General features: G+C 36.7%; 15 protein-coding genes and 2 long non-coding RNA genes across 25 annotated transcripts in view; 10 read left to right on the forward strand and 7 right to left on the reverse strand.

The window, feature by feature from the left end:
* The window catches only part of LOC103336870 (SNARE associated Golgi protein family), a 2,979-nt gene extending 1,920 nt beyond the window's left edge, over positions 1-1,059 (forward strand). Inside the window, 1 exon segment of the mRNA XM_008239993.3 lies at positions 480-1,059. Coding sequence (XP_008238215.2) covers positions 480-605 — 126 coding nt within the window. The 3' untranslated portion in view covers positions 606-1,059.
* Positions 1,060-1,848: 789 nt separating this feature from the next.
* LOC103336871 (RNA-binding (RRM/RBD/RNP motifs) family protein) lies at positions 1,849-5,272 on the reverse strand. Its single transcript, XM_008239994.3, has 6 exons — positions 4,371-5,272; positions 4,198-4,256; positions 3,748-3,817; positions 3,509-3,634; positions 3,271-3,399; positions 1,849-2,471 (listed from the first exon to the last, which is right to left on the reverse strand). Exons 1-6 carry the CDS (start codon positions 5,172-5,174, stop codon positions 2,004-2,006), a joined length of 1,656 nt encoding a protein of 551 aa, XP_008238216.2. The 5' UTR covers positions 5,175-5,272; the 3' UTR covers positions 1,849-2,003.
* Positions 5,273-15,558: 10,286 nt separating this feature from the next.
* LOC103336872 (Tetratricopeptide repeat (TPR)-like superfamily protein) lies at positions 15,559-17,378 on the reverse strand. The gene is given in 4 exon segments (XM_008239995.3): positions 15,559-16,055; positions 16,620-16,792; positions 16,887-17,107; positions 17,110-17,378. Coding segments are annotated over 4 exon segments (708 nt in total). The 5' UTR covers positions 17,303-17,378; the 3' UTR covers positions 15,559-15,934.
* A 4,028-nt stretch (positions 17,379-21,406) lies between these two features.
* Positions 21,407-25,841, reverse strand: LOC103336873 (ER-based factor for assembly of V-ATPase). Of its 3 annotated transcripts, none has more exons than XM_016795738.2 (7): positions 25,686-25,841; positions 25,388-25,498; positions 24,851-25,293; positions 24,605-24,743; positions 23,217-23,302; positions 22,907-23,049; positions 21,407-21,880 (listed from the first exon to the last, which is right to left on the reverse strand). In XM_016795738.2, exons 3-6 carry the CDS (start codon positions 25,112-25,114, stop codon positions 22,921-22,923), a joined length of 618 nt encoding a protein of 205 aa, XP_016651224.1. In that variant the 5' UTR covers positions 25,115-25,293; positions 25,388-25,498; positions 25,686-25,841; the 3' UTR covers positions 21,407-21,880; positions 22,907-22,920. The 3 variants fall into 3 exon arrangements, with proteins under 3 accessions (XP_016651224.1, XP_008238218.1, XP_088897496.1); XM_008239996.3 differs by having other exon boundaries at positions 24,851-25,302; XM_089041370.1 differs by lacking the exon at positions 22,907-23,049 and having other exon boundaries at positions 24,851-25,302.
* A 1,263-nt stretch (positions 25,842-27,104) lies between these two features.
* Positions 27,105-28,924, forward strand: LOC103336962 (tyrosine--tRNA ligase 1, cytoplasmic-like). The gene is made up of 7 exons (XM_089041369.1): positions 27,105-27,356; positions 27,441-27,537; positions 27,857-27,962; positions 28,073-28,155; positions 28,242-28,387; positions 28,506-28,611; positions 28,697-28,924. The coding sequence occupies exons 1-7, from the start codon at positions 27,247-27,249 to the stop codon at positions 28,781-28,783; spliced, it is 735 nt and encodes a 244-aa protein (XP_088897495.1). The 5' UTR covers positions 27,105-27,246; the 3' UTR covers positions 28,784-28,924.
* Positions 28,925-30,305: 1,381 nt separating this feature from the next.
* Positions 30,306-32,294, forward strand: LOC148915556 (uncharacterized). The gene is made up of 3 exons (XR_016121976.1): positions 30,306-30,502; positions 30,578-30,626; positions 31,220-32,294. It is a non-coding gene; the product is annotated as an uncharacterized LOC148915556 (long non-coding RNA).
* A 4,747-nt stretch (positions 32,295-37,041) lies between these two features.
* LOC103336874 (cinnamoyl-CoA reductase-like SNL6) lies at positions 37,042-40,960 on the forward strand. The gene is made up of 4 exons (XM_008240001.2): positions 37,042-37,273; positions 37,393-37,547; positions 39,056-39,247; positions 40,237-40,960. Exons 1-4 carry the CDS (start codon positions 37,135-37,137, stop codon positions 40,669-40,671), a joined length of 921 nt encoding a protein of 306 aa, XP_008238223.2. The 5' UTR covers positions 37,042-37,134; the 3' UTR covers positions 40,672-40,960.
* A 292-nt stretch (positions 40,961-41,252) lies between these two features.
* Positions 41,253-48,624, reverse strand: LOC103336964 (uncharacterized). Of its 4 annotated transcripts, none has more exons than XR_016122015.1 (9): positions 48,186-48,623; positions 45,042-47,743; positions 43,505-44,858; positions 42,752-43,098; positions 42,459-42,662; positions 41,969-42,129; positions 41,710-41,801; positions 41,528-41,630; positions 41,253-41,412 (listed from the first exon to the last, which is right to left on the reverse strand). XR_016122015.1 is itself a non-coding variant. In XM_089041477.1 (9 exons), the coding sequence occupies exons 1-9, from the start codon at positions 48,358-48,360 to the stop codon at positions 41,364-41,366; spliced, it is 5,109 nt and encodes a 1,702-aa protein (XP_088897603.1). In that variant the 5' UTR covers positions 48,361-48,624; the 3' UTR covers positions 41,253-41,363. The 4 variants fall into 4 exon arrangements, 2 of the variants coding, with proteins under 2 accessions (XP_088897603.1, XP_088897604.1); XR_016122014.1 differs by having other exon boundaries at positions 41,498-41,630; XM_089041477.1 differs by having other exon boundaries at positions 41,528-41,552; positions 48,186-48,624.
* Positions 48,625-52,719: 4,095 nt separating this feature from the next.
* Positions 52,720-59,754, forward strand: LOC103336965 (RING-H2 finger protein ATL29). The gene is made up of 2 exons (XM_008240095.3): positions 52,720-53,091; positions 58,293-59,754. The coding sequence occupies exon 2, from the start codon at positions 58,723-58,725 to the stop codon at positions 59,692-59,694; it is 972 nt and encodes a 323-aa protein (XP_008238317.3). The 5' UTR covers positions 52,720-53,091; positions 58,293-58,722; the 3' UTR covers positions 59,695-59,754.
* On the forward strand, positions 53,090-57,977 carry LOC103336875 (Zinc finger (CCCH-type) family protein). The gene is made up of 2 exons (XM_008240002.2): positions 53,090-54,186; positions 57,311-57,977. Exons 1-2 carry the CDS (start codon positions 53,439-53,441, stop codon positions 57,589-57,591), a joined length of 1,029 nt encoding a protein of 342 aa, XP_008238224.1. The 5' UTR covers positions 53,090-53,438; the 3' UTR covers positions 57,592-57,977.
* Positions 59,755-62,117: 2,363 nt separating the features above from the next.
* On the forward strand, positions 62,118-69,356 carry LOC103336877 (transferases, transferring acyl groups). Its single transcript, XM_008240003.2, has 16 exons — positions 62,118-62,272; positions 62,364-62,427; positions 62,561-62,606; positions 63,512-63,630; positions 63,931-64,004; positions 64,180-64,255; positions 64,355-64,444; positions 65,061-65,134; positions 65,663-65,750; positions 66,306-66,432; positions 66,540-66,644; positions 68,204-68,333; positions 68,431-68,482; positions 68,572-68,616; positions 68,890-68,988; positions 69,102-69,356. The coding sequence occupies exons 1-16, from the start codon at positions 62,223-62,225 to the stop codon at positions 69,252-69,254; spliced, it is 1,392 nt and encodes a 463-aa protein (XP_008238225.2). The 5' UTR covers positions 62,118-62,222; the 3' UTR covers positions 69,255-69,356.
* A 2,705-nt stretch (positions 69,357-72,061) lies between these two features.
* On the forward strand, positions 72,062-74,125 carry LOC103336878 (transcription factor bHLH71). The gene is made up of 3 exons (XM_008240004.2): positions 72,062-72,606; positions 73,035-73,436; positions 73,797-74,125. The coding sequence occupies exons 1-3, from the start codon at positions 72,160-72,162 to the stop codon at positions 73,890-73,892; spliced, it is 945 nt and encodes a 314-aa protein (XP_008238226.2). The 5' UTR covers positions 72,062-72,159; the 3' UTR covers positions 73,893-74,125.
* A 4,239-nt stretch (positions 74,126-78,364) lies between these two features.
* On the forward strand, positions 78,365-94,366 carry LOC103336879 (ubiquitin-conjugating enzyme E2 32-like). Of its 4 annotated transcripts, none has more exons than XM_089041727.1 (6): positions 78,365-79,078; positions 79,361-79,492; positions 79,598-79,666; positions 79,909-80,072; positions 80,163-80,368; positions 80,555-80,925. In XM_089041727.1, exons 1-4 carry the CDS (start codon positions 78,896-78,898, stop codon positions 79,975-79,977), a joined length of 453 nt encoding a protein of 150 aa, XP_088897853.1. In that variant the 5' UTR covers positions 78,365-78,895; the 3' UTR covers positions 79,978-80,072; positions 80,163-80,368; positions 80,555-80,925. The 4 variants fall into 4 exon arrangements, with proteins under 4 accessions (XP_088897853.1, XP_088897855.1, XP_088897856.1 ...); XM_089041729.1 differs by having other exon boundaries at positions 79,957-80,072; XM_089041730.1 differs by lacking the exon at positions 79,598-79,666.
* A 74-nt stretch (positions 94,367-94,440) lies between these two features.
* LOC148915557 (uncharacterized) lies at positions 94,441-96,228 on the reverse strand. The gene is made up of 2 exons (XR_016122175.1): positions 95,816-96,228; positions 94,441-95,059 (listed from the first exon to the last, which is right to left on the reverse strand). It is a non-coding gene; the product is annotated as an uncharacterized LOC148915557 (long non-coding RNA).
* Positions 96,229-99,300: 3,072 nt separating this feature from the next.
* LOC103336881 (RING-H2 finger protein ATL52) lies at positions 99,301-101,349 on the reverse strand. The gene has a single exon (XM_008240009.3). The coding sequence runs from the start codon at positions 100,620-100,622 to the stop codon at positions 99,594-99,596; it is 1,029 nt and encodes a 342-aa protein (XP_008238231.3). The 5' UTR covers positions 100,623-101,349; the 3' UTR covers positions 99,301-99,593.
* A 4,419-nt stretch (positions 101,350-105,768) lies between these two features.
* Positions 105,769-109,281, reverse strand: LOC103336882 (RNA-binding (RRM/RBD/RNP motifs) family protein). Its single transcript, XM_008240010.3, has 4 exons — positions 108,837-109,281; positions 108,639-108,737; positions 107,165-107,452; positions 105,769-106,157 (listed from the first exon to the last, which is right to left on the reverse strand). Exons 1-4 carry the CDS (start codon positions 109,221-109,223, stop codon positions 106,047-106,049), a joined length of 885 nt encoding a protein of 294 aa, XP_008238232.2. The 5' UTR covers positions 109,224-109,281; the 3' UTR covers positions 105,769-106,046.
* A 4,938-nt stretch (positions 109,282-114,219) lies between these two features.
* Positions 114,220-115,763, forward strand: TRN2 (Tetraspanin family protein). The gene is made up of 2 exons (XM_008240012.3): positions 114,220-114,818; positions 115,338-115,763. Exons 1-2 carry the CDS (start codon positions 114,321-114,323, stop codon positions 115,647-115,649), a joined length of 810 nt encoding a protein of 269 aa, XP_008238234.1. The 5' UTR covers positions 114,220-114,320; the 3' UTR covers positions 115,650-115,763.
* The last annotated feature ends 25,366 nt before the right edge of the window (positions 115,764-141,129 follow it).

Genomic DNA, 141,129 nt, shown 5'->3' on the forward strand with positions numbered 1-141,129 from the left:
GTTAAATTTTGAAGTTCAATTGTGGTCTCTGAACATCAGAAGGCATTATCACAACTCCACTCAAATCCTGAAGGGTTCTATGCTCAAATGACCCAAAATAAAAATCACTATGCAAAAACAGATATGAATCATGATTATTATTTTTTGCATAGAGAAAGATCATTATACCTTCATCTCGGTCATCTCAATCTGCATTGTTTACTCATGCATAAAAAGATAAAATCGTCTTTAGCAAAGTTAGTTTTCTAATTTTGGAAGAGAAAGTATCAATTTTGGAGAATGATTTTTTATTTTGGTTCATTTCACGAAGTGGTTGGAGCTCAAACCACCTGCCACCAGCATGTTAAGGTGGTGATAGCTCGGCCTAATCTGTAAAAGGAAAATTATATTGGTGATTTATCTGAGTTCTCTGGCGTTCATAATGTACTCAAGTGTTACTGGTTATGCCTATGTATCTCTTACTCTGTTTTTGCCCTCAGGCTGGATTAGCTCTTGGAGAGTTGCGATCCCTTGGGGATCTCTATGATTTCAACTCAATAGCCACCTTGTTCTTCATTGGAGTTGTCTCAGTTACTCCCACGTTAGTGAGTAAGAGCAAATCATAGCGTCTCACTTGCTGAACTTTGCTTGGTGTACATGAGGCCCTTGTTCTGCTTGCAGTCATTTGGGTATCACCTCGGTACAGTTAGCATCTGTCCGCATTTAAAGATAACTGCCTTTGTCGGATCTCCATTGGATAAGATTATATGTTGAAGGCGTGGGCTTGGATGAAATTTCTTGACTCTCATGGTTTACTGCATTGGTCGGTGGGGTTGGGTGTAAATGTGTAATGTAACTTCATTTTCAGTGTCAAGGTGGTCTCCAATTTCATAGGGTTTGTATATCATTGGCAGGAAAAATGTAAAGGCAATCTAGTCAAGTTCTGAGCTTATCTCAGTTCTAGTGTTGAATTGGAAGTCCCAACTTAAAAGTAGTATTGTGTTTCATCAAATTTACCACTAAAACGTCAGTATGAAATTTCTTTAAGACAATCAATCCACAAGGTTTGCAATTTCTCAATTTCGCCTTAGATGCTTAGCTAATACGCAAGGTAATTGTTCTTAATAATTCCTTGTTGCTTAATTTGCCTCAACCTTTTAGTTCAAGTTTGAAGTTGGCAAGTAACTATGGCATCTGGAATTGCTTGGCATGGAAGCTAAGAATTGCAGAACCAAAAAACGTTGTTTCTCTACAATTCAAGAATCGCAATTTTGCAAAGCAAGTTTATTATGGACCAAAATATTTACACTGAGACATCTGTGGGTTAGGTCAATTAGCCAAAGCAATGTGCTTGTCCTTTTGCACTCAACTCAAGTTCGATCATTTTCATACATTAGAGTAGTTTAGAATACATTTGTAATTAAAAAACTAAACAAAAATGTTTATGTAGGTGGGTGCTCAAAACAAGCAATTGCGAGTGAAAGAGGCAGAGAGTTGAGAGCTAGTCTGATCCTATAATCTCATTATTGTTATTTTTGCACCTTTCTCATCTTCATACAGAAAGCAAAGTCAAGATCTAAGGACGTGTAACGTATTACTGCACCAAAGATTGGTGATACAAGAACAAAACGTATAAGTTTGGCTCATGTTAGTTTCCATTTTGATAATTTGATCTTATACGTTTGGTTAGTTAGCAATCACGTCTTGAAATTGTCAAGGAAAATAGGCGGATTGATTACATCAATTTGAACTCACTACTTACCACAATTGAAATTATGAACCAAACCAGGAGGACCCAAAACCGCATTTTTGGAATCCAAACAGAAAATAGATCTGTAAATCTTTATAATCGAGATATTAGGAACCATCTGAAGGAAATTAACTTATAAAAATTATTTGATGAAATGAAACAATATAATGACTGGTACATGAAATTGGACAGGGTACACATTTCATAATTCTCTTAACACACAACCGGAGGTGCCTTTATCAGGTCAATTGCCAATGGACATTATTGTGTCCTCCTACCTATATTTCTTGAATTTCTTCTTCTGCTGGGAGCTCTCAGGAGTTCGGCTATCCATCTTACGCTTTATACCTGTTTGTTTTGCAGCAGGGCCACCTTTGAATGATGCTTTAGCTTTTCTGGCAGCAACAGATGGTCGTTTGTCTTTACGTTCTTTCGGCTTCACTCCACTCTGAGATCTTGATTCGAACGTATCTTGCCTACTGCTTTTTGAATGAAATTTCTTTTGGACACCGGGCTTACCTGCACGCAGGCCCTGGTAGGACTTAGTATCCTTTGAACCCACCTTGTTAAAATCCGGAGTCCTTGAACCCACTGCTAGCTTTTTGGCTGGGGAATTAGCTTTCAAGCCAGATGAGGGATTCTTTCTTTTGGACAGGGTAGAATCTGGTTTTGCATGAGAGAGCCTGAGCTCCCGATCCCCAAGCTTCAAGTTTCGCTTCTTAACAACCAAATTTGCAGCTTCCTGGGTGCCCAAACAGACAGCTCATAAGATATTCTGTACAAATAGGTGGGCTCTCAAGAAAGTAGAACATATAAAAATTTAGCTACAGAGTTTACATGCTGATGGCACTCTATCTCAAACAATAATTTATTTAGTCTAGTCAACTATGCATGCATGTAAAACTAATTTGATACCAAAGAAGAGTTTTAAAAAGAAACATTCATGATACAAGAATCTTCAGAAAAAAATATAAATCATACAGTTCCAGAAATTACCCGGTAACAAGTTCATATTTCTGTCCTCAGTCCAACTTTAACATAAAGAGAAAGCAAAATACAGATTGAGGCAGCAGACACTTAGGGCCAATATGCCAAAACCAAAACTAAAGAAGGGTGGTGATTTTGGCACTCAAACGTCACCCTTAAATTATCTCATGCACTCCTCATGTGTGAGTGGTAGAGGAGAGTAGGAGGTGAGATTTGGAGTGCCAAATCATTCCCCTTACAAAATTGATAATGATGACTATTTTGTTTTGTTAACCACACTATATACTCAGTGGCCCAAATGCATAATTTTAGGGTTGAAAGACTTCCTGAAAAAAACAAGGGTTGAAAGACAACGAATTCACATATGTTCCATGAGACAATCTGGGATCCTATCAACATCCCCATAAGGACTGTCACTAGAAAGGTACAGAACCATCCCAAGAAGGAAACAAACAGAAGTAATTAAACAATCACATATCTGAATTCGAATGGCATAACATGGTTATGAATAAATAATTGAGCATAATTGATAAATGTTGGTGAAAATTGCACACCCTTGTTCTGAACAAAACATAAGCAATGCCCTTTCCGATACCATAGTTAGGATCCCTGATTATGCGAATAGCTTCAACGTTGGATTCCATATTGTTAATACCACAAAACAACTGATAAACTTCCTCATCCTGAAAAAGTAAAGAAAATGATATGCACATATTACAACTAAGGTAGGCAACAATAATTGAAAATTTGGAAACATTCCAAATAATAATAAATAATGGAAGAGATAATCACCTTCACATCAAATGGAAGGTTACCCACAAAAACAGTTCTTGTGTGATCATAGACAGCAGCACTCTCCCCCTTCAGCTTCTTACGAGGTGGGCATGCCCTGTCAACACGGATATGATGTCCTTCAACCTACATCAACATGCATAACAAGTCAAGGCACAAAACAAACAACTTCATCTTGATTGTAAGTGACATCTTATGAAGAATGAAAATAATCACCGAACTTTATTAGAATATCATACCACAGCCATGTTATGGGACAAAGAAGCATGTGCAGATTCCTCTGTTCTGAAAACAATGTAGCCATTAACACTGCAACACAAAATGTGTTAGTTCAAAGTCACTTGTAAATAACTTAAATATGAAACTTTCTTCTCAATCCTAACATGTATCAAAACTCTATATCCTTATACATATTTTGAAAATTTGATGCAAACAACTTAAAGTACACTAAATATACATCCCTAACAACCTAAACATATTCGTTATTGAGGACGCCAATTTTTCAGTGTAACTTGATGTTTGAGCCATATGATAGATTATAATAGAAACCTAAAACCGGTACATCCCACCCAAAATCAGACGGTAACTGAAAAGAGAATCTATGTGCTCTAAAAACGTTTATATATATGTATATACCCAACAATTATTTCCTAAAACAGTAAGACAATCAAGTGATCTGAAATCATTACCTGTCAGCTTTATCATGGATTTGATTCGTAAGTATTGCTCCCTTTCTAGGTTTTTTGGTCTGAACGAAAGCCATCAAATGTAGAAATCAAAAATCATAACAGTAAAAATTTATATTGTGACTCTGCAAAAAACAAGTCTTAGAACTCAAAACATTTGAAGCTAAAACACTCACATCCAAGATTGGCACAGAACGAATCCTTACGGACTCCACCTCTCCAAATTTACTGAACTCCTTGATCAAAACCTTCTTCTTGACTTTCAAGGGCAAATTCCCAACAAAAACAGTCCTCAAAAGCTTACTCTCATCGTCGAAACCTTCATTCGAAACCAGCATATCAGCTGGATTATCCACCATCTTCCTCTTCTCCCCAACAACTTTTGCACCCACATCCTTGTCTCCAACTTCCTCGCTTTCCTTCACACCATACTTCTTTGCCTCGTATTCCCTCTCAAGCTCATCTCTTTTCCTCTTCTTCCCATCCATCTTCTTCACCACACTCATTCCATCACCGCCTTTTGTTTCAACACCCATATTTGGGCGTTCCCCCAAGTTGGAGGCTTCACCGTTGCCCTTCTTTGATACCCCATTTAACTCATAACCCAAATTAGGATTTTCCAAATTAGGTGTTTCTTGCAGTTTCTTTTTCTTGACTTTCTTGCCCTCCAAAGGAGTCTCTGAAGCTTCTTCATTGACCAAACCAGAAGCTTTCTTCTCTTTACTTCTCTTCCTCTTTTTCACCTCACCGTCATCACCACTGTTCTCAGAATCACCATGGTTAACGTTTTCCGCAGCTTCAACTGAAGGAGCAACAAACCCTAACCCGGGTTCCTGGTTCGTCCTCCTGAACGGGTTGCTTTCAGAGAATATGGAAGGGATGGCGTCGTCGCTGGTGGCGTCGCCGAATAGGGTCTTGAAAATGTCTGGCTGAGCTGAAACGGCGTCCCTTTCTGGCTCCTTGGGTTTCTTCCTACCCATTATTTGGTCTGAATGAATTTGGGAAATCAAAGACAGCAAGTTTTTAAGCGTTGAGAGAGAGAGAGAGGGATTTGAAACCCTAGTTCTATATTTTCCAGGAATCCGGAGGGGACAAGGAAGTTTGAAAGTGGTTGCAAAAGAGTGGGCCGGGTCGAGTTAGTTGGCCCAAGGCCTGAAAATAACAACAGCAGTTGATGACTTGATACCCGTTTGGCATTATTTATTTGGGATTATAAGTAATTTTAAAAAAAAAATTTTGAAAACCCATCATGTTTGGTAAGAAAAAAAAAAATAGAGCTTTAGTTTTAAAACACAATATAATTTTACTAATTTGGAATATAAAAATATAATTTTATCTAATTAGCACAAGCCTCCCTGCACGTGCTAGAGGCTTTTTTTAAGGGAGTTTCACTAAAACACCCAAAATGGGGTTGAAATTATAAAAAAACCCAAGCATTATTTAAACATATAAACACACCCAAAACCCATCATTACACACACTCAAAACTCATTTATAAACACACCCAAAAAGTTGACTTTGAGGTTGATTTTGGGTGTGTTTCTATGTTTAAATAGTGCTTGGGTTTTTTTATAAATACATGTCTAGAATTTGGTTTATTTATAAATTTGTATTTTTTTAATCACGCCCGCTATGCGCGACTTACAAAGTTTCATAAATATTTTTTCGCAATTGTATTTATATAGATGTCCGTTTCAACAGCTGCATATTTTAATCGCGCGTGTGTGATAAATCGTCGTCTTAAAAGTTTTCCTTTTATTGCCTATATCTTTCTAGACGTCAATCTTAACAGTTCACACGCTATAAAAGAAAAAAAAAACAAAACAAAACCAACACCAACCACCTAGAACCAGTGGCATGAGCTACTTAGACTGATGGCTGGCCCCCCCATATTTTTATCACTCCTCTATTATATTATATATAATATATCGAATTTATAATAAACAACTTAGAATTTAAGTTAAAATATCCTCTAAAACAAATTAGATATGACTTAATTAGAAATATTTAGCTCAAAACATGTAAGTATTGAATATTTAGGTGTTTTATATACTTATATTTTTTATTTCGGCCCCCCTAACTTTACAATTCTAGCTCCGCCCCTGCCTAGAACACTGCAAAAATAACCAAACCAAACACACAAACAAACCTATATCCAAAAAGATCTAGGCTAAAAACCCAAGATCCAAGTAGATTTGGGGAAGGAAAGAAGAGGAGAAGATGAAGGGGAGATAGGGGCTAGCAAAAGCCCCCAGGAAAGTGGAAAGAGAAGGGCGAGAGGATGAGAGGGAGGGAAATGATGGGAGAAGAAGAGGGGGAGAGGAGGAAAGGAAGGGAGAAGATGGGCAGAGGGGAGGAGGGGCAGTGGCCACCTCCCCTAGCTTAGGAAGAGTTGGTTGTCGGCAAGGAGAAAAAGTTCTTCCTTCCTAAACCCTAAACGTGGTGTCTACCTTTTGCGTTTCATGTAAAAGTGAAAGTGAAAATGCTTTTCATTTTACCAAACACTTGAACAGAAAAACCATTTCAACATAATACCATTTTTAGTCATTATACACAACTCACAGTACTTTAACAAAAAAATTTACCAAGCAATCTGAAACTAAATATTGTACAAACAACACATATAACAAAAAGTTTATCAAACGTCAAACTATTTTCTCTCACAGTTGATTTATCTCACAGTAAATCTGACAACATTTATTTTCATAGCACAATAATATTGGGCCTTATTAATGGACCGAAAGTCCTTCATAAGAATTTTATATTAAAAATTAGTTAATAATTATTAATCTTAGTCTATGTATGATACATTGAAAATACCTGTAGGATGACTCAAAATGCCTAGAGGAGGGTGAATAGGCCAATTTAAGATTCTAATCAAATAAATCAAAATAAACTTCGATAGCAGGATTGATATGGCTTATCAATCCTGTAACGTGCTGGGCATAAAATAAAAGAACACGCAGAGAATTATTTTACATGGTAAAACCCCACCTCTGGGGAAAATCCACGGGACTCCTCAGTCCAACACAAATCCACTATAAAACGATGATTACAAGAAGTACTCACACACTTATCCTAGACACATTCTAGATAATGTTTACCGACTTCTTCAGTAACTCAACTTCATGTCACGGGATGATCTTCAACACTCCTTATGTTGAACGCAATACGGCCATGATTGCTTCAAACTCACCGGAGGAAAACTGCCACCACAGTCTTGGTGCCCTCAACCATATGAGTCACCGACGTGCATATGTATGCAATATGAATGAAGAAAGGATTTGATAAATCACCAAGTAAACAAGGAACACTTGATGACTTATCTAAGAAAATAAGCACAGCAGCTTTTGCAAAACGGATTCAATATTTCCAAAGAAAACTAATACGTTAAAAAGCTACACTTGTGAAAAGAAGACCTTTAGGCTTTTATTCAAAACAGGTTCACTTACTTAAGAACCTACGTAACAACCAAATTCATTCACCAAAGACTTTTAATCCTATTCGACTACTACTACACAAAACCTGATGCAAGAATATTTCATGCCATGTGATTCATGAGCTAATGCACAACGTGAAGACTTTCTACTCCAGCCCATCTTCTAAACCAATATCTACCTCACAAATTAATAAGCCCAAACAAGTAGGAAATAATATTAGGAGATAAAATCTAATCCTATTAAAAATAAGATTAAGATAAAAATACTTTGAGTGAAAAAAAAAAACTCAAACTAGGAATCCTATAATGAATGCATGATTATGTCATGATTTACCTGAAATCAGATTCCTCATATCGGTCAAGTCATGCTTTGGAAACCTGGGATTGAATGTGTTGCACCAAAACGTCTAGTAAACGATATTCACACACTAACTCCCAACCTATGCTAGAGTCTAGGAAATGACAATACAAATTTCATACTAACAATCTCCCCCTTTGGCATTTCCTAGACAAAACACCTATTACAACTCAAAAGAAATTACATGGGATTTAACAAATGAATTCTTATTCTAAGCTTGAAGCCCTGAATCCCTGCACATTATGAAACAACAAAACCAGTGAAGCATGTGGGAGAAGAAATGTAATTCAAAGCAGAATTACAACACAACTCCCCCTTAATTCCATAACACAATCTCTCCCCCTTAATTCCACAACAATCTCTCCCCCTTTTTGTCAGGAAAGTATTATATTAACAGATAAATATGAAGTACATAAAGAAAAAAAATGTAATCAAATTCACTTACTTATATATGAGATAGAGGCTTGCAAATTCATGCAATGTCCTGAAGATTGCCTCTCAGGATTCAACAATTTGTATTCTAAGTTCTAGCCCTAGGACTTAGAATTTAGCGAACTTGTATATTTCTATCTCTTCAAGAATATGAATGTATGTGCATCTAAGGGCTAGGACTTAGAATTTAGCAAACTTGTATATTTCCCTCTCTTCAAGAATATGAATGTATGTGCATCTTAATGCTTATGTGCAAAACTTTGGGGCTATTCTAATTTAAATAGGCCTTTGAAACCTTTTCAAAAAAGGCTACAACTTAAAACTATTAAAAAGAGTATTTTAAAATAAAACGGATTTAATTAATTATTTAATTCGAATGTGAGACTCAAATTTCATTCAAACTCCAACATGCATCAATTAACAGTACAAATTTTGGCCAATATACTTGGAATGTAATGCTCTTTAATCAATTAAACTGTTGTGTCTTGCTTAATTGATACAAGAACTCAAGAAACCTGAGTTTTATACATACAAGCATGTAAAAGAAAGAAAATACTTGATCATGGCATGCTTGTTATAATACACATTAAAGATGCAAATAAGATAAGAAGACAGTAAGAGTGATTTATAGATTTTGGTTTCGAGGTTTTTGCCTTCCTGGTTGATGTATTATTTAGCTTTATAACCTTTGGTTTGGTACATATGCATGCTATTATGTTTAATGCAATCTAAGTATACTGCATAGTGTTTTATTTGTCATTCATGTTTGTTTTTCTCATTTGATAGGTAACCCTTGAGCCCTTTTTTTTTTTTTTTTTTTTTGATACTAGCGATATTAAGAGGTGAGCCTTAAGAAACACCTTGGTCTTCTTCACCAATGAAACCAACAGTCGCTTAAAGATAAATTCTTGGCTTGGCATGAGAAGCTTGTGGCATGGGAGCTGAGCATTCATGAGTTTAGCATGAGAGAGAGAGAGAGAGAGAGAAAAAAAAAAACTGCGATTTCCTATGAGAAACAGAGTTTTTAAGGTAATGGAGAAGGGATTCTAAAGGGGTTCGTTGAAGAGAGAGAGAGAGAGAGAGAGAGAGAGAGAGATGGGGGAATAACAACGGATGTGTTGAGTAGTTTCCGGCAGCTTGAAGAAAGCTCTGTCAAGCTCTGGAACGATTTACTAGAGAATAAAATGGAGAAGATAGAGGAATGGGGCTCAAAATTATAGAGGTTTAAGGGATGAGAGATGAAGCTTGCTCTTTAGATGTGGGTTGCTTGCCCGTTTTTGAGTTGTTTTACTGGGTAAAAGGTGCCTCCCTTTTATAGGCGTTGGAAGCTCATTTTTCCCAAGAAAACCCTAGTTGGTTCTCTCTAATTTTGCTGAGTCTTCTCCTTCATTTATCTTTTCTTCCTTCGATTCAACCTCTTTTGTGAAACCTTCCTCTGTCCAAACACACAAAGACAAGATTTTTAAGAGCTCTAAGGCCTTCCTGCAGCTGTTTTAGTGTTAAACTCCTATTTTTGGCTACTACCTCACCTTCTTTCCTCCCTTATTTCATGGTTAAAGCTGGTAGGAGAAATGAGTGGGTAATGGAGCTGGTCTAAAGGGTGTTTTGCTCAAGTATCCTTTGATTTTTTGGATGGCTTGTGTTGGGATTTGTCTTTGGCCACATGCTGGAGATTCCCAATAGCCTGCATACATAGGTAACCTTTGACTTTTGTCGTTGATTTGTCTCCAGCCATGTGCTAGAGACTTTCAAATATTTTATAAGTCATTTGGGCCATTCTAAGGTGATGGGTTAACCCATTAAGAGAATGGGCTCATTTCCTAGAGTATTGGGCTATTTTTCCTAAAGTATTGAGCTATTTTCTCTCCTTTATGCTTATCCATATAGTTGGGCTTAAGAAATGGGCTTGAGTTTCAAGGCTCTCAAGCAGCCCAAAACTTCTATTTCTCGGCTTATTAATGTGCCTCATGAAAACTCGTTACCATCCATACCACAACCCACTCAGCAAGCCCTAGGCATTCGCGTGACTTGGGCCCACTTAAGATTGTAGCGTAGCATGTTGCTTATTTTCTTGGCGTGGCACGTGTGCAAGCGTATATTATGAACTCTTGCGTACCCAAGTTGGGTTTCTTCCCAACTTAGGCGTCGTACTGAGCTAGAAATATATTTGGACCCAACCTTGGATTTTTTGGGCCTTAACATTAGCCCCTTTGATTATTGGGGCCATGAATGTGTATTGAAATGGTCCGAATAATCAATTTCAAGCCCAAAATAAATTGCAATAGCATGGCATGGTTTGCAATGGGTTTAGGAATAACTCAAGGATGACCAGTTAAAGGTCTTTAAAACTACAGCCATGTTTATTCTGGGAAGATTGGATGGGTCACAATGGTCCCGCTTAAAACTCAATCCTTCTTAAACACCGAGGGTGTTGCCTTGAAGAACTTTCCTAGACATTGTAATTTTGGAGGTCACTTACTAGAGTTACCAAGAGTTGGCCCTTTTTGTGGCATAACAGAGAAGAAAATGCTTGGTGGATTAGCTCAAAATAACTTAGCTTGCATGATTTATTTGCTTGAGTGACTTGAGAGGCTTGATTTTGCATGGTTGTGATTTGCAAGAGCTGCATTAACTTGTATGTCTAATATTAGTTTTGTATGCTTGATATTGGTTTGCACGCTGGGTTTTGAAGTGTATATTTGGTATTGGAATGTATGCTTGATGTTGGCTTGTATTCTTGGTATTTGGCTTGATGCTTGGCATTGACGTGTATGCTTGATTTTGGCTTTGTATGCTTGGATGCTTGGCATTGGCGTGTATGTTTGATTTGGACTTTGTATGCTTGGATGCTTGGCATTGGTGTGTACGCTTGATTTTGGCTTGATGCTTGGCATTAACGTGTATGCTTGATTTTGGCTTGTATGCTTGGATGCTTGGCATTGGCGTGTACGCTTGATTTTGGCTTGTATGCTTGTATGCTTAGTATTGGCTAAGGTGGCATGGTTTAATATAGCTTTTGGAATATTTAGCATGGTAGATGTCAATTGACAGTAACCAAACGTGCTAGTAGATGGTGGGGATCCAATCTTGGAGTTGCGGATGCAATGAGCTTTGATTCACCATTGTGTTTGAGTTTATAGCACCAACCTCAGAACACTTGAATTTGGCAGACAAAACCTCATTGAAGGTGATAGCGTGCGACGTGATGGCTAGATATTGGAAGAATGCTTGAAATAGGGCATGTGCTGGAAGGATGTTTGAAATAAGGCAAGTGCTGAAAAATGTTTTAAATAGGGCATGCGCTAGAAGAATGTTTGAAATATGGCATGTGCTAGAAGGATGTTTGAAATAGAGCATGTGCTGAAAAATGTTTTGTTTGACATGGAATAGGGCATGTGCTAGAAGAACATGACTTGGCTTGGCATGATTAGCTTGGATTTGCTATATGGATAATCTAATGGTTGAGTTAAATCAAGATATAGCTTGGTTTGGCATAAAGGCTTTGGTGATAATGGATTTTTAAGCTCATTTGGGTTAGAATTGTTGGTGGTGGTGGACTGAATTTGCATTGTTTCTATAGCATGACCCCCTTCTACTCTTTCTTCTCTCTTCAAGATTCAAACCCGTGGATACTAGGCATCAGTACATAAGTCATATTTTGAAAGCTCGAATCAGAAAACTTCCTGGATGAAAGTTGCTCATCTGCTCGAGTACTATAGCCTGTAAAATTTACTGAATTCTTTGAATTTTTATGTTGCTTCAAAGCTGGTCTGCAACTTCTGTGTTCATCCATGGTTGGTGAGTTTCTGTAAATTCTGCTTCGACATGTGCTTTTAATTTTTGATACTCGGATGATTGCACTTGCTTCACAAAATGTACTCGAAATTATGTTGTTTATAACATATCCAAAATCGAAGATCATCCAATCATTGTAGTGTTCTCTGCCTTCATTTTTCTGAAGCGTGTTCTTGGATTGATGTTGATGCCTTTGTTGCATGCTTGTTTTCTATGCCTGAATGCTTGAGTTCCTCTATATTTCCTAGAATTTGTGAACTATAAATTGAATTATGAGGTTGAGCTTCTGGTTTAGAATTCTAGCTTGGTGATAAACAAGAGTCATACAAGTTCACTTGGGTAATGCATGACAAGTGTTTGTCAAAATATCTCAAAGTAGCTTGTGGGCTGTTCTTTGAACTTTCGAAATGTTTCTCTTGGAATCTGAGTTGGACATGAAACTAGGCTTCTCAATGGCTGTGTTGGAACTGGTTTTGTGCCATTTGAAGGAAAAATGAATTTTCGATGCAATTTCAAAGGGCTAAGCTAATTGTGCAGTTTCTGGTCCTTGGCATGTTGCTTTTGTTAGAGGATTTAGCATGTCCTTTCTCTTGGCATTGAGTGCTGACCTGGGCATTGCTAAAGGATGATCTTTAGCAATATTTTCGTGAGAGCTTGATGTTGTATGGTATTGTCACAAGAGCATGAGTTATTCAATTTGCTTGAAATGCATGCGTTGCTTGGAATGCTTGAATGAAATGAAATTTCTTGGCATGTGGATTGGTGTTACACCCTGTGAATTTGTCAAATGCTTGATAGATGAATTTGCTTGCACGCTGAGAAAATTATGCTTCCAGCACCTCCCTTTGTGTATGAGTACCTTTCCAGTGCCTGAGAAATGTCATCTTCTTACTGATTTGCTAGGAACTTGATAGAATAAAGGTGATTTGCATGAGAAACTTTGAAGTGCATATGCTTGACTCCTTTATATATATATATATATATATTTGCTTGGCACGAAGCCCCCAAGTATTTTGGAGTTTGCATGCGTAGTTCGCTCAATGGCATGAATGATGATTTTGCCTAAGCCCCCGACCATCTCACAAGATCTTGTTTTGCTTGAGAATTGAGATCTAAGACACAAACAAACGGCGCATGTGAGTAATCTATATTATGTTTGTTCTGCAAAGTAGATAGCCAACAAAAGAAAAAAAAAATGAGGAAATGTTCTTATCTCTTTATTTTCTCTGGTTCATTGCTTCAGCAGCAGACTCCTCTTGGGGAGGTCTTTCGATTTCTTTACTTAGCTTGGAGACTGAACTTTTTAGCTATTTGATTGTGTCCACCATCTCCCTCTGGTTTTCCCTCATAGCATGAATGGCTGCAATGAGGTCTGAGATGGTAAAAGCTCCCTTACTTGCATGTTCTTCTTATCTAGGAAAGGGATTTTGCCTTGATTCCGAGTCACCATGGTTTAATCCGTCTTAGGAAGCCATGATATTATTTCTAGTCTTCTTTCTTGGAGGCATAGGTGAAGATAGTAGCCTGATCCCCAGCTGAGTTGCCAATTTATGTAGGGCTTTTTATTCCTCACGATGGGCTTGGGCTGTAAAGAGCCAAATGTATGAAATTGCCCCTTGAGTCTGAGTTAAAAGATCATACCCCAAAAGTGTTTTGAAAGGGTGGTAGCTAAGCCTTAGGAAACACCTTGGTCTTCTTCACCAATGAAACCAACAGTCGCTTACAGGATAAATTATTAGCTTGGCATGAGAAGCTTGTGGCATGAGAGAGAGAGAGAGAGAGAGAGAGAGAGAGAGAGAGAGAGAGAGAGAGAGAGATAGGGCTGCAATTTCCTATGAGAAACAGAGTTTTTAAGGCAAGGGGGAAGAGATTCTAAAGGGGTTCGTTGAAGAGAGAGAGAGAGAGAGAGAGAGAGAGAGAGAGAGAGAGAGAGAGAGATGAGGGAATAACAATGGGTGTGTTGAGTAGTTTCTGGTAGCTTAACGAAAGCTCTGTCAAGCTCTGGAATGATTCACCAAAGAAGAAAATGGGAAAAGATAGAGGAATGAGGCTCAAAATTGCAGAGGTTTAAGGGATGAGAGATGAAGCTGCTTTTTAGATGTGGGTTGCTTGCCCTTTTTTGAATTGTTTTGCTGGGTAGAAGGTGTCTTCCTTTTATATAAGTGTTGGAAGCTCCTTTTTCCCAAGAAAACCCTAGTTGGTTCTCTCTAATTTTACTGAGTCGTCTCCTCCATTTCTCTTCTCTTCCTTCTATTCAACCTCTTTTGTGAAACCTTCCTCTGTCCAAACATGCAAAGACAAGAGTTTTGGGAGCTCTAAGGCCTTCTCGCAACTGCTTTAGTGTTAAACTCCTATTGTTGACTATTACCTCACCTTCTTTCCTCCCTTATTTCATGGCAAGAGCTGGTAGGAGAAATGAGTGGGTAATGGCGCTGGCCTAAAAGGTGTTTTGGTCAAGTATCCTTTGGTTTTTTGGATGGCTTGTGTTGGGATTTGTCTTTGGCCATATGCTGGAGATTCCCAGCAGCCTGCATACATAGGTAACCTTTGACTTTTGTCATTTTGTCTCCACCCATGTGCTGGAGACTTTCAAATATTTTGTAGGTCATTTGGGCCATTCTAAGGTGATAGGTTAACCTATTAAGAGAATGAGCTAATTTCCTAGAGTATTGAGCTATTTTTCCTAAAGTATTGGGTTATTTTCTGTCCTTTATGCTTACCCATATATTTGGGCTCAAGAAATGAGCTTGAGTTTCGGAGCTCCCAAGCAGCCCAAAACTTACATTTATCGGCTCATCAATGGGCCTCATGAAAACTCGTTACTATCCATACCACAACCCACTCAGCAATCCTTAGGCATTCGCGTGGCTTGAGCCCACTTAAACTTATAGCGTAGCGTGTTACTTATTTTCATGGCGTGGCACGTGTGCAAGCATATATAATGAACTCTTGCGTACCCAAGTTGAGTTTCTTCCCAAATTAGGCGTCATACTGGGCTAAAAGTATATTTAGACCCAACTTAAGATTTTTAGGGCCTCAACACTCTTCAAGCAATTAATGGCATCAATTGTAGTAATTGTAATTAACTCATGTTCAGTTTGGATTTCCAGCAGTTGATCAGGGTGACTCATAGAAAAACACAATTGAGTATACTAGTATCCACATCTAGTTCAATCTTTGGAGTCTCTAAGCAAGGTATGCAAATTAATTAGATTCATATGCACCGTTTGGTCCTTCTAGTAGGTTTTGAAAATTCAAACAATATTTACAGCAGATTTTCATGCGTCCTTCTTGGTTGGACTTTTGCTCTCTTCATTGATATCATAATATTCACAGCAGATTTTTAAGAACATCATACATTCATTGATGTGAACGTCACATTATTCAAGAATATAAAAAAGAAAGTATCGCAGTGTCTTCACCATAGAGGAAGATAACGTACAAATATATATTTGTACACATTTGACTAGGGAGATTAGATTAGATAAAAAATTTACAAGGAAAGAAAGCAGACAAGCAAATGAAATAAACAGAGAGAAAAAGAGCATGGAACCTCTTTTATCTCATAGCTAGCTACATTTCTATATAATTAACATAGCTTTTTATTTCTTGATGTTGAGGTTAATTAGTTAAAGCCATTTCTCATGAACTTTTTTTCCCGATCTACCTTGGCGTGTGACAAATTCGGTAGCGATTTCATACCAAGTATTTTTCAGCTAAAAGGCATGAACCAGAGCTGGCGCTGCTGTAACTTGAACGTTTGGGTTGATTTCTTCATTCTCCTCTTCATCTTCCTCTGCTTCCCACATGAAGCTAGCGAAGGCCCCCAACACCATGCTGCATATACACATTCATAATATAGTTAGTCTGATCATGGGATTAAGTAGTGATATATGTTTGGTTGACAAGAAAACTACGTTCAACAAAAAGAAAAAGTTTCGAAATCGAACAAAATTTCTTGCACTCTGTTCAATCAAACTCGGCTATGCAAAAACGAGTAATGTTACAAACATCAAATTAAACCTCAAAAGTTTGGATCTAACTAACAATTGATGTGATTGTATTTCATTTTTATTATCATTTGGAAGTTTGAATCTCATTTATGTTTGGCCATTTTGCCATCTAATTTGTCTCTCTTTGCCAAAACTTAGTAGTAATCTTCGATAATGTGTCGATATCATTGTCGTCAACAAGATCTACCGACATCTTAACAGAGTCTAGACTGGCTCGACAATATAACTTCTATTTTCTTTTCTGTTTCTTTTTATAAAAGTAAGAGTCTAGACTCGAACTTGGGTGCAAGGGTACGGGCTCGCTACCTTGGCCAACCGGGCAAACCCGCGTTTGCATGTAACTTGTATATTTTTAACAACCGAGTAAAGATAGATAAAAATAACATACCAATCGTCAGGGGAAGCAGAAACGGCCTGATCAAAGTAAGACTTGGCTCTCTCCTCGTCTCTGTGCGTCTCCCAGATCAGCTTTGCGTACAGCGACAACAAGTCGCCATCTCCAGGGCTCGCCAATATGGCTCTGCAATAGCACTCTTCAGCTCCCGCCACATCCTTCTCCACCTTCAGTCATCCAATTTCACATAAAATCGAAAGTCAAATTTCATTTCCTCGCTAATTTTATTACCACAAAACTATAATTAATTTAATTAATTACCTCATGCAAGAATTTTCCGTAGTTTCTCAGAAGCAGAGGATCATCGGGATTTGACTTTAGCATCTGCTGATAATAATCTCCGAGCTTTTTCTGCTCTTCGTCGACTGTCGACAAAGCGTTGACTCCACGATCTCCGCCGGGAAACCGCAGCTTCTCCGCTGGAAAAGCGGGCGATTTGGCGGCAAAATCATTCTCCGATCGGAGAATGTCGCTCTCGACCGAGCTCTCCGGATCATTTTATCTCTCCGGTGATTGACGTCGAGATGAAGAGAGATCCTTGGAGATCCGACGGTGCTCCTTGGGCCGGAGAAAACGCTGGACAGCGAGTCGTTTCGGGAGAGGGACACTCTGGGCGAACCGGGCACAGCCGGCGACTGGGCCGAAATCGAACCGGTTTGGATCATTACAGCTTCCATAACTGCTTAATGAAGCTTTTGTTTTGCTTACTTTTCCAGTGTTGAGCAAAGTGAGAGTTTATAATTTCTGCTTTTGGGTGGAGGCCCGTGAAGGCATATATATAGTTCGTCTTGCGCCGTTGGATGCGCTGACGGAGTTGACTTCGGGTCCTACGAGATGAGAACACGTGTGGTGGTGCACGTGAGGGTGGCTAGTGAGTAGGCAACTCCGATGGAATAGGCGGGAAGAGCGTGATCGGGTAATGAACGAAACCAAGCGGTGTCAAGTGCTTAGTGCAGGTGTCGGGACAAATATTGTGGGTCCCATTTGTACGGACTGTGTCTTAAACCATTTTTTTATTGTCCAAACAGCTTACTCAAACGATGTGCCATGTTGAAAATCTAAGCAGATGAATCAAATCCATTACGTTATCAAATAATAAAATGATACTACAATTTAGTAATGTAGCAATTTGGTGTTTGTAGCAGTTTAAGAGTTAAAAATTGTTGGTTTATTTTCTTTTTGATTCTCAAGTTAATCACTATATTTACGTAATGCAATTGGCGAAACAAAATATATTTGACTCTCAATTTACTTACTTTCTTGCTACGATCGATTTGGTCTACATCTTGCCCCCTCAGATAAGAAAAATTCATCGATTTGCCATTTCTTTGAGCCGATAAATTAGTTTGGAAGAAAAACAATGCTCTAATGTTTGGTCCTAGTCTTGAACCTGAGGCTCAAGCGGGCATCAAGTGTATTTTGCTAATTCTAGTGGTGCCTTTCCATGAGAACTACCTTCGGATTGCCAACTATGGTTGATGGAAACATACGACGACATTTTTCAAGGCACAAGCATATGTTCCGAGCAACGTTACAAGGATGGAAGTGATAGGTATCATCCATTGCAATTTGCATATAATGAGATTTTGATTAAATAGTGTCATAATCTATACCTACCTATACCATGAGCTACTTATGTGCGAGGAACTTCAATCACTTAAAGCTAATTTCGGTAAACAGATTTATATGAAAATGTAGAAGGAAGATTTGTACCTTAAACATGTTCGAATATTACGAATATAAGTATCACTTAACCAAGAACTAATTGATGCAAATTTACTGTGTATTGAGCGAAACAAAGTAAACCATCCATTGATTGATAATCGATGAAATCCCAATGGCAATGGGACAGAGACAGGAACCCCATCCCAGATTGTCCACCTCTATAATAAAAAGTAACTGAAATACCACGTTAGGAATGGATGAGACCGCATACGGTTTGGCCGCATATGGTTTGGCATAGTTTCTGTGTTCTCATCCCCTGGGCCATGCTGTTTTAGTAAGAGACAAACCACTAAATTAAAAAGACTCTTTCTCAAATTTATTAAAATTAAAAAGCAACGGAATCTTTTTTTTATTTTTTTTATTTTATAATCTGTCTGAAAGATAGAATTTCATAACAAGTAAGCAAAAAATCGAGAGAAATACAGAGTCCATAATAGCAAAGCATAGTGTACAACAAGACATAACAACGACACAGCTATATAAAAGGAGGACAACTAAAGAAGCAAAAAATAGTTTTGTAAAATCTTGATAATATATGTGCGAAAACCCCAATTTTTCATGCAATTTCGACTATCACTTATAAACCTTGTATTAAAAACGAAAAAAAAAAACGATGGGTTTGCTTCTCTAACCTGATACCGTAATTTGTTCGCAAGAAATAGGGATCCATCCCCCTGTGCCATTTATTTTTCTGTCTCCCTTGTTCTTTTCTTCCCCACTCGTTCATTTTTATTTTGGGAGTTTCACTAAAACACCCAAAATGAGGTTGAAATTATAAAAAAAATCAAAGCACTATTTAAACATATAAACACACCCAAAACTCATCATTACACACACTTAAAACTCATTTATAAACACACCCAAAAAGTTGACTTTGGGGTTGATTTTGGGTGTGTTTTTATATTTAAATAATATTTGAGTTTTTTTATAAATACATGTCTATAATTGAGTTTATTTATAAATTTATATTTTATTTTTTGGATCAGAACCCACTCATTCCCGATACACTGCAACACTGCTTTTCCCTCTCGTACACATATCCAATGTAACTTCGGGGTAGGGCCTACCTGTTTCCCATTGTTTATACTCCATGTGGAGTTGTGGTCCCATGTGATATCATTTGATAATTTCCCATAGTTTGGTACAATACCACGCGTTCTATATGGCAATTCCTAAGAACAATGATGATCCTTGCCAAAGCCGAATACTAAGAGCAACTCCAAAGATGTTGGCAAATGAAATAAGTAAAATTGTACTATAATAATTTAAGTGATATGTTGCCTACTCATTTGTCTCATAAAAAAAATTAGTCACTCCAAAGAACTAGGCAATGCAAGTCTATAAATTATTATTATTATATTATTTATTTTTATTTTTTATATTTACTATTATATTTTTAAAAAAAAGAAGTGAGAGAGTATATATAAGCAGAACCTGATATACCTAATTACTTTAAAGCATGCAATATTATTTTATTGGGGAGAGTATGTATATTTTGCCTACTCATTTGCCTCTTCTCTCAGAGCATGAAACTGTTAATGAGGCAAGACAAATGGGGTTTGCCTACTCTTTTACCTCTTCCCTTGGAGATGCTCTAAAGACAGAGATAGCAATTCTAAATAGCAAACCCTTTCAGGTTAGTTCGTCAGGGCAATGAGCTCCTCCCCCTTATCCAAATTCAAATCTCCCTCTCCATAAATTAGATTAATTTAGTGTATAATAAAACTTTGTTAAAATAAAATAAAAAAGAAGCAAACCTTTGATAGGTCTGAAATAACATTTTGGTAGGTAAGGTTCATTATGTCATTCATAAAATTCACTTGTATTGTTGAGCTTTGTAATATCTAAGATTTAGAAAGTAATTATTTTTTAGGATGTATTTGAAAATGTAAAAGTAAACAATAAAAGTGTCTAATAAGTCATATACAACTTGAAAAGGACAACGAAGACAAACGGGCGACCGTATTTGGTAAAATACGCACAGAAAATGTCGGCTTGCCGTTGTGCAAATAGTTCATGTGGTTAACCACTATAGGTAAAACAGGCACGTTTGGGTCTACCAGTTTTTCCTACATGATATTTTTGACATTAAGATAACTTCATTCACATCATGTGATGTGAGTTGGAATTAAAACAAAACAAATGCACCTTATCTGTTATATCATCTAAGAAAAAGACAAGGAAGATTGGTCGACTTTTTAATGGTACATGTCAAAATCAATCTAATCTTCTTTTTCTCAAGTGGTTTATCTTTTCGTTTCTGCTTGAAAAAGTCTCCCAGATTATGATAAGCATCAATTAATCAAGCATTCTTTTTTAATTATGAGTGTCTTTTTTCTTTGACAATGCCAGATTATGATAGCCGGTATTTGCTCGTTCGTTGCCTTCAGTCAGGTCTTTGGCAACACATGATTTAATTATTTCAAGTGCTTATCTTATCATGCTAATATTTTAGATACGTCGGCAATCTATATCTAACCGGTAATTAATTTAGCAACTTAAACAAAAACTATTTAACCTAAATATACAGTTGATGTACACAGTTAACCCATTCAACCTAAATGGTTTAACAAACATGTTATACGGATCATGTCGTATTATATTTAGCATTTAATCATAGTATAATGAACGAGATCTCGAGCCTCTACATTTAGCATCAATGTATTTATACGCATTTGAAGGAATCTTAACCATTTGATTAATCTTATGACTAAGATTAAACCACATCAGCAAAATTGTATTGAGTCAATCACCACCTATTATTTGTTTTTCTCCAAAGATTTGAATATAAACCAGCGGCATGTACACAATTTCCCCTCTAAGATGTGAGATTTGAAATTAATTATGTTTTAATCATGAAGGGCTGTTTCAGATAAATTCTTCTACGTACTCGAGGGAATCTTCTCAAGTCCAATATCCAATTGAAATATTAGTAAATTTAGGTTTTAGCAAAAAAAAAAAAAAAATTTCACTTTTAGAAAAAGCCAAAGCTTTTAAAAAAAAAACAAAAAAACTTCTCAATTTTCAAATCAAAGACATGCAAATGTAAAATATTCTTTAGGAAATTCAAAAATAAATAAAAGCAATTTTGTCCATTTTGGCTTCTTTTACAAAATTTCTCTCTTCTTTGTGTTTTTTCGAAGTCTCCCTTGAATATTTAAGTTTTCACAAATGCTTCAACCCAACAGTGAAGATGACACTCAACATAGAACACAGGCAACATAGAAAAATATCAACTACGTCGTCGGAGCCTGTAGCTCTAGTTGTAGAGACCATTTACCTCCACACTCAGAAGAGTCGGCACCCGTTTCCCCTTCGATCTCTTTTACACCCAACAAAGTAAATAAAAACATTTCAAAAAAATATCCACTATAATACATTGATTTTTAGGGGTTGCCCACGATGTGTAAAACCAGCAGCACCTGGTAATCAGCCCCAAAAAGCTACGCTCAGAAATTCAAGAAATATCCATACTATCAATCAGGCTTCCGGCAAATCAGACTGACAGCTCTATGAGTACATGGATGTACCTGATATTTCAAGTATATGAGTTTTTCTCATATTAATTCTGCTCAATATATCAAGTCTTAACACTGCACATAGACATTTCACATCCGTATACAGTTCTTCATGATCATCAAAATTTAAATTTCAAGAGAATATACTACAGTTGATCAGAAAGATATCACTTTTGTAACATTGACTGTAACCTTATTTGTCAGCAGCATTTTTGTATCAAAATTGATTAAAATATGAATAAAAAATAAAAAATACTAAAAAATTAAAGTAAAACTCTCTCTCTCCCCCTCTCTCCCAATTTCTACTCCCTCCAAACTTGATTTTTCTTTTTCTTTTTTTATGTTGGTTTTTTATTTGATTTTCTTTTATTGTTATTTTAAAGATATGATTTTTTATTCTTTTTTTTTGTTTTAATATAAAAATACCATTTTGCCCCTGCATTTTAACAGAAAAAGGTAAGAAAATTGACGGCAGGGCCATTTGTCCAAATAAAACTAAAGTTAAAGGACCACAAGAACCATTTTGGAAATTGATGTACTCAAATGCAAATTTGGTCTAAATTCAGGGACTAATAAAACGATTAAGCCTTACTTATATCAGTATGACAGTATCCATGTTAGCATGGTTATCGAATTAGTCAATAGCAGGCATTCGTTGTTAGAACTAAGAAGTTGTTAATGATTTGTCAGGCAGCTCGGAAGTTAACAGGTTAGGATGTAAGGCTGGCCATGCTAACCCTTATAACGTGAAAGGAATAACCTGTTTCAGTTCTTTGTTAAATACTCCATTTACATGTACTGCCATTGCCGGCCTTAAACTGGAAGCTTATCCTCATCTGTCAACTACTTAACTTCTAAAAGCTAATACATGACACTACCTAGCTTCACAATCATGCTAATAGGAATAATGAAGTCAACAATAAAGCTACACGTAAGGTTGCAGTACTTTATTGTTCAGATATTTAGAATGATACGATAAGAAAATATACAAAGTATATAGTATTGTTCAGATCTTATATTGTTCAATAATTCTCTAACCTCTAAAGACCAAGTCACTGATTCTTCTTTAGCTTGGGTGTGGAAGAAGATGATCTAAGATCTTGACCAGAACTTCTAATTATGAAAATAAGTGTTTCTACGAGCATGCTAACTACCAATCCAAGAATGCCTCCAGCAGCATTCTGAAACAAGAAAATAAGAGTGCCATTAACTTCTATAACACTAGAAAAAGTGAAAGACACAAAAGAACTTTTAGACAAATAAAAATCCAGCAATAAACCACCAAGGCTTTACCAAGAAACCAAAAAAGAAATTCACAAATAGAAAATGGTCTCTTGGAGACACATACCATCACGGGACTGTGGTTAAACAAGGCTCTGAATGCAGCATATCCTACCAAATAGCCGGTAAACATAGTCACCACGACATGTAAACCTGTAGAAGTTTTTGACTGATTATCATCGGAACATCCAATACATATTTTCTAAGAAACGATCTAAAATAAACACAAAATTTACAGAACATAAGAGAACAAAAAGGGAGAAACTAAAAGAGTATAAATCAAGCATTACTAGAGGGCAAGCAAAACAAATTTAAACCATAGTAATAGATATGAAACCACCCAACTCTATTTGAAAATAAGCGGAATAAATTTCAAAAGGGTTTAATTTAAATGCAAAGAGAGTTTGAAATATGCAAGCAAACTATATTAATAAATTCCCAAAGAAAAATGTTTCCAACGAAGCAAATCTTCTTGGCCAGGGAGCCTGCACTGCCTTCAATCCAGTTTCAAGTTTCAACTAAAGCATAAAGAAAATCTTCAACTCCCCCTTCTGATTTTGCAATATCTTCCACTGGGAATAAGATAATGGCAAGCAAAAATTAAACTGCATAGAAAGTAAAGGCCATTAAAATGTCTAGCTAATATACACGAAAGAAAAGTAAAAAAAATTTGATTTCATCATACAAGTGCTAACTGATAAGAGTGACCACACTGCCAAAAAACACGAAACTTCCAGTCAACTTCTGCAACATAATTCCTTAAGCTTATGAAAACATCTAGATTTGCTAATAAGACAGAAAACTCGACAAATGCCAAATCCAACAACAAAAACACTAAGAACATCATACAACATTTTTTCCCCGTACTTATGCATGCTTGGCATCATAAACATCACAAGTTTGGATACTGCAATTTGTTTGATCTTTGCATGAAAATCAAACAGACATCCTACCTTTGGTGCAATCAAGAGTCAAGACCAATGTTGACAAAAAAAAAAAAAAAAAAGAAAAAAAAGAAGAAAAAGAGTCAAGACCAATGAGCATCATTTACATGCAATCAATTACCATATGAAATTCAAACCGTCCTCACATTTTTTGCATACAAAACAACCATGCTCCCTTCACTCCAATTGTCATAATTCTAGAATTTCAGAACAACCAAAAAGTTGATCGAAATATGAAGCAACATTCTTATATCATGTCATATTCCAGTAAACCAACTAGTATCAACCATCTCGCTTCCAAACTGTTCATAGTTTGGCATCCATTCCCCTTAAATGCATTCACATAAAAATTGATTGCCATCAGTGGACCAATCAATACTACAAATTGAAACTCTTTTCAATATGTCCATTGAATTTAAAATGGAAAGGGGTATCAATGGCCACAAGTAATAGCATTCTGAACCAAGCAGTAAAATATCATGTAAGATATGTATAAACTCTTTAATCTTACCAAAGCCCAATTGATCCTTGTAAGAAGAGAAAGGCTCATTGGTCTCTTTCTTAGGTGTAATATCCTTCACAAGTTCTGCATATGCATTCCTCTCCAGAATTTCAGCCAGCTTCTGAAGTCTAGCCTTCAACTCCTCACTCTAAAACACAATAAGAACAATTAACTTTACATTTCATTTGTAATCCCCAGAAATTAGAGGCAAACAAGAAAAAGAAAAAAAGGTAATATGGTGTTTTGTGTCCTCACCTTTTCTCTGGGTTTGGGGCTGGTGAGGACGAACTCGGATCCGGAGAAGAGTTGGACCAACTGGGGCCTGGTGGAGGCATTGGACGCGAGCCAGAGAGCTCGGAGAGACTTGTACGGAACATTAGGTTTGGAGGAGAGATTGGAAGCGATTTGCTGGAGTTCCTGAGTGAGGTGTGGGTCTGTGGAGGCAGAGGTGAGGAATGAAAGGATGGGTTCGGTGGTGGAGACGACCAGTCCCGGTGGGTTTGTGTGGTCACTGCTCATTTTCCTGGGAATTTCTTTCCGTTTCTCGGGTTTTCCGGGAAAATTTTCCTAACGATATTGGTGGTTGAATTAGTTCCTCTCAAATCAAAGTTTGCCCATTTTCCATTTACCCATCTCTCCCTCTCACACTATTGCCACATGTCCACTTGCTTGACACAAATTAATCTCCACTTCATATACTGCGAATTCTAAATAATAAAAAGAAATAAAAACAGAAAAATATATAATTAAAAAAACCAGCAAATAAAACCACAAGGGGAGAGAGAGTGCTACCTGACGAAGAAGGGGGCTAAAACAAAGCTTCCAATGGCTTCCCCCAGAGACTTCAAAAGTAGAGAAATTGAATCAAATGGTTGATTTATATTTTTCCAAACAGTGCTGCAGCTGCGGAAAATTAAACACGCAAAAAGGTGAGCAAAACCCAAATCAAATCTGAAATCAGCTTCAATCAATTCCAACCCAAAATCCCGAAGTTCCCAATCAAATAATATCCCAGTCGGTTTTTATTATTTCCCCTGCGGAAAGAGAGAGAGAAGCGAGAAAGAGAGAGAGAAGGGCAGTCAAAACATACCACAGGCAGGGAAGCATCAAGCGCCAAAGTGAGATGAGAGAGGATCTGAATTCTGAAGCGCGCCCTTTGCTCATGCGATGAAGAAGACGAAGATAGTTAGAATTATGGGCCTGTTTGTCAGAGAAAATAGTGGGTTCAAGTTGAAAAGCATGGACCGGCCCAAAAATTTGACCTTTTTTCTGGGTCGAAATGGACCCAAGATTTGACTACGGTTCTAATCCTACATCTAGGTGTTGGCGAGTCCTTACTTGGGGTCAGTTTCATTCTTATGTTATGAAAATAATCATTTAAATTTGCTATGAGAGAAATCAGCTGTGAGAAAAAATAATTTGACGTTTGGTAAACTTTTTGTTAAACAGACTGGGCTTCTTAAAATTTTAAAAAAAATCACTTATAACCCAAAATAAGCAATGCCAAACAGACAGTTAGTTAGAATTTTAGTTCCTTATTATGTTAGCATTTTAGTTATTTACCTATTTGTTTAGTCCAATTATAATTAAAATTTATTTTCTATTATAATTAAAATTTATTTCTTATTGTAATTTAGATATATTTTCTATTTTATTTAAAGTATAATATAAACAAATATGAGCATAATTGAATATTTACCGTACTTTGTTTGACACAGGTTTTACATTCCTGCCTAGTCCAGGCCGTCGTTTAAATAACGGCAATCCCGTTTCTTATCTAACAAGCAAACGTGCCCTAGATATATACTACAAAGCTTTTGGGAAAGCTTCACACTTACCTCTCCAATGGCGACCGAAGCACCAGAGCAAGCCCCGCCCCGCCAGCCGATGGAATCCAATCTCTTTCAATTTCCAAGCCTCCACCGTCCAGTTCCTCAAGTCCAACTATCCAGTAAGTTCCTCTATCTTTCCTTATCGTTTTTTTGTCGTTTCTAAATTTGTCCGTTGATCTGAACTTAATTTCAAACTTGTGTGGGTTTTGGTGAAGAATGAGTTTGGAGGAGAAGTACCAGATGGTGAGGAGCGTGGCAGAGGAATGTATTCATGGGGATGAGCTTCGGAATTTGCTGGCTCATAAGCCCGAACCCATCTGCTCTGATGGGTTTCAACCCTCCGGTAGAATGCATATTGCTCAGGTGTTTTTTCAAATTTTCTTTTACAATCATAAGAGTCATAACACATAATTGATGTTGATTGATCTGCAAATTTCAATAGTTGATTTTGAACAAGATATAATACTTTGTAGAGAAGGTACTCAAATTGAGATTTTGCAGTGTGTTATTCTCTGTACTGATTATTTGGATTGTAATGGACTTTCTTGTGTTTTGAAAGAACAATTGTAGTAAGAAATTTAAGGGCATGTTTTCATTATATCATTGTTAATTTTGTGAGGTTCAAATGTGTTGTTGTGTAGGGAGTTATGAAGACGATAAATGTGAACAAGATGACCTCCGCTGGCTGCAGAGTGAAAATATGGATTGCAGATTGGTTTGCACAATTAGACAATAAGATGGGGGGTGATTTGAAAAAGATAGAGACTGTTGGGCGCTACATGATAGAGATATGGAAGGCTGCTGGGATGAATTTGGACAATGGCAAAGTTGAGTTTGTGTGGTCTTCAAAGGAGATTAATGCGAGATCACGAGTATTGGCCTCGTGTGATGGACATAGCTCGAAAGTATACAGTTAACAGGATGACTAGGTAGCTAGCCTATTATGATGCTTATTGTGCCTATTACATCTGTTGAATCTCGACTTATATATTTTTTTCCTTCTACATATCCAGGTGTGGTCAGATTATGGGTCGAAATGAGCCAGGTGACATAAATGCATCCCAAATTTTCTACCCATGCATGCAATGTGCAGATATATTCTTCCTTCAGGTGCTTGCTGTTTTAATGTTGGATATTTTATTAATGGGTTTTGTCTCCCATGTTGCCTTATGTTGTGACATAGTGTAGGCTTGGCTTCATCATTGCTAAATATTGCACTGATTAGTGAGGGAATGATGCTAGTTTTTATGTATGCATGAAGTATATGATAGGTGCACTTAGGCCATGATGCATTTAATTCGAGCATTGTTCATCAACTTCTAATTTGATACATGTTTTATTTCTCATCAAAAGAAAAGAAAAAAAAATGTCGACGCTCAATTGCAATGAATATGTCATGGTGACTTGTGAAATGTTTTTCCTTTAATAGGCGGACATCTGTCAGATAGGAATGGATCAGCGTAAAGTAAATGTTCTTGCAAGAGAGTACTGTGAAGACATCAAGAAGAAGAACAAGCCTATTATCTTGTCACACCGTAATATTCTAGTTCCTATTTATGTTGTTGCAATGCTATTGTTTTATGCTTTAACATGAGAGTACTTACACATGTAGTATTTGTTAATTTTTCTTAATGATGATTTGCAGACATGTTACCCGGTTTGAAGCAAGGGCAGGAGAAGATGTCTAAAAGTGATGTATCGTCCTCCATATTCATGGAAGATGAAGAGGTGGGTTGTTTTAAGCTGCGGTTTAGCTTTCAATGTATGCTACCAAATGTTTATTCTATTTTTTGACATGTATCACTGAATCTCAGGCTGAAGTGAATTTGAAGATAAAGAAAGCTTACTGCCCTCCAAATGTTGTTGAAGGGAATCCATGTATGGAGTATGTGAAGTATCTCATCCTACCTTGGTTCAATGAGTTCATTGTAGAACGCTCTGAAAAGAACGGCGGAAATAAGTAAGTGACTTTAGATTTATACTGGTAAAAATAATTTATTTAAAAAAATTTTGCTTGTTACCTAATTGAACCTCATGTTGGTTGTAATTGTTCCTTTTGCGCATTTCCCCCAATACAGGACTTTCAAAAGCTTTGAAGAATTGGCTGCTGATTATGAAAGTGGTGAGCTACATCCAGCTGACCTTAAATCAGCTTTATCAAAAGCATTGAACAAAATATTGGAGGTAGGCTTGTTTTTTATATGCCATGTTCTTCTCATTTTAAACAAAATACTGGAGGTAGGCTTAACTTTGTTTTTCCTGAATGCAGCTTGTACGCGCACACTTCAAGAATGACAAAACTGCCAAAAAGCTATTGCAAAGTGTCAATGTATTTTCTGGTTTTGCCTGTAGATAAAATTTTGTTTTCTTCATTACATATCTCAGAATTATTAGTTCAAAGTTGCCTTAGGTTATCAATTTATTATTTGGAGGAAAACTCAACCAAGCTTTTCTTTGGTTTTGTAGAACTATAGAGTCACCAGGTGATGAATGCAATGGAGCTAATGATATTGTAGGAGAACCTTTTTTTTTTTTTTTGGCAGAAACATTGGATATCCTTAGTTGCTTTTCGATTCGATCTCTCTCATATGCTAAAAAACTCCCTTGAGGGATTTTTATATACATGATGTTTACACCATAATCAACCGAGCATATATCCAGTCTCAAAACAACTAGCACCAAGGCAGACACGCCTTCTCTCCTGCCGAAGGAAGACACTCTTCCGAGGTGCCAAGCATCTGCCGAAACTCCCGACTGCCAAAGCTCACAAACTGTTAAACCTAATTCTCATGACACGTGTCACTACCGCGGCGACTTGCACAGAGTCCCACATCGGAAATCTACACCAACCTCCCACTTTCACTTCCCTATAAAAAGGGAACAGTACCCTAGTAAGAGAGGTAACTACTTTTCTGCCTTTTACTATTACTCTGCAAAAGTTACCCTTCTTAGCTGACTTAAGCATCGGAGAGTCTTCGGCCGGCACCACACCGGTGCCCGGAGCTTGACAACTGCTTCCCCTATTTTTGTCTTCTGCAGGCTAGCCTTTATTGAAGGCCCAGACCCTTTCCCTGCTGAAGGCAAATCCCTTTTTCTCTAAGTTGACCCTCTCCGAAAAAGAGTATCAACACATGAAATTGTTGCGGTTCCATCATGTTCTCATAAGTGCTGTTTCATAAAAATTCAGAGGAAGCATTTCTCTTTGACCATTCTGTTTTTCTTTGGTGAAATGATTTGAACGATGGAGTTTGAAATGGAATAGTTTGTGTCAAGATGGCTTTTAAAATCGTATATTGCTAAAGTGGTATGGACTAAATAACCCCTAGACCTAGATATGGCATAGCTTTTGTGTTGTGATCCCTTTGATAGCTAGATAGCCACCTTATAGATGGGACAGAGAAATTGCATTCAAATTCATAATCTTTTAACCTACCTTCTATTCATTTATTTTTGGAAGTTTTTAGCAAAGGAGTCCAATGAACAACTCTTTTTTTAACAATCAAAGAGGGCAAAAATGGAGATAGTAAAATGATGTCAACCCTATTTATAAATCATGATCAAAATTATCAAGTTACTGCAAATTACAATAGACGTAGTTGGAGAAAAAGTAGGGTGACTGTGAGAGGAAAAGTTTGTGGTAAATGGTTACTTAGTGACCATATTAGTAATATGGTAACTAAGTAATCATTTACCACATGATATTACCCTTAACTTTTAAAATTTATTATTCTTTTTTAAATGTTAAATTGGAAAATTTTGGCATTTCGTACCCTCTAGTTGGAAGTTGCAAGGGGGCAGATTCAACCTGGGCTCCGTTCGAAGAGACGAATAAAGGTCTTAATAAATAGTTTTTGCTTTTCATTTTCTATTTGCAAAACTATTTGGGCTGGAAGCCTCTTGCGCCCAAGAATAAAAAGCAAAAATGCCCTCCGATTAACAGTTTTCTTTTTGGCGGGGGCTCAGATCCTACAGATAAACTAAAGTTAACAGATGAAGGGAAATGAAGGTCACTAGCAACTTGGTTGATCACATGCGCATTGCTTTAGCAACGCTGCAGGCTGCCTTCAAGAATCCGGTATGTGTTTGTGTAAAAATGAACTTTCTGATTATGCTTTGAAAGATAACAATGTTCTTGAATTTTCTATTTCAGTGGTTGATTCTGCTACCAAGGGAAATCGGTATATAAATTCATGTCTCAGGTATTATTGAAGGCTTTGATCACCTTCTCTTACCATTTAATAGATACCAGAAAATGGAAATGGCTTTGAATATGGTGGGATCACTCAAAACTTTTTATGCATAATATGATATGAACATGTCTGCAATAACTGTGATTAATGAATTGTGGTTTCTGCAACAACCATTTCTTGTTCTTAATATAATTTGATCCCTGACATCAATCGGACTATCTAACATGCCATTTGTTTTCTCAGTATCTTTATTTCCTACTAACAAGTAATGCATGTCATCTAGAAAAGTATTCTTGCAATCTGTACGAGTAATTCAGTGAGATGTTTGCTATTAACGTGTGGCGCACATCCTTACGATGACTGGCCACTTGACTACTTTCTCAAAAGGAAGTTTTTAACTTTGTTTTCTTTTGAGCAAATCTGCCGATGCAGCACTGATAGAAGACTATCTCAGTAACTTTGAGTCTTAGTATCTGTTGGGTGCTTTCTTAGTTTAGGATGGAGAGGAATTAAACTTAGGCAACTTTTTCTCTTTTTGTTGGGAGATACCCCATGTTTGCTTTTGCAGCATAAGAAAACTTTTGATTTTCCTTTTTTGGCAGGTTGAATGAAGAACTGAAGGGCATAGACAGTCTAGCGTTGCAGCTGTATGCTTAACATTTGTTTCATTATACCCTATTGCATGTCTTGCATAGCTTATGCTTTGGCCTTCCATTGTACCAATTACTTATGCTGAAATCAAGGATTCATCCTACTGTCTGCTGATATGAAGGCATCTGGATGCTCAGTCTAGTATCAAGCGGCTGCCAGTTGAGAAAAATTGCTAAACGCAGTTAAGTATTTAGAATTCCCGTCAACTGCAATTCCTAAGAGTTGTTTACTTTTGTGATGTCAGTATTGTTTCAGATTCCTTAAGCGTCCAGAAAAATCATGAGAAGAAATGTTAATGCTCTAGACTCAAGAGTTAACAAGCTCCTCCATCTTGCATGATGTCGACCTGCTGACCTCCAGCTCCAAAAATACTGTCTCCTTCAAACACCTGAGATAACTCAAGATGAACTAGATTGTGCAAATACTGAAGGAATACAAGCAGATCATCCTTTAACCTACTCCACTTCAAACATAACATGACAATGCTATGCAGAGAAGGTATACAGTGAGGTAATGTCTCCAATCGTCCTTGTAAGTACAGCCTCTGAAGCAGGAGAGGGGAAGAAGAAAGGTGCTGCAAATCAATGATCCCATCCTCTTCTACTGAAGTTATGGACAATGCACAAAGTTTGCTGAGCTTTTCAATGGATGAACAAAGAACCTTTAAATCTTCTTTCCTCATCTGTACAATGCCTAACCTTCTCAACTGAACTAGTTTCCCCAGCTCTTTTACTGTGGCAGTGGCACCACTATCTTTGTTTGCCTTGATGAAACAAACACAAGTCTTTGGTATCCAAAACACCACTGACTGCTACAATTGCAAGGGGCAGCCCCTCACACTTTCTTAAAATATAATTACTGATCTTCTCTAAATGAAGAACAGGTAGAAGAATTATGGGCCTGTCAGATAACGTTGGGTTTAAGTTGAAAAGCATTGGCCGACCCAAATTTGATTTCTTTTTTGGGTGGAAATGGACCCCAAGATTTGCCTAGTGTATCAAGTTTGTAATTCATATTTGGGGCCTATTTTCAATGTTCTTATCAAAAAATTGCATGTTACATTTTCCACTATAGTGATTTAACTTAAAATCTCATATCATTCCCACCCCAAAAAAAAAAACTCAAAATATCATACGGCATGTGGGTTGTTTATTGGTTGATGTCATTTATGTGAAATTACAAAATCTTTTTTTGGTTTTACTATTTTCATTGTGATTAAGATTTTCAAATATGGCGATTAGATTCGTTACACATCAAAATTGTAGTTTTTATGTTAAACACATAGTTAAGGTTATTTCTTAAGTAATTTGTGCTTATAAGTCGTTTATTTAGATTTTACTATTAGTTTATTTTAGTTTGTGCTATCATGCTCTCTATTTTTTTAGTTAAAATTTAGCTAAAAACATATAAAAGTTATTTTAGGAGCTCTCTATAAAATTTAAACCTTAATCATGCTCCCTAGTTTAGAGAGTCATAAATGTTATAACTCTTTTTTAATTGGTCAATCTCTATTTAAAAATAATATAAAAAATAATTAGCATTAATTATAGGTTTGAAATACTCATTAAATTATAGGTAATTACTAGAAATCATTTATCTCTTCTCAGATTTAGGAAATCGTAGATCTCCTTGAGATAGATAGGGAATATGGTTAGAGTTAAGGAGCCCATTGTAAATGCTCTAAATTGTTAATACTGTTTCTGACTCATCACTATATGTATGGACATGTTTTCTTCCTCTCTCTGCTATCCCAGTGCTTTAATTTTGATCGTGGGGATGTTGGTTGTCCTCGTTGTTTCGTGCTGTAATTTGAGTATACTCAAAAAGAACAAAAAATATTATTGTGTCGACTGTAAGTGTTATGACATCAAATTTGCTAGACAGAAGAAGAAGGCAAATGCCAAACGTTTCTTCTGATGGCGTAAGGGTGTGAGGCCTAAATCGATCAATCGGTGGACCCAAAAATTTAAAAAAACAAACAAACCAAAAAGCTCTATCACTCCATATCATAACGGCATGGGACCTAAACTCCCACAAGAAGCGAAACACATATCTCCTCAACTAGAGAAAAGTTTGTCTACATCCGTTTTACGATGGGCACTTGGTATATCATCATGTAAATGACATTGCAAAAAATGACAAGTAAAAAAATTATTTACACTTGTTTTATTGACGGGTGTCTCATACTTGATAGATGAATTCTACCCACCTTTTGTCCTGTATTTCTATTCTCGTCTTTCTCATTCACTTTATGTCACATTTATTTCACTCATTTATCGATTTATGTAATACTGACGCAGTGACAATATCGGAATCCACTTAACAACTGGAATCCATATGAGAAATTGAGTAAATCTCAAATATATTGATTGAAAATAAGATGAATAACTTACCAATACAACGTCATGAGTTGGTTTGAATAGAAAACAAAGAAACCATAAAACCGTAGGAAACCTTAAGTTCTAAAATATTCCTAAACTTAGCTAATAATAAAAATCATGTTAGGAAAATTATCCTAATAGATAACTTATTCTTCAAACTATAAAATAAAACATTAAATTAAATACAATCTTGACAGAATCATAATTGCTTCAAACTTCCTCAATCAATTAGAAAATCCCAACAATTGTCTTCCTTCTTTTCCTAGAGCCATAATTGACATTTAATTGAAATTTTTCTTTCTTGCATAATTTCCTTCCAACTTTGAGCCACTTTTTAATTAATTTTTCACATCGTAATTGACCCATATTTCGTCATACATCAAATGCAAAGTGTTAATTTGGCTTTTGAACACATTAAACATATAGATTTATATATGAATAGAATACACATAACACAAATTGAATAAGAAACATAGGAACGAGAAGGCAAAAGTGAAATATAACTAGCATTCCTTTACTGAAGATATTTGATATATTATATGAATGACATATGAGCTATATTGAGAGCAAGTTTTCTTCTTAGAGATGGTCAACAAAGTCTAATCCAGTGAAAAAGGGCATTGACTTGCATGAAGTAGTTTCAAGTTGAACCCCCAGTAATATGTGTGAGAAATCCCTCCTTTATAGTTTAGTTAAGGATTATCTACTGTAGACGTCTCGAACTTGGCCCTTACAATTGGGTCCATGAACTTTTTTTTTTGGTGCCAATTACATTATTTAACTGGACAAATAGTTGCAATTAGGTCCGGCCATCCAACTCTGTCAATTTGTCCGTCAAAATGAAGGGTAAAAACGTCCTTTCGAGTATGAAGAAAAAGACTGAAAATGGTGAAAGAAAAAAATAATTCTTGTACCACTAAACTGTTGTCTCGGCCAATGGTGCTGGGCCTTTCACTGTTACCTTGGCATACAGGAGTTCCAAGAGGAACTCTCAAGCTGATATTCAAAACATGAAATAAGGTTGAAGATTACGGCTAGCAAGCCAAAAAATAAGGTAGCCAGCATAAGGCCAATTCCTCTCTCTTTCGCTCTATCTCTCCCTCTCTCTCGCAACCCGTTCCCCCCTTCTTATCCCACTCCCCTTAAAACCCAGATCCCAACCCGACCTGCAACCCACCCCCCATCTCCCCGAGGACAACATAGAAGAGGCCAGCAGTGGGACCCCCGCAGAGGAAGACCAACAACAACAACAGCATAAATTGCAAGATCATTATATGTATAAGTGTAGTGACCTCAACTTGGATCTTTCAATTGGCAGAATAATTACTAGGTTTTTGTGACAGTGCAGACGACGATGGTGGCTTAGGCGGTGTGTTTGTGTTGTCACTGTCAGGTTGGGTTTTAGAGCAGTGAGGCTTGTAGGAATTATTAGTGTACAAATGGGTTGTACATATTTCACAGACCTTTGAATTCATAGCATGGTTTTTTCTCTTTTTGGGGTTAAATTCTTTTATGTGGTTTCTACCAATCACAAACTGTTTGATATGGATTTGTATTGTAAACTTGTGAAGATGGAGGTGGGGTTTTTAGGGTTGATGATGGATGAAGAAGGTGAAGTTCTTTGACAGATAAATAGACAGAGTTGGACAGTAGAACCTAATTAAAACTATTTATCGTGTTAATAGATGTAATCAGGTACAAATCTAGCTGTTGGGCTGTATGGGCTATAGCCCATGCTTTTTTTTAGTTGTCAATATCCATGTAGTCTCTCTCTCTCTCTCTCTCTCTCTCTCTCTCTTGGGCTGTATGGGCTATAGCCCATGCTTTTTTTTAGTTGTCAATATCCATGTAGTCTCTCTCTCTCTCTCTCTCTCGCCCATGCATTAAAAAAAAAAAAATTCAATACCCATATTCTCTATTTTTCTTATTTTCTTCATTTCTCTCTCTCTTCTTCCTATTTCTTTTTGTTTTCCCGCATTTCTCTTGTTTTTTTCCTTTGTTTCTCCATTTTTTATGGTTTGGATCTACACTACGAATTGAGCTTTTCCCCACAGTTTCTTCTTCATATATATATATATATATATATATTTTTCTTTTTTTCTTTTCTCTTGTTTTTTTTCCTTCGTTTCTCCTTTTTTATTATGCATATCTCTTTTTTTCTCTCACACATGTTGTAAAGTCCAACTTAGTGCGATATGGCCCTCATTGCTGAAATTTCCTGCATACGTAAGGTAAATTTAACCCGCAGAGTTTTGAAATTATGAATTCGTCCCTGGATGTAATTGGCACACAAAAAGTTCACGGACCCAACTGAGGGCCAAGTTCAGGAATGTCTATAGTAGATAATCCTTTAGTTAAATTATGCTTGTATTATTAAAAGAAATTGGAGATGATAATAAATCAACGAATTAAAGAAATAAATACAGCTGTTGTTGTAGTACGTAGATGGGTGGGCTTGATTAGGTATGCGAATGTCTGGTGTGTGAAATATAATGGAGACACATGTTCCCACCAAACTCCATTTATACATTTATTATGTGACCAAATTACGTCTTCCCGTCATAACAACCACCTCCCAACTATCCCCCAGTTCTCCACGCTCTTTGAATGCCAGCCACCCGTCTCTCTCCCTCCTTCTCCTCTGGCTCTTCTACTTCTTTATCTAAACCTGCCCTGGTCTTTTTCAACGCAATAAATTCGTTCTGATCATAATTCATTACTTCCAAGAGTTTCACTAAATAATGACCATCAATAATTCATCAACGAACTGAATATAACAGCTTTTCTCCTTATTATGATGATTAAAACCTTGATGTGTATAGATGTTTGCATAATCCTCTTAATTCGAGTTCATATTTATATTTCTTTATTTAAAATATCAAATGTATATGAATATTGAACGACTATTAATTAAAAGTATAGAACAATAATGTATATCAAGCGAACACTTTTTTGTGCACACCTTCAGTTTCATGTTAATATCATAAATAGTAAGTGAGGATGAAGTTAAAGGTTTCAAATTAGAGCTCTGATACCGTATTAGATGAGATGTATTAAAGTTTAAATACTCAAATATGAGCTAATAATATATGTATAATTTTCTTTTGAAATATTTGGTCCAAATTAAATTAGTAAATTTAGGTTTTAGCAAAAAAAAAAAAATTCCCTTTTGGAAAAAACCAAAATTTTTTAAAAAAAGAAAGAAAAACCTCTAAACTTTCAAATTAAAGATATGCAAAGGTAGAAAATTCCTTAAGAAATCCAATAATAAATAAGGGTAATTTTGTCTATTTTTACTTATTTTACAAAATTTATTTATTCTTTGTGTTTTTCCAAAGTCTCCCGATTAAATTTGGGACAACTTGTTCTCTATATAAATCCCATCACTCCCTCTCTCAATAATCAAAAACTTGCAACCCCACTGATCTTGCCAGCTCCTTCTCTGAACCCAAAAATACTTCTCTCTCTCTCTCTCTCTCTTAAAAATGGCACCAGCATCGGACTCTATCAACCAGACCTCCAACAGAGTCTGTGTAATGGATGCATCAGGCCACGTAGGCACCACCCTCACAGAGCGCCTTCTGCAAAGGGGTTACACAGTCCATGCTGCCCTTCAGAGCCATGGTGGGTTTTAATCAAAATCTATTTTCTTTGTAATTACTTTCTGTTTTTTTATATATATTTATGAATTATTCTTATCATTTTATGTTTCTTAATTGGTTTGGGGGTGTTTGAATAATTAGGTGAATCGCGGTTGGGTGAGCTTTCGTGTGACAAAAAGAAGCTCAAAGTATTCAATTTAGACCCATTTGACTACCAGAGCATACTTGATGCTCTCAAAGGTTGCTCTGGCTTGTTCTATGCATTTGAGCCTCCACCAGACCAACCCAACTATGATGTATGTTCCATTCTTCCCATCCATCTTCTGCACTTTTTCATTTTTAGTTGAGTTTAATTTTCTGATTTTCTCACCCCAAAAAAAAAAGAAGTTACAAGGGCTTGTAGCGCATTGGTTAAGTGCAATTTATCCCTGCACTCGAGGTCTTACGATTCGATTCCCCTCCCCCAATATCGCTTGTATAAAAATAAAACTGCAACTGTGGAAGTGTTTTTGTTTCGATAAGGCAACTGTTGAAGTTGGGATGATTATGTAATGAAGGTAGTGAACGTTTTGGGTTGTTTTTTGGGCGGGGGTGGAGGTGGGAGGGAAGGGTAAAGTATACAACATGAACTTCAAACAAATTTTTAATAAAAAAGGAAATTTAATGATGTGAACTGATGCAGTTAACCTTTCTCTGATTGGAGATTCATTTTTCATGCACTTTCAATGGTGGCTAGAGGAGCAACATTCATTTACGTCAAGTAAACTCAAATCACTCCAGTTTAATTTGCTCACTGAGTTGCTTGTCAATTCCTATTTCAATCTCTTGCTTCCTTTTGAGGGCCGACAGTCATTTCAGTTATTACTGGAAATTTATTTTTGGAGTAGTGAATATAAATAAATAAGTGATTGCTTGTTGAGGGCTAAAAGTACCTTCTAATCATTAAATTCTTTTTTTTACCGTTTGACAGAAAATATTAGAAGTGCTTATAAATCAAGAAAAGTACTTGGATTTTTAATAAACATTTCGGGTTCGTTTGAGAGTGATTCTAAATGGACCCAAAATTACTTTAATAAATAAATTAATTTTTTTTAATACAAGCTTTATTGGGGAGGGAGAAGTTGTCGAAATAAGGGTGTTGTATCTAGATTTGGATTTGACAGTGAATTTAGATTCGTGAAAAAAAGAAATATGAAAACATTACATGCGAATATTATATAGTAGATTTGAAATTATAACTTAGATGTAACTCAGTCAACATGCATGTATGATCTCCATGTGCTTCTGTTTCTTCTAATACAAATATAAAAATTATATATTGTCAATGGTTCAATCGAGGTCTGTTTAACTATATAATAATAAGAACTAGATACTAAGATTCAAGATCAGTCATTTCAAATGGGACCTAGTTTTATTTGTATTCAGTAAGTTTAGGGACAGAGCTTGAAGCAATTGATAGCATCCGCAGGTATACACTTTTCTAATCGCACGTTTTAGCATCCACTTGGAATTTTTTCTTTGTTTTTTGTTTTTTTAAATTCTAATGGGGTAGCCAATTTGATTAGATGTGAGCAGTGGAAATATATAATTTTAGAAAGATGAGATGCTACTTAGCTGTATAATAGCAGTTTTACTGACCTTTCAAACCGAAAAAACCTATTCTCGTTACATGAGAGTTTCTTTCCTTTCAAACACCCTTTTGTCATTTCCTCTTAAATTATTTAATAAGTTCAAATTTTGCATCATGTGTTTATGCAGTTTTAAAGTTTTTGATCATTTTATTGAGATTTGAGGTGACTTGTAGGAATACATGGCAGAAGTAGAGGTGAGAGCAGCACACAATGTGCTAGAAGCATGTGCAAGAACAGAAACCATAGACAAGGTTGTGTTCACATCTTCAGCCACGGCTGTGGTTTGGAGAAGCGACCGTAAATCAATGACTCTGGAGTTGGATGAACGACACTGGACTGATGTCAATTTCTGTCGCAATTTCAAGGTATTAATTTCCAACTGAAATAGTCAACTGGGTGTGTTTATTTATTATCACATAGGGTTTTACTAAAACAAGACTTTTTGGTGCTTCTGTGGCCCAAAAACCAGTAACAACTTGGACAAAGTGTATGGTGCCACTGCCAAGCCAAGGAGAAAAACTTATATATCACATCAGAGGGATAGTACTGTGTTGCTATCTCCAAACCAATCACCTTCTGTTACTTGTAAAAGTTATCACGAGTGGTGGAAATGTGGGTGATCCCCTGATATAGAAGTTTTTCTTTGACGCCAGGGCTTCATGTCCCCACACTAAGTAGTAGTAGTTACGGAGTGTGCTGATTAAGTAGTTAGGTTAGGAGGAATGTGATCCTCTTAACAACCCATGGAGACCAAAAATCTGCTCCAACAGTTGGTTTGTTGGTGTGGAATTTAGTAACTTTGAACTTTACCGTTTGTTGGTGCGAATTCTTAATAATGATATGGCAGAGCTTCATGATGTAGGTCTGGCGACCATAGACTCCTGAGTTTGCATATCAACTATATTTTAGTTTCTTATTCTTTTTTTAACAAAATATTAAAATATATATATGATGAAATTGTATTTTTTGGTAGCTGTAGTTTGAGTCTTTTCACTTTGGTCCCTATAATCTCAATTTTAACAATTTCAACCCTATGATTTTTTAAGACGGAAATCTTATGGCACTCTAACGTGACAGCACGACACGAGATGTGGGCTAAGATTGAAAATTGAAATGACAGAGACAAAAGTAGAAAATGACTCAAACTATATCCGACTTTTAGAAAAGCTATATGTAATGGCTCCCTCCACTAAAATAATTAGGAAAGCTTTCTGGCTCCATTTGGTGAGCAAAGCTGGCATATTTCCCTTGTGTTCAAAAGTGACATCGAATTATTAGATTTCCTCTTTACTTCTGGATCTACTTGATGTTGACTAAATTAAATCTAACCCTTACATGTTTTGTTCTTGAACAGTTGTGGCATGCCCTATCAAAAACCCTAGCAGAGAAGACTGCATGGGCCTTAGCAATGGACAGGAGCTTGAATATGGTGTCTGTGAATGCAGGGTTGTTGATGGGTCCTGATCTGTCCATCACTAACCCCTATATGAAAGGAGCGGCTGAGATGTATGAAGATGGCGTGTTGGTGACCGTCGATGTTGATTTCTTTGTGGATGCTCACATTTGCGTCTTCGAAGATGTCTCATCCTACGGTCGATATTTGTGCTTCAACAACATCATCAATCGGTCTGAAGATGCTGTAGAGCTGGCTAGAAAGTTGACCCCTTCTGCCCCTTCATATCCCAAAAGCCAAGATCAGGATGATATGATGATCATTCAACAGCGGATTAGCAACAAGAAAATGAATAAACTAATGGTGGATTTCAAGAGTAAATCCCAAGAATGTTGATGATGATGTTGGCAATTAGAAGGCGCATGTCATTAAGAATTTCAAAATAATTTTCGTGTATATTTAATATATATATATATATAAAATAGTATAATTAATAGTTAGTAATATCTTATTTGATTTCCTTCTTTTTGAAGCTAGAAGGTTTTCAGTAGTGCTTTGGACAATCGCCCATGGACAATTGTGTGAGCATAGGCGTGGGCGATTGTCCTTGGCATTTTTCGAAATTTTTGTATGTTGCATTATTATTTCAGAAATCAACCAAAGCACTTATATGGTGGCCATAGAATACGAAGTTTGAAATTGCTTTGTAAGTTGTAATTATGGTTATCATATTAATTTTCTCCAAGTGGGAGTCATTGTTAGAGTTAAAATATAAATTTAAAGAGGTCCCAGTGGGAACTTCGCCCCCTGAGATTTTAGGTCTGCTAGTTAAATAAGGATAATTATTTCCCCATTCTAATTTTATTCATTTACACTCCTTTTTTAGTTATAAAATGGAGTGTAAGTGGATAATATTGGAGTAGGGAAATCTCCACTTTTAAATAAATCTAGGATTAATGTTAAAGAACTCCTACACATAGCTTTAACTGTTAAAATAGTATAAGTGTTGACCCCAAAGTATCCATGATGTTAGCTCACTAACAGTTACAAGAGAATCCTATACATCGCAACAACTCTACAAGTTTCAGCTACAAATTTGCTGGGAGGGATCGCCTGCTCAAATAGTCTTTTGAAAACCTGCCACAAACAAGCATTCCTTAAATTTACAAGGTACATTATTAGAATTCAAATTCAAGATTATTTCTCTTTGAAAAATACTTACAGTAACATGCAGACAGAGTGCAACTGTTACCTCTTCTTGACCAAAAGCTGTTCGACTAGTTGAGCAAAGAATACATTGAATAGAGTTTAGCACATTCCATTCTAGTTTAGCTGATGCTTCCGAGGCAAGAGAACTACAAACGAGCATAACTTGGATATTTAGGCAAAGCAATAGCTAGCTACTAAGATAATGACTTTACACCATAAAAGTACCTTCAGATATGCTGCAAAAGCTTTCTGGGGGGAAGATCGCCCCAGGGTCTGCTCCATTCCGGCAAGAGACAGCCAGAGCCAGGCAATTTTTACTGTAGAGAACAAGAAACAACTAATTAATGAGTTTTAGAGGCGCATTACCAGAGTTGGCAGTTTCAAAGGGTACACAATGTATTCCTTTCATCAAGGTGATTGCAGAGCTCTATAATTTGAAGACCGTATTTCACCTAAAACAAAAGAGAGAAATTGAAAAGCATACCTTGACCATGATGGAACAAATTTACTATTTAGCATAGTATCACCATCTTCTTCGTTTTCATCATCTGATTGTTTGTATGGAGAGATTTCATATGACTGTTCTGGATGTGTATTGGCAGCAGAATTCCCATTGTCTATTGCTTTGTCTAAATTGCTCGGTACCTTAAAGATCACATGAAGTATCAGCATGAAGCTGTAAGACAAAGTAATGTACACGAAATATGCAGCCATTCATGTAAAACTTTCTAAAGGTGGCCAGGTTGGAGTTTACAATAAGCTGTTAGTAGTTACCCTCCAGCTTGCAGCAAAAGCTCAGAAATTCTTACACATAGGCCTACCTAGTATGAACTATGCAAGTAAAACCACTCAACATATGAATAAATGTTATTTCGGAGGAAAGGAATAGGTTTAATTGTCTCGCGTGCTGTACAATATGCAAGTAGATCCTAAGATAGGTGAATATCAATTCTTAAGAAGTCATTAGCATTTACCTTTGCGTTATATCCAAAATTACTCAAGACCAAACTGTGTTCTTCAAGGATAATACTCTCTCTTCTGGCATTACTTGTTGAAACCCTGGAAGTCCTAGGCTCAGTCTCTGAAATGTTCCTGAAAGTGTCATATTCCCTTTCTTCCTCCATTGTCTTATGCACTGTTTCATCCTTAGATTCCTTACTCTCATGTCCTCTTCCATCCTATATAAGACAGTCCAATACTGAATGTGATTTCTAAAATAGCAAAAAGATAGATTTAATAAAATGTGAAATGGCATGAAGAATCATACAATGGCCTGGCATTTCATTTCTTTATCTTCTTTTTCTGCAGGTAACTTGTCTTCATGTTCTCTCTGCTGTCTCCGTGCTTCAACACGCATTCTTTTTCTTTCCTTCTCCTTCCTATCTTCCTCTTCCCTTTGTCTCTTCTTTGTCGCCATATCAGCATCTTTTTTCTTCCTCTCTTCTTCTTTCTGTTTCTTTTGCAGCTCTAACTGCCTCATATTCGCTTGCTCCTTTCTTGACCGCTCAAGCTTCAAGGCTTCCTTCTTCATCTTGCGCTCATTCTCTTTCTTTTGTGCAAGACGCTTTGCAGTTTCGGCAGCCTCCAGGGCCTTCACTTTGATGTCCCTCTTCCCTACAAGAAAGCACAAGAAGCTCCAAATACTGAATCAAATCATCGGAGAACAAAAAGAAACAAAGAAACAAAGAAAAGAAAAAGATTCCAAAATCTTCACAGGACATTCACAATGATACAATCAAACAACAGATGAATCATTGTCAAGCTCCTAACAATATGATGAGTTTACCAATAAAATACTTTATTACTCAATGATCCCAGACATGCAAAACTAATTTACAGCTCCGAACATAACACTCCTCGATTCAGTAAAAACAAAACGATCATCCATACTGTAGCCCAGTTTCCACATACCGTTATGATCCGCACTCTAAATACACTCATGGAATATGTACATGTAATGCAATTCCAAAGTTCTAGAATTGACAATTCTTCATGATTAAAATTACTAGTTAGAAATTACCTGTTACAACTGCAGCTGATTGTTTCTGTTGAACAAGAGGAATGAAGGAAGTCATACTGGACACAATATTGTTACGCTTAGGCTCCCGCTCTAACAAACTTGGACCGCCTTTTCTCAAGCTGGTTTTTCCAGACAATTTTGGTTTACGAAGTGATCCAGTGGTCCTCTTAATATCATTTGTTCCTCGTGATATGCTCAGGTTCTCCTTGTTGTTATATCTTCTCTTGATGCTGTTTTGGATTCCATGCTTGAGTTTGAAGCTCTTATGAGTCTCCGTTAAGCTGAATTCAGTGTTTACTGAATCTAGACTAAGTCTATCAGCATGCAGTTCAGCTTTCGAAACTGATGCAGGAGGGTTTGGAATTTCAGTAATGTCAGCAAGTGGTACTCTTTGTATTGAGCTATTTAATACTTCTGAAACAATGCCATCTCGGGAAGTATCAGCTACCTCATCTATATTCTCATTTTCTTCACTAATGCAGGGAAGCTCTGGATTTAAGCTCCCTCGCTTCCCTGAACTGCTAGTGCTTGAAGCGGTTCTATCCCAGAGTTTCCCAACTGGCGATATGTAAGGCTTCTTAATGTCCCAACCAGATTGACCACAACGATTTGGTAGGCAATCAGAATAGGACCTTCCATTAAACGCCTGGCCAACTTCCTCACTCAAGCAACTATTACCATCCTTTAATGGCTTGACAGCATCATTCATAGGCAAGGTGGTCCTCATATCCACTACGCCCTCTAGAAGCCCAGTTGGAACAGACTGGTAGAGATTTGAAATTTTGTGCAACTTATATGAAGCTGAAGAGCATGCTACTGGAGTTTGCATGCAAACAGATTTGCAAAGCTGCTCCAAAATGCTGGCATGTTCAAATGTAGTGCTCGGAAGGTTGCACTCATCAAAGTTAATATCCCCTCGAGCAATGCTTGTTGGTCTGTCATCTGTTTCTAAAACGAACCCCTCAAGCTCAGGCTTTGTATCATCACCACCAATCAAATCCAAGGATTGGCCACGTGGAGAACCAACTGAAAAATATGAAAATTTTCTGGTCCCCCCAAGATCAAATCTCTTTTCCTGCATGGCTCTTCCAGCGCAAGTCCAATTTTCAACATTTCCTAGTGTAAGATTATCCTCAAGAGGAAGAGAAACATGGTTCTCTTCTATGCATGGACTTCCTGTATCAACAATAGTGCTAGTTGGATGTGCTACTCCTGTTTCCTCCATCAAACAATCTTGAGACTGGCCAGCAGCCTGCTTCATCAAACTCAAGAGAAGTGATGCTTCCAATTCTTCATGCATAAAAGTGAAAGGTGCATTCCCACTTCTGTCCCCCTCTCCCACGCTGATTTCACCCTGTGAAACACAATCTTATTAGAACAGATTAAATAATAGCAGACAAGCAACCTGACCAATATAAGAGAACAAGTAAACAGAAATCCCAAATAAAAAAAGACTGCGAAATAGGATAGCAAAGATATAAGGGAAGTAGCTTAGCCGAGAGAGAGAGAGATCAATTCACAACAGAAAATTGAGTACCTCTTTCATATGTGCTTTAGGTGAAGATTCAGACCTCTCTATCATTTGGTGATCCTCATTTTGATGTGATTCTTCAACTGGACTCCTACTGACAATTGATTTCACAACATCCTCCTGAGAAATTGAAAGGCCTTGAGATTCTAGTACGGCCTTTGGACTATGCTCTACACTTCCCAAGTTTCCACAAATAGAATCTCTATTGACAGTGTGAAAAACCTTTTCTATCAAGTCCCGTGAAGAAGACAGGTCATCAACTATTGTGTGCTCAATCTTTCTTCGTTTATGCTGAGGCCATGAACCCTCCATAGAAGAGCTAAAACTTCTTCCCTTGGATTTCTCTGCAATCCGGCATTCAGTTGATTTGGTATAACCTACATCTACCTTATCACCAATACTCCACATTTCATAGTTTGGAGAAATGTCTGACTGTATAATCGGCTGAGGCAAGTTACCCTTCATCTCATCCGTGGAAGCAGCACAAGGATTCTCAACTGCAAGATTCTTTGCATCCGGGATTCTAAAAGAACCAAGTTCAGACACAATTGTAAAATCAGAATCCGTTGATACTGTAGGATTACCAACGGCATGAGAATCCAGTGCACTCTCTTCTGTGACCAATTCAGTTGGTTTTGCAGAATTAACATTAGACTGGCTTTCAACCAAACTTTCCTGGGCTACTTGCAAGCCAGTTGGATTATCTATCAAAAAGGATTTCTGAACTTTGCCACTTTCTAGCAAAGTATTAGCAACTCCATCCTTATGAGCATTGGATATCTCTTTTACTGATGAGGCAGCATTTTCATTTGAGGTTCTTCCAGATTTATGCAACTGCTCTTCTGGGGCTCCGGATAAACCACTCTGGAGCTCCTTTCCTCCGACGGAAACTTCCCGATCCCCCAGAAAACTCATCTCCAGTGGTGTGTTACAATTGTCATGGTAATTGACAGTTATTCCTTCAGCCAGTATATCTTCAGCATGCATCAAGGAAATATAACTTTTTTCTGACGACCTGCCCTGCATTCCCTTCTTAAGATCAGGAGTAGAAATTCCATTCAAACAGGACTCTTCCACGTCATCAAAATTAAGTTGCTTGGGATTCACAAAAGCATAATCAGCAGGCTGCCTTGAGTGTAGAACTTCTCCTCCAACTCTAAGCCCATTACCGTCCAAGTTAGATCCAGAACGAATAGGATTAGCTTCAATACATCCATCAGGATCAATTTCAGTTTTTCCAACACTTGCAGCTTCAACAAATTCACTGGTTTGTATACAAGGTACCTCTTGTACCATAGTACTGAACACATCCTGATGCCTGATTCCTGCAAGCCCATGAGTCAGGTTTTCTGGCAAATGCTTGTTTGAAGCAGCAGATCTGGACTGTGTACCCCTGTGACCCAAAACCTGGGAATTGACAGGTTTTGACATTTCTTCTGTCCCACTATTAATTTCTGTGCATGTATTTCTACCAGCGTAGTGATCTGCAACATTTTCCTTGTCTGAAGAATCTATTGAATTCACTGCACAAAGGTCTAGATCCCTTTGAATTGGAATAGACCTTCCAGTAGATATTTGAGTTCTCTGTGCATCATGAGACTTGTTCGATGCAGCAGACATTGACTTGTTAATTCTTTTACCCAATATGTTGCTGCTGGTATCTTTTGCTACAATTCTTTGACCAGACATGTTGGAGCTGGCACCTTTTGCTATTCTTTCAACACTACACACAACTTGTGACCTAGTACTTCCGGAGACAAACTCCAAAGAACAATTCTCCTTACTTGAATGTTTTTCCCTATTTACTGCACTTAACTCTAGATTATCACATGTATCAGGAGGCTTGACTAAGTTCATTTCATCAACACGGTCAGATTGTAGGAAAGATATCGCACACCCAATAATCCCACCAGCACAACCATTGACGTTGTTCTTAACCTGTGAATTGCTTTTATTGGTACTGTTGCGAATTGCAATAGCTCTTTGTCTGGACTTGGATCTTTGAACTCTAGCCAGTGATAGAGCTGGGTCATGATAAATATTTGAGGTTTTTGCATCCCCCTGACCTTCAGGAGAAGTAACACTTGGATCCTCTTCTTTCTGATCTTGAGGAACACCATTGGAGGAATCTCCTGCATTACTAATGGGGCACTGTGGCAAAATTGTAACCTCATCTCCTGCACCTCTAGCTGGTGATAGAGCTGGGTCATGGTAAATGTCTGACATTCTTGCACCCCTCTGATCTTCTGGAGATGTAACACTCGGATCCTCTTCTCTCTGATCTTGAGGAACACCATCAGAGGAACAATGAGCGTTATTAATGAGGCACTGCGGCAAATTAGATACCTCATTTCCTGCACCTCTAGCCGGTGATAGAGATGGATCGTGGTAAATGTCTGAGATCCTTGCATCCTTCTGATCTTCTGGAGATGTAACACTAGGATCCTCTTCTCTCTGGTCTTGAGGAACGCCATTGGAGGCACACCCAGCATTACTTACACGGCAGTGTGGCAAAATCAAAACCTCCTCTCCTGCACTAAAACCTCTGTCAAAACCATGAAGTTCAGTGCACAAACCATTTGGTAGCTCCCCATTGTGAGCTGTAGGAACTGGCTTGTCAAACACAGGGCAATGGCTACCGGTAAAATGGATCACAGGCTGTGAGCGAGGGAGTGGAACTCCTGAAATCAGCTCTTGTTTGTTCAATACTGTAATGAACAAATCAAAAGATTCTTAATTAATCCATGGGCATGACATAAGGGCAAGGACATTGCATACATACAGCAAGCATACAATGTACATACAGTATACAGATATGTGTGTGAGCTAGTTCAGGCCGTGCAAATAATATCCTGAATTACAAACTTTCTTGGAATGGAAACCAAACAGAGAATTAAGAAATCCTTGACGGTTCGAATTATACTAATACATAATGCAATATTAAGAACCTAGGGTTCATTTGTTTCATCATCTAAAAACTTAATTGCTACAAAAATCTAAACAACACAGAAATTATTTCAGTCTAAAGCAACAAAATTAACAATGTTATTAAAACGATGCCTTCCAAAACTACGCAATTCGAAGTAAAAATGACAAGAGTTGTAGAGAAATTATGAATATGGAAACGAAGGTAGGGAAAGTAGTACGCACCATGATTGGGGTCGGAGGAGGAGGAGGACAAAAGCCACGGAGGAGGGGCAATTCCGTCAATAAGGCATTTGGAGGCGAGGTGTTGCTCGAAGAGGTAGGCCTGGTGCTTGGTTTGGTTGACGATCCATTTCTTCCTCTCGAAGATTTGCGCCAACAGCTTCTCTGTAGTCGACATTTTCAAACCTGAACCATGGATTTCGATTCACTGAGTTACAGAGAAAGAGAGAGAAAGAGAACGTCTCCTTGGTCCCGCTGAAGAAAGAAGGGCTCGAGGAGTGAGTTTCAAGGTGGGAGAGTTGAGAGAAAAAAGGCACTGCCGGTTCAGATGTTGGGAAAGCTGAGGCGAGGAGGGTCTGAAGGCTCAGTCGCAGGCGCAGGGTCTGTATGAGTTTTGGTTTTGGTTTGCGTTTAGGCTGTTTTTTGGGCTGGCGGGGGAGAGGGAGATTTGATTTTCTTTTTTTTTCAACTTCTAAAGCTTGAATAATAAAACAAGGAGAATTCCCAACGACCCAAAAAAAAAAAAGGAGGAGTAATTTTTTTCATTCTTATGTTTTTTTAAGTTTCAAAAATATAAACCTGATATTTTGAAGTATTAGTATTTTTACATCGGAAAATCTTCCTTTTAAAGATTTTATGTTCAGGATTAATTAAACACTTTTAATTTCATTAATCATATATATAGTATAATACATATTAAAATATTTGACTCACTAAGAGTATCCACAATGATACACTTTATTTCTTAGCTAAAATTTAGCTAAAAATATATAAGCTATTTTTGAAGCTCTCTAAAAAATTTCAACTCCAACCATACTCTCTAATTTGGAGAGTCATAAATGCTATAACGCTTTTTTAATTAGTCTATCTCTATTAAAAAATAAAATAAAAATAGTTAGCATTAAATAAAGGTTTGAAATACTCATTAAATAAAGCAACTTTAAATTATAGGGAGTCACTAGGAGTCTTTTCTCTTTCCTCAGATTTAAGAACTCCTAGAGGACTCCATATTTTAAGAGGTGGATATGGAGCGTGGTTGGAGTTGTATTTTTACTATTCATCCTTAAAATTTGTCTAAGGAGGTGATTTAGGGAGTTCATTATGGATGTTCACATCTAATGAACGAATGAGTTTAAACATTACTAGCCTCTTGGCGAATTGGGTTTTTGTTGTTATTTTTAATTTTTATCTATTAATTAGTTAAATATATAAAAAGATAAAAAGAAATTAAAAACAAAAAATGGATGAATGTCGGTATAGTGGAGACAGATGAACGTGGTGGTCGAGTGGGGCAGTAACTACTTTTCCTAATTACTTAATTGGAATTTGTTTTTTATTTTGAGCTTTGTGGATGTGAGGGAAGTTTTGATGAAATTGGAGGAATTGACTTTTTGTGATCATCATAAGAGCATCAACTTTGGTTTCGCAATTAGATGTCACGAGTGGACTGAAATACCCCTCCACATGAGGGACATATGATTAAAATGTAACGAATTTGGGAAGAATTTGATAAATATTGATATGGGCACTTTATTAATTACTCGGAATTGAAAATTAAAAGAATAAAATTGACAAAATTGAAACTATAGAGACCAAAGTAATAAAACACCAATGGGATGTTAGTTAGATTAGTTGAGGCGTTTAGTGTGCTCCCAAATAATCGTAGGTTCAAGCCCCCATGGTACCGTGTGTATGAGTTTCCTCTATCTCCTTCCTAACTTTGGCACGCAAATAATAATAATAATAATAATAATAATAATAATAATAATAATAATAATAAAATGGGAGCTTTAGTTTTAAAACACAATATAGTTTACTAATTTGGAAGATATGAATAAAATTTCATCTAATTAGCATAAGGCCAAAGACCAAAATGTAGTACATAATTTTACAAAAATATCATTAAAAAATATCAAAATTACACATAATGTCACTCCTTCTAAAGTAAGCATACTATGCCACATGTCCATATCTAGCCAACCGCCACAGCCAGCCACCGCCACCGATTATCTGTGGGATTTTGAGGAAATATTTTGGGAGTATTTTGTTAACTGTACACCAGCTTTGCAGACTATTTTTATTTGGGTTGGCAAGGATTGGAGTGTTTTGAACTTGAGCTGAGATGTTGTTGTTTTAGATGCATATCTTTGGCATGTTTAGACATTGACCTTTGATGCATTCTTGTTTTGGATGCATTTGGATGTTTTGTAATTGAGGTGTGATGCTCTTGTTTTGGATGCAATTGAAGGGATGTTTTGTAATTGAGCTGTGATGTTCTTGTTTTGGATGCAATTAAATAGATGTGTTGTATAAGAGATGTCATGTTCTTATTTTGGTTCCATTGATTTGGTGTATACTGGATATGTGCACTTGGAACCCAAAATTAGAGCTGTGATGTATATTGGATATTTGTTTTCAATGGCCAATTGGAACTCAAAATTGCGGAAAAGGAAGACTTGTTCCATAACTGATCGAAGATACATCGAACCAACACACCCCCTCCATTACATCCAAAACCTAACCAACATTAAGTTATCAGCTATAAATGACCAACACTGACATTATCTTTGGCAAGCAACAAAAAAATAACCATTACAAACAAGAACACATAAACCAAAAAACCATGGGGTTTTCAGCTTTTGTTTTCCACATTTTCTTTCTTGTCCAAAGAGGTTGATTTTCCTAATTAGACCTGGGATTATTTGCTTCGATCTCTCACACATCTCTAGGTCATCCCATTCCCAAAATATGCATAAGTTCTTATGAATAAACACAATTTTTTTACAATCATACAGTGGTACCATCAGAAATAGACCTAACCAAAATCTCAAATTTCACAATCACATTAACAAACACAAATCCAACTTACCCTCCCACGGACTTCAAACCTCATTCCAGGATGTGAATTTATCCAAGATGTATATGTTTTCACAGCCTTGCCATAGTAGCACAACTACAACCTCACTGAAATGGCCTCTTCAATGTGCAATCGATACCTCATTGACTCACCACCACTGCTAGGTAGGTTCCTCCTCATCTTTTTTTTGTTCACCTCATCCTTATCTTTTCAAGCTGTGCGATTATTAGGTTGTTAGAGAAGGTCAACTTCCAATAAATGGTTTGGACTTTCCTTTGTACAAATTGGAGGGAAGAAATGGTGGGATAAATGGGAACAAAAGGGTCTGAGAGTGCCAACATACGGAATGAACGTATTTGCCCTTAAAAAGGAAGTCACGTGCCTCCCACGTGACTTATTTGATAAAGTAATGAAGCAACTAGCTACCTATTACGGAAGCGACTTTTTCTCTCTAACCCTAGCCCCTCCTTTGAAAACACTTGCAGCGCTGCTTTGGGGGAGGAGGCCTTAGTTCCCCCTCCCTTCTCCTCTCCTCTCTTCCTTTCTACTTCCTCATCTCCCACTTATTCCTTCTATTTTTCTCTTTCTCTCTCCTTTGTGAGAGTTCTTCCTCTCCTCTGTGAGAGTTTATGTTACTTTCTGCTTATTTGTTTTTGCTCCATATCTTCCTGAATCTCCTCTCCAACTCCTTCCCATCCCTCTGATCTCCCTCATCTCTGACACCTTGTGTCTCCAAACGCCCCCATCTATCTATTACATCTCCTTCAAGTTCTCCTCTTCCTCTTTACCTATGTTTGACTTTCTCTATTTTTTCTCTTCACCCTCACCTTAAATTTCTCTAAATTATGTCCAAATATGGAAAACCCATACTTGCACTTCCACTCTCATCTTTCTTCCCCACCCATAAATGTTGTTCTTCAATCTACACTTCTCACCTGTACATCCCTTGCCCCTGCTCTGTTATGGTGTCCTTCACACATTCCTTCCAGATCTCAACGGTTCCATGGATGAGGATGCTTCAAAAGTGCTATTTGCACTAGCTTCTAGGATTATGGTAGTGCTCTTTGTGTGGGTGGTTTGTCCACCACCATTCTCCGCTCTAAGCAACTGTTTGTCTGGTTATTGGCTACCCATATCTGACGGTTGTGGATTTGGGACTATGGCGCAACAAGGGGAAAGTGGCGGCTGTAGCTTCTCAGATTTAGGGTTATTCTTTTGTGTTTGTATTGGGCTAGATGTTTGTTTTAGGGTTTTCATTTATGTGGCTTTTTTTATTTCTGTTGGGCTGATGCCTTGTATCTATCAGTGTTGGGTTGGTTTTTATTTTTGCATTTTCTGATTGTGTAATCTCTTTCATCTTTATGAAATGAATTACCTTGACCCAAAAAAAAAATTGACAGAGTAATGGATGAAATGTCTCTCAGTCTAACGGTGGGGGGAAATTGGCAATAAAATTTAATTCATATCTTTAATTTTTTAAATAAAAAGATTTTGGGGGTAAATCAAAAGTATGATACAAATTTAGGAGGTAATTCGGCATACAACTCTTTTAGAAAATGAATGAAGAGGATGGTTGGAGTTGTAACTTGTAAGCAGTATAAATGTAAAATAGAAGCCAATGTCGTCCGTCAGGTACTAAAAGCGGACCATTTCACGTTCTCCTGAGAAAAAATACTTCAACACAACGCACGCTCAGGAGTAGACGATCACTTCCACAGTAAAAGACAAAACCTTGAAAAGGCGAAAAGGAAAAAAATAAATACCGGAAATGGTTAAAATATTGAACAAATGTACAGAGCCTCTTTCTGTCTCTCCTTCCTTTGATGTGAAAATTTGGAAATCTCCTCCTTTTGGGGGCTCTCTGAACCAAATCTATCTCTAAATTCTCATTCTTTTTTCTTTCCTTTTAATTTCCTCACTCCTATCAATTCCTCTACCACGTTCCCCTTACTGATTCAACAATTTCCCATTTTGCTAAGCCAATTTCTGATGGTCTCTTCATTATCTTTTGGACATTTTGAGGCTGTAGATCCAACCCGCAATTCGAACTTGGTAACTTATTTCATTTGGGTTAGATTTTTGTTCAAGTATCTTGCTTTGATCTGTGCTGTGCCTCCTAATTTGTTGTTGTAGAAGTAGCTATAGCTCCTTGTTATTTATCGGGAAGGTTCTGAGCTAAAAGCTTTGTAATTTGTGTCGTAGATGTTTTCTTGAAGTACCCCTTTCTCATGTTGCTAAGATTTCTCAAAATTTCAGCAATTTGTATAGAATTTTGGTGAATTCAGCTTGTGGGTACTTTCCTTTGTGTTACGAGAACCTGTAAGATAGCACTTAGGGTTTGTAACACTCTTGTTTTCTTTCAAGCACTGTACTTTTTGTTTTGAGGAATTATACTTGCAATGGATTATGGAAGAGAAACTAATGTAGTCCAAGTAATCACTGGGAATAGTGTTGGTGGTGATATTTGGTCTGCTGATCAAGCAGTTTGGGCTACTGAGGATGAGTACCGAGTTTGGAATAATGGTGACGCGTTGGCGGACACCATGTCCAACTCGAATTATGATCAAAGGCAATCTCAAAGTCGCTCTGGAAGCGAACCCCCAAATAAGAAATCAAGGAACTCCCAAGATGCAACTTCGTCTAACCGGTCAAAAGCCATTGGGAAAATGTTTTTCAAAACCAAACTTTGTTGCAAATTCCGTGCTGGGACGTGCCCCTACGTCACTAATTGCAACTTTGCTCATAGCATTGAGGAGCTTCGAAGGCCACCTCCAAATTGGCAAGAAATTGTGGCTGCTCATGAGGAAGAAAAGGGGGTATCTTCGGAGCCAAGGGAAGAATATCAAATTCCAATAGTCTCTACAGGTTATGGTGTGGAGACTCAGAGGTCGTATAAAGGGAGGCATTGCAAGAAGTTTTATACTGAGGAAGGCTGCCCTTATGGGGATAATTGTACTTTTCTTCATGATGAGCAGTCGAAGAATCGAGAGAGTGTGGCAATAAGTTTAGGTCCAGGAGGGTATGGTGGTGCTGCAAATGGAGCAAATAACAAGCCATCAAATTGGAAAACAAGGATTTGCAATAAGTGGGAATTGACAGGATATTGCCCATTTGGAAGTAAATGCCATTTTGCTCATGGCGTTGCAGGTATGATTTATTTACTTTTTCCGTTTTTGCTTTACGGAAAGCATTTGATGTTGATTCTTTATATATGATAGCTCAGTTTTGAAAAATCAGTAATTTTGCTTGCTCTAAGATTTGAGAATGATATTAATCCATCTTCCATAGCAGTAAATGATTCCCTTGTGTTGCCACTTTTTCAATGTAACTTTTCATAGAGCTAGCCATCTTGCTTGGGCTCCCATTCTGTAATTTTTATATCTACTTTCAGTTTCATTACCTAGATTCTTGGTGTCCTGCATTTCCAATGTCCAAATAAGTGAGACACTGCTACCTATAATTTGTGGTAGAAATTTTAATTTCATGCAACACTTAAGTCCAAGCTTTTCCGTGTTTTGCTTTTGATTTAGGAAAGCACTTGAGTATATTAAGAAATCAATTATGGTTAACTACCACTATTGTTGGTTTTGTAATAGTTTCAAGATTATGCTATACCGGTTAACTTGTTCTTTTGGCGCATCATTAACAAAGACTAACTACCTATGCTTTTTCCTTGTAAAAGAGAAACATGAACACATGATTATTTGTTTTTCCTAATAAAACAAAGACACTTGTCAACACACTTTCGCGTTCATTTGTCTATCATAGAGAACCTTGGGACAGAAGTTCTAGATTGCAAGATCATAACGTAATTCTATTCCTAACCGGCCAACCCATCTTTTATTTTATCCAAGCTCTAGGGCGCTTCAGTGAAAAGTTACCTGAACAGAAATATGCAAACTACATTGTAAACTTATTGTTTAACTTGTCCACCTCGGTTATTGGTTATGGCGGAGAGTGTATACTCATTATGCATGGAAGGGAAGAAATTTCCCCCCCTCTCTTACTTAACCATCTGTGGCCTTGAAGCAAGGTGCTATTGAAGTTGCCCATGCTGATTGGCCCAATTGAATAGTTTGTCTGTTTCTTTATTGTTAATATAAGTGTACATGAGTATGATTAGAGAATAGGAAGGTGAAGGAAGAAGACCAGCTGAAGAATGCCCTTAGGACTCGAGTATCCAAGTAAGAGGCTACCATCAGTACAGATTAAATTATTGCAGTTAAGCCCAAGATTTTCCATGTCAAGTTATTGTCACTTGTCCTCCCCTGTTATTGCTTATGATAGAGAGTGTATACTCATTATGCACAGAGGGAAGAAATCTCCCCCTCTCTTTTATTTTTATTTATTTTTAACCATCTATGGCCTTGATGCAAGGTGCTATTGAAGTTTCCTATGCTGATTGGGGCAATTAAATAGTTTCTCTGTTTCTTAATTCTAGTAGAAGTCTACATGAGCATGATTAGAGCATAGGAAGGCAAAGAAAGAAGGCCAGCCGAAGAATTCTCTTTAGACTCGAGCAGCCAAGTAAGAGGCTACCATTGCTCCAGAACAAATTATTGCAGTTTAATCCTGGAAGAATACAAAGAATAAAAGACCATCCACAATCAGTAATTCATCCAGGGGGCTGGGTCTATTCCCCAACCTGCTTAAAAACCTTAGCAGAAAATCCAGGACAGAACAATTGGTCCAAAAAAGGCCTACATCTGACTGAGGAGGAGGCCACAAGTATTATTCAAAAATATTTAATACAGGCATATTTAAGCCTAGGCAAGGAAAGTTCCTAATTAGAAGCTCTATATCATTTTTTAATTCCTTTTTACAAAACTAAAATTGGACGTACCACCTGAGCCTCTATAGTTTTGGAAGAAACAAAGCTTTCAACATAATTAGCAGTGGAGAACAAGATGGTGTACTGATTCTCCACTGCTGACACAGAAACTATTTATGGAAATTTGTATTGTTTGGGTCTGTGCTGCCCGTAAGCATATATATATATATATATATATATATTGAAATAGTGCCATATAATAAATAAAACACACACACACACACACACACACACACGCATACATTCCTTTTTCTTTTTACTGCTTAATATCTCCTTAAGCCACACAAGTTTCTAACTCCTATAATGTCTTCAAGGGAGGAAGAAAACAAATACACAAACTCTAGTTCCTACTCTGGATGTTGCTAAGAAACCTGGGGTATTTAATATTCCAACTGTTAAAGTTTAAAACAATTGTTTGCACATGTCCTAACAGCTTAAGGTTTTGGGATCTAGTGGTTGCCTAACATAGGATCAGAGCATTGGTTGGTGGAGATCCTTGGTACGAAATCTCCAATCCCCATTCTCACTTCTTTGTTGGTTTGCAAGGTGCCCCATGGGGCTGCACCTATACGTTTCTCTCTCTGAATTTCTCTGCCACTCCGCATGTAGGATGGCGCTTGCATGAGAGAGAGGGTGTTAGTTTGATATACATTCCCTTACAGCTTAAGCTTTTGGGAAAGTGGTAAACCAAGTATGTATATCACCTGACGAACTGTACCGATGGTGTTAAACACAAATTAGGGACCGGCTTAAGAGAGGTGTGGCCGGACCACTTTTGAGGTGATCAATTTTTGCTCGTTAAGGGTTTGACTGGTGTATTGAAGTCTCGAAAAAATCCTACATCTTGCATGATGGAGGCTTGCATGGAATTTACACCTCAAGAGATAAAGCTTAAGCAAGGCTCATGTAGATGCATAATGTTGTTGTACAACTTCATCTCGTTTGGCTGCCAGTGCTGTTACTGTTGTATTGTGAGTTGGTTTGGTAAGGATTACTGGTTTGTTTATTTTGCTTACTTCTTTACGTTTTTTTCTCTAATTTGTAAGTTTATCAGCTACAAGCATTAGTATAAGATCTGGCCAAAAAAAGGAACAAAGTAAAGTGTTAGTACAAGTTTGTATGGTGTGATGTTTCTGTTAAGGTCACGAGTCTGCACACTTTGTTGACATTAAATGAAATTATGCTCTTATCATCTGTAGGCCTTAAATTTGTATGCCACTGAAGAGTAGCATGCTAATATGTTGTCTGGAATGTGGATGATTTGTCTTCAAATATTTGAGGGTGTGTTTTTACGTTTGGGTGCAATATCTATAGAGACTGTAGTGATCACATTAATATCCTCTTTCCTGAAAAGAAAATTGTAATAATCAAACTGCAGTTCAACTTAAACTGATGATGCTTTCATTATCTAACTTTGGAATTCTAAACTTCTGACTACAGAATTACACCGATATGGTGGTGGGCTTGTGGAGGGAGACGCTAGAGAGTCTTCTTCAGCCCCTCCTGACAATAAGCAGGGTGGAGTACCTTCTAAAACCCCAGCAGATACTGTTGTAGTATCAGTCCCGCTAGTTCCTCATTCTGATGTTTATCACCTCGGGGTTCCATCACAAAGATCATCGATTGTAAATCAGAGGCCTGGGCAGAGAGCCCATCAGAAATGGAAGGGACCAGACAAAATCAGTAGGATATATGGTGACTGGATTGATGAGATCGAATAAAATCTGGTATCCTCACTCCAAATGTTAAAGATGTACTGCGGTAACTTGCATATATCCTCCATGGATTTAGATAGAAAACTAGATACCAAGTCTCTGCAAGAGATTTTGGGATCATGTAGCTGTAACTTATCTGTAGAAGTAGTTTTTGTTTCCTTGCTTCTAGTTTAGGTTTCATGCCTGGCTTGGTGAAGGCACAGCCCATCTGTTTCATGTGCGAATTTTGTTGTTACAATTAGAACTTGAAGCTTGTATCACTCTCTTAGTTGTCCTTATTACCACATACAATTATGGAATGACCCTCTTCGTCCAGAGAGACGATGGTCATTAGCTTGTACCACTTTGTTCAAATTATCAATTAAAATAATTAAACATCTCGCTTTCACCCATTTTGGCGTTGATCATAGTACTCGTATCAAGTTTTTCCCTATTTTGAGTTCTTTTTCCTGTCTGAAACTTTCTTCTCTGAGATGACTGCAAAATAACTCGACTAGAATAAAGGGACGAGGTGGCAATGGGTCGTGTTCGGGTTGATCTAATTTATATTCGAGTCCTATATTTGTGTCGTGTAACAATATAATGTTTCTTCCAATTGGATATTTAATATTGTTTACAATTTAGTATTTAATGTTTCTGCCCTCTATGATATGAAAACTTCATATCTACAAATTTAATTAAAAACGTTTACCCTTTTGTTTTAACAGCCAAAGATGAGGGCGTGATATATTGGTGGCTTGGATTAATAGTGAAGAGAGTAATTTGTTGAGCCCATCCTTCTCACAAGGACTCGCTCAAAGCTCAATAGCTTTGGTTCTTACCAAAGACTAGAAACCGACACTTCCACATCACCCTCCCAAATTAAGCCAATCATTTTTGTATGCTCACGAAAACCAGATGCATCGACATGCCTCCTTGTTTCTCTCTTGCCAATGACTGACTGGAAGCTATCCCACAAACACAAACTAACCCAACACTAACACCAACACCAACACTTTGTTGTTCTCTTTGTAGCTTCATCTCATCACAATTCTTGTTCTTCTTCTCTGAATATCCATGCACTAAGGCTGGCCGGAAGTGCAAGCCGATCTCCGGCCACGGGTTTTTTTAATAAGATATAGCTGCTCAATCTTAGTTATGCAGGGAATGTCAGCTTCGACCACACCGGATGCAGCTTATCCCCCATCCTCACAGCATGTGGCCTCCCCGCCAATTACTGTCGTTCTGACCGTCCTTCTCCTTGTGTTCTTCTTTGTGGGATTCTTTTGTATTTACTTTTGCAAGTGTTTCATGGACCATATCCTTACCTCTTTTCAGCGCTCTCCCTCCGGAGACCTCGTGGGCACGGCGGTTGTACCTAAAGAAGGCCTTGACGTCTCACTCATAGAATCATTTCCAACTTTCGTGTATGCAAGCGTCAAAGATTATCGGATAGAGCAGTACGGCCTAGAATGCGCAATTTGCTTGGTGGAGTTTGAGGACGATAGCATGCTGCGCCTCTTGACGGCTTGTTGCCATGTTTTCCATCAAGAATGCATCGACCTCTGGCTCGAGTCTCACAAAACTTGTCCATTTTGTCGTGGAAATCTCGAATCACTGCCATCGAACTTAGCGGAGAAGTCTCCGGTGCTTGCTCACGAGAATGTCGCCATGCAGGAAATTCATGAAGGGAATGAGCCTGTGTTGTTGGATCCGGATGCTGTCCACATTGATATCAAAGGTGAACAAGGCCAAGACCAACATCATCAAGGAACTAGTACTAGTGATTCGTGGCCTCCGAATAAAAATAATAACAATAGCAATATGGTTGCAGAAGATGAACAAAGTAGTAGAACTAACCATGATCATCAAAACGTAGAGAATGAAACCGAAAGATTTTCGAGGTCACATTCGACAGGGCACTCCATAGTTAGGCCTAGAGCAGAGGAGGATAGATATACACTGAGATTGCCAGAGCATGTGAAGATAAAACTTCTAAGAGGGCATCATAACTGGACAGGAAGCTGTACCACATTTGGGGAGTTCTCACGCCAAACACACAATGCGGCTGGTGGCCACTTTGGAGAGGTCTCTGGCTCTGCTGGTGGAGGAGACATTAACAGACTTTAATTTTTTGTATTTTCGTTAATTTGTTTCTCTTCAAGATCTTCAAATAATTTTTTTTTTCTCTCCTTTGGTTTTGTTCTTTTGCAAATACAGAAGGGTAGCTTAGCTAGCAACTTAGATGTGTTCATGCATTTTAGTTGGTTTGCCTTTTTTTTTTTTTTTTGGTCTGAACCACGAGGTGGTCTGGATGGGCCTCAACTATGGGTGGCACTTTTAAGCCTTAACCACAACCTAATCGCCGCTCACAGGGTCGGCCCGTAAAGGTAAAGTCTTGGCCAAAGTGGTGACTCCATCGAGAGCAGGATCAACCCCTGACCTCTCTTAAGGAATGAGAGTACCGAACCACTCACACCAACCACCTTGATTAGTTGGTTTGCCTTTTCCCTTGAGCACTGATCTTACTTTTTTTTTTCTTTCCCCAAAAGAAGAAAACATTACAAAGAAGATCCCCATACAAGTCAAAATACAATATGTGTAACACCTCTTTAGGAAAATTCCCAAACCAAATACACATATTCACAAAAGCGTGTCCTTTTTTAGCCTCCGCCACTTGAATGGTTTCATGATAGACATGTGATAAAGGAATAATTTTGAAATCCTGTAGAAGTTGCAAAATGTATTAAACAATTGTTCGAATTTGCCATGGGGGTGAGATATGATGAGTTAGAATTTGTATTAGAACTTTGGAATCGCTTTCAATTTTCTGTAGCCTGAGAGATAAACATACAAAATTCCCAGTGCACACATGATATATGAATGTAATATATTCTTTTTTACTTTCAATTAATCAATCAAATTTACATTTGTGTATTATTGTCAATTTTGAAATGCAATCTCAGTTTTTATATATATCAAGCGTAAATTCCTCATTAAAAAAAGGGTAAATTGTAGTATTAATTTTTTTTTGGGCATTTAGATACATGTGTGTGTCCATGTTATACACAATTCCATCCCTAGATCAAAATAAAAACATGAATCTTGTAGTGCAAGTGTTTTTTTCCAGTTTGGCATCGTTTGACACTGCTTCTTTAGAATGTACTTATGTTCATAAGCGCTTTTCACAAAAGCGCTTTTATTATAAAGATGTCGAAATTTTCATAAGAAATCCAAGTGCTTACTGAAAAAGAACTTGGGAGTGCTTCCTCTAGAAAGCGCTTCTACAACTTAGAAGCACTTCTAATATTTTCTGCCAAACTCTGTCAGAAGCGCTTTTGGTTGTTAGAAAACACTTTTAGCCCTCCCAAAAGCACTCCCAACACATGCTATCATTCTATTTTCACTATCCTTTTTATGTGACATGTTTAATTTCATAGATGTGCTCAGTGGCAGAGCCACTCCTAGACTAGGAGTGGCCCTACCCCACCCCACCCCCTTTTTTTTTTTTTTTTGGACCTCTCTCCTATATTATATAATGTAATATATACAACTTATTAATTGACAACTTGTATGGCCCCTTTAAAAATAACTAAACATGATTAATTTTGAAAATTTTAGTTCTAACATGTGTTTTATATGTATTTGATATACTTGTGCTTTCTATCTCGGCCCCCCTTGAATGTGCTAGACCTAACCTAATCATCTTAATTGATCTGATACCACATGTAACATTACTTCCAAACCAATATGTCAACAATACTTAGAGACAATGTATGTATGAAAACAAATAAACTACTTGCTATCAGTGGCGGATCCATAATTCTTACCACTCGATGGGTCAGCATGTAAAAATACTCCAAAACTTTTCTAGACAACAATTATCATAACCTTTCAGTACTATAATAAAATATACATAAAAGAATTATAACCAAGTTTATGGAAAAAAAAAAAAAACAAAGTAGTTCAAGCAAAATAATCAATCCTGAAAATGTTTTAAAGTTTTCTTCCACTTAAGACAACTTCTTGCTGATATTATGCTCATTATTTTCATATATTATCTAGTGCTTGTACATGTAAAGCTTGGATTGATAGAGAAGTAGGAATAAGGTCGGGAGGTATATAGAAGTTTGTTTAAAAAAATATTTATATTTGTAATCAATGACTGAGAATCTCAGGCAAAGTTACGATTGTCGGCATTTAAATACGAACACTTACGAATTCCATCGTGATATTGTACTTATTTTTATTTTTAGTGGTTTTGGAATTTTATTTTTAGTTTGTTTAGAAACACAAAAATAGTCAAGAGCTTAAATTAAAAAAACCCAAGCACTATTTAAAATCATATAAACACACCCAAAATCCATAATTACACACACTCAAAATCCATTTATAAACACACCTAAAAAGTTGACTTTGTGGTTAATTTTGGGTGCTGTTTATGCTCATTATTTTCATATATATCTAGTGTTGGGTTGGATTGATCGGGAGGTATATAGATTTGTTTAATGTCTAGAATGAGTTTATTTATAAAGCTTACGTGCGTATAGATTATAAGGACGTTAGTTGAAGAATTGTGGAAGGGTAATTTCGAGACTAGAGTAAAACCAGTCAGTCAGACCACTATCTCCGGCGAACAGCAAAATCCTCCGTTCTCCATGGATTCTCTCCCCAACTCCTTCAATCCAAACAAACGTCTCAAAGAAGAGTTACTATTCTCTCTCTAAATTCCTATGCTTAACTAGAATTTTTTGATTCATTTTTTAATTATCTTCTTCTGAATTTTAAAACTTTTGCAGGTTTGTGAGCAATTTGACTGGATCGTCCATGATGGAGATTGCCGCGCTTACTACAATAATCCCTGTAAATTAACCTAATTTCGGATTTTCATTTCTCAAGTTTAGAACGAAAGGGTTATGTTTTTTGTTTGTGTGTGTGTGTGTATGTTTTTGTAAATTCTGATGCCATTTTCCTGGTTGCCTTGCAATTTTTTCAGATTCTGATTATACTGCGGCACTCAGTTGGCTCCAATCCTGTTGTTGGTAAGCCACAAGGACTTCTATTACCATTCAAATTTTTCTTTATGTTCTTTGTTCTCAAGTTACTAAAAGTTGATCCTTATAATTATTTGGGGGTAATGAACAAAAAATGGGTTCTGTAAATTTGTTGTTCTTCTTCTGATGTGTGTTTGTGTTAATGATAAAGATTAGGCACCAAGGGTTTTGTGCTGTGTGATAGAACATTTATGAGAAATAAGTAAAATATCGTCTTGCGGTAGCATTGTTGACTAATGCCTTGAAATTCAGGCCTAGTTGGCTGACTGATTGTGCATGTAGGTAAAATTATTCTCTAGCTGTTAGATTATATATAGATAGCTTAGATGCATTCTCATTTGTCACATCTTAGTCGTCCATGTTGGTGCCAAGAGTTGCCTTAACTATCACCAAAAAATCGTCATGGACTGCAATGTTATAAACTTCCCATTCACATGCCATGTTCGTGACCACATGCTAATCTTCCAAACCATGTGCAATCCTCATGACCACAGGCACCTAGAAACAAATCGGAGGCAAGATTGTCTAAGGTGTCGTTGTGACACTGGCCAAGTAGTTTGCAACAATTAAGTTAAGGTGCAATCCAAAATCAATTTTGGACAGATTTTGTAGGGTTTTGGCTTTTGGAGAAGTTTTGCAACGATTAAGCTAAGGTGTCGTCTGTGTGATGCAAACATATTATCTGATGCTAGCATAGTACTCTAAAAGTTATGTTTCATATTTTCTAACATCATCTTCCTCTGTTTTGGTAATACCAAACGAAGTCATGCGTTTATTTTGTATCTATTCACAGTACAATTAGCTTCTGGTCTCCAAGCTCGTTTGATATGTGATGCAGCTAATACGTTTTTTTTTCTGATATTAAATTTTGTCCTGTAATTCTTTTACCATAGATGTCACATTGAAGAAAAATGATGATGCAGTAGTCAGTTCTAAGGGCAGACCAGCTTACATGTCTACAATGGCTTTCGATTTTCTTCTCATCGTGCTTCCAATCATCTTAGTTTACACTGTAAGTGTTTTTAACTTGAGTAATTATGAAAACTTCTGAAGGATCCAAGCATATTGTGTTTGACCTGTTTTATGTTAGCTTTTGAGTAATCTTTGGATTGTGGCTTACAATCGTTTTTCTCCCACCATCTTTTTAAGAATCTGACAGCAGTGCCCTTGTTCATGAACAGTCAAAGTTTCTCAAAGTCATAGTGTCTAACTGTAGAATCTATATAGTTGGGCCTCCTGGTGTGGTTACATTATTTATTATGCATAAATGACATATACCTATTATATTCACAATGATCATAACTCACAACAGGTCTTAGCAGAGTGGATGTATATCTGGGCAACTTTGTTGACATTGTTACTGTTTATCAGAATTGCAGCCAACAGGTAAAATATATTAGATCACAATTTTGTTATAAAGAAATGATCGGATCTTTATGGTTTACTGTTGCATGATGAAGTCATTCATGGAATGTTCACAATGCTAAAAGATATTTGTATGAGCAGAGGAGCATATATATGGCTTGGATATTGATACACTGTTGTATGCACTTCAATACAGGTTTGGTTCTTATTCTAATTTGAAGGAAGATCCCTATTCTGTACGAAAAAATATATCGTCTTACAGGGTTGCTACGGTATGCAGTCTCACTTAGGTCTGCGTAGGTTATTTTTGATTAAAAAAACTTTCCTGTAACTTTTACTATCTTCTCGTGTGAACAAAGTAATTGCTGCAGATGATCATTACATGCTTGTGTATCTTGGCTGTTGACTTCAAAATTTTCCCTAGAAGATATGCCAAGACCGAGACTTATGGTACTGGCTGGGTAAGAATTTTGCAACCAGTATGCAACAAAATTATAGTCTTGTTAAGTTTATTGTAATATTTTTGTTCTATATGATTACTTTTGATTGAGTTTGACTAGATTTTGTTTATTTTCATTAGAGTGTTACCTGTACTACACGACTCTTCAAAATGATATGTCAATAACGTATGTTTAATTTCTGTTCCATTACCAGCATTTTCTTCCAGGTTATCATCAATTGCTGATTAGTTTTAATTGTCTGAATTTTATTTGATAACATAACCTCATGAATATTTCTTTCATTCTTTATCAATTTAGCCAATGTTTAATAGCAGACTTAGGGAGGCAATCATATTAAGTTACTCAGGCTCACTAGTGCTCTAGTACTAGTTTCAATTTTTGTTTTGAATGAAGAAATGTAGAATTATTTCGGATCATATTGTTCGTCTCTTTTTTCTTTCTTTGCCTTCCTTTCCCTTAATTTTTGTGTACTTTAGATATTCTCTTTGCCTTGAGACCTATGCCACATGTGTTAAAACATACATATCTCTACTGAATGAGTGTTCATTGAGAAAAGAAATCAAGACAGAAGAGAGGAGACCTCAATTGAAACATTTTCCATACATGATTATGTCAGATGGATCTTGGGGTTGGCTCATTTGTCGTAGCAAATTCATTAGTTTCACAGCAAGCACGAAATATATCATCCAGGTGAGTCATTTTATGATTCTCTTAGTTTGGGCACATAACATCTTGATTCTCTCTCTCTCTCTCTCTCTCTATATATATATATATATGTATGTATAATAAATTAATATGTAACTTCATGTGAAACTGTTTATTTGTTGTAAGATATTATTTTCTCGATGTGCATATCCCTTTTGAAAAGACAGACAAATACCTATAAGCAAAAAGTTCAGAGAATAATGGGATTTTAAATGCTGGACATATATGGAAGTTTGAGCTTTCCTTCAAACCTAGCAGCACACTTATGGAAAAAAAAGGTTACCCAGACTAGTCTCTTAATGCTCCCAAGTAATCCTCAGGTTCTGATTAGTAAATGTTTTCATTTTTAACTCTCGAATGCTTATTTTTCCTTTAGGTTTTTGTTTTGAGTCTGCATGATCGGATTTTGTACGGTCTGACCAAATGGAATGGAGTTTCCTCCTATGGTAGTGTGAATATATTATGATGTAGTGACGTGTTTTTTTTAAAATATATTTTTTTATGCTTTTTAAGGAAATGGAAGACTGCAATTCAATCTTCTAGTCCACTGATCATCCTTGGGTTTGCCCGTCTTCTCTCTACCAGAGGTGTGGACTATCAGGTAGGTTTTATGATGTTACTTTGCCCCTCTGTTTAATAGATACTTGTTGAATCAAATTGGGATTGCAATCAAGAAATTTTGAATTTCTACATGTAATTATGGTTTCCTGTTTTGAAGTGTTTCATGCCTGTTGGAACTAGAGGTTCTTGCTAGAAATTCTAATTATGAATAATGAGAATTTCCTAGGAAGTTTAGTAAATGGAAGACGGAGGTGTGTTCCTGTGAGAATTGAAACAGCCCCTTTTTCTTTCCCTAACAAGAAAATGAGCTTCAAAGCTTCAACCTGGACCAGAATCCAGCTCAGTGAGGTCAGGCTTTTGAAGCTACCAGGGACTATCAGGTCAATTTGGTATTTGGATTGTGGTCATGCCTAGCGTTCAATTTGAGCCAATTTTAGAATGTAGGGTGACCACTCCATTGAGCTTCTATTGTTATGAGTCCTTCCATTTAGACACTGATCAATCATGACAAATAACTTGCCAGCACTTTTATGTGTTCAATAAGCTGTGCTGTGCTGAGTTAAACTCTTCATGATGCTTGTCCTACACCTTGTAGGTTCATGTGGCTGAATACGGAGTACACTGGAATTTCTTTTTCACACTTGCTGCAATATCAATTCTTACGTGCATAATTAATGTTCCCGCACAGTATTCTGGCATTCTTGGCTCACTAATTCTAGTAGGTACTATCTAACTGAGTAATATTTTTTTAGGTATACCTTTTATTACTTTTATTCTTCTAGTAGATGCAAGACTATTTTATAGCCTAATGGGGTTTTCTATCCTCCAGGTTACCAAGTTTGCTTGACACATGGGTTAAACTTGTATCTGCTTTCTAATGAAAGGGGAACTGATATAATCAGCCAAAACAAGGAGGGTTTTTTTAGCATATTTGGTAAGTGCTTAAGTTTGCAGATTTGTTATGCTTTATTTTTATTCTATATAGTTTGGACTCTAATATCAAGTTAAAAGGACAGGTTTTCTTACCTCAAAAATGAAAAAAAGAGGGGTGGGATTCATGTATTCAATCAGTCATAAATCATCTCATGACTGTTTTTCTTGATGAAATAGTACATTCTTTGCCCTGAACATAAACTGCCATAGGTTGGATGCTGTGAGGGATAGTGTAATATTAGCTTTCCTTTTCATAATGCTGTATTATACCAAGTAATGGTAGAAAAGAAAACATCAAAAATTTTCATTTAAAATGTACTTTTTCTTGGAGAAGCAGCTGAGTGGGTGTTGGTGGCTCAAATGAAGTTGTAGTATGATAACCAAATTGAATGCTGCACCCAGATTACTTTTTAGGAAGAGCAAACTCTTAAGTCATAATCTCTGCATAACTTATACAATAGAATCATGATATTTCTCTATGCTCATATATTGTCAGATATACTGTAAATTGTGCAAAACAGGGAAAAGCAATCTAGATTCAGTCTTAAAAAAAAAAGGTGTGGCAGTTTAACTGTGCAATTACCATCTTGGTTAAGTCGGGCTTGTAATCAATGGAATTTGGTGCTAGGATCTATGACTAGTAGTTCTAGCGTTCAACTCGCTGCTTTCACATTTTCTTATTATTATGAAAGGTAAAGGATATAAACAATGATAGAAAGATGAGATTGGCTTGTTTTATTAGTTATTTAGCCTGAGGTCTTTTATCTTTTAAATTAAATGAAGGTTCGAAGCTACAATACAAAATGAAAGTATGTTGAATTATTTCGTTTTATTGTAAAAACTACCAAAATCATCTTTTATAATAGCGGGATAATAGTATCATTCATAATGATGCATGAATCCCTTTAAATATGAAAAGTTCAAAATTCATCATTTGATAATTGAAAAATTGTAATAGAATTCTGAATCTTGTTTTCTGAATGTTCTTAGTCACTACAATTATGCCATTATCCTTATGATCATCACCATCACCACCGAGCTCACTCACTCTAATCTTGATATTTACTAGAGTTTTCCGTAACTCAAACAACGAAGTTAAATGGGTTCCATAACTAAATTTTGGTTGTGATGCAATTAGGTTGCATTTAGTTCATGATTTAATTCATTGGATGACCTAATTGTGGATATTTGGGGGTCAATGAACATCTCTGATATATCTGGAGAGAATGTCATGTTCTATTATGCATTGGAAGAACAATTCTGGTTAACATGTTATATACCTTTCTTTTTAGTGATAATGGATTTGGTTAATCATATGCATAGGAGGTGAACTGCTGAATACTGGACATGAACACTACAAAAACCAATTAGGATAAACTGATGAAAGACTATGAAAATCCAAAAAGTTGAGAACTGAAATGATATGGAAGTAAATTTAAACGATCACATAACACTGAGAGGAAGCTGAATTATAATAATTCAAGCATGTCTTTTTGGGTTTTGCTTCTTATTGCTTTTTTCTATTCCTTTTGTAAAGTATTTGATTGTTTTCATTCCCAGGATATTGGGGTTTGTACCTTGTTGGTGTCCAGTTAGGAAACTTTCTTTTCTTCAATAACCATTCCTCTGCAACAATGAGGAGCACTAACTGGGCAAAGATTAGAGTCTGGATGCTTTCACTTCTGTTTTGGTATTTCTCTTCTCCAAGTTGCTTTTTCAAATTTATTCTCTCTCTCCCTTCTTTGTTCTGGTAGCAAGGTTATTGCTTAAGGTGTTATATGTTTCAGGTTATTAACTGTGATTATAGACCGCCACGTCGAGAGAGTTTCCCGTAGAACGGTATGTGTACTTTTGTCTTCTTTTCTATAATTTATGTACGTGTTTGAATATTAGTTTTGAGGAAACTAAAGTATGTACACATTGTGCAGTGCAACCTGGGCTATGTTACACTGGTATTGGCAGTAAATTTACAGGTTATTCCCATGTCCTGTGATTTGGATTTATAAAATTTAAATGGCATATCCATTTCGGAAGATTTTAGTTTCATATATTATTTATTCATTTTGGATGGTAACTTGTATAGGGAACAGAATTGTATTGGTTTATCTTTTTAAATTTTTTCCAAGTTGCACTCTGTCAATTGTCCAACTATTGCTGACTTAAGTGTACATCCCATTTCTGACCAACTGCTCTTTGAAACTGGTTTGTACATTTTTTTAACTCTTCAAATCGTCACTCATTTTCAGGTGCTGGCAATACTACTGCTCTCCGATTTTCTTCCTGGAAGCAAAACTTCAGTACTGGAAGAAGCATATGACCGCAATTTGCTGGGGACATTTCTTCTGGTATTTTTTTCCCTTCTTGTGGTAACCAACAAATTTTTGTTTTGTTTTTATCAACATTTGGCAGCTGCTCGTCGATCAGACTTGAAATAATCTTAATCTTCTGTTTCTTACAGGCAAACTTGCTCACAGGTTTGGTGAACTTGTTTGTGGATACCCTGTTTGCATCATCAGTCAAAGCCCTTTTTATTTTGATTGCCTATGCGTTTTCCCTATCCTTCCTCATTGGATTGCTAGATTTTTGCGGTATCAGACTGAAATTTTGGTAGGGGGACAATCTGTGTGACAATCTAATTAGTCAAGGACAGGAACTAAATGAAAATTCCTACAACATACTTTTAAATCCACCATGATTACCAATTTTTTTCCCCTAATCCACGCTTGATAACCATTTTTTTTCGGTTAAGGGTGGGGATTTATAAAAAAGAAGGAAGAAGTCATTTTGGTCAGTTTGTCGAATTTTCGAATTTTCTACTTTGGTCTGTGTGGTTTCAATTTTGGCGGTTTGACCTATGTCGTTTGATATTCATCTTAATGCAAGGATAAGTTTGGATTGGATGTAAATTCAATCATCTTAGAATTGCGATGGATATCAAATTACTAAGGTCAAATCGCTAGAATCAAAAGAACATAGATCGAAGTGAAAAATCTGGCAAACTACAAGAACCAAAAATTACTTTCCGTCATAAAAAATCAATCAATTGAGGGTTTGCGCAAGTATAATTCGAGTATGCATAATGCAAAATAGAAGTATGGAGCTAATGGCCAAACATAATGGCGCCGAGTCCTGATGATGGCATGCCGAGGATTAGGCACAACATCTGGGGCATGCACATGAAAATGCATTTGCCATTGGTTGTCAGTCTCTCAGCAAATACAACGACAACTCATGCAACGATTTGTGCATTCGAAACGTAGATGTAACCTTCAATTTCCAATAGTACAAAAACACTACAGTAGAAGAGAAAGATACTTGACACGATACCCAAAATAACCTGCATGTGGGGCAAAAAATTAGGGTTGATTATGGAGAAAATTTTGTATGCAATAGGAATGTCACTGTTTGATATCCCTAATCAATTATATTTCGCCACGTGTGATAAGATAGAAAGAGAAAAATAGTGATATCCTCGTGACATATAAGTTTTTTTTTTTTTTTTGTCAAACATGTAAGTCCTCTAGATTATGGTTAATCACAGCAAAGATGTACTTCTCCTAGAGAAGGTCACATGGATTAACATGCAGAGAAGAGGATCTGACAGTTTGGACCATCCTCCCTCCATATGTCCTCGTCACTAGATAAGGCAACAGGTTTCAGATCTTTCTCTTTGTTTTTGTTTATGTAATTATTAATTTTTATTTTATTTTTATAAAGCCATTTGAATATTGCAATCTCTTTTTATTTCTGACATGCAAGGGGCATTATTGACTTATAAATAGTATAAATAGAGCAAATTTAGTGTACAGTTTTCCATAATGTTATCAGAAAAAATTCTGCTGACAGTCAAACCACATCATTATGCTGATATGCTATGATTATTGAAATGTTCTTTCCTCACTACTTGAACTCTTCAAAATCTATATTTATCACTTTTTTTAATATTTGACACGTGTTTATAGGCATAATTATAGTTTATTTTTTACTTTGATTTACGTAATCATGATTATGCTTATAAACACGTGTCAAGTGTTGAAAATGGTGATGAGCATATAGCTTGGGTTAAAACAGTGAGCTAAAATGGTCCCATGATTATTTACTTAAAAAGGGAACATCTACTATGGTAACAGAAAAAATAAGCTTTTAAATGGATTTTTATTAGTGGTTGGATTAGATCTACTGATTATGATGAATTATTTATTTATTTATTGGGTAAGCCCTAATGCTCGAGAAAGTACAAATTAAGCTGCACAGGCAGAGGGACAAGTCTTTTTCACTCTGTTTCTATATATAATGGAACACATGGAGAGGGTGGTTTTTACACTCAATGAATAGTTTGTTTTCCCTTTTAAATAAAGTTGTTCATTTTCTGAATGTAACTTGCAAATAATGGATCCTTTTATACCAATTATTGATACCTATACTATGTATGATAATACAGCCTTTTTGCTTTTCTGGATGGATAGGATAATACTAGTTAGCTAGTTGTATAGTATTAAGCCTTGCTATTTCTTGATATAATTGGCCTAATATTGTTAAGCATCAAAGCATTAGCAATAGAAATAATGAAAAAGGCTCATGATTAGGGTTAATTAATGAGCTTTTGATCCCTTTAATACTTAGGGTTGCTGCTCACATTTTCCTTTCAATATGTCAATATCACCAATAGGGTTGACAATTGACGTTGCAATGACCTCCTCCTCCTGCATTTGCTGCTGGTCTTTGACATGTAATAAACCAATTTTCATTTTATTAGGCGCTATATATATACATATTATATCTACACAAATGCGATAAACATATATTAATTGTAAACAAACAGGGTAGAAAGCATGGAGAGATAATAAAAAATACATAACGTCCGCACTGTAATAATGTTTGGATATCCGCAGAGTAGAAAATCTAAATGTTATAGAGTGTGCTTGTAAATTGTATGTAGAGTTTATAATAAATAAGAGAAGAGAGAATCTATCTATGTGTTGGTAGGGTACGTGAGCCAGTCATTTCCTCCAAAACCAAACACAGATTTGAATGTGAGGAGCTGCTTTTGCACAGCTTGTTGTGTTGTTTGTATGCATATATCTATATAGATTTGGGTCCCCCACCTTCCCTTCTCTGATCCACTGCACGTACTGGGCCACTCTTTTTGACACCATCTACGAAATTGGGAAGGAAACCAAAACTAAGATGAGAGAGAGAGAGAGAGAGAGAGAGAGAACCCTCTTTCTCTCTTTCTCTTTCCTTCACTTTTCGAAGCTGAAAAGCACCTTACCTTTTCTGCCTCTCTCACGTGCACCATTTCCCTCTCTAACATTTCTTCTCTCTCTCTCTCTCTCTCTCTCTCTCTCTGTGTTAAGTTGAAGGGATGGTGCGGTGGGTGTTTCTGTAAAATGATTGTGGTCCTTGAATAGAAAAGGAGCTAAAGGGTAGTGTTTATAAGTCAATATATATTCAAGTGCCAGTTAATCAAATAAAGGTGCTGAAGAAGAAGTGCAAACAGAAAGAGAGAGAAATACATGACAATGGCTTTAGAAGCTCTTACTTCTAATGAGCCTTTCAACTTCATCATTTATGATACCATCTCCGCAACCCCCTACAGCTTCCAAGACTCTTCAGGGACGACTAGCAATTTCATACCTCCAGACAAGTATTTCTGCACCAGCACCAGTAGCATGAAATCTGATCAAGACACCCAAATTAAGAGGGCGTTGAATTTGGAAGCCGCAGCAGCAGGTGGTGGTGGTAAGCAGAAGCAGAGTTCTCTGGGTGTAAACAATAATAATGCTCAGCAGCAGCAGCAAGGGCGGAAGAAGAGGAGGAGAAAGCCAAGGGTTTGCAAGAACAAGGAAGAAGCTGAGACTCAGAGAATGACTCACATTGCCGTTGAGAGAAACCGCAGAAAACAAATGAATGAGCATCTTGCCATTCTGCGCTCTCTCATGCCTGACTCTTATGTCCAAAGGGTTCTCTCTCTCTCTCTCTCTAAACACACCCTCACTGATTAAAATTGAAGAAGAAAGAAGATTAATTAGTATATCAAGAAGTGTTTAAATAAAAAAAATACTATCCTTGGTTAGGATTTTAGAGAAATTTATGACATGCATCATGCATGCTTTCTATTATTAATTCTTCCCCTTAAATCATGTTGTGGTATTAGACATTGTTGTTAAATTACTTCTAATCCCATCATAATCATTAGTATTTCTCAATTTAATTATGGGAATATAATTATCATAGATAATAATATACACTGCATGTCCACTTTTTCAGAACAATATATATACACTGTTGTGTACACTTTATACATGAAAAAGCAGGACCAATAATTTGATCTCCTGCTTCCACTTTTTTCATCTTGCTTTTGTTTTCTTCTCATTGTTTGTGTGTGTAGGGTGACCAGGCGTCCATAGTAGGAGGAGCCATAGAATTCGTGAAGGAGCTTGAGCACCTCTTGCATTCCGTTGAAGCACAGAAACTCCAACTTCTACACAATGCAGATGTCTCCACCTCCACCTCCAAAGTTGTGCAAACCCCTTTTACACAATTACTAGAATGCCCTCAGTACACTTGGTCTCACTGCCCCAACAAATTCACATCAAAAACCAAGGCAGCCATAGCCGATATTGAGGTCACATTAATTGAGACCCATGCAAACCTTAAGATCATGTCACGCAGAATTAGCCCCAGACAGCTTTCCAAGTTGGTTGGTGGAATTCAATCCCTTCAGCTCACCATCCTTCATCTTACAGTTACCACCATGGACCCTTATGTTCTCTACTCCATCAGTGTCAAGGTACGTATATACGCAAGAATAAGGAAAATGTTTGTCCCGAACTCTTACTTTCTTATTAATTACTTTGACATACGCAAGAATAAGGAAAATGTTTGTCCGGAACTCTTACTTTCTGATTAATTACTTTGACATACATGTATAATTTTTTTTATTATAAATTATTTTTGCATACGTATCGAACCCTGATCTACTAGAATGAGCGTCTTCGTCATTCTGTTTTGATAGTTCCATCACCAATAATTAAGGTTTTGCATTTTTGTGTACGTTAGTGACGTTTCCTTATTTGCAAATATTTGTTTGCTTTTTTAAGAAATCAATGAATTTGGGTCTAAAATTCGAACATTCTAATTCTGCATGCAGATTGAAGAAGGGTGCTTACTGAGTTCGGTGGATGACATAGCAACAGCAATTCACCACATGCTTAGAGTAATTGAGGAAGCAGCTACCTTGTGTTAATTAAATTCTCTTTTTATATTTTATATTTTTCTATTTTCCATATGTAGCTACAGTACCAGAAAAAGACCTTGAGTAGGATCTTAATGGGCTTGGGCTTTCTGAGGCTCAGCCCATGCTGATGGGCATTTGAACTAGTTTATCTGACCTGTTTGTAAGATGTGTAGGACAGTGTTAAGAGTGAACATGTGAGCTATGTCAATAAACTTTCATGAATGATTTTAGGCTTGTTTAAATTACATCTTATAATACATTAGAACTTTGAGAAAATCCTAATATATTCTTTAACTTTTTTTGTATTTGTCAAACGATAGGGAGATGTTTCGTTGCTCGCCACGAAAGTTCGTTACAACAGCCATTAAAAGCACAAAAAAGCCCAGAAGGGCACCGGTCACAAGGACCATATAACTGATTCTACTATTTTGGTACCCAATTCTAAACAGCTCATAAATAAATATGCATGTAATTTAACCGATTCATCAAAATGTACAAAATTAGATCCCTGCACCGCATGATGCCTGATGGTCTGCCAATGCATAGAAGCTGCATGTATGTCGTATAGGTATTGAAAACAGTGATAAGTTTTTGTTAAGTTCTGAAGAAAAGCTGCCTGTGCTCGATCGATGAGTTTTTCCTAATCTTGTATTGATTTTCTCAGCTTCCAATTTTGTTTCTTGTGTGAAATGAATCTGCACCCTCATTAAGACTCGTCACGTCCTCTTGTGCAAACAAGAAAATGACATGCATGCAATGCATGGCCCTCACAAGTTACAACAAGTGTGTGTGGGCGTTTGTCTGTGAGAGATTCCGAGGGAGATGATTTTGGGCCGGCCACGTAGAAAGGTGACAAAGCATGCAATTTCATACGATATACATGTTACTTAGCATGTGGGCAGGCAGACTCATATAGATCCATTTAAGAGTTTCAATTGAGGAATTTTTTTAGGGTTTAGGTCATGTTCCAACCCCACTATAAAAAATGACATTGATTTGTAGATTATATGAAAAATGGTATTGACTTCTAGATCAGTGGTCTCAAATCGACAACGGACTCTCGTGCATGCTAATTAACACTCCAATATACGATTGCATCTCAACAGATGCCTTACCATGTGGCCTCCCTCTTTTATTGTACTCAACAAAATGTTTTGTTTTATTCTTCTCTTCACAACTCGGCTCATTGTGTTTATACCACGATTTAATTTCGTCTCCTCATCAAATGTAGTTGTGCAAGTTGCTTCTTTCTCATTACAAGAAACAAATTTCATCTTCTTAGGGGACTTGTGTAGCTTGCTTTCAGCTGATTTGTCTTCCTTACTTTGAGCTTTTGAAACATTGCGATCTTACTTTGAGTGTTTTTTTCTCACTAACTTCTTTACTTTGAGTTTTTGAAACCATGATTACAGAGGAATGAAAGAATATAACATGCACAAAGACAACAAGTCAAAATAAGGGGGTAAGTGGAACGACGTCGTTTTGACGTCTAGAGCGCAAAAAAAAAAACCTTAAATGCAACGAGCAAACAAAAAAAAGACGCGCGTGCTGCACGCAAGCCTCTCCAGCTTGCCCCATTGGGGCATTTCGTCGAGCACTTTGCGAGAGTCAACTTGGGCGGCTCTAATGGAGGATTTCAGAGGTTGCAGGGGTCAATTGACCACCATTGCTTCTCTGTGGATCCGCCCTGAGTACATGGGTAAGATAGACCCTTAAAAATTGACATTTAAGTGAAGGGTGCCTAACAATTTGAAATCTTGAGTCTTAATATTTCTTTCTTCAGAATCGTTGTATGTAATTCTTTTCATAATAGCAGCTAACATGACTCCATAATTTTTTATTTTTGTTTTATTTTTATACAAGCGATATTACTATTAGGAGGGAGAGAATCGAACATAGTTTTTAACTACTTTAGTTGAGATACAAGATACAAGCCCCTTGCAAGATAACTTTATGGTTTATTTTTTTTTAACGAAAACTCTATGGTTTTTTTTAAACCGAAAACTCTATGGTTTTTTTTTAAATCGAAAACTCTATAGTTTTTTTTTTTTTTAATCGAAAACTCTATAGTTTGATACATGCGTCTGAGCTACTTTTTCTTAATGATATAAACCACGCGGTAGGGCTTAGCTGGACTTTAATTCTATCTACTTGATCCAAATCTTGAGAATAAAACAAAAGACATCATCGGCCTATTTGCTTTTTTCGTCTGTAGAGTGTAAAAGGGTGGTGTGAATCTTTGTACTTTCGGTAGGCGTGAGTATCTTGGAGATAAATACTAGATAAATTATTATTTATAAAGGATAATATTTAAATTATTGTTCATAAGGATAATAGGTAAATTATTATGAGTTATTTACAATGACACTTCTTCAGGTTTTTTGTGTTTGCACATAATCCCCTCAGGTTCTGGAAATTACACAACACTCCATCATGTTTCAAAATGGTTTCACATAACTCCAAAATCCAAAAAACGCTAAAATTAGATGTAACGTGACTTACGAAAATACCAAAATCCCCTTGATAATATTAGAATATTATTTGGATTCAGTTGCACCTTAATTTCTATACATTTGTATAATAAAATAAAATAAAACTCTAGCCATCAAATGCATCGTACTCTTCCACCAAGAAAATAAATAACGCTCCATCCTTTCCATCTCTCCTCCATCTCCTGTACTTCCACTAGCCGAATTTTTCTTACGCTTTCTCAGTGAATGAGATGAACGAACAAACTACAAGAAATCCCTCCCTGCTGACTTGGATTCAAATCACTCCTGCAATATTCACGTGCAAGTTTTTTTCATGGAAACCGACCTTCTAATTGTTTGATGATACCCTTCATGATCTCCTCCAATCTCAATTATGGTGCTATCTCTCTCATTTGAATTTCCCAAATCACTACAAGCATGTACCGATGATGTCTTTGGAATGACATGATCTCCATGCATTGATTCCACATTTTGAGGAGGACCCCTTTCGGAATTTTGTGCCATGATTGGCTTTTCAGCCATGGATGATGCATCATGATTGGTTGATTGATTGCTGAAAACAAGTTTCAATGAAGAGATATTTAGGTTGAGAATTCATTACCACATATTATATATAATATAAACCATGTTTGTCTGATGGCTAAAATATCCGAAAAGCCCAAGACTGCATATTGATATAAACTCCAAACTATTGGCTATCCAATGAGGCCATCATAAGCCACGCAGGGTAGCTCTATCTAACCAAGCCTCTTGCTTTTGAAAACTAGTTTCAAGAAAAAAGCAATATAATATAAGTTTTTTTTTATGGCTAAAACCTGAATTTACTTATAATATATTATAATAACTAAGGTGTTGTCCTCAAGAAGAATAAATGAGAAGATAATATCTGCATGCTTGAGAAAAACACTCGTTGGAACATGGAGCCATGAAATAAAAGAGAAGTTTAATAATATAAAAAGCTTAAACCATATTTTCCGACAAGAAGATATTAAATTCCAAAGTGGTCTTTTTGAGAAGAACAATAGTTTCAACAAGTTTAAACTGATCAGAAGATATTTGAAGTCTTCATCGGACGAAATCAAGAGATGAAGATATTTTAATAATATATTAATTGACACAGCTCAAACTGGATTGAAACAGAACATGAAGAATGAAACAAAAGAAAGGAGAACACGTTTTTAAAGGTTGTATCAATCCATGTGTATGAATGCAAACAGACTAGAAAGGATTGATAACAAAAACGAATTTAAGGCTTGTATCAGTCCTGTCCCATGTGAAAGTATTCAATGAATTTAAATTTGGATTTCAAAGATGACACCTTTAAATCTAGCATGCGCATTCAAATATACTTAAACCAATATATAAACCTTAGCAAAATACATTGGTTTTTTCATAAGAAAAGAGGCAAAATATAATCCTTACACAGATTGAATGTATACAAGATGATCTAAATGAAGCCCATTATACCAAGTGTCTTAAATTTACTTTAAAAAAGAATTGCTTTGGATACCCTTTCTTTGTTAGCTTATTAATTTCTGTATTTCATACTCACAAAATTGTGTCAATTTTCAGGATAAACAAAAAACAGCATTGTAGAAATTCCATTTCTTTATTGTTTTTTTTTTCTTCTTCTTTTCTTCATTGTATATTTTTCTTTGCTTTTAAATTTCAAGCATTATAAGTTTTAATATATTTTGAACTGTAAATGAATAAATTTTTAGAGATGTTATTTCCCTTCAAATGTATTCTTAGATTAACCTCTCAATATCTTGACCCAAAATAAAAAAATAAAAAAAATAAACAGCAAATAAGCAACTCAGCAAAACAACCCACCCAGTTTACTCTTTCGTCATAGATTCTTCAAAACCATGTGTCAAATATTCTTGTTTTGCCCAAGGAACCTCACCTTTATGTTTTATTTATTTATTTTTTATAGTCAGTGCGTTGTAAGCCACCAACACAATGTGGCTACACGTTTGCGAACCCAACAAATTGGATAAGTCCCATAAACAATGCAGCAGACATGGATTGCCTGCAGCGAAGCAATGACCAGACCCAACGTTGCTTCAACTCGAAGGAAGAATGGAGAAGAACCGACATAATGTTGCTCATCACTCTTCAGAAACTACAAATAGGGCTATACCTAATGGTAATAGCTAAGGATGCTTGGGGTTCGCAGCGTGGATTGAGCCGGCCTCCTTTTACCAAGTTCAAATCCTCATTCTAGTAGATTAGAGTAAAGTAGTATTAAAAATTAAAAATAAAAAAACCCTTCTTTTTTTTCATTTTTTTCATTTGTGATGCAAAAGTCAGCTGTGCAGGTAAGACTTAGGGTTTTAGTATCTGCTGCAAAAAGACATGAAGAACAAACAAAAATCAACGAATGCTCTCTCTCTCTCTCTCTCACGCCTATAAACACCTCCTCCTCTATTTCCTCTCTCTGCTTCGTATTTTAAAGTTCTAATACCGGAAGAAGTGGTTGCGGATCGGGTCGGATCTGCGCAGATCGAACAAAATCAAATGGAATCGGGTTGCTGTTTTGGGTCGGACGGCTGTATGTCCATGCGGAGGGAGTCACCGTTGAAGATCCCAGCGCTGAGGGTGAAGATCCCAGCGTCGCTCTTAGCGTCGTCCTTGATTCAGAAGGAGTTGGAGGAGTTGCAAGACAATCCCTCCGACGATATCAAATGCCTCGCGCTCGCAGTTGCGTTACTTTTCCAATACCCCTTTCTGTATTTTTTTTCTTTTTCTTTTTTGTCAAACTAATATTATTATTCTTTGATTTTTGGTTTAATTTCACTTTGAAGGATAAGTTAAGAATTTAGATTGGTGATTCTGAATTCTATTTGAATTTTGGGTATTGGGTTCGACCTCAATTGTTTGTTTTAGCATTCGAATTTGTCGCTTCATTTTTTTTTGGCTTTCTGGTGGGCTTGTTGTTTGGCCAAAATGGTAATTTGATACATGATTGATATTTGTTTTCAGTCGAACCCACGGGACTGGCAATTTGCAATCAGAGGCCCTAATGGAACTGAATTCGCGGGTGGGATTTATCATGGCCAGATCAAGATTCCAGAGGAATACCCAAAGGAGCCTCCTATAATCACATTGTTGACGGTAATATCATATGTTATTGCTTTTTGAGGTTTATGGACTCTTTTGCTACTTGGCTCTTTTTTCTTTTTCAAATTATCAGTCATGATGTGTATACTTTACTTGCAGGAAAATGGTCGCTTCAAAACCCAAACTGAACTCGATTACCGCTATTTTTTTGGCATCCACCCAATAGAGGTGCATTTCATTCTTTCTGAGACATTATGTATGCTAGTATATAATGTTAGAATACATGTATTAAAACACTCACTCAACTGCTAAAGAAGAAGACACACATAATCCACCAAAGCACAAGCTATTCTTCTACTCTCAGTAAACCAAAATGCTTTTGCTAATGGATGATATATGGTTTTAGCCTCACTATTATAACTTGTCTTCACTGCGTGCCCATCGTGTTAATGTACTGTTGCTGTTGGCAGTGCGAGATGCTTTACTTAGACTTATTGAGTTATTGCCCACCTACCCAGATGGTGCGTTGGGTTCAGTAGAATACGATAAGGAAGAAAGGCGTGTCCTGGCTATGAAATCTCGTTTAGCAGCCCCAATATATGGCACTGATGAACGTCAGAAGTTAATTAATGAGGTACAATACTTACACAAGGTTTCTTTGCAACCAACATCCACTAACATTTCATGATGAAAGCTTTGCTAAAGGATGATATTAATTTCACAGATTCATGAATATATGCTAAGCAAGACACCCCCAGTTCCTTCAAATGGGGGAGGGGATATCCGGGTGAGTTCCCAAAATGATCGAGACAGAAAAAGAAAAAGAATGCAGGAGATCAATTTAATTTTTGGGAATACAATTAAAGCTCGCGACTGCGAGCGGGTAGGATTTTTCGATTTTGGGAAGAGGCTCAAAAGCCTGTTGTGGTGGTACACACTCTTTCTCTACTTTTAATAATTATTTTGTGATTATAAATTTCGTTGTCAACATGTGAGAGGAGACAGTGACAAATCCGCTTCTCTTTTACATGCTTGAGAGATAGTAGAATATTGCTTGTATCTAAAAAGAAAAGAATAAAATCCCTTCATGAATGACGTCATTTTTCCATCCTTCAGAGCCAGGGTTTTGCCAAGAGAGAGGAATTTTATTCAAATTCACAAAGAAACAGAAGCATCTGCATCAAGAATATTGACAAGCCAACAAGAAGAAAATAATTATTAAAGGTGAACATTTTGCCATCCTCATTCTAGTAGATTAGAGTAATTTAAACTCACTTGTATTATTAGTAGATTAGAGTAATTTAAACTATGGCTTGTATTATTAGTAGAATATTTGGGTTTCTTTCATGTTTCTCTTGTTTAACTTCATTTGGTTACATGAATTATTTAGGGTAGTGGTGTTTTCAGATGGGTTAATTTAATGAATTATTTAAGGTGAACGTGCTTTGCTGGTTATTGCTTTTGAAATAAAATCCATTTGAATTTTACGGGCCTGAGCTTTATTTATAGGCCTATTTGAATTGGTGATTCTGAATTCTATTTGAGTTTTGGGTATTGGATTCGACCTCAATTGTTGTTTTTAACATTTGAATTTGTTTTAAGATGATTTTATGGACGTTCGACATGTCCGTTTGAACTCTTGCATCTCGTATGCACATGGCAATCTCTGTGTATGTTTTATTATGCATCCACATGATATTGGATCAACCCCAATATAATCTAACTGTTTTAGCTCAACCATAATATTATCCAACGCAAAAATAGATACAAAACCAATCAACTCCTTGAATTCTTCTTTCCTGCAGTCATGTTCACAAATGACAAACTCTTCTCAAATGATGCCTTTATCTCAGTGTATTGCAGTTCTATTAAATAATGAATTTTGTCCCATGATGTTCCAAATGTACGCATGCTATTACCAATTTCTACATTTAAGATTAAATAATATATCCTTTGGCCTAGCCGAACTCTTAGATATGTCAACCACTAGTAAATCCTCTTCCACAGTTAATCTATCTGCATATGAATGCCCTTCCATATTTAGTGTTGCAGGATGGTTATGAATTCCACATATAACTTGAAGTTGCCATGCATCTCTAGGACCACTGTTAATCCCCTTCAATGAAAAAGGGCAACCACACTTCTTTGTACTAGTAGACTTCACACTTTTTTTCTTCGGAGGGTTTGAACTTTGATCAACCTTATGTATTGTCTTGCTACCTGATTCCACAATTTTTTTCTTCCTAAATTGGCCACCTCTCTCACAACAAAACATAATCCGACAGGTCTTGAATTTACCAACTCCTGCAATATTCAACCTTTTAATAATAATCACAAAGATATTCATTTTCCCTTGTTCACAAGCAGCCTGACGAATGAGCTTGGGCTGTCGAAAAGAGAAACATGTATGAAATTGCCCATTGAGTCTGAATTCAAGGATCAGGCCTTAAGAGTGTTTCGAAAGGGTAGTTGAGCCTTAGAAAACACATTGGCCTTCTTCACCAATGAAACCAACAGTCGTTTACAGATAAATTCTTGGGCTTGACATGGCATGCGAGCTGAGCACTCACAAGTTTAGCATGAAAGAGAGAAAGTTGTGATTTCCTATGAGAAACAGAGGTTCAAAGCAAGGGAGAAGGGATTCTAAGAAGGTTTGTTGAAGAGAGACAGAGAGAGAGATGGAGAGAGATAGGGGTATATTAGGTGTGTTGAGTAGTTTTCGACAAATCGAAAAACTCCGTCAAGCTTTGGAACAGTTTACCAAAAGGGAAAATGAGGGAAATGGATGGATGAGGCTTTAAATTGCAGAGGTTTCAGAGGGGAGAGATAAAGCTTGCTTTCTCTGGATGTGGGTTTTGAGAGAGAGAGAGAGAGGAAGAAGATGGAAGAACAAAACATGAAATTGAAGGATTCCATAGGGGATGCTTGTCTTCGACGATTTGTCCTGGTTCTTTGGGAAGCTTGCAGTAGCAGGTGAGTTTTTGAGATCAGATCTGAGGTGTGTTTGCTAGGTAGAAAGTGCTTCCTTTTATAGGCACTGAAAACCTTAATTTTGTCAAGTCATCATCTCCCATTTTCCTCACTTTATTCCATTTACTCTTGTTTGGCGAAATTTCCCTAGCCTGAACCCATAGACACGCAACTTTTTGGGGTTCCAAGGTTCTCAGGCACCTGGACTTCTCCATGTGGGTGAAGAGCCACCCATTTTTGTTTCTTGTTTTCTTACCAAAACTTGAAGAGGAAAGAATGGGTAAGGGTGCTAGTCAAAAAAGGTGATCAACACATGGGTTTGCTTGGTTTTGATGGTTTTGACAGATATGCTGGATATTTTCCACGATCTGGGCTGAGCTATTGTATTTTGTTTCAGCAGCCTCTGAGTTTGCTCAAGTTGCTAGAAACAGCCTATTTAATCAAGGTGCTGGATATTTTGGCTCATGTGGGATTTTTCCAAGTGTTTGCAAGTCATTTGATATTTTCCTAAGTTGTTAGGCCACTCATTCTCTCTCATGCTTACCTATATATTTGAGCTCAAGAAATGGGTTCAAGTTTTAGTGCTCCCAAGCAGCCCAAAACTTCCACTTCTTGGCCCATCAATGGGCCTCGTGAATGCTCGTAACTATCCATACCATAACCCTCTCAGAAGCCCCAAGTATTCGTGGCTTGGGCCCACTAAGCTTGGCGTGGCATGTTACTTAAATAAGGATTTTCCGCTTGGTGTTGTATTGGGCGAAAATATATTTGGGCCCACCTTGGATTTTTAGGCTTCACTTCATCGGCATAAGGCACCACCCATCCATACCCGCGACCTAACCACAAGCTCTCTCTCTCTCGACACCGAGCCCCTCACGACCCAAACCCTCTCTATCTATGTTTCTCTTTCCCTCTGTGTCTCTCCCTTGAGTGGCTCGCGGAGTAGGGAGTCAGATCTGCTCACGGTGGTGCACAGACTAGGTGGAAGATATGAGTTGGCTAAGTGGAGATCTAGGATGGGTTTTCTAAAGAGATAAAGTGGTGATGTGGGTTACGAGTGGTGGTAGTGGTGCTATGGAGAAGATGATGACTCTTGTCTTTGTTTTGTTTTTTTAAAATTTTATTTCCAATAATTTGATTTTTCTATATTTTCATTCGTATTTTTTTTGTTGGGATTGTATTTATTTTTAGTTCTAGAAGGAGATCTGGCCCATATTATATGGGATGGTGCGTTGGTGCAAGATTGTATTTTAATTATTTTTAGCAATTAAGAATTAAAATATGTTAAGAATATCTTATCATGTTTTTGGTTATGTGAAGTGGCTTCCACTTTGCCATGTCACCCCCTTAAATTGGTGTGTAAATAATCCATGTGTATAAAATTACAAATATACCATTGTCACGTCATCAAACTTAACGGACTTTTAGATGAAGTTGGCGGCAGGGGGCAATGTGGGACACCAAACCTTGGTCAAAGGTGCAAAGTGGGTCATTTTAACTTTTAAGGAGCAAAGCGAGATTTGACCAAAGTTTCAAGGGGCCAACAGTAAATAAGCCTAATTAAAACCATGGTTAATTTCAATTTAGTACATTGAACTCTTACCCTTAGACATGTTTACTCCTGCACTTTGAATTTTAACAATAAAGTACCATGTGTTTATAAATTTTTTATAATGTGGCTCGACTGTTAGATTAGTTGTTAAAGAATCTCTTAAGTGATGACGTTGCACATTGGGACCCATATATATTTTTAAAATAAAATAAAATATCATTTAGCCGTGCGCACAGCTCAAGTCGGGTCATTTTTCGATTTACCCGTGGACCGAACCAATCAAACTCACGGTTCTCAGACTGAGTCTGGTCAATGTTGAAACCCAAAAGTGGGCTGACCCAAATAGGTCCGGTTTGGTTCTGGCACTTTAGTCGGTTTTGGGCTTTAGCCCAATGTTAGTTTTTGGTGAAGCCCAAATAATTTCTTTCCCAAAAAATTAAGCATCAAATGTTAAAACTAGCCCAATAAATGTTTTCTTTTCCCAAAAAGCAAAACATCACAGCAGCTCTTAAAGCTGTTAAAACATGCCGAAATAATTTTTTCTTTTTTCTTCAGAAGCTCAAATTAAGTATAATAATCCATAAGTCCATTCTAAATTATAATCTAAGTGTTTATAGCTAAATCAATCACAAATTAATACAAATTACAATCATCAACCAACCAAGGAAATAAAACATTTTGCAAACCATTATAGAACCAAAGAAACATAAAGCAAGAAATCCAAATGATACTTATGGTTACAACCCATGATAAAAATGCACATAAAGATAAAAATACAAAACAACAGCTGCATTCATCCAAAAGCCTTAACAAAGAACCCTGTATAACAACACTTACGAATTAACACAAAGTTTCACCATCAACAAATCATCAATAAAATAAGTTGGTAATCCATCAAAACTACCAGATCGTGATTAAAAGGAACTCCCACAGTTCATAATTCTTCCCACCGTTATATTCATTCTACAGCAACAGGGGAAATTTAAAAAACACAGGAAACAAGATGCTAATAAATAGGGGAACTTATTAATTTCAGTTGTTGTAAACGCACCAAAGCAACAAGGGTATTTGCTCCATTAAACACTAAAACAGACAAAATAGAAGAGAAATTACCAAAGGCAAAAGGACGCAGGCAGCAAAATCGAGCTAGTTTTAACTTGGCATTCTCCTCAAGTGGCTGTCAGATACAAACAGAAAGAAGATACTTGAGACTTCTACACCCACATTCAACAAAAAAAAAAAAGAGATCTACAGAGGAAGGCAGAAGACAAGACCTTTGTACTCCTAGAGCTCAGGGTTTTGCCAAGAGTAGGAAATTTATTCAAATTCGCAAAGAAACATTAACATCTGGATCAAGAATATCCAACAAGGAGCAAGTTTTTCGAGTGGGAAGTTAAATATATCCATAAAGTGTGGTGAAAATTTTACTTGTGGGAAGCACAATTGAGTTTCAATGAACAATATCAGATACGAAGACCTTTAGTTAAAATGTCTGCCTGTCAAATTGGAGACTGTGTTGAGAAGAATATTTCTCTATGTATTGATAGAGTCAGAAAGCTAAGTATTTATAGAAAGATTTACAAACCCTATAAGGAATCCTAGGTTTACTACTCCTAAATCAATTGAAATCAATTACATAAAAGCAAATAAAGAAACTTCCTAATTTCCAACACTCCCCCTTAAGTTGGAGCATGGATATCAAGAATGTCCAACTTGCGTATAAGATTGTGAAAAACATTACTTCCAAGGGCTTTGTGAATAAATCTACTAACTGTGACGCAGATGGAACAAAGGAGGTAGCAATCTGTCCAGCTTGTATCTTCTCGTGAACCACATGACAATCAATCTTAATATGTATCTTTACCCGAGTTCAAATTCTTATTTTAGTATATTAGAGTAAAATAGACTATTGCTTGTATTCAAAGAGAGAGAGATATATATATATATATATATGCTTATTCTTGTATTATTATTAGAATATTTGGTGTCTTTCTTGTTTCTATTGTTTAACTTCATCTGGTGACATGAATTATTTAGGTTGGTGGTGTTTTCAGATGGGTTAATTTCATGAATTATTTAAGGTGAACGTGAGTTGCTGGTCATTGCTTTTGAAATGGAAATACAGACCCCTTCTTTTTCCATTTGTAATGCAAGCGTCAGCTGGGGAGGTAAGACTTGAGGATTTTAGGACCTATAGCCCATTAAGTTTCTATTTGTTTTTAATTACAATACAAAATGATCCAACCGTGTTTGACCAAAAAACTTAAAAACCAAACCCGCGTTTCAACTAAACTTTGGCTTTACCCACATGACAATGACATCATTCTTGCTTCTTCTTTTTTTCCTGGGTCAGAACACAACGTTTCAGTGTGTTTTGAGGAGGAAAAAAAAAGTCAGAAATCCTCATCTTCCTCGCGCTAACACAGCGCCTCTGCAACGAGGTAGCTGCCGTCTGCAAATCAAGCTATAAGGCATTGACCACAAAAATAATAATAATAATAATAATAATAAGGCAAGAAAGGTCTACCGTTTTAAAGAAACAGATGCAGCAGCAAGTGTTCAAGGAGTTGATCGCGTACAACACGTGTCTGAGGCGTGTCGGTGCCGTGTCGGACACTCCACCTTATTGCCGTTTCCATGGAACATATACAGCTGTTGCAAAAAGGCAGGACGTTGATCTCCTTATTTAATCTGCAAATTCCCACTCTGAAACCTAATGGCGTTTTCATTTCTTATTTATTCAAATTCGCAAAGAAACATTAACATATGCATCAAGAATATCCAACAAGGAGCAAGTTTTTTTGAGTGGGAAGTCAAACGTATACATAAAGTGCGGTGGAAATTTTACTTTGTGGGAAGCACGATTTAGTTTCAATAAACAATTTGATTTAAATCACACCATTGATAGGGTGAATAATCTAATGTATCAAATAATTTAGAAGGCAATATGCTCTTTCCTTTGGGAGGAGAGATGATGTATGGAGACATGGGAGAAGACAGAAATGGAGAAGCTAGAAGAAAGCTATTGTTCTTGGAAGAACTTTCCTTTCTTCTTCCCGCATACTTAATAATATTTATTCTAAATAATGCCATGATAAGGTTTGCTTTTTCTGACTTAATGAATTTGATATTCGTAATGGATTTCATTAATTAGGTTTGTGGGTGTTTTGTGTGTCTAATTTTCCACTCGGTTTTATTATCTTTAATACAACCTTGACAAAACTTTCCATAATTAATAAGTTTTGTTCTCACTCGAAAGTGGTGCAGGACTTTTCAGACTGATCGGAGAGATCTACATGGAGGAGTAAAAGGAAGAAACAAGGAAAAGTACTGTTGGGCAGTAAATTAAGAGCTTCTCCACATGTTAAATTCAATGTGACAATTTTAGTCATAGCCGACCCTCATTTTTGGGTGGCTCCGGATTAGAAATTAAATTAGGTCTTTTCTATTAGGAACTCCACTTTCTCCTCATATATCATTTATAAAATAAAAAAAATTAATATAAAGACTAAATATATTAGAATTTCGAGAAAACCCTAATACATGTATATCATATAAATATAACTGAGTCAATTCTGACTAGCTCATATATTTAGTGCCAGAGACTGCACTGCAAACAAAGGCGGACAGAAAGCAAATAATGCAAGCCAAGTAGAAGTAAGAGGGAATCTGTTTTTTGCAAACTGTGCAATTTCAGAAAAGGGTGAAAATGGAGAATGGTATGTAGACAGTGGCTGCAGTAACCACATGACTGGGAAGAAGGAGCTGTTAATTGACATAAACTCAAAAGTCACAGGCAAGGTGCAAATGCCAACAGGGGAGCTTGTAAGTATAGCCGGCATGGGCACTTTGGTGCTTGACACAAACTCTAGTGCAAAGTATATCAGTAGAGGTCATGTATCTGCCTGGTTTGAGAGAAAATCTCTTGAGTGTGGGCCAAATGGATGAACATGGTTATCATTTAGTATTTGGAAGCAGCATGTGCAGCATCTATGATAGTTCTTCTCTTGAGAACCTTGTTATGAAGATGGAAATGAGAAAGAATAGATGTTATCCATTATCATTACCCTCAAATGATTTTGTTGCACTAAGAGCTGGTGTAGTCAACTCTACTTGGGTTTGGCATAAAAGAATGGGGCATTTACACTTGAAAGGCCTAAACCAACTCAAGGAAAAAGAGATGGTACATGGCTGCCACATTTGGAAACTGTAAATGAAGTGTGTGAAGGCTGCCAATTAGGAAAACAACACAGAGAGTGGTTTCCTAAAGATCAAGCATGGAGAGCTAGTACACCTCTTGAACTTATACACATGGACTTGTGTGGACCAATGCAAAATGAATCTCTAGGAGGTAACAAATATTTCATGTTACTCATAGATGATTTTACAAGGATGATTTGGGTCTACTTCTTGAGATACAAGTCGGATGCACTAAATTGTTTTCGAAAATTCAAGTCTATGGTGGAGTTGCAAAGTGGTTACAAAGTGAAATGTGTTCGAAGTGATAGAGGGGGTGAGTTCACTTCTAGTGAATTCAATAAACTATGTGAAGATGCAGGGATTCAAAGACAATTCTCCATGGCTTACACACCCCAGCAAAATGGAGTGGTAGAGAGAAAAAATAGGACTGTGGTAGAGATGGCTAAGGCTATGTTGCATGAGAAGGAGCTGCCCTATTATCTATGGGCAGAAGCTGTCCACACAGCAGTGTACATCTTGAATAGATGTCCTACTAAGGCTCTTAGGGACAAGACTCCTTTTGAGGCCTATAGCACCAGAAAACCAGGTGTTGCTCATTTAAAAGTGTTTGGCAGTGTGTGTTTCGTGCATAAACCAGAGGAGAATAGACAGAAATTGGATGCCAAAAGCACAAGGGGAGTTTTTGTCGGATATGCAACATGTGAGAAGGGTTATAGAGTGTTTGATCCTATCACTAGAAAACTACTCTTATCAAGGGATGTTGTATTTGATGAAGGAACAAGCTGGAATTGGAAAGAAGTGTCTGACAATTCTGTGGTTATGATGAACTTTGAGGAGCAGCCTAGAAATTCTCAAGTGGATTCGTTTGAGACACCTATAGGGCCTCAAAATTCTGGTTTCACTGCTGGAAACTCAGCAGCTTCCTATGGAGAATCAAGCAAGGAAAGCAGTAGGTTGGAAGATACTCAGACCTTCGATCATACACCATTGAAATGGAGGAAGTTGGATGACATTTTGGCACAATGCAACCTGTGCACAATGGAGCCTGAGAAGTTTGAAGAAGCTGTGAAGGAGGAATCATGGTTGAAGGCAATGAAAGATGAGTTGAATATGATAGAAAAGAATAAGACATGGGAACTTGTTGACAGACCTATGGAAAACCAGTTATTGGAGTTAAATGAGTGTTTAAAACTAAGCTAAATTTGGATGGCTCAGTGCAGAAGAATAAAGCAAGACTGGTGGCCAAGGGATACTCACAAAAACCAGGGGTGGACTACAATGAAACGTTTGCACCAGTGGCTAGATTAGACACTATTCGAACCTTGATTGCCCTTGCAGCTGAGAAGGGTTGGCAGCTGTACCAATTGGATGTCAAGTCAGCTTTTCTAAATGGTATTTTAGAGGAAGAAGTGTATGTAGACCAGCCGGAAGGATTTGTGGTAAAAGGAAGTGAAAGCAAGGTTTACAAACTACACAAAGCTCTATATGGCTTGAAACAGGCGCCAAGAGCTTGGTATAGTGAAATTGATGGTTATTTTGCTGAGTGTGGATTTACAAAGAGTCAAAGTGAAGCTACACTTTATGTCAAAGCAAGAGGTGCAGAAAATATCCTGATAGTTTCCATTTATGTAGATGATATAGTCTACACTGGAAATGATCATGAAATGCTAGAAGATTTCAAGAAGGACATGAAGGAGAAGTATGAAATGACTGATCTGGGACTCTTGCATCACTTCTTGGGAATGGGAGTCATTCAAACACCAACAAGCATATTCATTCATCAGAAGAAATATGCAACAACTCTGTTAAACAGATTTGGTTTGAGTGAGTGTAAACCGGTGTCTATTCCACTAGTTACCTCGGAGAAACTAAGTAAGGATGATGGGAGTGGTTTGGCAAGTGAAGAGCAATATAGAAGGATTGTTGGGAGTCTGTTGTATCTCACAGCTACTAGACCCGACATTATGTTTGCAGCTAGTTTGCTTGCAAGGTTTATGCATTGTCCCACTAGCAAACACCTTGGAACAGCAAAACGTGTCCTTAGATATGTAAAAGGAACCTTGGATTATGGTCTGGAGTATGTGAAAGGAAAAGGGGCAGTTCTAATTGGCTATTGTGACAGCGATTGGAGTGGCTCAGTGGATGATAGCAAGAGCACATCTGGATACGCTTTTTCTTTTGGGAGTGAAGTGTTTGCTTGGGCCTCAGTCAAGCAAAATTGTGTTGCACTCTCAACTGCAGAAGTTGAATACATCAGTGCCTCTGAAGCAACAACACAAGCTATTTGGTTGAGATTTGTCCTAGAAGACTTTGGAGAACTTCAAACAGAAGCCACACCTCTCCACTGTGACAACATTTCAACTATTGCCATTACAAGGAATCCTGTTTTCCATCAAAAAACCAAGCATATTGATCGGAGGTATCATTTTATTAAAGATGCTTTGCAAGAAGGAACTGTGGATTTGATCTATTGCCCCACAAATGAGCAACTAGCAGACATTTTTACTAAGGCATTGGCCAAGGATCGTTTTGCTATCTCAGAGAGAAACTTGGTGTGAAATCAGCTCACAACTTAAAGGGGAGTGTTGAAATATAAGTGGTGAGCTGATGAGAGTGTGATTAAAGTCCCTAAGCTGAAATGGTGTATTCACTTAGTCTCTAAAATAGGCAAGTGTGAGGCGTCAGTTAGTGTTTAGTGGCTATAGCCACGTGTAAAGATCTTAGAAGGCAGTTTTGGATGTAAGGCTGTGATTCTCAAGTGATGTAAGAGAATCCAGCTATTTCTCTAACAGAACAGTCATATAGCACACACTGTGCTTGCCCGAAAGTTTTTTAGAGCATACAATACAAAAATACAGAAGTTTTGTTTTAGCTAAGCTCTCGGTTTTCTCTTGCATATTGTTTTTCTCTTCTTCTTCAAAACCTATACAAAACTTTAACAAGAAGAACCAACAAATGTTGCCATCACTCTTTAGAAACTACAAAGAGGGCTATACCTAATGGTAATAGCTAAGGATGCTTGGGGTTCGCAGACTGGAGTGAGCCCGCCTCTTTTACCCCAGTTCAAATTCTCATTCTAGTAGATTAGAATAAACTATTGCTTGTATTAAAAAAAACCCTTTTTTTTCATTTGTAATTCAAAAGTCAGCTGTGCAGGTAAGACTTAGGGTTTTAGTAGCTGTAGTAAAAAGACATGACGTGGAAGAACAAACAAAAATCAACGAGTGCTTTCTCTCTCTCACACTTATAAAAACCGCCGCCTCTCTCTCACACTTTTGTCAAAGCAAGAGGTGCAGAAAATATCCTGATAGTAAAAAACCTCAAGATGAGGAAAACAACTGCGGGCACTATGCCGGAGAACAAATCACTACGAGAAAGAATACAAAAAGGTCTTACAAGTCTCAACTCACAAGACTAACGCTCATAAGGCAAACTTGCCTACTTGCCTTTGTTACTCAACCCAACCAGCGATCTTGTCTTCCTTCGTCAACAAGAGATGGCACAACTCTGGTCTCGGCTGCTCACACCTCAAGGCACGATTGTTGATCACCAACATGCATAATGCTCATGAACTCACACATATATGAAAAGAAGATTATTTAATCACTCATGGAGGCTAACAAGGAACAGCCACATGAGTTTTCAATATGAACTCTCAAAAACCTCTCTACAAATATTTTGTCGTTCTTTCACTTTTCAACGTTGCAGACACCCCCAAAATCAAAACGGCTAAGTTCTTTCTTGTATTACACACTTAAAACTAGGTCAAAGACCAAAAAAGGCTTTTTGCAAAAATGGGCTTTTTAACAAATATATTATTTCTTTAAAACAAATAAAGCCACTTAATTAAAAACCCTGCTGTAAAGACAAAAGAACCATTTTGCTTAAATAAGCACCAAACTAAAGAATATAAAACCATCGTTAAAAACTCACTTATGTCTAGCGCTGGATTATGTAAGGCTAAAATCATATATCAGTCTTATAATCTGACAGCCACTTTTGATGATCTTGCAAATATGCAAATATGAATGCATGGATGCAAAACATACCTTGGCATTGTCTCTGAGCCACACTGATCTAGGATAGTAGAATGTCACTTGAAAACTGTAGGTTACACTCAAAGACCTACTCTATGTTTTTGTAACAGGAAATTGTCAATATACCAAAAATTGGTCCTAACAGCAAGTGATTAAACCTCATAGGCAAAAACAAGCCTTTGCAGCAACAAGGCCCCCATCCTCATTCCTCGGAAAGTTTTTTTTTTTTTTTTTGGTTGGAAAAGAAAGGACCTAAAATGACTCAAAATACTAAGAAACTAAGTAAGTTTTGTTCCATAATTACTAAGTTTTGTTCACACTCGAAAGTGGTGCATGACTTTTCAGACTTATCAGAGAGATCTACATGGAGGAGAAAAGGAAGAAAGAAGGAAAAGTACGGCTGGCCAGTAAATTAAGAGCTTCTCAACATGTTAAATTCAATGTGACAATTTTAGTCAGACTCTCATTTTTAGGTGGGTCAGGGTCAGAAATTAAATAAGATCTTTTTTATTAAGGAACTCCACTTTCTCCTCATATATCATTTGTATAAATAAATAAATAAATAAATAAATAAATAATAATAATAATAATAATAATATAAAGACTAAAAAATATAATATATTAGAATTTCAATAAAACCCTAATACGTGCATATAAATATGACTGAGTCAATTCTGAGCAGCTCGTAGATAAATACATGCATATAACAGTCATAAAAATGTATAAAATTCTATCCTGAATGGTCTGCCAATGCATAGAAGCTGAATGGATTCTTCATAATTTACTCTTTCGTCAAAGATTCTTCAAAACCATGTGCTGGTGCTTTATTTTATTATTAATTTTTTATAAAAAATAATTTGTAATGCAAACGTCGGCTGCAAAAAGACATAACGTGGAAGAACCAACAAAACTCAACGAAAGCTCTCTCTCTCTCACACATACACGTAAAAACACCGTCGCCTCTCTTTCCTATCTCCGCTTCGTGTTTTAAAGTTTTGTACCGGAAGAAGTTGTGGATCGGAGCAGATCAAACAAGATCCAATGGAATCGTTTCAGAGTAAGGTGGCAGAGAAGTACGAACTGTACGAGCCGCTTAAAATATGGGAGTCGAATTTCATTTAATGGGAGTTGGAGAAGATGCAATCCAATCCCTCCGACGATTTCAAGTGCCTCGCGCTCGAGGTTACGTTTACTTTTCCAATACCCCTTTCGTTTTTATTTATTTATAAATATTCTTGTTCTTTGAGTTTTGGTTAAATTTCACTTTGAAGGATAAGTTAAGAATTTGGATTCGTGATTCTGATTTCTATTTGAATTTTGGGTATTGGGTTCGACCTCAAGTATTGGATTTCTATTTGAATTTTGGGCATAGAAATAATCGCAAAAGAGGTACATTTCATTCTTTGTGAGACATTATTAAAACACTCACTCAACTGCTAAAGAAGAAGAACACAAGCTATTCTTCTACTCTCAGTAAACCAAAATGCTTTTGCTAATGGATGATATATGGTTTTAGCCTCACTATTATAACTTGTCTTCACTGCGTGCCCATCGTGTTAATGTACTGTTGCTGTTGTTGGCAGTGCAACATGCTTTACTTAGACTTATTGAGTTATTGCCCACCTACCCAGATGGTGCGTTGGGTTCAGTAGAATACGATAAGCAAGAAAGGCGTGTCCTGGCTATCAAATCTCGTTTAGCAGCCCCAATATATGGCACTGATGAACGTCAGAAGTTAATTAATGAGGTACAATACTTACACAAGGTTTCTTTGCAGCCAACATCCGCTAACATTTCATGATGAAAGCTTTGCTAAAGGATGATATTAATTTCACAGATTCATGAATATATGCTAAGCAAGGTACCCCCTGTTCCTTCAAACGGGGGAGGGGATATCCGGGTGAGTTTCCAAAATGATCGAGACAGAAGAAAGCAGGGCATAGTTACCAAAAAAAGAAAAAGAAAGCAGGACATCAATTTATTTTATAAGAATACAATTCATGCTGACAACTGCGAGCGGGTAGGATTTTTCGATTTTGAGAAGAGGCTCAGAAGCCTTTGGCCATGGTCATAGAACGAATCAGTGAAATTATCGTTGTTTTAGGGACAGCGATATTTTAGCACATTTTCATCCATTTATCATCAATATATCGAAAATTTCCTCGATAATTCCGGTCCCAATATTTTCGTTCAAGTGGAATAATTTAGTCGTGCGCACAGTTCTCAGATCAAACTCACCAAGATGCTAATAAATAGGGAAACTTATTAATTTCAGTTGTTGTAAACGCAGCAACAAGGGCATTTGCTCCATTAAACACTAAAACAGACAGAAGAGGAGAAATTACCAGAGGCAAAAGGACGCAGGCAGCAAAATTGAGCAAGTTTTAACTTGGCGTTCTCCTCAAGTGGCTGTCAGATACAAACAGAAAGAAGATACTGGAGACTTCTGCACCCACATTTAACTAAAAAAATGAGATCTAGAGAGGAAGGCGGAAGACAAGACCTTTGTACTCCTACAAGCTAGAATAATAAGTGTCGAACACCGTCCTCTGAGTACCTGGACACTAAAATCAGAGCATTAGCCACCTCTAAACCCACAAAGGAGCTTCTTAAACACCCTTTATGCACATGAACAAAGATTATCTGACCCAAATCATCCAAAACAAAAATTTTAACCCCAAATCGAAACCTGAAAATTATCAGACGCTAACCATCCAAAAAATTCAAAACATCCTCCATATAAAACTTAATAGATCGGTACAAATTCAAACCCAATTTACACCCAAACTAAAAAGAAAAGTTAAAATCAATACCTAGAGCCTCTGGATCACTTCAAAGCTCACCAAGAGAGATGCTAAACAACTGCAAAAAAAACAAAAAACAAAAACCAAAAACCAAAAACCAAAAAAAAAAAAAAACAAACAAACAAACAAACAAAACAAACAAACAATAAATATTCCAGATATCCCAAATCGTGAACAGAGAAACAATATCCCAAATCGTCACTTTATCTCAAACAATAAAAAAATTGCCATTACCCAGTAAATAAAACCAATATCATCTCAATAGACATTGAAAAAAAATATAGAAGTTTATAAATGTTCTAAGAAAATAAGACACAGCCTCCAAAAAACTGGACATGCCCCACGAATAACCAAAGAAGAAATGCCTAAGGTCTGTTTGGTATTCAATTTGAATCCAACTTTTTTAATCTTAAAAACAGAATTTGAGTTCAAAACAAAGAAAACCTGTTTGGTAGCCCTATTTTTTAAAACTCAAACTCAAGAACAACTAAAAAAACACCTCAATTATTAAAAACAAAAAAAATCTGTTTTTTCAGTTTTTTTCTAACAACCCACAAGTTCTTAAATTTTTAAGATTTGAAAACAGTTTTCAAGTTGCATACCAAACAAGTTTTTGAATCTTAAAAATATATTTAAGAACTCCTTATTTTTAAGAAAAATCAAAGTTTTTGAATTCCCTATTTGAATAGGATACCAAACACCCCCTAAATGATCTGACCTAAAACAAATATCAAATCCAAATAATATAATCCCTAACAGAAAGAAGAATTTGGATATTTATTCCAAAAATTAAAAAATGAATTCACAGACTCACCTGAGGAGAGGTGGCGCCACACAGAATATATGAGATGGAGTGTTGGGCCACGAGAGCTTTCTTGTGTTAGGAAGAAAAAGATCCTTCCAAATAGGAATTATTCTTTGAAAAACCCTAGATGGCTAAAGCCCTATAAATACATAGCCACATTCAAGACTCTCTATCTCTCTCTCTCTCTCTCACTCTCTCTCTCCCACATGGCTAAGTGCTACCACACACGGCTCCAGGCACTCGGCTCCACATCCTTTTTAGCTATTGCCGCATCTTTTGTCAAAGGTCCAATTGAACTAACTTAGGCATCTGAGGGCCTTTGGCCAACACTCCCACGAGTGTGTCTTTTACTCATTTCGCAGGAATCGAGGAAGAGAGAAAGGGAAACTCAAAGGGTGAAGAATCTACATGCGAATATTCTCTTGTGAGAAATTTACACAAACAAATTGGTGCTTTCATTGAGAGTGCGAGTTATACACAACTTGTGCTATTGAATCAAAGGAACCCGTTTCCTCCTTTTCATCACTCAACCAAAGTCTTCCAAACAACCATGGTTAAAAGCAAGCGCACGAGAAAAAAGATCGCCACGATGACTCAATCTGTGAAGGATACGAGCCTCCACGACACCACGACAGCTGCCACTTTCTGCCATCGAGTTCACGACCCAATTTCCCAACAGCACCGTGGCTTCCACCACGGTTCCAGCCACGCCACCGTCCTTCCCTCTCTGCGCCGCGACCAAGATCACGGTTCCAACAGCTGCGCCACCTCGCAGTCCATTGATGTAAGCCACCGTGCTACGGCACATATCTATGGCTGAAATAGCCATCCTTCCTTACGGTTCCTTGGTCGGAACCAACCTGCATCCTCAAGGCCTAGCGGCTGGATCCAACCACCATTCATATGGCTTCACAGCCGGATTCTTGGAGCACCATCTCGGTGCCGCCATAGATGCAAGTCATGGCCCTATCATGGAACAAGTACAACTATTTCATCATTTGCCTTCACACTCGACGTACACTTCGGTGTACACCTCCAATGAAACCCTAGCACGTGTGCAATTGGGTTCCACACAATTCTCTCCTCCTGATCCACAAAGCCAAGCAAACCTCAATCTTAGAGTTGACCAACTCACTCAGATAATGGACGACAAAAACAACTTGGTTGGACAGCTCCTCAACCAAATTGACTTGGTATGAGAACTTACCCTTGGACCACAATGTGAAGAGAGAAGGATGGATGAATGCACCCACAGACAATTCGAGAGGAGCAAGCAGACAAAGAGAAGACAAGAGTGTGGTGTTTAGCACGTTGGCATGGCCCAAGCATCCGCAAGCCATGCTCAAAGCAGATTGAGTCTCCAATCGATATCAGGTCCAAGAATCAATGTGCATGAGAGGTTCGGCCCACAACCTGATGTTCATGCCTGCCTGGGCCTTGAGACTATGCCTCTGAGAAGATCAACCTCACGATCAACCCCATGAAATACAAGAAAAAAAACCTCCTACATGTTTGGTCCTAAGGAGCCAACTTTCAATGACAAGCTATATCGCAAGCTCAGTCCACCAACACGCCACACAGGCAGGACAATCAAAGAGATTTGCCTTGTAGAGACAACGAGAAGGTAAACCAACGACGCCTGAACCATAGAGGACACAGACGTGAACCGCAGACCATGTGCGTAGAAGATGTCGAGAAGCTTTTGAATGACCGACTTCGAGACTTAAAGATTATAGGAGATTTCGAAGATGCTCTGCACAAGGAGGTGGACCTAGTGAAATCCTCACTATTCACAGTTCAGATCGAACAAGCGGCACCACCAAAGCAATTCTCAACACCTTGATTCACACATTTCAAAGAGAATTCTGATCCCGAGAGCTATCTGAAGCACCTCAAAAGTGTTATGGTTATTTACAAGGCCAAAGATGCACTGATGTGCAAGGTGTTTATCATGACCTTACAAGGAGCAGCCCATGATTGGTTTCATACCCTACCATCCCGATCAACCAACAGCTTCAAGAAGGTAGCATTCATCTTCACCAAAAAGTACACTTCTTATCGGACGATCAAAAAGAACTTTGACCACATGTTCAACTTGCACAAGAAGCATGATGAGTCCCTTACAGACTACATCAAGACATTCAATGTAGAAAAAGGCTAACTTCGTAGGTTGCAATGACCGAATCGCATCCTCTACCTCCAAGAAGGGCTTGCCAATAGAGCACAACTTATACCTTGAGCTGACTGTTGCTCCCAACCAGACTTTAGTAGACATCTTCGTGACTATGGAACGCTACGCGCTCTGGGATGACGATTGAATTTCCACGAAAAATTCTACCAAGCAGGCCGACCCACCTACCGAGAGAAGTACCAAGCGCATGTCGCAACCCCAGGAGACGCTATAACATATGAGAACTACACTAAGTTCTCTATCCCCATACATCAAATCCTAGCCCAAGTAAAAGACAAGCCTTGGGTAAAGAGACTACTACCTTTGAAGGGAAATCCAACCAAGAGAGTTATCAGAAAATATTATGCCTTCCATGGGCGAACGTCCATTTCACATACGATTGTTTTGCTCAGAAAAAGCACCTCAAATAACTGGTGAGAGAAGGTCTACGATGTGGAATTTGTTGCACGTATGGGGAGTGTGTTGAAGAATATGAGTCCCACATCAAAAATTTGACTAAATAAAATACAACATACAATGAATGGTTCCACTATTAATAATATCCAGAATTTTTGTATAAAATCACACACCTACCGAATTACGTAGATTGTTAAGTTGAAGACAATATTGATGTTGGTAGTAGTGAGCCGTGAATCCATGGCTACTCTATTTTGATCAAACCGTACTTCTGGATTTAATATATGAAAATAGAAGTTGGGGTGTTTAACTGTTTTTTGTTGGCAAGGGAACATTTGTTAGGATTTAAGGCTAAGCAATTATGTTGGCCAAAAATGAAATAACTAAGTTTAAATCAAAAAATGATTCATTTGAAATCTTTTTTTATTTTTTCATTTTTTTAATTTGTTGGCAAATGAGCATTTGTTAAGATTTAAGATTAAGGTTAGTGGGGTATAGCTCAGTTGGTTGAGCTCTTCAACCTCTACCCATATGCGTAGGTTCGAAACTCCCAGACTCCTAATGAATATTTGTGTAAATCCCCATCCCCAAACACTTGTACTAAAAATAAAAAAATAATAAAAAGCCTAAGTAATTATGCTGGCAAAAAATGAAATAAATAAATAAAATGCAAAAAAAATCATTCATTTGAATTTTTTTTTCATTTTTTTAAATTCAAATCTTGGTACAGATTAAGGCCTCTGAATCTTGATAGTTTAAATAAACAATTTAACTTCTCTAAATTTGACATTTCAAAAAAAAAAAAATATTCTAAATTTGAAATCACTCTGTCAAAATGACTATTTATAAAATTTGAACATGCAAATCCAAAATTTATCGAGTACAATCCCATGGGTAACAAAAATAATTAAAACTGACTCCAAAGAAATAATATATTAAAGGGAGAGATTTTAGAATACAACATGTGTATACAATGCCCTTTTGACAAGAACGACCTTCATATGTTGGTTTTAGTACCTAAAAAAGGATGATTTTATACACTAGTTGTATACTATAATTTTCGATTGGTAGAGAATTACAAATCACTCATTAATGGATCATGAACAAATAATTGTAATAGCTAATTAATCCGGACCAAACTGTTTGATTTGCCAGCTTAATCCACATTCCCCCAAAAGAAACCAAAATACAAAAAGTTTTCTAGACTGGAAGTACTGTATTCCGTGCTCTTGAAGGCCTAGTGGGAAAGAATCTTCCACTTGAAAATGATCTCTTCATTGCAACAGGACTCATAACACAATGCAGGAGCACCCCTTTTCTATTGCTAGATTTGCCAACTCCTTCAGCAATATCATCTGACTCTGAGTTCATATCGTCCTCCTCATCCTCTTCATCATTCCTGCTCAGAATATCAGCTACTAAAACTCGATTATTCTGACGCCAATCGTCCATGGAAACCGACCTTCTAATTGCTTGATGATACCCTTCATGATCTCCTTGCATTGATTCCTCATTTTGAGAAGGACCCCTTTCGGAAGTTTGTGCCATGACAACATTTTGATCATGTGCTGGTTGGCTTTCAGCCATGGATGATGAATCATGATTGGTTGATGATGGAGTTTCAATCACGGCAGGGTGAAGCAACTGATGAGGAACTATGTTGGCACGACACAACGGGCAATTTGAGTGAGATTTAAGCCATGTATCAATGCATGGGAGATGGAAAGCATGGTTGCACTTAGGCAACAGCCTAAGCCTCTCATCTTCTTCAAACTCACTCAGACAAACTGAGCAAACTGTTCCTTCAACAAATCCATCTCCTTTCTTGTACTTACAAACTGTTAATGACTTGATCAAAGCCTCGTCTAAGCCGGCCGTCATGACATGCCAGGGTTCATGGATGGAGGGATTGTGAGGATCCTCCATCTCCTCATTCTGCTCCTGATCTTCTCTTCTCGCTCTCCTCCGGTCTGCATTGCCGCAGTACTTGGATATTATGGTGTAGTAGCTAACAAGAAGAAAAGCACTCACCAAAATGCCAATAATTGCAATAACAAGAGGAGAGAAACTTGGGGAAGATGAATTGTCTTCAGGAAACTCAAGGACAGGTGGAGGAGGTATTATCCTGTAACACCATTGTGGACAGTACAAACTGCAAAACCCTTGAGAACAATCTTTGGTGTTCATATATGGTATCCAAGTTTTTGGGCTGCCTCCTAGAGAACCCATCGCTAATCTAAATTCCAAAACCACCCACAGAAAATTTCTATTTTGCTGATATTCTCAATATCATATTTTTCTTTCTTCCCTCTGGTTCACTTTTTTCAGAGAGAGAAATGTAATTTCAGACAGTAGGACAAATCATTCAATACAATTTGCCCTAGACATTAACACAAAGACTAAATAGAAACAAAAGTTTACCTGAAGATTGGTATTTGGATTGGATGGCTTGGGGATTTTTTCTTCCCAACAATGATCAAGGTTCAAGAACACATGAGCAAAATCTAAGACACTGAATTTTTCAGATTCTGCAGAGTTTTGAAGGCAAGAACAGCAAGTACAATAACAGAGTTTGGGCAATATAAATTTGATTGAAGAGACAAGATGGGTTGGGAGGCCAAAGCAGCTTACATGGAAAGCAGAGCAAAGCAAAGACTGCAGGATGCTGCTGCTGTGTGTTCTTTTTTGCTTTATTTTTTATTTTTTTCATTTTAATTACTTTTCTTTCCTTACATATTCATTCTCTTTTTCTTTTTCTATCTTTTCGGGAGATAATGTTGTTGACTAATGTTCTGGTGTTGGTTGGGAGCTCACTAAAGTAATGAATCCTTTTATTGTTGGCCAAGACTGTTGTGGCTGCAAGCGAGCATATTGCATGGTGCTCCTTTCTTTTACATTAAATTGTACCCAAACTACAATAAGAGCCGCCAAGATGGATGTGCCAAACCATAAAAACTTGCCTACTCATGTTTCATACACCTTTCGCTGAGATGTGATGAGAGAGAGAGAGAGAAATGTGTATGAAACATCGGAATGAGAGTTTTACTCATATCAAACTCACAAGTGCTCTTTTATCTTTGTAAATTTTATTTTTTCCTGCGAGTTATATGCCCAAACTAGTTTTCTAAGTAGGTCAATCTGTGACAAAAATTGATCAACACAGTATCCACTTTAGACCAAAAACACTAGGGGTGGTTACGGTTCGGTAACAATTTTACTCAAACCGCAAACCGACCGACTATTTGCGGTTTGGTGATTTTGAAACCGCAAACCGACCGCGTTTTGCAGTTTATCGCATTGATAAACCGCAAATGCGGTCGATTTAATTAGCGTTTAAAACCGCGAGTTCTCAAGCATTCACAAAAATATAAATTCACAGCCTAAATAAATAAATACACAACCTCAATTTCTCAAACATATATAAATTCACAATCTCTTCAACTTCTCAAGCATTCACAACCTAAGAAAATTAAAGTTACAATTTCAAGCATTCCAATTAAAGTTAAACTTCTCAAGCATTCCAATTCCAAATCCTTTAAAGTTATAAACCAAAGGAAAATGCAAAGCAAAATGAATTAAAGTTACAACAAAAAGAAAAATCCAATTCAAAGTTAATTAAAGTTACAAACTAAAGGAAAATGCAATGCACCAATGTTACAAACTCTAGTGTTGGTGGTGAGTGGATTTGAAGAACCTCGTTGTGTTGTTTGAGCACCAATATTATCTACAAATAAAATAACATAGTTTAGTACATTTTATTATAAGAAGAAGCATAAATAACATTAGCATAAATAAACTAATTACTTACAAGTTGTCATATGTTCCATTTCCTAAAATTCAACTTCATCATCCGTGGCTATACTTTGCGGTTTGGAACGCAAGTTTTGAAAATCAAATCATGAACAAAAAATGCGGTTTGGTTCTAATACATAAATGCGGTTCGATTGCGATTTCATCATGTAAATTATCATTAGTTTTGCGGTTTTGATTTTTCGGTTTAAAATGCCACCCTAAAAAACACCATGTGTATCAATGATGGCTTAGCCTTTCTATGTTGCATAAATAAAGAAAAGAAAAGGAGAGAGAAAAATGTAGTGCTCCATTTTCTGTTCCAAATGCATAAAAATGAAAATGTGGGTCTCAGACAATGGGGCCTTCAGATTCGTTTTGAGATGAGCATATATTCGCTTAAAGAGTGTTGTAGGGACCAGCATCTCTTCCCAACAAATCAACTGTTGGACTAATAATCTACTTTCAAAAAGAGAACAAACAAAGCATGATTTTGAAATTCCTAAAACCCAGAATATTGGTCAAGCAAAATGGTAAAGGTGAAGTCAAAAACTAAAGGAAATGTTATGTCATTGAATTAAAAGGCAACTTCAGATAACCAAGAAGCTGTCTTCTGTCAGGAGCCTTACGAACTAAGACTTCTCTCTCTAACAAACTTCTTCCCAACCTTTGGAAACTTTTGCTTTCTTCAAAATGAATATTTCCCATGTGAAGATGGAGTGGAAAACTTAAAGATTTGACACACTAAATTAAGGTACCCTAAGCACTGAGACAATAAAAAAAAGTAAGAAGTATAGAATTCTCTCTCTGCTAAACAACTTCCTTTAAACTCTGGACCACCCTTCCATTTCTTGAGACAATAAAAAAAAGTAAGAAGTATAGAATTCTCTCTCTGCTAAACAACTTCCTTTAAACTCTGGACCACCCTTCCATTTCTTTAGACCTACTCAGTGATCTCTTCTCCAAAGTCACGCCAATCATTTATACCATCATACATATTTAAGTTGAAATTTAAAGAACCAAGTTGTATTTTTGTATATTAAATCTTCCCACAATTGCCTAGAAATGAGGATATCGTCAAAAGTGATTCCAATCTCAGAAAAGTTTCAGCAGTAAAATTCTCCAAACACCAGCTTTGTGAGAGGAGTGGGGAGGGTGAGGAAGAGAGAAGAATTTTGATTCCAACCAACTAATAGAATTTTGGTGCAAGAAAATAGAAAGTATCAAAGAATAACATTTGACATGCTTTTTCGATAGAATTTTAATGATTCTGATGGCATATAACTCACTTGTAGAAAGACAAAAATATATGACTACCCTTCCCACCCACCCCACTTGTAGAAAGACAAAAATATATGATTTTGTATATGTAAGCTGAATATAGTTATACATATGAACAAACAAGAAAATACACATTTCATGTGCATCCATCCATATATGCATATGTACACAGTACACGCATGTAATGCATGTTACGCACATGATAAACGGAGAACGGCCCAAGAAAATACAAAAACTAACAATATTTGTACATTCAAGAGTTTAATGTATTAGTGTTTTTTTATAATCAAGTTTAGAACCTAGTTCCCTTCATTTTCCAGTGAGCCCATAACGCATGACTAAATCCACCCAGACTTAAACAAAGTACTTCCTGGTTTATGCGCCATCTTCTCCTTCCACCTTTTCCCAAGGGAAAGTGGCAAACACACGGGAAAGCCAAGAAGTTCTTGCTCCCAACACCACTTAATTTCATAGGACAAAAGAAAAAAGAATATCTAAATTACTCAAAGCAAGAAATAAAACAGGATATATATCCAGTTATAACAGTTATTGGCAATAACTAGCTCTTACTCAGAACACACTATGATTTTCTATAGTATGAAAAAAGAAAAAACACAAAAAGCAGCAAAACCTGCTGTAACACAAGTTTCTCCATTTCCACCCTCTTAGTGATCATGAATTTTATCAGAATATTTGATCAGTTTTGCTCATTCAAATCGACATAAATAACTTATTCAGCATTTATCATTTGAAGAGAAAAAAAGAGCAAGAAAGAAAATGAGGCAAAGACAGGTGACAGATATTGTTTGAGATTAAGTCTATTGAAGTAATTCCAGCTCTCCACGTTCTTTAAATATGCTTACCTGAAAATGGTCAGCCCATATGTATCACTTGGCTTATTGTATTCCTTTCTTGTTAAATATGAGCAATTTTTTACTGAAAAATTTATAAGTTTCTTCATTTCCTAGTAGACACACACAGCATAATATCAAGATCAATTGTATAAAAACAATGTCAACAAATACTTGAAGGCCAAAATCAAGCGAATCAATATATGAACATCTTTGACTTGAAAAGGGAGCATCAACTAGTTTATAATAAGCTATGCTCCTGCCTACGTATAGCTACTATAAGTTTACCCTAGCCAATTTCAGTGCTCATCAACCCCGCAGTTTCCGACCACATTTTTCATCAATCAAACCCTCCTCAAGAAGAAAACAGCAAGAACAAAAGATTTATTTATTTACAAAATCTGAAGACCTACCTCCTGTCCAAACAAGACAAATAACACAGCACAAGCACATGTACAAAAACACACACCCATGTGCGCAGACAGACATCTTTTAATATCTAAAGGTATTGAACATATACATATTTTGTGTATTATCCACAAAATGTATTCACTAATCAACTGTTGGCCTAGACTCCAAAGAAGCTGCCTCAACAAAGGATCAACTGTCATATATATATATGATTAGCACCAAAATTTAAATAAATAAATATAACAAAACAAAACCAAAGTCTGAAGGAAATATAGCATGTGTAATTTAGAAAGCACAACACCATTGCATAAGATTTATTCAATTGAGAATCTAACTATTCCTCTTTCTTTTAAGTATTCCAAAACAAAGAAATGAGAGATAATCTGCTGAATAACATTTGATGGTATTGAAAATTTGATGTCCTCTTTGGAGTTAATATTACTTCCAGCATATTTAGTAGCTTGATTATTCTCTACGAAATTGACATGAAGCCACAATAGCATTGACCTCCAGGAAAAATAAGAAACTTGTTCATAACACGAAGTGATGCGGTCATACTTATTTATGATAAGTGAAAATGTATACAACTATTAGAAAATGTAAGGGCTTAAAGTCCATGGTAACTTACCATGAAAGCAATGAGTTTCAAGTCTGTGTTTAACACCATGGTTTGAATTTATTAGCAAAAAGATCCTAAGAAATTAACACTTCAGCAAACGCCTCCATTGTGTGGGCTTAAGCTATCCAGGCTGTTCTTTCGACAAAAAAAAAAAAAGCTGTTCTAAATAACTTTAGGTCCATACATATATAGCTTTAAAAATATCTCAATCTCCATCCCTCCCTCTCTAGCCTATGCTTCAAGGGCATAAGCTTCTATTAGTAACAACCTAGTTGACTGCATTAGTAGGGTGATGTAACAAGTCAACAAGTAATATGTGCTTATGTATTAGAATGGTGAAGCATTAAATATTATGACTTATGAGCACCACAGGGATGCTTCAAAAGCATAATATTTATTTGTAATGTTGTAAAAGAGGCTTCCATTGAGTAATCATATAGAATATATAATTGCTCTCTCTATCTGGAATAATACAGTAATATGTATGTCAACAGTTGTTTTAGCAAGACAGAGAAAACAACAACTGCTCTAAGAACTGAAAAGATAAATAACAAAAGGAGACACTAATGCAAATTTACAGACAACAGGAGGACACCGTCCCTCTCTACATGGGTGGTGGAGGTCAAAATTTATGCTTTCCCAAGATTCCACTTATAATCTGCAATAAAAATAGATCAATTTGGTTAAAGACTGTCTGTGGACTTACAACTCTTCTGGTTGACCCTCAAATTTTTCTTCCTCATCCTTTTGGCTTCCAGAGTCGCTGACATTTTTCTCACTAAATTTTAGATTTAGTGGCCGGCCCATCAATTCCTGTCAAATAAAAGTAGTGCACCATTTCAAACATGGGAATTTGACTTAATATCATAGTCAGATGTAATGTTAATGACACATAAATATTTGGATTTGTATTGAAAGTCAAGAAAGAGAAGTTTTTGTCGCTAACAGTATACAGTCAAATTATTCATTGTTTTTTTTTTAAAATAAAAAATGTCATATTGTATCTAGTTATTTCAAATGTCTCTTTCAGCCAATGTAAACTTATTTTGAGATCTTTATCCATTTACTTAATTCTCGCATCCAAAGCACTGTAATTTATTTCTGCTTGGTCTAAAACGCTTTTCTAGTAACAGAATGCAAGTAATTATATGTGAATAATCTAACTAAAGCCCAAGACAATGCTGGACTACATATTCATATATTGCACATATGTAGTTCTTTAATAGCTCTCTCTCTCTCTCTCTCTCTCTCTCTCAACTGATTATACACAAATGATTAGAATCTTGTGCTTACAATAACATGGGCCCAGTCAATCAATCAGCTCTGAAACCATGTTAATATTTCAGAGAGACTGACCACTGGCCTACTACTAATTGGTCCAACACCAATACTGTCCCCAACCTACATAGCACAACATTTGTGGGGTTTTATCACAAAAGATCTCGATGTGATTAGTAGTGAAACCATAACTTATATATGGTATTTCATTTTGTCAAGTTTCCAATGTGGGATTTTACATTCTTCAACAATTTCATACTTAACCCCTCTTTTTGAACCAAGAGTGAAATTACTGCATGCACATACAATAATGTTTTCTCTAGAATAACTGCATATACCCAGAGAGTCCTATAGATGTATGTGTGCAATTAAAAAGTCCAGGTAACAGTTTTCTGTTGAAAGGTATAAAGATACTAAACTAAATTATATCACTGTAGGAAGCAAAATAAGCACATCCATTTGAACTGATACCTTCCAAGCTTGAGCAGAGTAATAGCAGAAAATAATGAGAAAGATTAACAAAGTTGATAAATTTTTCTTACCTTCCCATTCAAAGAAGAAATTGCAGACTCTGCTTCCTCCTTTGTAGCAAAAGAAAGAAATCCATATCCACCAGATTTCCCGGAGGGGCCACTAAAGACAACCCTGGCTGACACAGGAACTTTAAAATTTTCAGAGACAAAATCTCTGAGATGGCTTGATCTTACTTTCCATCCCAAATTAGAGACGTAAAGCTTATAGCGTGTCTCCACAATTTGGGTGGGAGGAGGTGGAGAAGGTTTCTTAAATTGCTTTGCAAACTCTACTCTGATAGTCCTATCCAATACCTCCTGAAACAAATAACTCTGAGATGAAAAAATATGTTTCCAGATATAGGAAATTCCTTTTACTAAGAAACAGAATTCTTTTGAGTCAATACAAGTACATTCCTTGTGGACAACAAGATATTAACCAAATACTAAACACCCAACGCAAAAAAGATCTAGCTCATACAACATAAACGAAAATATCTAGATAAGAATAGCTTTCCAATCCGCAAAAATTGCAGAAAAAGGGAATTCCTGGAAGTCCGAAGAAACCAAAGCCCAAAGTGATGTAACCTAACTTTGTCCCATTAAACATCTGGCCCCTCCCCTCTAAGATCCTTTTGATTCTTTCTAACCAAACAACCCAAAATACAGCCAACACCCCGAATTCCATACCACCTTTGCCTTCTTTCCTCCTCATCAGTGCAACCAAAAGAAAGCTGAAGATTTACCCAATATAGTCCAGCCTCCGTAAAATAGGACAACTGGTAATTAATTGTTTCAATCTGAATGATAATTTCTCTCTCTATAGAACCAGATATTTGCAAATATTCTATAAAGATACTTTGATAGAAACCAAACCATTAGAAAACTCATTTAGGATTCAATGAATCAAAAAGGAAACTACAACCAAAACAAAAAAGAACAAACAAAATCCTACGAAACAAAAATTTCATTGATTTGGCCAATTCAATTGAAGTAGATAAACTTGTATCTATTCCACGCCACTTCAATCTCCTAAAGTTCCTTCCCTTTTGCTATTGAACCCAAAACTACAAGTAACTTTGGAACCCCATAATTCAAATTATTGCTAAACCTACAAACACAATGGAATACAGATAACAACGTAATTTAAAGAAAAAGAGGAAAACATTTTTCCTCTAGTAGTAGAAGAAACAGTCACAAATCAAAATGAACTGCCTACAAACAATGATGTACCTATTCTTATTCTAAATATCAAATTATAATGCTATTTTTCTCTGAGTATCAATCAAACTTTCATCAGAGCTAAAATGTTCCAATCATAAAATACAGAACACCCAAATACCAAAATAAAACTTAAGGTTTTTTAGGTTTTACATAAAAAATTTCACTTAAAAAAAAAATAACTTTTCAAATCAGCATGTAAATGATTGGATTAAATCTAAAAATAAATACATTTTGTCATTTTCTTTTAAAATTTTTCTTTTAAAATGTCCCAATAACTTACATGAGAGTGAAACTTTTCAATGACAGCCTGAGCTTCTTCCCCAGAAGCCATTGTCACAAAGGCAAAGCCTCTGCTCTTTCCATTTGGTTGCTTTATAATCTGAAAATCCAACATGCATAACCAAAATTTCAATTACAAATCCACATAAAGACAGAAACAAGATGACCAATTTAAGGAGAACCACAAAAGAAGAAGAACCTCAACATCTGTAACAGTCCCACATTCGCCAAAGAGGTTCTTGATATCCACCACAGTGAGAGACCAAGGCAAATTCACAACGTAGAGCTTTCTCTTCAGGTTTTGCGTTTGGGTTTCCTCTGCTTTTTCTTCTACTGCTTCTTCTTCAGCTGTAACCTCCTGTACCGCAGAGCACATCAGCTCCAAGAAGGGTTTTCTTGCGGGGTTGTTGAGGATGCATGGGGGAGAAGAATACAGAAAATTGCGGGAAATAGGAGGGATAGAATTGGAAATATGAAGCTTCAGGGAGGTGGATGGTTTGGGGGATGCGAAGAATTTAGCGGAATAAGAAGAAAAAGAAGAAGAGTAGAGGGAGGTGACAGACAGTGCAGCTTCAAATGCCGCCATTGTTTTGAATGTTCTGTGTAGAGAGGAGAAACTGGATAAGGGGTGGTCCGGGTGGACACTGGATGGACAGTGCATTTTATCTTGCAGGGATAATATAGTCCTTTTAAAAAATTTCTTTACATTTAGTTATTTTGTTAGGGTTAATCGTTTTATTAGTCCCTGAATTTAGACCCGATTTGCATTTGAATCTCTCAATTTCCAAAATCGTTTCTGTGGTCCTTCAATTTCAGTTTCATTAAGACAAATGGTTCTACCATCAATTTTGTTAACTATCCTGTTAAATACATGGGCAAAATTGTATTTTTGTATTAAATTGATTAAAATATGAATAAATAAAATAAAATTGAACTCTCTCTCTCCCTCTATCCTGATTTCTACTCCCTGAAACTTGATTTTTCTTTTTCCCTTTTTTTGTTGGTTTTTTATTTGATTTTCTTTTATTGTTATTTTAAAGATATAATTTTTTATTCATTTTTTTTTTTGTTTTAATATAAAAATACTATTGTGTCCCTGCATTTAATAGAAAAAGTTAATAAAATTGATGGCATGACCAATTGTCCTAGAAAGGTGAAGTTGAAGGATCACGAGAACGATTTTGGAAATTGAGGAAGTCAAATGCAAATCAAGTCTAAGTTCATAGACTAATAAAGCGATTAACCCTATTTTGTTATTTGCTGAGCGAAACTTACATTAAAAACTCGACGATACGAGTGAATTGCATTAATAAACAAAAAAAGATACACGTTAGTCATGAGAAACGTAATGAGCATTACTCTCAAATGCATCTCTATACATATATAAAAGCTTAACAACAACAAAAAACCTAAAACTAAAACAACAAGTTGCAATGCAACACAAAACAACACTATTTCAAATTTCAATCTATGAATAATATGTAAAAAGACCTTTAATGACCACAAATATTATCACCAAATGACCAAAGCCCATGCTAGACAACTCATTTTCAAATCCTAAAAAATTATTGTAGGAGCTTTTTCGCTCCTGGAGCTACTGTGGGTCAGGTCTTGTAAAGAGCCAAATGTGTGAAAATTTTCCCTGAGTCTGAATTCAAGAATCAGACCGAGAATGCTTCGAAAGTGTTGCTGAGCTTTAGGAAGCACCTTGATTACCTTCACCAGCAAAACTAACAGTCGCTTACAAATAATTTATTAGCTTGGCATGAGAGGTTTGTGGCATGGAAGTAAAGCAATCATGAGTTTAGCATTAAAGAAAGAGAAAGGGCTGTGAATTCCTATGAGAAGCAGGAGTTCTACGGAAAGAGGGAAGAGATTTTAAGAAGGTTTGTTGAAGAGAGAGGGAGATGAGGGTGTGTTGAGTAGTTTCCGGCAGATTGACAAAAACTTTGTCAAGCGGTGGAACGATTCACCAAAAGAGAAAATGGGAAGATATGGAGGAATGAGGCTCGAAAATGCAGAGGTTTCAAGGTGAGAGATGAAGCTTGCTATCTGAATGTATGTTACTTAGGATAAAGAAGAAGGAGATAGAAGGTGAGGCACTTGGGCTTGATGTTTCCAGCAGTTAGAGAATAAGCTTGCTCAACTGCTCTGGTTGAGTTTAATGGGTAGGAGGTACCTCCTTTTATAGCCGATTAAAGCTCATTCTTCCCAAGAAACACTAATGGGTTCTCTCCAATTTTGCCAAGTCTCCCCTTTCATTTCTCTTCTCTTCCTTCGATCCATCCTCTTTTGTGAAATCCTCCTCTGCCCAATACATAAAGACCAGATTTTTGGGAATTCAGAAGTCTTTCCGCAGCCATTCCAGTGGTGATTTCTTATCTTTGGCTATCATCTCTCCTTATTTCCTCCCCTATTTCATGGCAAGATCTGGTAAAGGAAGGAGATAAGTAAATTTGGCTAGTCTGAAGGCTGGCTTTTCTCCCGTGCGCGCCAATATCCTCTGGTTTTTTGAGCGATTTGCCTTAAGGTTTGTTATCCCCATGCTGGAGCCTCCCAACAATTCACATACATGGGCAACTTTGGCTTTTGTCGTGGCTTTTGTCTCCAGCTAAGTCATGGAGATTGCAGATATTTTGCTTGGTTGCTTGGGCCTTCCTAAGGTGATGGGTTAACCCATTAAGGGAATGAGCTAATTTCCTAAAGTGATAGACTATTTTATTAAGATGATGGGCTAATTTTTCCTAAAGTATTGGGCTATTTCTCTCCTTTATGCTTACCCACATATTTGGACTCAAGAAATGGGCTTGAGTTTTGGGGCTCCTAAGCAGCCCAAAACTTCCATTTCTCGGCTCATCAATAGGCCTCATGAAAGCTCGTTACCATCCATACCACAACCCACTCAGTAAGCCCCGGGCATTTTGTGTGGCTTGGGCCCACTTAAGTTTGTAGCATGGCTAGGTGTAATAATAATAATTTTCCTCTTGGCATTGCATGTCACTTGGGGTGCTTGAATTTTGTCGCTTTGAAGAGGGATATGACGCTTGACTAGATAATTAGCTTGGGCTCGTAAAGCCAATGCTTATTTCAACTCTTAGCATAATAAATTGCATATTTATTTGGCATGGCACGTGGATCATGACTCGTGCGAGCGTGAATGATGAACTTTCGCGTTCTCCAAATTGGGTCTTTTCTTAATAAGGCATTGCATTAGGCCGGGAATTTATTTGGGCCTAACCTTGGACTTGTTGGGTCTCAACAATTGTAATAAGAAGAAGAATAAAAACTCAATTCATTAGGGGTGGTTGCAGTTTGGTAACCGCGAATTTTTCCCGAACCGCAAACCGATTGGCTATTTGCAGTAAGGTGATTTTTAAAACTGCAAAAATCAGTCGGTTACCTTGAATTAACGGTTTAAACCGATTTGAATATTTTGGACCTAAATTAGACAATTTTAGATCTTTAAGTGTGGTCTTTTTGTGTCATAAATATTCAATCTTCCACACTTTTAAGCCTAGGTTTGATGCTTCATTTGAAGCTTTTTGAGTTCAAGCATACTTTAACTAAAAAATATAAATTCACAACCTCAACTTCTCAAGCATACATAAATTCACAACCTCAACCTCAACTTCTCAAGCATTCACAACCTAAAAAAAAATTCAATTCAAATTAATTAAAGTTACAAACTAAAAGGAGAACTCAAGTGTATGTGGCGGTGAGTGGAGTTTATTATAAGAAAAAGCCCTTCTTTATGAGTTGGAGTGGAGGTTATGTTTCGGGTGTATCGGTTTGTGTTTGGGGAATTAGAGGCATTAGGTGTGTTAGAGTGGCTAGACTCCATCTATAACACAACACAACACAAAAGTAACAACATAAAAGCATATTAATAATATATTAAACTCAACCAAATTAAAACACAACATCTAACTACTAAAATGCACTTTTAAAATATATATATTTGTAACCGCGAGTTGCCAAAATCACATACCGCAACCGCAATTACGGTTAGGTTTCTAAAATTGCAATTTTCAGTCGGCTTTTAGCTATTGCAGTTCCAATGCGGTATAATGTCGGTTGATTTTTGCAGTTTTTCGGTTTTTAGGTCTAAAATACTACCCCTACAATTCATATAGCAATAAATTTAAAAAATTTAAATAAAAAAAAACATAATGGGAAACTAAAGCTAGAGAGAGAGAGAGAGAGAGAGAGAGAGAGAGAGAGAGAGAGAGAGAGGGTGGGCTGATAAGGTTTGTTTTCTTATGTTTGGGCTGGGCTAGGCTAATATTATATATGTAGCTTCTTTTTTTGGAAAAAAATTGGGCCAGGTAGCTGCCTAATTTGCCCTTTATGCATGCCCGCTACTATTCTTAACATCTTGAGTTACAAACTCACCTTCCAGTGTTTTATTGTTATTTTCTTACATGATAAAGAAACTTTACACCAACAAGTAAAAGTGATAAATCTTGACATGACTCAAAATTGACATGAAATCATAATTTTGAGTTGGAAAATGATATGAAGACCACATTATCATATTGTGCATCACATTTTTAATAAAGATATTACCCACTTATCGTCGGGGAATCTTATCTCTAGTTAGCATCTTTTATGTTAAACGAATTCGAATCAATCTGTCAAATTACACAAATCAACACTTGATAACATTATACTTCAGTCACAAACGTACTTTTGTTACTTATAAGAGCAGTGTGTGTATTTGAGAAGAGTGACTCTATTGGAACCCACCTTTTCCATAAGTGTACTCAAAAAGCTTAACCGATCAACCCAGGTCCATATCAATCAGTCTTGAGGTTGTTCCCCCAATTTTGAGAATAGAAAACAGTCCTAGTATGAACCAATTAATATATTATTTTAGGTGCACAAAAACACTTTAACATAAGCATAATGCATTGAATATAAAACTTTAAAAAGAAACTAATGCTTCGAGCTTATTATTCAAAAGACATCGGTATGCTTCATTTCATTCCAAGCAAAATTCTTGCATATAATATTTATCATCATCAGAACCCATTCTTCTCGTTTATGTTTTATACATGTTCAAACAAGAAAAAAAAAATTGCCAAAAACGAATTGAACTTGAATTTTATCGACACAATTTACAACCGTAGTTATGGTAGGCTTACGAGAGCTTGTCGTATAACATAGTTAAGAGTGCAAAAGGCTTCTGTTTAGTTCCATAGATCAATGTTTATTGTATAAGCATGCCTATATGAGAGACTATATGAACATTGTATACGTTTTGTACATTTTTCTTGCCAATGAGTTGGTTTTGTGCAAAGCAAAATTGCAAGGGAAGCGATCCCGTTACATGTGGATGCATGCAGGTGCCAAAAGCATATTGTACAAGCAGATCTTTCCATGATACATAAATTAGTTGCTTGCAGCTAATATCTCTTGTCTCTTTCTCTTATCTTCATCATGTACAACAAGGTATTCTTTTTCAAAAAAGTGATACTCGAAGTACGTGAATAGACCTAAAACATCAAAACGCGCTTTAAAAAATTATTACCACTTGCTTTACTATTAGCTTTACATTACATGGATCCAAGGCAAGGAACAAAAAAGTGTGGGGTTTGGAGACAAAATCTATCATACAAATACAGCCATTTGCTCCTCCTATAATCTTCTCTATCTCAAGAAAAGAAAAAAGAAAAAGAAGTAAATGGCACTTAGCAACAATGTCATCGGAGCCATCAACTTTGTTGCCATGCTCCTCTCCATCCCAATCATTGGTGCCGGAATATGGCTTGCCACAGAGCCAGACAATTCTTGTGTCAAGATTTTACAATGGCCTGTCATAATTTTGGGCATCTTGTTCCTGGTTGTGGGCATTGCAGGCTTTGTGGGAGCGTTTTGGAGAATCCCATGGCTCCTTATCTCTTACCTCATTGCCATGCTGGTTCTTATAGTCTTGCTTGCTGCTTTGGTGGTCTTCATCTACATGGTCACCGTTAAAGGCTCTGGCCACCTCGAACCGAGCCGGTCTTACCTGGAGTATCATCTGGATGACTACTCAGGCTGGCTTCGCCGTAGAGTGCGAAGCCCTTGGAAGTGGGACCGCATAAGAAGTTGTCTCAGCTCAACAAATATGTGTGGCGAGTTGAATCAGAGTTATCGCATGGCTCAGGATTTCTTTAACGCGCGCATTACCCCCTTACAGGTAAACAAAACTATATTCATATATATTATAGTTCAATCGCACCTTCAAATGTTTAGATCATTTTTCTTCCAACATTATTAATTCAGACTGAATGTATACAAGATCTGAATGAAACCGATTACCAAGTGTTTGGAACTATAAATTTAGGAGTACTTAAAAAATATATATATATATATATTGATTTGGATAGTTTTGTAGGATTTAATTCCCTAGGTGAATACATATTTTTACTTTTTTTTCTTCTTAAATTAATGAAGAATAATCTAAATATATTCTTAGATTACAGATGTTCATGAATTTTTACAGATGTTCTTTCCCTTAAAATATATTCGTAGATTAACCTCTCAATAATATAGAACAGCAAATTAGCAACTCAGCAAAACAACCCACTTTACTCTTTCATCAGATATCTTCAAAACCATGTGTGTCAAATATTCTTCTTTTTACCCAAGGAACCTCACCTTTAAGTTTTATTTCTTGTGGTGATGCTTCTTTTTTTTCTTTTTTCTTGCTTTACAGTCAGGATGTTGTAAGCCACCCACACAATGTGGCTACACCTTTGTGAACCCAACGTATTGGATAAGTCCCATAAACAATGCAGCAGACATGGATTGCCTGCAGTGGAGCAATGACCAGACCCAACTTTGCTTCAACTGCGATTCTTGCAAAGCTGGCTTGCTTGCAAATATCAAGAAAGAATGGAGAAGAACCGACATAATATTGCTCATCACTCTTATTGCTCTAATTTCTGTGTATTTGATTGGCTGTTGTGCTTTCAGAAATGCCAAGACTGAGGACCTTTTCAGAAAATACAAACAGGGCTATACCTGATAGCAAATAGTTAAAGGATGCGGTTGGGGGTCTTGTATTATTAGAATTAATATTTGATTTCTTGTATGACTTCTTTTCGTGACATGAATTATTTAGGGTGGTGGTGTTTTCAGATGGGTTGTTTTCATGATTTGCCTTACTTCGATTTTTGTGTAAAGTTGCCAAAGGTGAACGTGATTTGCGGAGGGAACCGAAAGCTGGTTTTTGCTTTTGAAATACAGACCCTATATTCAGATTTTTTTGTCATTTTTAATGCAATCATCAACTGGCATGTAAGACTTTGTTGACCTTTAGGCTACAGCTGCTGCAAAAAGACATCCCAAGTATGAACTTGAAGAAAAATGAGAAGTTCTGACAAACTAGCTCGTGTCATTATCCTAATAAATTCTTCTTCTTCTTCTTTTTTTTTTGGGTTTTTGGAAGAAATGGGATCCAAATTAAATTATGTAACTAGTCGTACTGATGCATACAACATTCGAATTTATTTTAGGCTTTTTATCACAAAGGTCTATGAGGTTTGCTAAATTATCACATTTGGTCCTTTATACTTTTTTCTGACATTATTGGTCTCTTATCACACATCAATTTAGTTCCGCCGTCACGTTTCGTCAAAATTTTCTGTTAGATTGCTAACGTGGATTAAAAAATATTTTAAATATTTTGGGTTTTATCACAAATGATCCCTTTGGTTTGCGAAATTATCACCTTTGATCATTTATTTATTTTTTTCTGACATTATTGGTCCTTATGTTACACATCACATATCAATTTGATCCCACTATGAGATTTCGTTAAATTTTTTCGTTAAATTGTTGACATGACATATATGTGGTGCACACATAGCGAATGAGAAAATGTCAAGTGGATCTAAATGAAGAAATATTTTTATAAAGAAATAGTTTAACATTTAAAATATTTTTAAAAAAGAGAGAAAATTTTCAAAATAGACATTTTTTTATTCAAATCCACTTGGCATGTTATTAATGGACATGTATGCTCCACATACATGTCGCGTCAAATCCGTTAGGTTTTGTTGAAAAACCCTAAACCCTTTAAAAAATAGTTTAGAATTAAAAAAATTTATAAAAAAATTTAAAAAAAGAGAAAAATTTCAAAACATAAATTTTTTAAATTCAAATCCACTTGGCATGTTATTATTGGACATGTAGGCTCCACATACATGTCATGTCAAATTCGTTAGGTTCAGTTGAAGTCTTCATCAATTTAACAAAAATTTCAACAGAACCTAACGGATTTGACACGGTAATAACATGCCAAGTGGATATGAATAAAAAAACATGCCAAGTGGATTTGAATAATAATAACATGCCAAGTGGATTTGAATTTTTTTTTTTTTAAAACAAATTATGTTTTGAAAATTTTCTCTCTTTTTTTTAATTAATTTTTTTCTAAAATATTTTAAAGGTTAAACTATTTTAAAAAAATATAAAGGACCAATAATGTCAGGAAAAAAAAAACATAAATGACCAAAGGTGATAATTTCGCAAACCTCAGGGACCATGTGTGATAAAACCCAAAATATTTAAAACATTATTTAATTCACGTGGCATCCCCGTTAGCAATCTAACGGAAAATTTTGATGGAACCTGACAATGGGTCCAAATTGATGTGTGAAGTATAACATAAGGGACCAATAATGTAAAAAAAAAAACATAAATGACCAAAGGTGATAATTTGGCAAATCTCAAGGACCATTTGTAATAAAATAGGCACTTTGGGGCAAATTTATCATTGGACTTTTTATAACATTATTCAACGGCTGGGATCTTACATAATGGTTGAAACATGTTTATAAGCCAAAAGACAATCCTCAAATGGTAGAGTACCACTACTATATCATAATGAAGAAGTTGTAAGACCATCTCCAACCACGTTGGGGCTAAACTCAAATTTTCATCCTCTAAAATACAACTATTCATGTATTTTCAGAACTCAAAATATTTTTTCATTCAACCTTGCATACTCATAATTTGAGTCCGCAACTTTATTAAATTGTTTAAGAACGATTAACCCTTAATTTTTTTTCTTGTTAATTTTTCTTGACATTATTTTTGTTTCCATACTCGTGATTTAATTTTCTAAACATTTTAACCTAAAAAAATTAAAATTCCAAAACATAATAGAATTTCACTTAAAAATAAAAACAAGTACAACACCATACGTATGCCCGGAATAATTCAAACCATTCATTGAAGCCATTGCCATAATTTTCTTCCATTTTTACTTTTACTTTTACTTCATTGGATTCCTTTATCCTCATTCAATAATATTCTGAACTTTTGCCCACCTTTACTTGTGTTCTTCAATTATTTTCTGAACTCTTTATCATCCCCTATTGTCTTGTTTCAATCATGTTCTGAACCATTGCTCAACTTTGTCCATCTCACTTTATTGGATTCCCTTATCTTTCCTTATCTTTTCCTATCTTCATTCAATTATTTTATGAACCATTTCCTATATTGTCTTGTTTCAATCATGTTTTGAACCATTGCTCATCTTTGTTCATCTCACTTTATTGGATTCCCTTATATTTCCCTATCTTTTCCTATCTTCATTCAATTATTTTCAAACTCGTAGGTCATCTCATTCTCTTGTCTATTTAAGAAGTGTTATTTTACTGAATTGACCACACAATCTCCTTCAATTCTCCTTCTTACAATGAATTCATGTGGGAAGGCTATACAAAATTTCTTCAATGATGATTCTGATAATGATGACCTTCATCAACAGAGGGTTGCAATGGCTGTTCAACACCATACGTTTTTGCTAGAGCAATATGCTCAACAATCCAAATATGGTGGTTCTGTTGCAGGCCGTGAATATAAGAATCGAAAGAGAGAAAAACATCATAAGAGTCTCATGGAGGACTACTTCTACGAAAGACCACTTTATCCTTAGTGGACTTTCGCAGGCAGTTCCGCATGAGAAGAGGGATTTTCTATCGCATCTTAAATGATGTTGTTTCATATGAGCCATACTTTACCCAGAAGGTAGACGCTTGTGGACGACAAAGTATATCCCAGAGCGAAGCTATGTAGTTTTCAAATGCTCGCATATGGATGCTCGGCGGACTCCACGGCGAATCTGTAGATTGGGTGAATCTACAGCCCTTGAATGTTTGCGAAAGTTTTGTTCTGTTATTGAAGCAGTGTATGGTCAGTGGTACCTCCGTTCCCCAAATCTGACCGACCTTTATAGGCTCTTGCACAAGGCTACTCACAGAGGATTCCTAAGCATGTTAGGCAATCTTGACTGCATGCATTGAGGAATGGAAGAATTGCCCCACTGCTTGGGCATGCCACTACAAGCATAAGCCAACTGTCGTTCTAGAGGCAATGGCCTTGTCTGACACTTGGATATGGCATGCCTTTTTTGGAGTTGCCAGATCGAACAACGATATCAACGTTATAGCTCGTTCCCCATCGTTCAATGATGTAGTGAATGGAGTGTCTCCCCATATCCAATATGTTGTCAATGGAAATGAATATAATCTAGATTATTACTTGGCTGATGGTATCTACCCTCGTTGAGCTACATTGGTTAAGACGATTTCCCAACCGGATACTCTAAAAAAAGACTATTTACCCAAAAACAAGAGGCTTATAGGAAGGATGTTGAAAGAGCCTTCGGAATACTTCAGGCTCAATGGGCAATTGTTAGGGGACTTGCACGTATGTGGCGCAAAGAACAACTTCATTCAATCATAATGACGTGCATAATATTGCACAACATGATTGTTGAGGATGAGTATGAGGATCTAGATGCAGCATCTGATGATGAAGACAATTTTCCACGAACATCTAGAATAGCAAGAGCAAGACTTGCTTATGAGCTTAAGCCAACAATCACGTACTATATAAACCAAGACAGAAAAACTATCTCAGACTACATGATCCGTCATAATAGAGTTCATGCTTTGCAAGTGCATCACAATCTAATAAATGATTTGATCAACCACATTTGGAGATGTGAAGGAAAGGGGCAATGAGCTATGTAGTGTGTTTAAATTATCTAAGCGTGTTTAAATTATGTTGTGTGTTTAAATTATGAAAGTGTGTTTAAATTATAAAAGTGGTTGTGTGATTTTAATGAATTATATGGTTTATCATTGAATTTAAAAAATAAACTAATCATAGAAAAATAAACGACAATCCATAAAAATAAAAAAAATAAAAAAATTATAAATAAAGATAAACAACAAGTACAAATAAAGATAAACGATAATTAAAAATAAAGATAAACAACAATTAGAAATAAAGATAAACGACAATTATAAATAAAGATAAACAACAATTACAAATAAACATAAATTAATAATCTCTATGTGGAGGGCTTGGATAATAGTCTCCAGAGTTGTCTTCTGGATTGTAGGGAGAACTTGTATTCATCTACGCCTCAATAATTTCGTCTTGCTTATTCCCCCAATACTTCTTCTTTCTTGGAGTAAATTTGGATAGGTCCATGGACATTATCCTCTATTCATTGGCCTCCTTATCTTGTTGGATTTGATATGCATGTTGCTCTTGTAAGAGCTCTAACTTTTGCCTCTTATCCTTTTTTGCCCCATTTCCTTATTGAACCAATTCAGACAAGAACTTATCACTTTGGTTGATATAACTTTCAACACATTTCCCTTTCTTTTTTTACAAATTTATAAAAAAACTCAATCCTAGACATGTATTTATAAAATAAAAAAAACCCAAACACTATTTAAACATAGAAACACACCCAAAATCAACCCCAAAATCAACAATTGTATATTTTTTGGGTGTGTTTATAAATGGGTTTTGAGTGTGTGTAATGATGAGTTTTTGGTGTGTTTATAAAGTGTTTTGGGTGTTGGGTTTTTTTATAATTTCAGCCTCCATTTTGGGTGTTGGAGTAGGCATGACCACATCATCTTCATCTTCCTCCAAATTGACTGTATTGCCACTATGAAAAGAATATTTGAATATTTGTGTGGGTGATTCACATAGGTCGTTCCATTTTGGGCAATCTTTTAAGATTTGCCAAGCATGATACAACTTGAAAGGCCTATTCGGAGGTTTATTATCATTCAAGAAAAGTGTTTTTGCAGCATTGAAAAAAATGGGTACTTACCACATCTTCAAGATTGGAGCCACTCACATGTCTTGCATTTGCCTTTGTTATACATGTCTTCCAAAGAGAACATTGTTGGTTGATGATCTTGAACCAAGAGCAATAGCTTGCGGTGATCGTACCCCGGCTCTGCTCATGCCCGGATCATTTTCCAAAAAAATTTGGTACACACGCAACCAAAATGAGTCGTTTGATTGATTCGTACCAATAACCCCATCTTTAGAGACAAAAACCCACCCTCTGCACAATGCCTCATCTTCTTGTGGTTTCCAATTCACACCTCTTTGGGGTTTTGGGGCCATTTTCAACAAAAATGAATGTAGAATGAAAAATTATAACAAATGGAGAAAGGAAAAAAATAATTTTTGGTGGATTATTTACCAAATAAATGGCTATTTATATAGTTTGGAATAAGTTTTGGGGTTGGATCTGACTTAAATTAATTATAAATATTAATTTGACCGTTGGATGTGAAATTTTACCGTTGAGATTGCCTAAAATGAATCAGAATCGTTGATTATATTTTTATAAAAAACAGCACAACATATTATTTGAAAAAGTAGTCGTTGGCCATCAATAAAGGAATGGGAATCTGCTTTTCCCACTTGTCAGCGGGCCCAGCATCAAATGGCCATCACGTGGGCTTCTAGCATTCAATAAAAAAATATAAATTAAAGCAGATTTTGGGCCCACAAATTTATCAGTTCAAGCATAAATTAGACTGGAATTCCAGTCCAGTTTTGAGATTTCTCAGATTTTCACCTCCCAAAATACATGGGTTGGAGAAGCTTTTTGGAGGCTAAACTCAAAATTTGAGTTTCCACCCCTTGGGTTGGAGATGGTCTAGTATGTGGTATTTAATGCCTAAATGTGGTTAAATATCGAAATAATTTCATTGAGATTGAAGTCAACAATCCTTCCAAATAAACTTGGCATGACTAAGTAGGTCGTTCTCTTAAAGGAGTTATAATGCTATTGCAATTTACAAACACAGATTGAGCATGCAATCAATATTACCTTTTTACTTGTGTCTTTGTTGTTTTTCAACTTTTTTTTATAGGTGGTGTTGCTAATACTTTAGTTGTTATAGATGTAAAGACATATCAAGTAAGTTATTGTTTTGCTTTGGTTGTTGATGATGCAAATAAATTTCTATTATACTTTGACTGTTGAGGATGCAAATAAATTCAAGTAGGTTCATACTATTTTCAATGGTTGTTAAGGATGCATAGAAATTCAAGTAGGGTGCTGTTTTTTTGTTTCAACTATTGAGTATGCAAAGAAATTCAAGAAGTCTATTGTTGTTTTGCTTTGGTTGTTGAGGATGCATAGAAATTCAAGTAGGTTTATGTGGATAACGGAATGCTTAAGGAAGGTGGAGAAGAACTTATCAATCATGTGGAAGTTTTAGCTTTAAAAAACAGAGTTAGAATTTCATAACATGTGTCCTTTCTTCAAATTACATTGTCGTTTGAAGATAGAAATGATTGAATACTACAAGTATTTATCTTGTTTATTCACTATAATATATCAAACTTCTCACATATTTGGTTTTTTGATTATTGAAGTTTGAATGATATCAATTATTTATCTTGAATGTTAAATTTTTAGTTAACTTTGACATGTTAAATTTTTATCTTTTTGCTTCAAAAATGAGAGTGAGTGTATCACATTAGTAAAATATGAAACTTGTAGACTCATGACTCTCATATGTATTATACACGTACATATATATTTTTTCACGAATAATACATGTTCTTTAATATTTTGTAATAATATATGTATTGTTTGCATATATTATCCTTAATTTTCAAGTGTTGTTGAAGAAAAGACTATTGTTGGGGCCCAAAAAGTTCAAAAGCCAAAACGTGCTCAAATACGGCATGAACATGCAGAGCCTACACCTAGTAGCAAGGATTAAGAAAAATTCATTCGTGATGATTTTCATGCCATGTCGAGTGAAACTATCATTTGGCTCTTGGGAAGATCACACCAAACTTATGCAATCTACTCATTCATTAGGCGATGAACAAAGTCGTGTCAAGCCCATGCCCTTCGAGCCAACTCTTTCGCCACGCATAAAAATACCATGCAAGTTTCCAGCCGCTGCAATTCAAGCTTTTGGCTACTTTATATTGCCCAACACGTGCTACATGTATCCTTGCAATGCCATGTAACTTCCTTTGTACCAAACTATCCAACAAGCTTAAGTGCACACAACCAAGGGCTTGCTAAGTGGGTTGTGATGTCAATGGTGATAAGGTTCCACAATTCCCATGATAGACTTTAGGATGAAGGTTTTATGCTATTTATGGGCACCAAAACCCAAGCTCATTTGGTAAAGCTCATCCACATGGGTAAGCATCAAACAAAGCTAATGTTCCTTTACAAAACCCACCAAACCTTCCCAAACTCAAACCAAAAGCCAATGAAAAACAATTAAACTAGCTTAGAACCCAAAATGTCATTCAGAAAGCCATAATTATTTAATATGTTGATAGCTAGAATCTTACCTGCAACGAGTTTTTGGAAGGAAAAGAGCAAGAAAGAAAAATTGACATATGCCAAGGAAGGAAAATCTTGCAAAAGCTAGCTGCAGAAAGATGTTGGGCATTGATCTCTTTTGTCCAGCAACTATTGGATGATCTTTATGTTGGAAGGCTCATATAGGCTTCCCCTATTTTTGAGTTAGCAAGACTGGGCTGAAAATACCCCGAAAGAGAGTGGATCTTAGGGAGTGCTTAAAGGAAAATCAGAAAATGGTTTGATATATGAGGCATGAAGTGTTGAGCTAAAAGACCCACAAGTTTAGCAACTGATAATGCATGTGTTCCCCTTGGTGTTGACTATGTTGAAGCCCATGGTCTCACAATCAACCCTCTTTTGGCCCCTACGTCTTTGTCATCACATCTAAAGGTCGACGTCCTCATCGGCACACTTTCGGTTAGGTCTAGCCCTGATACCAAATTGAAGTAAATTATTATAACTAAAAAATTATGGTGTGTTTAATTTTCTTTCACTAATTACTACATATTTTCTAAAGTTACAGTGTTTGTTAGGTCGCTACATAATCAGCTTAAATCACTCAAACCCACCATGTCATGCATTTTCTTCCAATTTTTTGTGATAAAATAATAGACAATTGACTAAAAAAACATCCTCTAAAGTTTCAATAAAAATTTCCAAGTTTTTCTCACAAGTTCCGTGATTTTTATTCAATTTTTATTGATATCGATATTTCCTCGATATATCCGTGTTTTTGGACCACCGATATTTCTGAAACTCCCAATATTTTAGACCTTGGTCTCAAGTAAGTTTGTGTACGAGCTCTGTGTAGCTTTCGGGCTTCAGATCTCCAAAATTATGTTATTTCTTTAGTTCGTTATATTGTATTTCCCCCCTTCATATTTAGTGTGCATGTGCATAAAAATCCACCAATAGGTGGTATCAGAGCTGACACGGTCATGATAACCTATATCAGAATAAGTGGTACCAATTGTGTTGGCATGATGAAAATGTTTTTTGGTTGTTATTAAAAGTTTTATCGTGGGCTTGAGATGTGTAGAAAAAAAATATTTTTTATGTGTTGACTGAAAGTGATAGGCATATTGATGCCAATGAAAATAAGGCACATGGATGTCGAATGAAGAGAGAAAGGCACAAAGATGCGAATGAAGAGAGAAGGGCATAAGGATGCCAAAGAGAAAAAAGGAACAATGGTTCTTGTGAAGATTGGGGCAAATGTGCACCCAGAAGAAAAAAGAAAAGAAAATTGAGTGTTTTTTTATTCATAAAGGAAAGAGTTTGGTTATTAATTGCTTTCTCTCTTGCAGCCAAAAAAGGAAAAAAAATGAGTATATCAATCGTCGTGCTATTCAAACCCATTTTGATTAAAGTTGCACGCAATCTTAATGTTGAACCACATATTTTGTAACCAAGGGACTGGCTCATGCAATGCAATTCGTGTGTCATATTAGTTTTGATGGAGGCACACATCCGAATTTTTCAAGCAAATGGAAAAACACAAAGAAAGAGACAGAACACTTGGCGGCATATTTTTGTCTGAATTATTGGATTGAACAGGTCATCATTAAAGTGCTCGATTCGACTTTAATGCGTTGATGAATTTCAAGATTGAATGTGGAAAGTTGTAGGAAGATATTGAGACGCTACAAGATTAAGTGATCGATCTAGAGCTAGAAATTGGAATGCTAACACAAGATGAAAATCCAAAATAAAATAATTTTGACCAGCCTCAGTATCGTGAACATAAGCGACATGGAAGACGAGTAAGGAGGAAAGTGTCTACGTTAATAAGCTTTAAAATTATGGGAAAGATTGTTGAGGTAATTTCAAAGGTCAGAAGTTTAGGAAATAAAAAGTTAGAATCTAAAAGGTTCAACTATTATATCTAGTTTATGAGTTGAAGTCAATGTGAGGTTTAGTGGCACTACAAGGAAAATCCCTTTTAGCGACAAAACAAGATGGTCGCAATAACAGCAAAGTTCGTCGCCAAAAATAAATAGCGACGAAACAAAATTTCGTCGCTGAAACATTTTAGCGACCAAATTTGTCGTCGCTAAATATCTCTAAGTTGGTCGCCTATCGAGAGTGAGTTACCGCCAAAATACCAAAAATTCCCGCGAACATGGAACTATTTGGCGATGAAATAAACGTTTGGTCACTGAACATTTCAGCGACGAATTTTTTGGTCGCGAAAGATGTATTTTATTTGTCGCATATGTTAGTTGGTTTGGTTATTTTCAGAATGAGCAACGAAACAGATTGGTCGCCAAATCTGTAGATATTGGTATTTGTTCAGTTGAGCAACGAAAACTAATTTGTCGCCAAAAAGTGTATTGAATTTTTTTTTAATAAATAAAATAATTATTTATATTTCAAGCTTTGTAACATAATATTATTTAGTCCATAAAGTTTTTGAAAAACAGTAAATAGATTAAATGAATAGAAATAGCATAATTACTATTCAAAAGATACTAGTTGTTTAAGCACACATCAATGTATGCTAGATACAAAAACCCCCAAGATATGCTAGATACAAAAACCATCAAGTAGCTAGATACAGAAGCCCATAGAACCCCCAAGGTAGGCTAGATACAAAAACCATCATCAAGTGACTATTTCCAACATCATCAAGATCCGCATAAACATTACATGAACCACCACTATTACCTTGATCATCATCACTAGGAGAATCACCAACATGCTAGGACAGAACACCTAAACATGAGGGTGGATGACCATCATGGGTCCGCATCCACTCAATGACATCCAAAAGTTTACCCACTATACCTTGAAGCTCACTTACTGTACCTTTGAACTCACCAACTGTGCCTTGAAGTTCCTCAACCTTTTGCTTTGTAGCAAAAGAAGAGGCAACTCAACCACTATGCGAACTCTCCACTCGAAGACTAGAACCCAAGCCTCAAGTCCTCTTGCCCTTTGCAACCCCAAGTTCTACAGTCATGATCTCTAACTGCTCTGGGATAGGGAGTGTGACTTGATCTAGTAGAGTTCCTGAACTCTCTGCCATTTGTTGCTTGGCCTTCTCATACTCTTCATTCATCTTCTTCTACAAAAAGAAGCAAAATAAAGATATGTCAATATATATAAGTGCATAAAAAGAATGAGGTAAATGGGATGCCAGTACGACCAATTGTATTATTAAACCAACAATGCCAATTATCCTAATCAAATAGTCACAAACAAAAATTTCGTTTTCAACTTGAAGCAAATAATAAAAGGAAAAGGCACATAAAAATTGGAATAGATCTCTTTGAAAATACTCACAGATCTTATAAGATCTTTTTCTGCATCTCCTGAAAGCAGCAACAATACAAACAAGAAACTTCCAAAAACAGGGATTATAAATATTTGCCCAGCAACATGGCCCCCTTATAATTGGGCCTAAATTTTAACTTCTAAGAACACAACAGGTTATTAGAACTGAATTTGTTTAATAGGTGTTTGGAATTAGGCCTCCAAAAAGGAAGAGAAGTACAACTGCAGCAGCTCTGTTTCAAAACAATCTTAGCATGCACTTTTTTTGGTCGTCAATATATAAGATAATGGAAAATTTAGAAAATTCAGACACATCTTCATTGTGTTTCTAATTAATTAGTTCTATTTGCAATGGATAAAGCCTTTATATGATGCTAAAACCAAAGTACACAATTAGCATCTAAAATAATGGGTTGTCAAAAACTTGCATGACCAGTCAGCTGATTTTTTGTATCGCATATTATGCAAGTCAATAGTAAATTGTCAGCAGATTTATGTATTCCTTACCCCTTTAATTTCAACAACCTCATTGATCCACATGCTCTTACTCTTAAGAATATGCATGTTGTTCCAATTGCTAATGTATGTAGAATTTTCACCCTTCTTCATTTTCCTAACAAAAAGAAAATGAGAAATACTTGAAAGTATTACAATATAATAAATAAAGAAACATTTAAAGTGACCAAAAATTATAAACCTCTCTAGCAGCTTCCATATGTTTTAGGAAAGGACGTGACCCACCTGTATGACAAACTCTTTCTTTTTTATGTTCTCAACATTGGTCTCGCAGCGTTTCTGTTTTGATTAAATACATGAATTGTTATTTCTTTTTTTCTATTTGATACTTAGAATAAGTTCCCAATCAAAAAATGAAAATTGCAGATGTTACATTAGATACCTGATATTGCTCATTTGTGTACAACGTATCAACCAAATAATGTCACTCTTCTAGAGTCCTTCGAGTAACAAATATCTTTTTAGGAGGAGGTGTTTCTCGTAAAAGATCAGGGTTAGAAGCATATTGCTTATAGTGTCTGCGGAACTTTGCTTTCCATTCTTTATAAGTTGAGTGCATATGGTCAGTAATAAATTTCCATATATCCGGATCCGTTAAGTCCACATCAAACATGAACTAATATCAATTAACCATAGACAAAACAAGTATTAATTATAATTTTCAATGCAAATAGAAACATTGAAGAACAAATTTTTCAGTTCCCACTAGAATAAAATGAAGAATTGAAATAAAAAGAGAGCTAGATGAACAAAATTAAATTATAATCAATGAAGAATTAGATAAGATTACCTGCAAACCCAAAGCCATATCTTTCTTTGTCTCCAAGCTCACTTTTTTCATCCCTAAAACATTCAATGGAGCTTTATTGCGAGTGATTAACCCAATCTCAAAGAAGAACAGTTTCTGAGCCTCAATAGTCGCCACCAATTTTTGGGATGGATCCATCCGTATTGGAATCAAACTCTTCCTCTTTTTCACAACATCACAAGTGTCAGCCCCCACAGTTCGGCCACAAGTGTTCTTCCTCTGTGAAGAAGTTTGAGTATGCGTTCCTTCATCTAGAAGACAAAAATTCTAAAAATCAATAACTTGATTGCACAAAATAAAAGTACAAAAATTAAGGGCACAAAATATGGTATCAATTACCCTGTTGGCGGGAACCCCCTCCTGAGGTGATGAAGTACCTTGTGGTGACTGAGTTGATTGTTGTTGTGGCAGCTGACATGGTTGCTCAAGTGGCTGTGGTGGTAGTAGAGTTGAAGTTTTCTTCTTCATATTGTTATTGTTGCTTAAGGTAGCAGCCCTCGTAAGTGTCATTCTACACTTACAAACACATAAACAAAGAGAGAATACATCAATATACTACTAAATCATTCCTTGATAAAATAAAAATAAATGATTGAACATCATACTTCAGCTGTAATAACATCGATTTTCATCACAAACGTGCTTGAGATAAAGGAATTATTCATTAAAAAATTATTGAACATCATACTTTATCAATAGGAAAGAAAAATAACACGCACATGCATTTCATTTACATGGGGAGGACATATGCAAACCTTATTCGAAGATATTTCTTCAATATATAGACCTTTACAGACCTTACCCCTTAAAAAAAATTAAGGAAAACATATAGTAACTTAAAGATAATTAAGAAACATATAGTGCCTAAACAAAAGACAACCTAACACTTCAATCCAGATTCTATAATCGTCAATGTGAACACTACCTTCGTCATCACCGAAAGGTATTTGTTCAATATCATCATCATCAATAAAATCTTCATCCTCCATGTAATTTGGGACATGCACGGACATGGAGTCTCATTCTTCTCATCCACATGTTGGCTTGCAACTTCCATAAATGACTCAATACCAGCATGATATTGATTAGTCAACCTGTTTTTTTTTTGTATCCAAACCCTGATCATCTCTAATGCACCTTGTCTTCATCTTCTTATACCTCCTATAATGGGCCTTATCCAATTCAATCGGTGATGACTTGAAGCAATTCCAAAATTTCATAACATGATTAGATTGAACACTTATATAGATACAAGCAAATAACTCTTTCACAGAATGACAAGCTAATAACTCTTTCACATGAAAATTATAAAAAGAGGGATTCCACATTAATTATGCTTTTCAAGGGTAAGTATCATGGTAACAATATTTTATTTTTATTTTTACAATTCTTTCAACATTATTTTGCATAATTTAGTTGAACCCATGAAACCAGTAAAAAAAAATGAAGGTAGGTGCAAGATTTGTAGCTATTCATACCTCTAAAGCAAATATAGCCTCTTAAGCAAGTATTTCAAACAACCTATTGCCAAAAAAAAATATATATATATATATCAGTTAGACACAGTAAACCCATGACACATAGCCTCTTAAGCAAGTAATTCAAACACCCCACTGCAAAAAAGAAAAAGATAAAAACAAATCTATTAGACACTATATTTTTGGATGGCATGAGTCCAAATTAGTCTTCAAACTCAAAATAGTATATACCTTTGCCTCTAAGTTTCACCACTCATCATTAAACAAAAACATCATTTTTCTGAGTTAACTCAAAACAGTAACACAATAAGACATCACAGGAAGCACCAAATATCCAAGATAAAAGTCTCAACATAAAACCAAATGGTTCAAAGTAATATTGTAATCAACACATGCACTTTATACAGTTATAACATGTACAATGAATAAAGTCAGGCTTAAGGTCACATGTCTCTCATGTAGTATATGAATTATCCGAAATTAATAATTAGGCTCTTCATCTCAATTCCAGAACAAATTATTATTCTTTACAGTTCTTAATTATATATGTCCTAAATGATTATAAAAATTATTTCAAATTAACAAAAATTTACCCTTGATGCTAATTGAATGACCTTGCGTAAAATTCAAGCTACCAGTAATCATCACATAAAGCCAAAACGGCTTGTTAAAAAGAAAAAAAAAACTGGCTGGAAGAGCTTGAAAAGGATTTCCAAAACAATCAAACCAACATTGAAGGATAATACTCCATCAGTTAAATTCTATCGTCCAATTAAGTGGTACTACACTTAGACACCAATACTAAGGGAAAGAAAAATAATTGCTAAACTGACAAGTTAATCTATGGGACGATGACCCTGCAGCTAGCTTATATATAAAATATAGAGACAACTCTGCAGCTAGCTTATATCTAAACTATAAACAGAACACAATAAGATACATTGGCAAAAAAAAAAAAATCAATAATAATACCCACACACACGAAAAAAAAAAAAAAAAAAGCTCACAGACAAAGGCAAAGGAACCTTGAAACGAATACACACCCACATGACCAACTTCCAACTTCTAACTTTTTACTTCAATTATATAAATGAATTGTTATATTCTTTCTTCCAACAGATAGTAAAGAAATTCAGATTTAATCCAAAAGTATCAAGCAAACATTCAGGACTTGGAAAATCATCAATCAGACTCAAAGCATTAAAACATAAAAAAATGAATTAACTACTGGGTATGTGCAGGGGGGATCTATTAAGGCGCAAGGAGGTGCAGCTGCACCTCCCTTCGCCGGAAAAACCATTGTAGGTGCTTCAAATTGCCCATTTGCTCAACTGGTATACAGATTACCTTATTTCCATTTTCAACATTTAAGTAAATGTCTTTGTCTTTTTACTTTCATTTATTTTTATGTTACTCCATTTACTTAAGTTTACAATGTAAATAAGGAAGTACCCCCCATTTGGATTCAAATAAAAATACTAACAAATCAAATTCCCACCAAATAAAAATATGACAATTCGGTTTTAGTGCAAAATACGATTTAGGCTAAAAATGATGGCTCATTAAGTCAATATATACTTCATACTAAAATCCCATAAAATCAAGTTTTCTTATTTGATGTATAAGGAATAAAAGCTGCCAAAAATTATCTTGAGAAAATGATTATTCCGAAAAACCATTTTCATACTTAGTCAATATTGCACATCCGCTAAAAAATTTCTGGGTCCGCCAGTGGGTACGTGTGCAAGTGAAACATCTCAAATTTGACACAGAACCCACATCAAATGCAAAACAAGGCATTCATATCAGACACAAAACCCTACTCAAATTTGGCATAGAACCCACTATAACCACTTGAAAAATAAAAGTCATTGTATTCAGAAAACTTGGATTGTTGAATGTTCAAGCATTTAAGATATCAAAAAGGAAAAATCAAGCACTGAAATTCAGTTTCGATTTAAATTCCTGGGTATCTATTTCCGATTTTCCTTGATTATTTTCTCAACAACCAAATGGAATCTACAATTGAAAATCAGCACTCAAAAGAAAATGAAGGTAAGCTAGACAAGGTAGGCTCACCAGAAGCTTTCGTTGAAACATGCAGTGAGGAGGACTTCAGAGATGGAGTTTTCGTATGGCCGTCGATTCCTGACCGTGGTAGGGAAAGGTGTGCGAGATGGAGGATTTCTTGCTGACACCGGTGGAGGATTGCTCTACCGACGTTGGTGGAGGATTGCTTTGCCGATGTGAGAGCAGTGAGAGTGGGTCTGAGAGGAAATAACGAGTTAGGAGCTTTTTGTTTTTATTTTTGTATTTATACTCTCTTGATTAGCCCCAAAAACTGTTTGGTCGCCCATATGCTAACATACATAAAACAACGTCGTTTTATGGTTCAAGCACAATGATCTGCGACGAAAAACAAATGGTCGCAGACCCCCGAAATTTTTAAGCGCCAATTCTAACTTAGCGACAACACATTAAAACTTAGCAACCTAATATTTTCGTTGCCAAAAATTTTAGACTTTCGCACGCACCCAATTCAGTAAATTGCGACCAAATATATGTTTGGTCGCCATGTCCTAGCCTAACCACCAAAAACTTTCGTCCCCTTTAGTTGATAAATTAGTCGTTATTTTGTTGACTCAAGTCATGATGGGTGTCTAAAAATCACGAACTTTTTGGTGACTAACTGGAAAATTTTCGTCGCTGATACCCTTTTTGGGGACCAAAATATAGTGCGTCGCTAACAATTTCGTCGCAAAAGAGGTTTTTCCTTGTAGTGTGGGTATAATGGTTATGATTATGTTTAATATTGAATTAATGTTATGGCCTATAAATAGGCGTTGTATCCATTCTATGTTATGAATGTATCAAGAGTACGTGTTATAGTAAAGTATTTGAAGTATCAATCTTATTGAAGTTTGTCTCAAGTAAGTTTGTGTAGGAACTCTGTGTAGCCTTCGGGCTGCACATCTCCAAAATTATGTTATTTCTTTAGTTCGTTATATTGTATCCCCCCCCCCCTCATATTTAGAGTGCATGTGCATAAAGCTAAATCCACCAATAAGAAGTGCCTTTTGGTGGGCCTGCAATCGATGTAGGGTAGGGTAAGTCCTTAGATAGATGAAGCACTTGATCACCTCAACAGTAAACCTGAGTTGTTTCTTCACTTACGCTCTTGTCAGATTCTTCTTCTTCATGTCCTCAACCTCAACCTTCTTCTCATGATCAGTTAATGGGTCTTGGTCGGCTGGTTTCACTAAGGTTAAAAGATAGATGTGAAGAAAATATAGCAACAAACAAAATCAAATCTAAGTGAGTCCCATATTTCATGCTAGTTCTTACAAAACTGTACATGCCAGCACTTGGAGGATTGGGTTTGATGGGTCTCATCGTTGCAAGTTGAAGTGCAAGAGAGAGAGAAAGAGAAGGGTCAAAATAATCTGAATTATGAACCTCACTGTGATTGTATGTGTAATGATTTGCTCAACTCTTTTGTGCGCCTTTATTGAGGCATTGCCTTTATTTCATTTATTTATAATCTAATGTATTTTCTTAGTGAAGGAACTGTGATTTTGAGTGTGATTTGGTAAATAAATTGAGAGAATTAGATAAAGTTTGAGTCAGAGAGTGCATAATGAGGAAATGTTGTCACAAGTTAGGAGGAGAGAGAATAATTTAAAACAAAACAACATGCCTTCATGTTTGAGAATAAAACCTTTCCAACCTTACTGTCAACATGCGAGCATGTTGACAAGATGCTCCTATGAACTTGGTGCTCATGCATACAAAAACGTGCCTCGATAACCCTAAGCCGCAACTATCCACCCATTACATCCACAAGGTTGGTGAATCTAAAATGTATAACATGCATAATCCTAAAACTTGACCAAACATCAACCCCAAAAATCACGACAAAACAAATGCATAATCACAATACACATTAAATTACATCAAAATTAACTAAGTTCAATTTCGAGTATTTGAAAAGAACATTCAAATTCAAGAAAAATAGAAGTCAGTTTTTCGTTTTTATCTTTATATATATATATATATGTGCGTGGTTGTTTCTACTTGGCCTTCTTTTATATGTGATTTTCTAGCTATATATCTATAGGAGTTTGGTTACGGTAATTATTTACACATCATTGATTTAATGGAAGTTTTAATATATTGAATATTGGGTTTCTTCTTTTGAATTAGGGAGTTGCTATCATAAAAAGAAAGTACAAAATCCTCTTCCATCTACTCTATCTCCTCGTAAGTGAGTTGTATGACTTTGAATTTTATGTTCTTAAAAATTACAAGCTTTTGGCCTTCTATATTTGACTCTATTGGATTAATGCATGCAAAATAAATTTTATTCATAGACAAAAAAAAAACATTGATTATATGTTTGTTTCACATAGATACACATATACATATTTGGCTTCCCAAATAACTCTTTTTTTTCTTTTCTAATTATTATATACACATATGTGCTAAAGTAGTATTACTATCTTTTGGACTAAATATAAGAGGTTTTTATATTTACCTCTATGTTCCTATATAAACTTGTATATATATATATTTACAATATTTCACTCTCCACTTTTTTTATTGCAATAGTTTTCTTAAAGAAATATGATGACAATTGTGAGTGGATATTCTCAGTAAACCAGAATAATGTTTGTCATAAGACCTATCTAATAAGGATCGAAAGATGATAAGTACAATTGTTAATTATAATATTTTGGTATATGGTAACCAATGTTTTTGGGATGGATCGGAGTTGAATATTCATACCCAATAGATTGGATAAGGATTACATAGCTGGTGTTAAGTCATTCATTGATGCAACCAAGAAACATTTGAATAGCGACAATCAAGCACGTTTTCCAGGTCGTGATTGTCAAAATGGAAGTTTACATACGACAGAAGTTATTTGGCGTCATCTAGTGAGATATGGGATTGCACATCATTATCAGATATAGATATGACATGGAGAAAGTGTTGATAATGTTGACATGTTTGGTATTTTAAATGATATGCAAGGGCCTATAAACATGGATGCCAACATTGAGGGTATAAGAGGTGATGACAATAGTTCTCATTCTAACAAATATAATCATTTGTTTGAGGAAGTTGATCGAGAATTATATCCTGGTTGTACAACGTTTTCTCTCTTGACTTTTATTATAAGATTGATGCATATTAAAGTCTTTGGTCGTTTGAGTAATAAACGTTTCAATATATTGCTGAAAGTGTTAAAACTCTCTTGTCCAAAAGAGACAATTATCCCAACATCACTTTATGATGCAAAGAATATGTTATGAGAAGTGCGTTTGGGCTAGGAATTAATTCACACTTGCATACATGATTGTTCTTTGTTTTGGAAACAAAATGATAAACTTTATAAATGTCCCGTGGGTGATAAGCCAAGGTACAAGCCAAGTGATAATAAGAGCAAGTGATAATAAGCACAAGCTTATACAACCAAAGGTATTGCGTTATTTTCCATTAAAGTCAAGGTTACAGAGGTTATATGGGTCTAGACATACTGCAATTGACATGAAATGGCATAAAGACAAGCGGTTTTAGTGAAGAGGATAAATTTAGGCATCTCGCTGATTCTGAGCAGTGGAATAACTTTGATAGGAAATACATATGGTTTGCACAAAACTCTCGAAATATTAGGCTAGGACTTGCTACTGATGGTTTTTATCCATTTGGTAATATAGCAATAATTATAATATGTGGTCAGTCATACTTATGCTATACAATTTACAACCTTGGAAATGTATAAAGAAAATGTTTTCAATTATGGCTTTGCTAATTCTTGAACCAAAAGCACCTGAGCCAGCGTGAGTTTCTCGATAAGGGGATAGCGTGTCTCGGCCTCTGTAAGTGCTCGGCTCACATAGTGCATTGCATGTTGTATGGTGTGGGTTTCTCTGATGAGAACCGAGTAGATGGTGAAAATGGAGACGGATAGATAAACGCACAAGGTCTCCCTAGGCTCTAGTTTATAGAGGACAAGGGCGGCCCTCATGTGTGTTTTTAGGCTTCGGTAGGCGTCGTCGCATTCTTCTATCCAGTTGATGTGTCGTCGTGTGCCTAGTATGGCTCTAAAGAGTGGTCGGCATCGGTCGATGGAATACGATATGAAGTGATTGAGGGCAGCGACACGATCGATTAGACTTTGTATTTCTTTTTTTGTTTTTGGGGGGAACCATCTTAACCAGCGCTCGGATCTTTTGAGGGTTGGCCTCGATCCGTCGTTGGCTAACCATGAACCCTAGGAACTTCCCCAACTTGGCACCGAACACACATTTGGTGGTGTTCAACAACATTCTGTATTATCAGAGGACCGCGAAAATCTTGATGAGGCGATCGACATGCTGGTCGTAGGGTCGATGCTTCTGACGGATTGGCCGAGCCTCGGGGTTGATAAATAAATAATGAGTTATAACCTAGGGCTCGAAGCCGGGTACATCGGCGTGAGACCATGCGAAACAATCAATGTTGTTGCGTAGAAATGTGATGAGATTCTCTCTTTCAGCTGGCTCTAAGTTTGCCCCTATCCGGATTGGTTGGCCTAGATACGAAGAGCATTTAAGAAGAGTCAGCCAAAAATGACGAACAACAAGCTCGGGTGATCGACCACTACGAAGCATGCCAGTACTCCAGCCTATGTTGGGAAAAGCCCTATCCATATATTGAGGTTGATACGACTAAGGGTGTGCATTCTCGTGCCTTTGAAAGTGTGTAATTCATAGTGTTAGAGGCAAGTTTCCTAGTTTCGAGGCCGACGTGGGAGATTGCTAGGGAGAAAATGATATCAACCGCACTACCTTTCTCAAGGACACGGGATGTGTCCCGCTATGTTATGCCGAAGGTGATCATGAAAAGCCGATCGTGGACATGCAATCGGTAGCCACCCGAAGAATGGCAAAACTCGATTATCGAGCGACTAATGTTGGTAACAAAAGTATCGCTTGAGGCGATTTTCAGCCTCATGGCTATGACGTAACAGTTCTGTCCTTATACCTTATCCCCCTATATAGTCCCTATCTCATGAGGTGTTCTGAATTTTAGCATGAGGGTGCAGTAACTAATGCTGACATCGAGCTCCATGAGGGCGGGTTAGCCTAATATGACATTGTAAGTGGTCGAACAATCAACAACTACAAAGTTGGTGACCGTGGTCACATTGTGTGGACATTCCCCTTTGGTCAGAGCGAGGTGGATATTGCATAGGTGCTGCACCTGAGTTCCTTCGAAAGCATAAAGCGATGGCCTTTTTTTGTGGAGGAGCACCCGATTTATCCCGTGCTGGTTTAACACTGTTCACCCGTTTTGTTTTTGCTCATATGATGGAAGGGTAAAATTCCCCACTGCGCCTGTAAACCATTGACCGTGGTCAACAAGTCAGCTTTCTTTGGTGTGCAAGCGTGCCACTACTAGCAATAAAAATCTTAGCAGACTTCTTAAAAATAGATAACTTGCGCCCCAAGTTACTGATTTCTAAACAAGTGATTGTGAATTTGGGTGAGGAATATCTCCCAAATAAGTTCTTTTCTTGCCTCAAGGTGGTGAAGACTTCACAATTTATCACAGTACAAGGTTGGTTGTTCTTGCCAAAATAAATGATAATAAAGAGGACTGTTTTTAGGCAGAACTGCCCTTTATAAGACTTGGAAGGAAAACATCAATTCTAAAAAGACAAAAAGAAGGCTGGAATTCCATCTTTGCCTGGATAGAAGCTTCTGATCCGGCCGGACTGGGTGTATATGTGCTAGGTCGATGTTCCCAACTTCAATTTCAATTTGTAAATCGATACCAAAGTTCAATTCTAGCAGAGCTTTAATCTACTTCAAGCTTTGGGAAGCTTTTGAGCGGGCATAACTGCAACTTCTTCAGTCTAAAGGGCTCGAGGACTTAATGAGCTAGAACTGCACTATAAAATTTGTTGAGGTTTTCATATTTGTGAAAACTTAAACTCTGCTTGTCTTGACTTTTGCTGAACCAAATTTATAACAAGAGAAATCTTGTTTTGAATGACTTATTTCTCTAAGTCTGAACTTTGGGAGTTCTGATCTAAAGCTAGTTTCTCTTGTGGCTCAAGTGAGCTTTTGGTTGATTTTTGGTTGTTTGTTTGATTGATCCATTGGTCCCTTCGCCCTGTTCACTCCCTTTTATATTTATAAGAAATGCTTAGGAGTAGGGTTTCTTTATTTTAATAATGGCGGAAAAATTCTCAAAAGATCTTTCATTTTTTAAATGCAAAGAAAGAGGGGTTTTATCAATTCTGGCAGATAAGCTCTCAACAGTCAGTTCCTATGGTAGTCACTTCCTTGTATTTTTGAAAGAGAACTTGACCCTTTCTTTAATTCCAACTACCCCTCGTGAGAGCTCAAACCGTGATGGTTAGTTTGATTTCTTTTATTTTGAATAACTCCCTGTCTTCCTGCCTATCTTTTTTTGAGAACATAGTCTGCTTATCTCTTGAAAAGATGGTGCCTTCTCTAGAGTAGAAATATTATTTCTAAATATATATATAAGGGATTCGATCTTCTGATGGCAGAGATTCAGAGAAGTCTTTTTGCTTAATTATCTGCTTTCATTTAATTCCCAATCACTTCTTCTATGATAGTTGGAATTGTTGACTTCTAAGTCAGGTAGCCACGTGATTCCTGAAAATAGGCTTTCCAAAAGGATTTTTTTTACTTTTCTTTTTGACCAGCTTCAGTGCTTGATTTATCGTTTTGTAAAAATCATGGGCCCTTCGATTTGGTTTTGGGCTTTTAATCTTGCCGGGCCCAGTCTAAATTTTCGAAGTTTATGGGCTAATTTCTCTCTTTCTGTTTTTTCCGAGGCCCAAGTTTTGTTATGTTTTGATAGATTCTGGGCTGAGTCCTCTTGGATTTTGGGTCTTTGATTCCTATTTGCAAAGTCTGGATGTGGGTATTGTGGCTTTTGTTATTCTGGGCTCTTTAGTGTTGGGCTGGGTGAGCCATATTTTGGCCCAAACAAACACATGTGTGAATATGATATTGGAGGAACTCCCTCCGTCGATGAGGACCCAATTTATGTCGCAATTCTCAATACCAACTGAGATAACTAGAGCATCATTATGAATTTGCGAGGTATGCCCGTTATCTGGGCTAAAAATGATAGGTTCCTCGTCGCTCATCCAAGCTCGTTTGTCAGGTTGGGCAATATCACCGATGGAGAGGGCGTGGCTAGCTGCCTGGTAGTCCGACCGAGAGTACCGTTTCCTGGAATTATTGGTGTTGCCGCCTAACAATGGACCTTATTTGATTGTGGCTATTAGTTTTTGGGAGACCGAGGCTTGGGTTGATCCCCTAGAAGGGTCTGTGGCAGGTAGGCCACATACTTTGGAGTTTTCCCTCCTAACGATTGCCTCGATCTTTTTCTTCCGTTGGTAACAATCTTTCGTCTAGTGTCCATACGTGTGGTTGTACTTGCAGTACCGAGCCTCATCTCTTTTCCCCAAGTATTCATTCTGACCATGGCGCGGAGTAGGTAATTCTTTTCTTGCCCCTTTACTAGCATTCAAGGGAATGTAATTTGAGTAGTGCTCCGAGACATTGTTTCATTGGTCAATGTTTTCTACGATCGGTGTTTTCTTCGGTCAGTGCTCCTTTTTGGGATTCCCTCTGCGTCTAGAATATGCCAATAGGGTTTCACGCCTGCAATTTGCGTGCTCGAGATGCTGGTGTAGGCCATGTTTAGTTGCTCGGCCCGACTGTAGCATGTGGCCTCTTGGAGGAGGTCTTTGTACGTTTCAGGGGGATTTCTAGTAAGGTGAAAAAAATGTCCCTACTCTATAAGCCTCCCATGAGGGCGTTATAGGCCATTTCCTCATCACAACCCTTGCAATGAGCATATTCGTTGTTGAAGCGGGTGACATAATCGAGTAGAGATTCATCCGTTCTCTATCGTACAGTAGAGAGATCATTGATGTGGTATAATCTGCTTGATATGATCATGTACCTGCCCAGGAACACCTAGCATAGCTCGGCGAATGAGCCGATGGATTGAGGATTTAGTCGTTTGAACTAGTTCAGGGCTGTTTCTTTCAAGGTGGTCAGGAAAAGTCTACACTTGGTGACCTCGTTCCCCTCCCCCTTGTCCCTCCATGGAGTAGCGAAAACTATTGAGGCAATCATACAAGTATGTGAGTCTTTCGTATAGGGCAATTTTCGGGGACCTCGTGTCCCCGACGACAGTCACCTCGAGGAGTTCATTGGTATAAAGGAAAGGGATTTCGTCCTCAGAAAATGAAGGGACAAGTGGGTTCTTTCGACCTTGCCAAGCCTATCCTATAAGCTCCTCATCTCACATTTGATCGTAGCCTTCATTATCACTCTTAGGTCGAGCTCCTAGGCGGGAATGATGGGGTTAATCGGACGTTTGGTCGTCGGTCTCGGTGGCGTGATCCTTTCTTTTGCTTGAGCCTTGACTAGGGAAGACGATTTCCTCAGAATCGGTACTCTCAAGGTTGAAGCAGGGGGCGGCGTTGCTAGGTTGGGACATGGAAACGGATGTCGATTCCCACCAAACAGGCATCTTTTCACCAATCTGCACTGCTCAAATCCTTGATGGCCTTCTTTTGGGCTCTTCGTAGGTTTGCTTGGAGGTCGATCTGCTGCTGTTGTTCGTTATGGTCCTGAAGAGTTTTGTTTAGATCATGCATGGCGTCGGCCCCATTAAGGAGTAATTCCACTTTGGCTTCAAGGGCGCTTATCCTTTGTTTTTCCGCTTTTCGGCGTTTCTTGCTTTTCTGATTTTGGGTGCCAAGGGTAGAGATCTCATTCATCTTTCAACCCAACATATTGGTAATGAAGTAGCTTACACGTAACCTTTGAGTGTGGTTTCCCACATACGGCGCCAAATGTTTAGTCCACAAATTCCCAGTGGCTAACATATGAAGTACAAAAGGATAAAGGACAAAAAAAACTCTCTTCGCGGATTGCCAGCATATTATTATTCTTTCTAGACTCCAAAAAGGATCCCCTCTTACAAGCATTGTGGATTCTATTTATAGGGGTCTAAACAAGATAATTTACGAGCCGGTCACCTTGGCTAGGAACCGAGCCATTTGTGTCACACCAAGTTGTCAAGTGGTGGACAATCGGGGTTCATCCACGTCCCCTTCTCATGATGACTTCACGCGTCTTTACTAGGGGGCGGGTTCGAACAAAGTAGCTTGTCGCGCGACGGTAGTCCCATCTGGTCAAGGGTGTGTTAGGTGGTTCACACGTGGCTTTTGAGAGGACATAGTTACTCTTTCCGAAGTGCAGCATACTTCTTGTCAAGGTAGTTCTTGTCGTTGACTTGGCTAATTCGTATCCTTTCAAATTTCCCCAAGGTAGCTCCGAGGCCGAGGTGGAGGCTGGTTTGGTCATTTTTCGCCTAGTGGTACGCAAGGTCCACGTGTTCTATTTTTATTGGGCAGATAAGCTTGGTATACACCGAGAGTCAACATGAGTGATACAGAAAGTCAAGATCACCAAGCAACCTTCAAAAACCTTGCGAGAAAATAAAAACATTCAGTTAGGGAAATGGGTGCACTATTACAAATTTCTTAATAAACTACGCTACATAGAAATCGGAAAAATATAAAAATGATGCCATTATGTTATTAGGCATTAGATGGAAAGAAAAAAAAATTGTATTAGGTACTAAAGACTTCGCCACTTCAAACTCCTGATGCCTTTCATAGTATATATAGCGTCAGTTAATGTCT

This window comes from Prunus mume, linkage group LG7 (genome assembly GCF_029339155.1).
Source record: "Prunus mume cultivar Tortuosa linkage group LG7, ASM2933915v1, whole genome shotgun sequence".
Lineage (NCBI taxonomy): Eukaryota > Viridiplantae > Streptophyta > Magnoliopsida > Rosales > Rosaceae > Prunus > Prunus mume.

Excerpts from the sequence above, each read along its gene's own strand:
- LOC103336877 (XM_008240003.2), top strand. The coding sequence starts at position 62,223 with ATGGATTCTCTCCCCAACTCCTTCAATCCAAACAAACGTCTCAAAGAA. Across the intron at positions 62,428-62,560 it reads CGCTTACTACAATAATCCCT|ATTCTGATTATACTGCGGCA; the intron begins GTAAATTAACCT and ends CAATTTTTTCAG. Across the intron at positions 66,645-68,203 it reads GGGTTTTTTTAGCATATTTG|GATATTGGGGTTTGTACCTT; the intron begins GTAAGTGCTTAA and ends TTTCATTCCCAG.
- LOC103336874 (XM_008240001.2), top strand. The coding sequence starts at position 37,135 with ATGGCACCAGCATCGGACTCTATCAACCAGACCTCCAACAGAGTCTGT. Across the intron at positions 37,548-39,055 it reads CAGACCAACCCAACTATGAT|GAATACATGGCAGAAGTAGA; the intron begins GTATGTTCCATT and ends GGTGACTTGTAG. Across the intron at positions 39,248-40,236 it reads ATTTCTGTCGCAATTTCAAG|TTGTGGCATGCCCTATCAAA; the intron begins GTATTAATTTCC and ends GTTCTTGAACAG.
- LOC103336873 (XM_016795738.2), bottom strand. The coding sequence starts at position 25,114 with ATGAGCAGTGACCACACAAACCCACCGGGACTGGTCGTCTCCACCACC. Across the intron at positions 23,303-24,604 it reads CAAGGATCAATTGGGCTTTG|GTTTACATGTCGTGGTGACT; the intron begins GTAAGATTAAAG and ends AAACTTCTACAG. Across the intron at positions 23,050-23,216 it reads TTAACCACAGTCCCGTGATG|AATGCTGCTGGAGGCATTCT; the intron begins GTATGTGTCTCC and ends TTCTTGTTTCAG.
- LOC103336965 (XM_008240095.3), top strand. The coding sequence starts at position 58,723 with ATGCAGGGAATGTCAGCTTCGACCACACCGGATGCAGCTTATCCCCCA.
- LOC103336964 (XM_089041477.1), bottom strand. The coding sequence starts at position 48,360 with ATGTCGACTACAGAGAAGCTGTTGGCGCAAATCTTCGAGAGGAAGAAA. Across the intron at positions 42,663-42,751 it reads AAATGAAATGCCAGGCCATT|GATGGAAGAGGACATGAGAG; the intron begins GTATGATTCTTC and ends TGTCTTATATAG. Across the intron at positions 41,413-41,527 it reads CAGCTTTTGGTCAAGAAGAG|GTTTTCAAAAGACTATTTGA; the intron begins GTAACAGTTGCA and ends TGTTTGTGGCAG.
- LOC103336881 (XM_008240009.3), bottom strand. The coding sequence starts at position 100,622 with ATGGGTTCTCTAGGAGGCAGCCCAAAAACTTGGATACCATATATGAAC.
- LOC103336962 (XM_089041369.1), top strand. The coding sequence starts at position 27,247 with ATGGCAAAGTTGAGTTTGTGTGGTCTTCAAAGGAGATTAATGCGAGAT. Across the intron at positions 27,963-28,072 it reads GCCTATTATCTTGTCACACC|ACATGTTACCCGGTTTGAAG; the intron begins GTAATATTCTAG and ends GATGATTTGCAG. Across the intron at positions 28,612-28,696 it reads CATTGAACAAAATATTGGAG|CTTGTACGCGCACACTTCAA; the intron begins GTAGGCTTGTTT and ends TCCTGAATGCAG.
- TRN2 (XM_008240012.3), top strand. The coding sequence starts at position 114,321 with ATGGCACTTAGCAACAATGTCATCGGAGCCATCAACTTTGTTGCCATG. Across the intron at positions 114,819-115,337 it reads CGCGCATTACCCCCTTACAG|TCAGGATGTTGTAAGCCACC; the intron begins GTAAACAAAACT and ends CTTGCTTTACAG.
- LOC103336878 (XM_008240004.2), top strand. The coding sequence starts at position 72,160 with ATGACAATGGCTTTAGAAGCTCTTACTTCTAATGAGCCTTTCAACTTC. Across the intron at positions 72,607-73,034 it reads CTGACTCTTATGTCCAAAGG|GGTGACCAGGCGTCCATAGT; the intron begins GTTCTCTCTCTC and ends TTGTGTGTGTAG. Across the intron at positions 73,437-73,796 it reads TCTACTCCATCAGTGTCAAG|ATTGAAGAAGGGTGCTTACT; the intron begins GTACGTATATAC and ends TTCTGCATGCAG.
- LOC103336871 (XM_008239994.3), bottom strand. The coding sequence starts at position 5,174 with ATGGGTAGGAAGAAACCCAAGGAGCCAGAAAGGGACGCCGTTTCAGCT. Across the intron at positions 3,635-3,747 it reads TGTCCCATAACATGGCTGTG|GTTGAAGGACATCATATCCG; the intron begins GTATGATATTCT and ends ATGTTGATGTAG. Across the intron at positions 2,472-3,270 it reads ATGTTTTGTTCAGAACAAGG|GAAGCTGCAAATTTGGTTGT; the intron begins GTGTGCAATTTT and ends TTGGGCACCCAG.
- LOC103336879 (XM_089041727.1), top strand. The coding sequence starts at position 78,896 with ATGGAATCGGGTTGCTGTTTTGGGTCGGACGGCTGTATGTCCATGCGG. Across the intron at positions 79,493-79,597 it reads CTATAATCACATTGTTGACG|GAAAATGGTCGCTTCAAAAC; the intron begins GTAATATCATAT and ends CTTTACTTGCAG. Across the intron at positions 79,667-79,908 it reads TTGGCATCCACCCAATAGAG|TGCGAGATGCTTTACTTAGA; the intron begins GTGCATTTCATT and ends TGCTGTTGGCAG.
- LOC103336882 (XM_008240010.3), bottom strand. The coding sequence starts at position 109,223 with ATGGCGGCATTTGAAGCTGCACTGTCTGTCACCTCCCTCTACTCTTCT. Across the intron at positions 108,738-108,836 it reads GGACTGTTACAGATGTTGAG|ATTATAAAGCAACCAAATGG; the intron begins GTTCTTCTTCTT and ends TTGGATTTTCAG. Across the intron at positions 106,158-107,164 it reads TTTCTTCTTTGAATGGGAAG|GAATTGATGGGCCGGCCACT; the intron begins GTAAGAAAAATT and ends TTTATTTGACAG.
- LOC103336875 (XM_008240002.2), top strand. The coding sequence starts at position 53,439 with ATGGATTATGGAAGAGAAACTAATGTAGTCCAAGTAATCACTGGGAAT. Across the intron at positions 54,187-57,310 it reads TTTTGCTCATGGCGTTGCAG|AATTACACCGATATGGTGGT; the intron begins GTATGATTTATT and ends TTCTGACTACAG.